Here is a 136699-nt window from a genome sequence, read left to right as displayed (position 1 = left end):
GTGTTTTGGAATATGTAGATATATTTTGGTTTTCAGTTTGCTGCAATTGATGGTGCATATCTGACTAGGGCTATGGGCTCCATATTTTATCAGATTTTGCATGTTGCTAATGTTATTTCTTTTATGTATATAATAGGCCGAAAAGAAGAAGCGCAAAGCTCAACAGGCAGAGGCCAGGAAAAAGAGGGACATGAAGAGGATTGAAAGAAAAATGGCTGCAGTAGCTAGGGAGAAAGCTTGGGCTGAAAGGCTGATTGAGTTGCAGCAACTCGAGGAGAAGAAGAAAGCTGCTGCAATGGCTTAATAAAGAATCTGTAGAATGACATGCTGCTAACTGTGGTATCATCATAGATCCTTTTGAATATCTGAAATGTGTAGACTGAAAAGTTACATTTAGAATCATATCTGGGACTTTGCATTATTATGTTTTATTTGAGTTATCTGATTATTTTCGTGAGAATGAACGGGGTGCTCCAAATTTCCACCGGCCGATCTAATGGTTAAACTTCCTGAGCTAATCTTGTTGATGACCTGTGCTCTCTTTTTTTCTTCTTTTGAATAAATTGCTCCATTTACCTGTTGCAGGCTGCAGATTCATCAAAGCTCGTGACTAAGAGGAATCATCTGTTTTCATTTTGATAATTCCAACTGGAGTTTTGCAGCATCAGTGATGGGTACTTCGTTTATCTACTGTTCAGATTGATCATGCAAACTGATACTTTTGGAGAATAATAGTGAAAGAAGAAGCCTCAGTTTTTTCAGTACTAATATGCCAGTGTTTGTCTAATGGATATTTCAGCACAAAATCTCCTGTTTATTTACTTTTTACTACATGAATGACGTTATATTTTGGACCAGAGTTTGCTTCTGCTTCCAGACTGAATGCTGTGCTCCTTTTTCTTGTTATAATCCTATAGCAAAGAGAATAGCAGAAGGGCTGAAGAACTTTCCAGTCAGACCTTCATTCTTTGCTAGAATGACTTCACTAGTGTTGAAGACCCTTCCGGTGAGAGAATCATCATTTGCTAGACTTCAAAAGGGCTGAAGACCCTTAAAGTAAGAGAGCCATTATTTTGCTGGAATGACTTTGTGAATGATAAAAGGAGCCATTTTGCTTTAGCCATCCATGAAGACTTGTTCTCCCTCCCTTGACAAGCATCAAAATGATATAATGCAATAGCACTTCTCATAAGCAAGATTGTTTTGCTCTTGCCATTGAAAACCTTTTCTGAACACAGTCTTGGATTGGTGAAATCTTCTGGTTTGATGTGCACATAAAGCAGCCTGCAGTCCGAATCCAAGGAGCCTAATTGTTGTCAGCACATCAACTCCTTATTTGCAAGTCATATTAACATTTCACAACAAGCTTCAAACTGCACTTGAGACAGTGCCTTGGTCTCTCCTGGTGCAGGCAGGAAAGCCAACAAGCTGGAAAAGATGTTCTTACATCAACTCATGATGAAAGATGTGAATTCAAATCCTTGTTTACTCATTTCTTTGAATCGAAGTACAATTATTAGGTTTAAAAGCAAACCTATTATACAGATTAGTAGATAAAGAGATGAAAGAACATGATTAGCTATTTGAGACCTAATGGATTATGTTATCCTTGGAAGGCACAGAAACATACAGTGCTAGCAATAGAGGGGACAGTATAATGACCAATGACATATGCTAATTACTCTCTAGCTAATAAATACATAAATAAACAGCTTGATCATAACCCTTGCATTTTATTCAAGGCGACATCGAATGATATGGTATAGTTGCTGGCTGCTAAAAAAAATAAATAAAAAAAAACAGCAAAAACGATATCAAATTACACATCGAAAAATGAAAGTTGGAACAAAGAGAAGATTATATCCACCAAGAATCAAATCAAAAGGAGAAGATAACGGCTCTCCATCTTTTATTCTCTGTAGCAGCAACCCAAGGTTCCATTGAGCTTCCTTCTCATGGTTTTTAAGAGGGCATGGGCTTATTCTTCAAGAAACGCTTGAAGAGTATCAAAGCTTGTCGGGGACGATGAAGAGGGACTTCATGTCCGGCCCCAGTAACAGTCACAAAGGTTAGGCCTTCATAGATTTGACTCCATCCACCGACCTATAACATTAAACATGTAAAGAGCATGAAATGGTTCCGAAACATCTCGATAATGTACATGAACAAGTAGTGGCACAATAGAAAGGGTTCTTGTGTCTGACCTTTCCATCGTAATACCATGGATACCAATTCTTGAGAGTTTTTAGTTTGAGAGCATCAATGGAGTATCTTGTTGCAGTCAAGGGGACTACAGAATCTGTATCACCACTGTCAAAAAAGTGCAGTTTAAGAAGGAAAACAGAGAACTGCATTAATGAATGATTATATGCAATGGACAGTAATTATGCTTAACCTCAAGCCAAAATGAATTTGTGATTTCTATGGGATGCTGCCATATGGTAAGAAAACAAGACAAAAGGTTTGTTCATTTGGAACTCACTTCTTTCATAGGTTAAATACAATTTAATGGTTCAGTAACACACATCTGATTCAAAGCTCTAATAATTTAAAGAGAAGAAAAAATTCACCAAATGAAGACTTATCCTACTAAGTTCTCGTTACGGATGAATAAGTATTACTTATGTTGTGAAATCTTTCAGTCAATTTGATATTAGTTGTTTCTTGGATATTTCATTATTGGAGTATTTGTTCAAAGGTTTAGGATTACAAACCATTGAGCTTCACAAGCACAACCAAAACATACTGAATAATTAAGAAACTAGCATAAATTTAGTCGTAAAAGAAGGGATGCCATTTGTTGAATAACTAGCTGCGAAGGAGTCGAATAAAAATAAAATTAGTAGAGAATGAATAAAAAAGCATACTAGGATTCTCTTAACCTTAGAGGAGACCTGTTAAAGGAACATGAAGACAAGTGTCTTTTTTATCTTTGGTGAAAGTTCACTAAAAACATTAATAAAAAACATTTGCTTCATTTCAATTAGCTGCCATCGAGTTAATACTTCTGTTTCTTTCAGAATACAGAGTACAGATACATTAATTCCAGCAATTTTGATGCAAATTTACCCATATATAAGTTCATAAAGTTAAGTACAAAAAACACACACAGAAAAAGTTCTTTCTCAAATGTTTGAAATGTACCTGAAAACCCATATCCTTAGGCCAGCAGCAATAAGTTCATGGTAAATAGGAAGCACAGACTTTGGTGAATCTCCCCAGTTGTCTCCGATAGTATCACTGTTGAGAATTTGAAACAAAGCAATTAATGTCATTTCAACCCATCAAAACATACTGCAGATTCCCATTATAGTGCATAAACAAATCATAATAATTTTAAAATAAACCTGCATGTCTCCCAACTGTATGGTATTCCAGTAACGTTCGCGTGCAGTGCTTTTTGGACCTCAGGATGATTGTAGTATACCATGGAGTACCTCTCGGTGCATGGATCGTAAGCTCTGGACATCCAAGGCTGCATTTTAACAGCAAGAACACAAGATGCAGATGAAGAATTAATCCAACTCATACAATTTCAACTAAAGTAAAATTAAGCTAATACGACAAAACATAAACATTGAGCAAAATAATGATGATGATGATAGAAGAAGAAGAAGAAGAATAGTGCAGAGTGCTCACATAGTGACCCCTTAGGTTGCGCCTAAGAGATCCAGTATCATTACATGGAAGAGTGTATATGCTGTAGGGGTCTATGTTCCCCATCTCTGTATCGGCATCATCAAGGGCCTTTATGCATGCATCAGAAGGGTGTTCAGAGACTTCGTGGTCACAGTGAACCCGCAGAATTCGGTAGGTGGCATCTGAGATCAGGCCATGAGTCCACCAGTACTCGAAGGTCCCAACATAATCATGGTAATCATCAGTGACCCCATTACCAACCTGAGTTTAAATGAGACTCCAAGCATCAAATCTAACCTCAAGAAGAACCAGAAAAAACGGGAAAGCAGCAAAGAGGTTGAAGGATTTACCAGAAATCCCTTGAAATTAATGGTGGGATCTTGAGTACCGATGTTTTTCCTGTGGACAAGCTGAGATAACTGTGGAACGTAATGCCCTGGGAGGTGAGAGACGAACCAATTTGGAGATCCGATGGATTGGCTTCAAACACAGAAATGTTTGACAAAAAGGTTGGACATTTATGAGTCACATGGTACCTGCGTAACTCTCTCCGGCTATATAGAACTCCCGGTGTTTGTACTGAGGAAACCTCTCGAACCAATTCACGAGGAATTTGTAGGCATCCGCAGCTAACGAGGATAAATGAAGCAGAAAAGAACATAAATTTGTAATGATCGAAAAAAGATGAGTTTTTCTTTTCTTTTCTTGAAGACAGTAAACTAACCTGTCCTGTTGTCTCCAGCAGTGTAGAGATCCGATGAGGTATTAGAGTACGAGAACCCAACGCCTGCCGGCGACTCCAAGAACAGCACATTCGCCACTACCAACGCCAAAAACTAATGAGCAAAGCTCATAAAGGAAGGGTTTTTACGGTAACACGCACGGCGAAAACGCATAAAAATCGAATCTTGGAGGGAGAAACCACCGGTGTTCCAGGCGTAAGGATTCAGGTAGAGGGTCTTCCCGTCGGACCTGATCCGGAAGGGGCCAAGCTCCTCGGAGGCGCCGTAGGCAACGGAGGAGCACCCGGGGCCGCCGTTGAGCCAGAGGACGAGAGGGGCGGGCTGCGCGGCCGGTGCCGCCTCGACGAGCCAGTAAAAGAGGGCTCGGCCGGCCCGGGCGTCGACGGTGACGTATCCAGAGTACTGCGCGAAGTCAACGGGAGGCTGGCCAGGGAGGCGGGCGATCCTGTCCAGCTCCTGCTGCTCCGCCGGCGTGCAAGCCGCCGCCGCTGCGAGGCTCCCCACCAGCAACAGCAGACACATACAAAAGGAGGAGGAGGAGGAGGAGGAGGAGGAGCACAAGGAGGTAGGCAACAAGCACAGGGTGCAGAACCCCATTGGCTTGTTTGCCTCTCTCTCTCTCTCTCTCTCTCTCTCTCTTCTTGATGCCTCTGGCTCACTCAGAGATACAGAATTAGAGAACTATAGAGAGAGTATATGCTGAAATTAATGAGAATGATGGAGAGTATTTATAGAGAGAGAGAGAGAGAGAGAGATTCGAATCAGCAGTTAGGAAGATTAATCTCTATAAACAACTCTGAGAGATTTGGAGTGGCAGAATGATTCATTGACTTCAGAGTTCCTCATCAAAACTAACAGACACCAACTCCATCCTCGCTTTATTTATTCATTCATCGTTTGAAATTATTTCTTTTGCTCCCCAATAACTATCTCTAACCAAAACAAAAAACAAAATTATGATTACTATATTAGATTCTATGTGGGAGTCAATAAATTTTCACCCAAAATTATATAGGCGCATCAATGTGTTCTTGCACCTAAAAATCGAATTCGAATATTATATATTGTCTGCTCCTCCATTCGATCTCAACCCATCAAAAGCAAGCCATCCGCGGTGATTGGAGTCACATGGATCCACATGTATCGCATACGTTATGCTACTTTACTACATTAGCGTTACATCAGCTAAATATAACAATGTTGAAGTCCTCATCCAACTTAGCTTCTTATTATTATTATGGTCAAGTCTCCCGCAAACTTTCTGAGTCCACCAAACATAGATTATTCCATGGTTTATGGATAACTCGTCGCATGCTTTACGATGGAGCTTATGATGAGGATAAAGAAGGTAACCATCAAACAAAGGAACAATTGGGGGGGATGGAGAACAGGAGGAGGAGGAGGAGGAGTTGGGAATAACAACAAAGTTGGAGGCTTTGTAATGTCAGTTTTGAAGTGGATTGAAGAACAACTCCATTTGTTTACCAAGAAATCTCCATTTGTTCTTTCGGAAGAACAACTTGCTTAGGTTTATTATAGAGAATATGCCATGTTTGGTAGATGAACACCGAGTCCAGTGATGGAAACGCCTCCTTGCAAACAAACAAAAAGAATAAAGGATCATTGGCCTTACTCGAAGCTTATCATGAGAAGGATATCATTTCTCCTTCGTTCCAATATCATTGGCCTCCATTATGGTGGCTGTACTAGAAATAGTCCCCACCGATTGATTATTAAGATGCAACTCCGTTGTCTCAATCTTTGGCCTGTGTTGTCACCATCTTCCAAAATAGTCCTCTCTTCCGTCTAAAGAGGACCATAAGCGTCGTGTAGGGATAGCAGCTTCCCTCGGTTTCACATGAATTGATGATCAAAGAGTGCATTGATATTTATCATTTGTAAGGCTCAAATTATGAGACTAAGAGGTGATGTCTAATTTTTTTTTGTGAAATTAAGAATCGATGCAACAATAGAACAGTAATAGCAATCGATTGTAACATGTCTTGATGTATAATACATATAAAAATATTAATAGGTCTTGATGTGTCTTAACTCTAAAAATATTAATAGGTCCAAAAGTGTTTCTCTATCCTTGTTTTTATTATTATCTCATATTCTATTTTCGTCCATGTTTCTATCACTATCTCATATTCTATTTCGGAGGGTGGGAATGAAAAATCCCCATATGGGTTGAGGAATTTATGTATCCTTCATATTATTCTAATTAATTAATTTTATTTTAAAAAATAAAAGTATTATCAAAACTAATTAATAATATTAAAATTTTATAAAATAAAAATAATAATAAATATAATTTTTATAAATATGTATAGGAAATTAACAAAATAAAATCAATTCAATTCTTTGTTGTAGGTTCGGTTCAATTGATTTAGATTTGTTTGATTTAATTTATTTAAAATTAAATTGATATAGTTATCGATATATCATTACTTATCGCACATGATCACATACATCTTGGTATGCTTAAATATCAAAGGGACTAAGAGTGCTTCTCTCGTCCTCAACTTTATCCTTGTCTTATCTCATAGGGGGCAGGAATGGAGAATCTCCGCATAGGACGAGAAATTCATGAGTTATTTATATTTTTAATTAATTAACTAATTTTATTTTAAAAATTAAAAATTACTATCAAGATCGATAATAATACTAAATTTTATGAATAATAATAATAATATTTATAAAGTTTATCATAATATTTAAATATAAAAATATATTTAATATATGAATAATAATATTATGGATTCTATATCAATCAAATTATAAAGCTCACAATTGACTTCCAAGTAAGACTCAATCAGAAATAAGATAAGCAATTGACCCGTCCGATGTCTACACCTAATATTTTAACCCGTGCTCTATCCGTCCCGTCGCATCTCCGTTTATTCTTTCACCTCGTCTTGTCGAATCCAGCGAATCCTTCCGATTCTGGAATCGCTGGAAGGTAAGAGGCAGCCATCTTGATTCGTCCCTTCGATGTCCTCTTTCTCCGGTGGGTTTCCACCTCCTTTAGAGCCATCGATTTCTACTATCAACCGGACGCGTGACGCACGCAGAAGAGGGTGCGGGGCGGCTTTTGGTGGGATCTGTCGCCATGGATGAACAGTTCTCCGAAACTTCCGTAAGGCCTCATCTTCTGATCTTCGCTTTTGATGTGTTATCGCCGCATGTATCGCGCTGCGGTTGTGTGAGATCGGTGCGGATCTGATGTTGATTGGTACCGTTATTGCATCAATCACTGCTCCCTCAGTTGATGTTCCACACTGAATGCTTACAATTATTCTTGTCCTTTTAAACGATTTAGCTCATAGAGCACGATAATGAGATCGATGTGCTGAACGCCCGAAATGGTGTTTGGACGAGTAAAGATTGTGAATGCCAGTACCCTATTTCAAGCGGGATCTGTGAGATACTTGCAAAGCAAGTTCGTAGTGTTCCATAAAGTAATCATTGTTAGTGGAAATTTCTATCCTGCATCGATTATGATTTGTTGCCTGTGCCCTGTTTGTGCTTCAACCAGTAGTCTAGCTGCAAGATTTGAGATTCACAAGGTGTCTGTCTTCTATTGGAGTTCATATGTCGCGTCCATCTCCATGCTTCAGAGGGTTTAAGCAGATTGAACTTACGATTCTTTTTTCTTTTCTTTTCTAAAATAATAGTGACAATCATTTATTACTTGCCATCATCGATGCCATATCATTTCTTGCTTATATATTTATGGTGTTCATATGGTGAATGATAGCACTAATTGACTTAGAATTTGGCCTTTCTTTTTCGTTATCTTGTTCTGATCTTCCATCTCAGTGTCTTAAGTGCTGTTCTTGACTTCAACTAAACTTGCTTATCATCTGATCTCAGAATCATATTACTGTTTCTCAACTATCATGCCCTTTCCTTGTATGAGTGTGTGTTTTGACAGCAGGGAAACTTCAACAGGGAGAAGGCAACTAAGTTATCGGTGGGCTTGTGCTGTTGTTCCTTGTTGGCAACTATGCGCTCTTATGCTCAAAAGACACTTCCACCGAGGAAGAAGAAGCCTGTGTCCAAAAAGAAGTTGAAGATCACTGCACCAGGATAATGAACTCGTTGCCCACCAAAATGAAGCCTGGAAAGCCCAGTGACTGTTTACTAGTTTCTTTCTGTCCCATGATTTAAACCTTTTAACCTCAAAATTTTGCTGTCCTGTTTGCATCAGAGACTCGTCAGAAAGGCAAGGCTGGTTAAGAATTCGTCGTTGATTCATTCCTCTCACCACCTGCACAAAATCTATTGAGTATTGATTTTACCTTACAAATTCTTTTCTTATTGGGTGAGAATATGCTGTCAGGCATGTAGAGTTTGAGGACATTTTTTCTCCTCCAGAATTCTGAACTGCCCCATAAGATTTACCAAACACCAAAGGAGTGTTTTTGCTGACTCCTTTGGTCACTCATTGTCTATTAAGAAAGGCTTGTAACTATTTACTGTGCCTTGTATGGTTGATTGCTTCCTTTTATTGTGCAACAGTGTGTTTTACAATTAGTTTGTTGGAGTGAATCATGAGTTAAAATTGTGATTAGTAGCTCTAAATTTTGACATCATGATGGACAAAGACTCAAGTCTTGAAAAGCATGCTGATATTTTCTCTAGAAAAAGCATCCAGTGATTCCAGGAAGATACAAATGCTCCATGAAACAGATATTAAGAGTAATCTAAAGCACTGGTTATGTTGAGCTTGTTGGGACTCATCCCAAGAAAAATGTGCAAAAATTATAGGACAACAGCAAACCCTAAGCCCAGTGGAACATTTTCTGAAGCACAAGCAATCAGTGGTGCTAACAGATGGAGAACTATCTAAATATCCTAACAAATTACTAGTGAGGCAAGCCACAAAATTAGGCAGTCCCAAAATTAAAATCCAAGTACCTGCCAGATACAGATATGTCAATTGTTAAGCACCGAGTTTGGTTAGTGTAAGAGCATTAAGATCTGTTCATGGTACAACTATTAGTACAACATGATTAGCACATCAGACCCTGCTAGACATGGTTCAATCTTCTCAAACATCCATGTAGTGAAACAAAGGAGCTGAAACAGAACACATACTTCACAGACTGGCTGCCTGCTAGCACATCAGACCTTCAGAGAAATGGTTCGAGTCCTCTCAAACAGCCTACAGCGAAAAAGAAGAGCTGAAAGAGCACTTCTTTTACAGATTTGCTGCCAACCGGTCCTTCAGTTCTCAGTATCTGAATCAAGCACTGGAAGGATGTTGAAAGCCGAGGAACCAAGATGGACTCCCCTAACTATGCCTCCATAGCTTGTCTTTATTCTGTGACAGAGAAGCAAAATAGAGTCCCATAATGCTGTCCTTCCCTGAAGAAAGCCAACCAAAGTTGGATGTCAGTAAATGTTGAAACAAGTTATACAAAACCAAATCCTTTGGGTCCAAAGCTTTTATATTGTGAGATTACCCAGGTTGGTCGATTGCTACCATAACAGAAGGTCGATACAGTGCCAAATTCCTTTGTTTGTGACACATTAGTAGAAAGCTGAACCATACATTTACTATACATTTATGATGAAAATCAAGCCACATTTTGCAGACATGGGAAAAAAAGGACCGATTCAAATCACTTTCGATTAATGGTGAACTCGGGTTCAGGTTCAATTAACATATTTAAGTTGCCACATGACAACATCCTATGCAATCATGATCTTATTTCCTAGATTAACAATAAAGAAAAAGTAGAGAACAAATAAAATAGAGAAGGAAAGAATCCTTATCTTGCAAAATTGAAAATGACCATATACAATATACTAAATCACTTTGATACAATTTCTTTTTTTTCTTTTTTAATTACTTTTTTTATTTGAGGCCTAGAATTATAATGGATCATCGATCTTTGACTGAATATGTGTGCTATTCCCCACATAATGTGTGAGTGATACAAGGCTACAATTTTCCTCTGATATGAGTGGGAGGAATTGGAGCAAGTCCAACACTGTCCCCTGTCTTCCTCCCCTCTCCTCTCCCAAAGCCAGCTCACAATGAAGATTCGTGGAACGACCTCACAATAACATAAGTTAGAAGGATGTCCTGAAACCCTCCTTGAATCATCTTGTTTTTTATTATTTAAATTAATAATTCAACAAATCAGATTTTCTCATTTTCTCTCTTCATTTTAGCTTTTTTATTTATTATCCATCTCCACCCAATTCTCTCATTATATTAAGCATTCCCTTATAAATGTCCTACATCAATTTAGTCGCATCTTCCATAAAACCTTAAGATCTCAAGTATCTGATACTATGTCACTTGGGTTCAGACTAAATATAACATAAAAACTTATAATTTTTTCTTTTACGAAGGAAATTTGAGGAACCAAATGAAATATGTGATACATTGAGCATCTTCGGCATGAGAAAGTTAGGTGAGCTGAATAAATGAAAAACATGCTATACCATATAAGTTCCTCATCTCCCATTACAGAAAAATATTACAAAATAAAAGCAAAAAAAAGAAGAAGAAGTGGAAATAGGATTGAAGTAGGCAGTGTTTAGACTGCTGGATTCACTGTTATGCAACATATGCAAACATTAAGTATGGCATTGGCATCATGGAGCAATGTCAAGCAAAATTTTGAACCCTAAGAAACACTGCAAAATTTAAAACCTTTAATCTGTTTGGCCTTATCAACTATATCTCATTCGATCTCTTAAGTGTAGCTTTCCCATGTTCTTTCTAATTTTTAGCATATAATCTTACACCGTTGATATGGTTAAAATTATAAGTACTTTCACATATGAAGGTGGAAAAGGGTAAATTTGATCTTGACATGGTGAAAAGCATATTACCAATACGGGAAGAGAAAAACAAAGCATTAGTTTATCTGAGAGTCTTGTAAAGACAATTAGATGAAAGTAGACAACGGAGACTATCTGAATAGTAGTCACCTGAAGAGAGAATTGCAGTTTCTTGTCCCAGTATAATGCAAATATTGGAGGACTTTGTTTTCCAACAGCTAGGATACAAGCTCCTGGGTGAAGGACGGATGGCACACCGGATATGACAGCAACATACTTCTCAGGAAACCTTTCTACTGGAGGAAGAAGTCCCAGGAACAAAGGATTCTTGCTAGATTGTGCACCAGAATAAGATGTGGGGTCAACATGTAACATCCATTTTGGATGCTCCAAGAAAGCACAGAGTAAGTACAATAACAGGTGAGAGTCAGTTGGAAGCTCGCTCGTCCATTTTTTGTCTCCTTTGTCAAAACCACCTCCACTCCCCATATAGTCATAATTCTTGACACATGATCCTTCAGCAAGCTCTGCAAAAAATTTTATTGACGTTTGTTGATGAACAAAATTTCTTAAAGAGATATACCATCAAGAGCTAATGACAGCCGTGATATTCCCTGGGGACACATTCCCACTCAACGGAAAGAAGTTGGATGAATTGACAGGTTTAATCATACCTCGGACCCTTTTAACTGTATAATCAGCACGAACACTACTTTGTGGCAGCAAACCTTTAATCAGCTCTCCTTTCATCAGTGTGTTGAGCCTCTGGTGTTCAGTGATGGCATCAACGCATGCCTGTATGACAGGGAGGAGCGGACTCGGCTGTGGTTGTTGCATACCAGCAAAGGATGTCTGTGCTGCACATAGGAAAAAACATAGACACATGAAATGCACAGACATCACCATGTATACATGCCAGACATTACAACCAAAAGAAACAGATGACTTGCTAAGACCAAAAGTGGATCTTTAGAACCAAAATGGGCAAGGCAGATATATGAGAAGAGAATGTAACTGACACATTGATCCATCACGTGCTTGCAAGAGGGAAGCACGTAACTGATGAAGTAGCCCATCCTCATCCACAGTGACAGTGGGCAGCCACTCCTTTGCTCCACCAACTGGAGATAACATGAATGGTGGTGAGGTACTCGGTGAGTCACTTCCGACTTGGCTGACCGTGATTGAAGTACCAACCTTGGCTGCTGCTTGCATAACCTACAAGGATCATCAGAACAAGGGCACAAATCAACAGAAAGTAATAAGCAGACACTATGGATCCTAAATCAAAATGAAATTAACTGCAAAACCTGAATGTGACTTGTATCGATCTTCTCACGGAGGGGGTTGATCAAAATGGCAGAGAACCACTGTCTGAGGCGGTCCCGCCACAGCTCAATTTGCGGGTAGATGCCCAAGTACTCGAATGCCTCAACGGCCTGTTCCATCGACATGGGGGCAGGGAGCTCACCCTCTCCCTTCTTTGGCGGTGTGTTGTACCCCTGGTGAGAACCAGGAGACATCCTGGCAGGCCTCAGTGGTGTACTTCTAGCAGCACCTGAAGGAGTACTCTGGGTAGCAACTGAACTGGGGCTCGAGATGACAATGCCCCGAACAGGTGGTGGGGGTGTAACCGCTACAGCAGCTGATTCCATAATCTTCTCATCTACTTCGGCCAAGTATTGTTCCAACATTGCCTCTGACTGAATCCCCTTGGCACTCCCTGCGCTGTGCCTCGACCACGGAGTCGAAGGAGACGCTACATGAGAATGAGAAGAAGGCGGAGACATTGGGGACAAAGCAGCCTTCTTTCCACCGCTGGAACACAGTTGATCAGGCCCAACTCTTGATGAATGAGAAGGTGTATAACTGAATGACGACCTGCGGATAGGAACTAGAGGCTCAGAAGACGGGACAGGCCTCGACCGGGGTGGCTTCTTGATAGGCTGAGCATCAGTGATCCTCTCGGCTGCCTTCGGCTTCAAGCCTAGAAGAGCAAGTTGGCGCTGGGTGAGTACATTTTTCACCTCTTTATGTTTCTGAGAAGGAGAAGCGGCGGAAACATTTCCCAGAGCATTCGTTGGGTTGCGGAGCGACAAGGCTCGAATGAGGGCTGATAAGGATGAGATAAAAACCAGTCCGATCACTGCTTCCAATAACTTGACGAGCAACTCTGCGATGCACCGAGGAGTAATTTTTACAAACAGCTAGCGATCAACAAACATAACAGATACAGATCGAGGTGGAGAGACGAAAAGCTTACGGGCTGTGCTGACGGAAACACGGATCCGACCTATTTTTTTGATGAGATCGTCTTCCCTAAGAGACAAAGCAACAGGGGCGGTAAGCAGGTGAGATCCAACAACCGGACGCAAAACGCAAAGATCACAACTTTGAGCAAAGACTAAATGTCCGAAAGCAAGGGAGGATAGAGAAGAGAAGCATACATGGAGGAGACGGAGATTAAGAAGGTGGCGGAAGCAAGGGAAGCGAAGAAGAGGAGGAGGAGGGCGGAGGGGGAGGGGCGGAGGCTGTGGGCGGTGAGGGCGGCCGAGAGGGTGGGGTTCTGGTAAGCCAAGAACTTAGCCTTGGGCGAGGACCGTTGTTCCGATGAAGCAGGAGGCATCCTTGCGCTTTCCATTGCCTTCGGCCACCGAGATCTCTTCCCGCAAGGATGGCGCGCGGTCGCCCGACGCTGTTTCTGCCGCCGCCGCTCGTGCTATCTGCTCCCGGCCCCTTCTTTGCCGCTTAAACCCGACGGCTCCGGTTCAAATTTAACCCTTGCAATGGGCGCCGGTCCATCTCCGGTCCAAGGCTCTGTTGGTCCTTATGATCCATTAACTTATCGTACTCCAAATCTAATGGAATTCAACATGACAAATACTTCAAAGAAATATTACATAAATAAAAATTACTTATCTAATTGATAGATTAAAATAATTATTATTATTTTTCCAACTGACCTAAATATTCATAATTTCACAACAAAAAAATTAATCAAACTTCACATCAACCTCAATCAAATACATGATATTAATTTATAAATAATGGTAATTCCACGGATATAGGATATAGTTTGTGATAATTTAATTCCTAATTATAATTGACAGAAGAATTTATCTTTTTTTTTCCTTTTGAAAACAAAAAAAAAAGCTCATCTGGCCAATCATCTGCATGCACCAGTAATGACCACTGTCTCTTGGCACGGCTTTGCTGCCCATCTTCTAAGTAGTACTGTTTTCTTCACCGGCTACTCGCTCAATCATGGCTGAGGACTGTCCACTCTGCTTCCATGAAGCCATGGACAAGCCCTGGTTTCAGAAGAGCATTCTCTACCTCGAACCACCTGGCGACAGCTTGCCATCCTCGATGGAGAAGATGAAAACACAAGAGGTAATGATGCATTCAAGAGTTGCAGAAACAGCTTCTTCTGCTTCTTTCTTCTCTCCGTCCTGTTCATGGCGGCTGATGCCCCGGCCGGCCGCTCTTTTAGCTGCAGCCACCACCGAGGCAAAAGATCCATTCACACTCCTCATCACCTGATATGAGCACGTGTTCTCAGGCCAAATCGAGGAGGAGAACGCCAAAGAAGAATGTGAGGAGCCACAGAAGCTTGTCCGAGCTAGAGAATTACGAGCTGAAAGGGTTCATGGATCTGGGTTTCACCTTCCCCAGGGAGAAGCTGAGCCCGCAGCTGATGACCACGGTGCCAGCCCTGCAGAGGCTGGCAGAGGAAGGCGAAGGGAGACGACACAGCAATGAGGAATGCGTAAAGAGGCCGCATCTCTCTGAGGCATGGCAAATCAGCAGTCACGGTTCTCCACCGTTCAATCTACAAAAGCTGAGCAGATCTCCTCAGGTAGCTGACATGAAGAAGCACCTCCGGTTCTGGGCAAGAAAGGTGGCTTCCTTAGTCCACCATGAATCCTGGAGCTCGATAACAAATTAATAGTTCGGTGATGAATCTGAAATAGCATAAAAGCTTCTTCCTTTCCCAAGCAAAGGAAGTGGAGAAGATCCATCCAGCCTCATCAGAGATGAGAAAACAGAGGATAGAAGCTGCTCAAAGGTGCCTATCGCAAAGGTGAAGGAAGTGGTATGGCATCCACTCCACGGACATGTCGGCTGCCACGGCAGACCTATCACGGTGTTCCAAGGCTAAAATGGTGTATCGAGCCAACTCAACACCCCAGATATGAATGAGGCACCTGCCTGCCATGCACGCCGCTAGCACACTGCACCAACACCGCTTGAGGTTGTATAGAGTGGTGCAGCCCCATCCTGACTGCGCCTGCATCGCAACATACGAGCTGACCACCCATGGCGACGACACCTTTAAACATTTGCCTATAAAGACGCTAGCGACTATTAACAATTAAGTACGTCAACACACGACAACAGGTATAAAAGCCATTCCCGGGAATAACACTAGGGTCGGACCTCATACACATATACTCCAACTCTCCTATCTTTAACTCTTGCTAATCTAAGCATCGGAGAAGTCAAATTAAGAATCCCTCTTCTAATTCCGACTTGTGTATAGGCACCTGACGAACAACTGAAGGAGCGATTTTCAGCCTTCACCTGGAGTACAAGACTTACACCCCCTCAACTAGACCTCGGGTCGACACGCTCTAGCTTAATGGTCATGCTGGTGATCTTGCACACTCGGGACGGACCAAGCCGTGTTAATACCTTGGCCACAACACGAAGGTACAAAATAGAAAGCATCTTCATTAACAATAGAAGTAGCATATCAATTTATGTGGCAGAAAAAAAAAGAATGAAAAAGATATTTGAAATGTTCTTGATTGGAAAGAACATTCCAGCTTGTTGCATGAGTTGAGCATCTCATGTTGAATGATCTCTTGTTCCTCTCAGCTGATTCCTTATGACCAGTAGAGGTTGATTTGCCAGAGTCAACATGGCCAATGACCACATGAATGTTCATGGCTTCCTTTTCCTTGTTCATGATGCCTGGTAAGGGATATAAGATGATCATATTATATGCATCTTATGAAATTAGAGAGAAAGTAAAAGCACATTCATGGCATCTGTTGAAGGGGTGCTATTTTTTGCAAGGAGTAAAACCTCAAAGCAATCATTTGCTAAAGAAGATCCTTCCCAATCTATAATAGTATTAATGTCATGTATAACATTATTATTATTATTATTATTAATCATCGTAAAAAAATATCGAAAATTTTAAGAACTTATACTGGATCACCATCAAAGAGACTCTTTTCTTGTCATTACATACAAACATGAGTTTAGCTTCAGCTAATCCAAGAATGTTTTCCGATATTTGTGCATAATCTATAGTTTTCATCATATTTATTTCAGCTGAATTTGGAATAATAATTGAAGGTATATGCATGGTGATGATGAAGTTGTGTGCATGTGAAGGAAGGCATGGCATGCGGTTGCTTTGTGAGTGAAAGCAACTCTTCTTCCTCGTGTCCATTGATCAATCATCACAGAGAGCCAAAGAAGTGGTCGAGTGGAGGCCAACATGACATTGTTTCTACTTCCAACACACAGCTTTCTTCAATCGCATTCTATTGCATGGAGATGATCAGTCGGTGGCTGCAGCACACATGGTTGGATTCCAAGCTCACCAACTCAGATGCTCTTCCCCTGCACATGCCATGATCATTCCTGTTGAGTTCTTGGGGCCTTTAAAATGCCAGCAGCTGCTTGTACATGGAATAAGACTTGGAGATGAACGATGAGTTGCCTTCCTCTGATCATTCCTGTCTTATACTTTAAGTGTTCCTTAAACTGAGTATGGTGACCAACACCAGCTAAAGAATATTGAGAACTAACAATAAATAATAGTAGTTTGGAAGATGGCTAATTTCCTCCTCCAAAATTGGCAAAAGTAACAATGAATCTCTCTCTCCATTTACATGACTTATCTTTCTTCTCCTCATCTGCTTGCATTCTGGATTTGGTGGTGGGAGGGCAGATTGGTGGCTCTTGGAATGTAGAGATGCCACAGCATGATCTTGGAGCAATCAGCAGGAATGCCCTTCAACTTGGTCTCATCTTCTAGTAGCACCTCTCGGACGAATTTGATCGAGTCCTACAATAACAGTCGTCAGACAAACGTTAGAAGGCTTCCATTCTGTCTGCAAAAGAATTAAGGATTATACTAAGCTCATCCTGGAAGACGCTGCTGCAGAATCTTGTGCGGCTTGGTAATGTGGAGAAGAAGAACAGAGTAGATGAAACTAATGATTGAGCAAATGACACCTCAAACCTTTGAGATCAAGGTTGGAAAGTCTCTGCACAGATTGACAAACCTGGGATGTGTCCGGCACAGAGGTGGCTCGGCCCCATCTCTCAGGATCCCACAGTATGGAGCTGTTGAAGGCAAAGCCTGAGATGTTGATCCTTGGAGGCTTCGCTTTCATGTCAGCATCAGTCAGGAGACTACCGAGACCAATCTTGTCACTAGCCAAGTCCCTGAAGAGCCACCCCACGACCTTGGAGGAGTTGCAGATCGGCCCCTCCACCACCACTCTCTTCCTGTTTGCTGATACCAGCGCCACTGGCCATGCCCCAAATCCCCTGCATTTTGTTTGGATGCAGATCTTTTAGCGAGAACAGGCAGAATTGTAATGCTAATTTCAGGAGAGCCAAGCAAAAAAGCTTCTTCTCTTATCCTCGATGCGTTTTCTTGGAAGAACGGGAAACGATCGTGACTGTAGAGGTTGGTAGTTGGAGTCGAGATGAAGAAGAGAAGGCAGAGAACTCGTACTCGATCTGTCTCATCTCCTGGAAGAACCGGAGATCGTAGACGTTGGAGGCGCCTGCGAAGTGGACGATCCCGGTGAGCCGGTGATACTCAATGTGGTTCAGGGCCACGTTCCTCTGGTGGTCGGCCTCCGCCGCCGGGTCGGTGAAGTTCGCGTCGAAGGTCAAGTGCCTGTACACGACGCCGGTCCTCCTCAGCACCTCGGCGGTCTCGGGCGCGGCGGCGCGGGCCTGGACGACGACCCAGAGCAGCGGTGGCGGCACCAGCTTCAACGTGTCGGCCAGCCTCCTCAGGAGCGGCCCCTGCAGGCGGTCGCCGGACTGGGTCGTGGTGACCACGATCAGCTGCCTCTCGGACCCTCGCTCGAGCCGCTCGCTCGCGGCCGGCGTCTCGGCGGGTGTCTCGACCATCAGGCTCCGGTTGACAGAGGAGTGAGCGGTCGCAGGTCCGAGCCGCTCGCTCGCGGCAGGCGTCTCGGCGGGTATCTCGGCCATCAGGCTCCGGTTGAAGGAGTCAGCGGTCGCAGGCCGAATGGAGGCGTCGTGGCGGGAGAAGAGGGAGGCGGTGCTGGTCGGGGCGAAGCCGGTGAAGAAGCCGGTCACGAAGCACAAGGCGAAGTGGAGGAGCGCCTTCTTCCATAGGTGGGTTCTCTTCTTGGATCGATCCGAGGAGCCCATTGAGGAGAAGGAAGACAAAGGACAAGGGGGGGGGGAGAGGGTGGGAGAACAGTTTAAAGAGGCGGGAGGGCAACGGTAGAATTGTCGGAAGCATTAGGTGGGGTGACGAGGTCTCCTTTTTGTTGGCTTTGTGTTGGGCTCTCATTGTTGGACACCAAATAATTTCAAAGTCTCTTTTGCTCTCAAAAGAAAAGCTATGCCTTCGCTTTCTTTTGATGTCACAAGTCATCCCTTGGAGCTGAAGGAAGGTGAAGGGGAAGGAGTAGGATTTGGTGGTGGGATGGGATGCATCACCTAACATGTACCCCATCAATTGCTTGAATGAGGAAGGCTAAGACACTCCCTTCAGTCTTGGACCAAGCTCAATTTTTGTATATGTGCCACATGTTGTGGGACCCACTCACTCTTAATTATGTTTTATAATTGAGATTAAGATTGCAACCATTATTATTAGTGAGTTTGTAGTTAGGGATGCACTGAACTACTTTTTTTTTTTTGTCTTATTGTTGTTGACACACCTTGATTTATTTTTTTTTTGATAATATTCCTCTCCTAAAAATAAATGAATGACCAAATGCCTTCTTCTTAGTTATTGGGAAATATTTATTTTATAATCTCTAAATTCATTAAATTTCAAGACCACACATTTCTGTTATTTTCTATACAAGTATTAGTATAGAAAATTTTATAGATTTGGATATCTTGTAAATAAATCTTTATGGTTTTATCTAACCTCACACTATGGATTCTAATGTTATCACTTATAAATAGAATAAATAAGTCACCTAAATTATTGTATTCCTTTTTCGGTACCTTTGTTGATAATATTAGTTACCATTAAATTCTTTGTATTATGTAATAAAAATAATTTATGTTTGCATGTCATGAGGCTCATATACTACTCTTTAGTTTTCTCTAATTGTAAATTATATTACTAATTTTTACTTCATAATTTGATTTTGTCCCTCTCATAATCTAATTTCATAGAAATGGATGGAAGACTTTTCCTCTAATTAAGGATCAAATACTAGTAGATCATAATACATAGGAAAAATAAATGAAATCACAATCAAATAGAACATCAAGATTTATGTGAAAAATTCCTCTAATTTGAAAGTTAAAAACCATGAAACAAACTAGAGATAATCCACTATAAGAATAATGAATATACAAATCTCAATCTCTTGCCCAAAACCCTAGCAACAATCACAAGAGAATAACTGGGATACAAGGATCACGTCACTATGCACAATATCTAAATTCTCCCCAAGTAATTCCAGTAAGAATCTACTATAGATCTGATCTAACCTGAGATGAAAACATTATTAGATGATTGAGAACAGTCTCTCTGCATTGTCCTTGCCTTCTTCCCTTTATTTTTCTTAGTTTTCTGCCTTGTTCTCCTCATTTTCTCTGGAATCATGTGGCTGTAATTTTCGCCCTTACTGATGCCTTTTTTTCTCCTCTTTTCGTAGCCTCCACACCCCCCTAATATGAATTAGGGTTAGGTTAAGAGAGGATGTAGGCTGTGGGCTGTTCAAGCCCACTATGGGCTGTCAGCCCATAAGGGAGGTTGTCCTATGACTCCTCAACGTGAAGTCATACCGATCAGCTATCGGCATATCTCCTATCTTTCTTTTGGTAAGGTATTTATCAATATGTCTACTCCATTATCATTTGTGTGAATTTTCTGAAGTTGTAACTACTTCTCTTCAAGTACATTTCGAATCCAATTATATCTGACATCTATATGCTTTAACTTGGAATGAAACATTAGATTCTTACACAAATGGATGACACTCTGGCTGTCACAATGCATAATATAATTTTCTTGTTTCAACCTCAATTCTTATAAGAATTCTTTCATCCATAACATTTCTTTGCAAACCTCTATAGCAGCAATATATTCTGCCTCTGTGGTGGAGAGAGCAATACATCTTTACAATCTAGATTGTCATGACACGACTCCCCCTACAAAAGTAAGTACATAACCTGAAGTGGACTTTCTCGTATCTATATCTCTTATCAGATCTGCATTTGTGTAACCTGTCAATATAAGCGGTTCACCTCCAAAATTTAAACAAACCTTAGAGCTCCCTCCCGAGATATCTAAAAATTCACTTCACTATCGCCTAGTGTTTTTTGTTTAAATTTGTAAGAAATCTGCTAGTAACACCCACTGGATATGTTATGTCCGGCCTCGTACATACCATTACATACATTAAACTTTCAATTGCTGAAGCATAAGGAACCTTTTGCATTTTCTCCTTCTCCTCATCACTTGATGGGCTCTGTTCTGAGCACAACTTGTAGTGACTTGCAAGAGGAGAACCAACTGGATTTGTATTGCTCATACTGAATCTTTCCAATACCTTCTCGATATATTTCTCCTGTGACAACCAAATCGTCTTGATTTTTGTCACGGAAAATCTGTATACCCAATATTTGCTTTGCTGGCCTCATGTCCTTCATTTCAAAAAACTCACTCAGTTCCTTCTTTAACTTATCAATTTTAGACATATCTTTCCCAATAATAAGCATATCATCAACATAAAGTAAGAGAATAATAAAATTCTTACGAAACCATTTGATGTACACATAATGATCTGAAGCCGTTCTTTTGTATTCATTTTTTATCATAAATGAATCAAACTTTCTGTACCAGGAGCTTGTTTCAGCCCATACAAGCTCTTCTTCAACTTGTAGACAAAGTTCTTTTTACCTTTGACTTTGAAGTCTTCTAGTTGCTCCATATAAATTTTCTCCTCCAAATCACCATGAAGGAAAGCTATATTCACATCTAACTGCTCAACCTCCAAATCCTGGCTAGCAGCAATATAAAGACAAACACGAATAAAAGACATTTTAACAACATGAGAAAAAATCTCTTCAAAGTCAATACATTTCTTTTGACCAAGCCTTTTATAACCAATCTAGTTTTGTACTTTGGTTGAGAACAATATTCTTGAGTCTTCAACCTGAAAACCCACTTGTTCTTCAAAGCCTTCATTTCATTTAGTAACACTAAATCATAAGTGTGATTCTTCTAAAAAGCATCCATCTCTTCTTGAATGTCAACTAACCATTTCTTTTTCTGCTCACTTTCAACTGCTTCCTAGTAACTCTCTGGTTCACCTACATCAGTAAGCATCACATACTCATTTATAAAGTATCTTCTGGAAGGTTGATGTTGTCTAGAAGATCTTCTTAACTGAGGTTCTGTGGGAAGTTGCTCTCCAACTTCTTCTTGCTCAACATGTCTTGCAAGTAGATCAACATCAGGCTCTACACCACCTTCCTGCATATCTCCCCATCACCCTAATATACTAGAGGAGTAATTGAGTCATAATCTACTAATCCTTCTGCAGAAGTCTTGGTCGCTGACTTCTTCTTCAAATCCTCAAGGTTTGATCCTCAAAGAAGATCACATCTCTGCTTCTAAACACCTTCTGCTTTTCTGGATCCCAAAGCCTGTAACCAAATTGATCATGCGAGTAGCCAAGAAAAATACATTATTTAGTCTTACCATCCAACTTGGACCTCTTATTGTTTGGAATATGTGCAAATGTATGATAACCCAACACTCTCAAATGTCTATAGAAAATATTTTTCCTTGACCATACATGCTCTGCAACATCACCATCTAGGGTTGTACACGGTGACAAGTTGATCACATCAACTGTAGTCCTCAAAGCCTCATCCCAAAACCTTTTGGGTAACTTTGCCTGTATGCATCTAATCTTTTCCATGATGGTACGGTTCATCCTCCCTATAATAGCATTATGCTGAGGTATACCAAGAACTGTCATCTCATGTTGGATCCTATGTGACATGCAATAATCATTAAATAATCATGCGTACTCACCATCATTATCTGATCTTATGCATTTCAATTGTCTTTCTGTCTCCCTTTTAACCTTGGCATGAAACTCTTTGAAGACATTAATAACATGATCTTTAGTCTTCAAAGCATAGGCACAAACTTTTATAGAAAAATCATCTATAAAAGTGATAAAATAAAGTACACCACTTATACCAAGAACATCAACGGATTCACCAAGAGTATTTATCCTCAAAGGACCATATACATCTGTATAAACACGGTCTAAAGCATGTATTTTTCTTGATAAAGTAGGACTAGCAAATGAAACCATGTAATGTTTACTAGCCAAACAATCAATACAATGGTTCAAATGTGTATCTCCGAGGTCTGGTAATACCTCTCTCTTGGAAAGAGCTTGCAACCCCTTCTCGCTCATGTGTCCCAGTCGCTTATGCCACAACTCAATGCTGAAGTCTTTTTATGTAGCATTTAACTGCTCACCATAAGCTTTAGCCTGCAACATATACAACGTATGACATTTCTTTCTACTGGCTATAATAAGAGAACCCTTACTGAGCTTCCATTGCCCTCTGTGAAATCTGCTATCATAGTCTTCATCATCTAGCCTTCCAACTGAAATTAAATTCAGTCTCAAGTTAACCACATACCTCACATCCTTAAGTACTAACTTGCAGCCAAGGTTGGTCTTTATTTGTATATCACCCATGCCAATGATGTCTGTCGTGCCATAGTTGCCCATCTTAACAACACCAAAATTTTCAGACTTGTATGTAGCAAAAAACTCTCTCCGCAGTGTAGCATGATAAGAAGCACCTATGTCAATCACCCACTTAAGATCCTGACATACAAGAAAAAATATCATCAGAATGAGACAAAATCAAATAATCACCACTTATAACTATAATATTATCTTTTGACTCTGTAGGCTCAATTTCTTTTCTCTTTTTCTTGCACTTCTTAGGTTGCTTACATTGATTCTTGTAATGTCATTTCTCACTATAGTTATAGCAAACAATATTTTTTCTTGATCTTGACTTACTTCCATTGGACTGCTTCTAGACTTTGACCTTCCTCTATTCTCTGAAATAAGTGTTTGTGAATCATTCTGAGTTGTTGTTGAATTCTTTCTTCTCAACTCCTCATTCAACAAACTGCTTGTTACTTAACTCATGGTGACAACACCATCTGGCGCAAAATTACTGAGGGAAACTACCAGTGTCTCCCAACTTTTTGATAATGAACTGAGAAGTAACAATGCATGCAATTCATCATCAAGAGACATTTTCATAGAGGATAACTGATTAGTGATACTCTGCATTTCATTCATATACTCAGCAATAGAAACACCCTCTCTATATTTTAGGTTCACAAGTTTTCTGATAAAAAAGCTTTGTTGCCAGTTGTTTTTCTTTCATATAGACTTTCTAATATTTTCCAAAGAGAATATGTAGAAATTTCAGCAGAAACATGGTGAAAGACACTATCATCAAGCCATTATCGAATAAACCAAATTGTTTTTCGATCTAACCTCTTCCACTCATTATCTGTCATAATTATGGGTTTTGCACTATCCTCCTGCAAATGTCTATACAAATCTTTACAATACAAGAGATATTCTTTTCTTGGGTTCTATATCATCTAATTATTTTTATTCAAATTAATCATACGAGAAATACTACTAGCCTCCATGTTCAAATACAAAAATTAAATCACCACAACTCTGCTCTGATACCAATTGATGGGATATAAAGAGAAATAAATTTTTATATATGAATAAATACTAGCAAAAAATAATACATAGTAGAATTAAATGAAATCACAATCAAATAGAATACCAAGATTTACGTGAAAAATCCCTCCAATGTGAAGGATAAAAATCATGAGGTAAACTAGAGATAATCTATTATAAGAATAATGAATATATAAATCTCTGCCCAAAATCCTAATAACAATCACAAAAAAATAATTAGGATATAATGATCACGTCATTGTGCACATTATCTAAATTCTCCTCAAATAATCATAGTAAGAATATATTGTAAATCTGATCTAATATGAGATAAAAACACTGCTAGATGATTGAGAATAGTCTCTTTGAGTTATCTTATCTTTTTTTCTTTTTTTTCTTTTATTTTTCTGCCCCCACACCCTCATAATATGAATTATGGTTAAGTTAAGAGAGGAGATGGGTTATAGGCTATTCAAGCCCAACATAAGGAGCACTTTGTTGTATCCTTCTTTATTTCCTTACGGAACAAAGTGCACAAAGTTCTCATGCTACCGTTTATGACAGCCACGAAGCAATCATCCTTGAAAGCATACCAAAGAAATTATTCTGATGTCACGTTGCCTGTGGATAGATATATATCTAATAAGAAACACTGCCAGAAATAACAGTGTTTTTATATTATCTCCAACCTCAAGTTATGTCGTTTAATGTAAGTATTGTAAGGAAACATTCCCTTAGCAATGTGTTGTATATATATAGAAATAGTGATCAGGGCTTTGAGTATTGTGATTAACATCCTATACACTTGATTATTATTAAAATATTACTATGTGAGTGAAACATCAGTAAAAAATTATATTTGTGTGTATACGTATATATATTCATGTTATCGATTATTAGCTACGATAATAACTTCAGAATTATATTTATTATTTATAGCCTGTATATATCAAATTCGAGTTCTTATTCTTGAGGTTTAATTTCAATTCTAATTGATGAATCACATATATCACATATAGTCTGGTTTAGAATTTATGAATTGATAGGTCGATTCGATTCTAATTTCAATATGATTCAAATCGAACAATGTGAGAATATGATAGGCTGTTTATCCAATAGTATCAAATAAAAAGATATTTAATTATATGAAAAGAAAAACTTCTGAGTGATGCAACTATGCATATTACGTTTTAGCTATTAAAATGATAATATTGATAATTATTATTAATCGTCATCGCTATTGTTAGTTCTATTTTTATTTAAAATAATATATAAAAATACTTTTAAAAAGATATTATCAAAGGAGGACGATAATTTATGAAAATTAATTTTACTTTGTCATTATTATTGTCGTTCACCATAATCTCACCGCGGGCGTTGCAGACAAGTTTCGAACGTGTGTTACAGATACCGTCACTTCGGAACACCTCCCGATCACCGCAAACGGATCCACAGATGGCGGAGATCCTATACAATTTCGGTTTATTTACAATCTTATTTTCTCATCTGGACCGTTCATTTTGAGGGCCCACTTCCACTCGCGGTCGTCACTCTGACGAGGACTGTTCGGTGCATCCGAAGGGGTTCTGAAAGCGAAAGCTTGAGCGGTAATCTCACCACCATTTGTTCGTACGCGTCCTCCGCCTCTCCCTCGGGAGGCACCCTTCCATAGAGCTTCGTTTCATTCCTCCTCGCCGACTCCGCTTGCTTCGGTGTCCGAAATAATGGTTTTCTTCTTCCCCGACTGATCTTTGGGGGTTTCCTTCTCGTGCTGGCTCGAACCGATCCCTCGTAGGGATCCGCGAGAGAAATTTCTAGGGTTTCCTCCTCGCACGCCCCCAAATCGATCGGAGGACGACGCTGGCAGCATGCCTGATCCCTCCTCCGCCGTCTCCGCCCCAGTTGCTGCGACCGCGCCCGAGAAGCCTACGCCGGAAGCCGTCGCGACAGCCTTTGAGGTGGCCATCGATCTGGAAGCGGAATCAACAAATGGAGAAGGCGCAGCAGACAAAGATGCGGCGCAGAGCTTGGCGATCGAGGTTACAGGAGCGCGAAATGGAATTGGAGGCTCGGGTCGTGCAGTTGACGTTGATGCGGAAGTTGCTGCAAAGGTGGGAGCACGAGAGATGGTAACGGAAGAGAATGTCGATATGACCGATGTGGGCGAGGCGAAGGTTGTCATGGAAGTCGGAGCAGAGGATGCAGAGGTCGAGCTGCTCGATGAAAAGGTGGCGGATAAAGGTCACGTTCTTACTGCTGAGTGTGGTGCGGAGTCCGATGCAGATGTAGGTGGTGTCGGAGACCACGATGTACATGTGCAGGAACAAGAACCACCCGAAAGGAGGAAGAGAGGGCGGCCGCGGCTTGCTACCATAGAGGATGGTCTACATGCTAGGTATTTGCATCCCTTTCAAGATGAGAAGAAGGATGGATTCACGGTCTCGGACTTGGTGTGGGGTAAGGTGAGGAACCACCCTTGGTGGCCCGGGCAGATATTTGATGAGGCGGATGCATCGGCAACGGCGTTGAATGCTCAGAAGGAGGGCCGCTTTCTGGTAGTCTACTTTGGCGAGAAAACTTTTGCTTGGTGCGATAAGTCCCACTTGAAGCCCTTCCAGACATGCTTCACACATTTGGAGAAGAAGGGTAGCCCAGATGCATTTGGTACTGCGGTAAATGATGCACTAGGAGAGGTTTCTAGGATTATAGAGCTGGGAATGACATGCGGTTGTTTAAGTGACGAAGCTTATGCTATGCTTAAGGACAGAAAGTTTCAGAATGCTGGGGTTCGGGAAGGGACATATGGTTCTTCTGTTGACAAATCTTGGATCATGAACTCTTTTGAACCCAAGAAATTAATTGACTATGTGCGGATTTTAGCTATGTCCCCATGTAGTGGAGCTGATCGCTTGGATCTGGTTATAGCAAAAGCTCATCTGAAAGCGTTTCGTCGATCAAATGGGCATCTGGAACCTTGTGTATTTGTCCTGGGTCAAGGGCTAGAGAATGATGATGTGAGTTCACCAGCTATGGCAAGAAATCATGGTGAGGACAATGTTGATTTGTCCGCTTTAGATTCACCAGATTCTGGTTCTTGGAAGCAGAAGCCATGGGACAGTTGGGGAAAATCTAGGAAGAAATTTGTTTTGGAGGACCGTAGGAAAAAGAGGAGCTTGTCTGAGCTAATGGGTGTGAAAAGCTTTACTTGTAATGCAGATGGTTTTAGAAGTGGGTCTGGAACAAGAGAGTCTTTGGGCTCATCAGGTAGGAGACAAAAGGTTGATAATTCTTGTCCTGCTGTCTCAGGAAAGGGTAAGATGAAAAAGCTCAACTCTCTTAGGGATCTGACAACACAGTCTTCAAATCAAACTAAACAGCTCAAGGTTCGAGGACGCAATGGATGGGTCAGAGGAGAGAGACTTCAATCACCCACTATGATAAAAAAGAGTCTAGCCGACTGGAAACATAGAAGTGCTGTTCCTGATTATCCTAATGTGCAAGTGAGGAGCCCAAGAGTAAAAGAAGGTGACTTAACGGACTCCTCCTCTTGTGAAATGCTCTCACATCTGTGCTTAGCTGCAAGGAATCCTCTTGAAACATATAGTTTCCTGGATACAACTGTCAGGTTCTTCACTAAATTCATTGATTGGCTGGTTTCTAGTTCTTCCGAGAATAAGAGATTGCCAGATGTCATTGGTGGTAAACAGAGTAGGAGAAGGTTGTCAAGAATTAAGAAAGTCTCTTCGGATTTGGCTACACCTGACTACATTCAAGACTCATATTGGTCCGATATTATTATTTGCAACAACTTTGATGAAGAACATGGATCTGAGGGTCGAAAAAGAAATGGACGATCGCGGGCAAAGAGACCGAAGAAGAAGAAGAGGAAGAAGCGCAAAGAGCAACCAAAATTATTCTTTTCATCAGTCTCTATGCCAAAGGCTGAACAATATCTGTAGATTGGTTCTGCTAGTGTTAGCACTGTACATGAATTGGAGGCTGAAAGTCCCCAAGATAATTTAGAAGAGGATGCCTATGATTGTATTTCTGTTTATGACATATGACCATTGCCCAGCGGTCAGCAGTATAGATTTGGGTAGACATGGACCTTATTAGGAGAAAGAAGACATTGTATCTTTAAAAGGGATGCTGATGGAGAAATTGTTTTCCAATACTGAAGGGAAACATAACATCTTTGGGCAGCAAGCGGTAGCTATAGGTTTAGGTAGTCGGAGATAGTATCAAGATCCAAATAGCACATGACAGCAATGAATATGCTTTAGATTTTGGATATAGCAATAGCTATAAGGTTTTTGCTGTCTCTACTTCATTCAAGTAACTATCTTAGTTGCTGTATGAATTAAATGTGCATCTAATTGTTATCTGTTTAGTTTAATTGTTTAACAAGATGTGGGTGATATGTAAGATAACATGCATACTGATCCTAATGGATATCTGAATGAGCTGTTGGTTTGGTCAGCAAGTTTATCTATCTTTTTGCTTTATATTTGTTAATTTCAACTGCAGTTTGACTTTATTTTTGGATGTTATATACTCCAGAGCTGTACATTTGTGCCCTGATATTTCATGATGAAAACCTGCCCTTGCTGAGTTTTAAAATGACATTTTCAGCTGTTTGTATAGTCAACAGCAATCGACTTGATGTCTAAAGTCGGAACAATTATCTAACAATTTTGCAAGATGCTTAGTTAATTTGTGCATCCATGTTGATGGAAATTCTGATATAGAAAGTGTTTGTTCTTCTCATTCTCATTTGACAAGTTAAATTGTGTTATTTGTTAATTTTAACACAGTGGACTTGAACCTGAAAACTGTGCAACAATGCACTAACCAGTCGGATGTTTCAATAGAGACAACTGAAATATATACTTAGGAAATATATACTTCTTAGGAGCTTTTTTGGGGATGTTTGTTGACAACAAGTTTGAAGGAGCTTTTTTGGGGATGTTTGTTGACAACAAGTTTGAACGACTACAAACTGGAAATCAGGTAGAACTGTAGAAGTGTTGCATGGCATGTCTTATTTAGTCATATTCATTCATGTAATTTATTTCCAGGGAAAAGCTAAACCATGTAAATCTCCTCTTAAATATGGCTTCAATACCTGAAATATACTTCATATATTAATTTTAACTTGGAGTGTGACTACAATCACATATTTGGTTATTGCAGTTCAACTCAACCTAGCATTTCTTGTGAACATACAACATTTTTTTCCTCACCGTGAAACAAACCAGTGCTTATACTATAACACCCCGATTAGTTTCACATTATAAATGGACAAGATTAAGATAGATTTATAAGAGTCTGATGGATGTACTATTATCAATTAAAGTCTAAGTATTTTGACCAGTGGTTTAGATTAAATGAAGTTGATAGGTCAGTTATCTCACCACTAGGCTATGCTTTATATGCATTATGCTATGGTTTAATCTGGGTAATGTTGGGTCTTAACGAGGATGTTAAGCCCTTGAGTGAAGGAGTTTGTAATATCTCGATTAGTCTCACATCGAAAGTGATCAAGACTAAGATAGACTTATAAGGGTCTTGTGAGAGTATTATTATTAATCTTAGCTTAAGTATTTTGGCTAGTGATTTAGAATAAACGAATTTGATAGATCAATTATCTCATCAAGTCGGGTTGTGACATGCACATGCTTGATTAATTGGATATTCTATTCCTTTTTCTGCTGTTTATGGTTCTTGTTTGTTCCATTGTCATTGCATGAATCTGCAAAAAATAAGTATTTGTGGTTTTGTATTCCGTTCCCTGCTGTCTCACTTAAAGTCATGTATCTTCTTACAGAAACTTTGAACGGTCAATAGTACCTATTTATTTGTGTTTTTTCTACTTCAAACTATATTTTATTTATAGCACACATGATATATGCTCCCCTCTCCTTTACTATGAAGATGAATGTGATGAAGCAGGAGCCTTGGTTAATATGATTATGCTCATGCTGTAGATCCTGTTGCTAGCTGAGGCTTAGTCCAATAAACCATAAATGTCATTTGATTATTCTTTTTCCTCAAAAAACATAGGCTGATAGTGGAATGTTCTCACAGTGCACCAACATGATTTTCTCATGCATTGCATCCTACAAAATATTTAGTATCTAGAGTTCTTTATACATTTAAGACTCTTCCATCAAATTTTCATCAACCATTATTAACTTACTGACCATAGTCATTCTGGCAGGATCCCCTCTATTTTGTTGGTGCCACCAAGGAGTAAGCATTTTATACCTGGCAAGTTGGAGTAATTGACTGACTCATTTCTATTATTATTTTTTGTCTGTTGTCTGAGTAGGTTATTGAGAAGGGCTGGCTTGCGCATGTTGTCAGTTGACGCTGGAGCTGCGTGATATGGTCAGTAGCCTAGCCTCTGGAGATCAGAATCATTGAATTTTGAATTGGCACTGTCTCTCTGTAGGTAGGTTACAAGAGTTTCATTAGTGGTTTGGTTGGTTTGACTAGCAATTTATGTCATAATAAGATTTTGTGATGACAAGCCTAATGGCTAACGAATCTATCTTGCTTAGCGTTTTTAGCAGTGTAATATCTTATAAAATGGATTCATTGTTTTGGTTTCTGTGGGTTTCTGAACCAGATATGCAGGTACATTTCCAAACCCTAATTTGATGACCATGTCCATGCAACTCTGCTTACCATGATCCTAAGCAAAGTTCTTGAGGAGGCAGGAAGCTTGGAACCGAGGTAAATGACCTTCTCTTATGCATTTTAATCTCCTAAAGTTGACTCTTCCAGTTGGAAATGGATGTTCAGTAAAGCTTGAGTACTACTAGCTTTAATATTGTGGACTGCAAACTACTATCGAGTTCTAACACTACAAGCTCTGTTTCTAAAAACAATGACAGCTTTAGACTACATTTTGGTTCATATAGGTAATTAAATGGTATCACATATTGCCAACACATCTTTCAGTGAATCATCAAGTAAAATCTTGATATATTTTCTCATAAATCTTATATCGAGTTTATAGTTAGAACTATAATTGATAGTAATGTCTTTTAATAACCCTTATGATTTTATTTTAGGTGTTTTATATTTATATATTTTTGCATTTTTACACACACACACATATCATTTTAGTATTGGAAATTGCATATTTACCCTTCTAATTGCCTAATTTTGTATTACTTTCACCAATTATTTGATCCTACACAATTTATTAATACTTCTGATATGTTTTCAAGAGAGTATTAGTATAAATTAGTTTTAACATTATTATGCTGACAATCAACTATGGTTATATGCCATGTATGTAAGTTCTAAAGCTTTGTTAATTGTAATTTATCTTTTCTATCATAATTTCAAGTGATTATTTTTTGGGTAAATATTCGAAAAAATCCCCTAATATGGATTTTCTTTGGGAGAGCACTTTTACTTTGAAAAATACCTAAACAACACCTCTTGGTGAGCTATTTTTCCCATTTATCCTTGGACAATTAGGTTATTATATTTTCGTCAAAACCAATGATTTTTGGATCGTCGGTTCAGTAAAGCTTTGTTGACTAATCTGTATGAGACCTGTAAAGTGGTTGGTAAAATGTACGTAAGGTACTATCGTACGATGGGTGTTGATTTCGATAAAAAAAATAAAAAAACTTCTCTTTTATCACTTTTCTTCTTGTTCATGTCCTTTTTCTTTTTTTTTGTCTTCTCCTTTCTTTCATACCTAGATTGCTGTTGTTCTTCTTATTTATCTTCTTGTTCTTTGTTTTTTTCTTTTCTTCTTAAGAAAAACATATGTTTCATGTTGTACTTTCATAGAAGCCAATGTTATAACTTATTTTACTGTTACATTCGTTCATTGATTTTAAAAAATAATTTTTTAATTCTAATGATATCATTATATGGAGGATCTTACTCCCGTGAAGTGTTTTTAATTTTTAATGATATTGATAGATAGACAAGTAAAAATTATTTGCTGCATAGCTCATGTTTTGTGATTTTCTTTATAGACTTGATGAGTTTGAAAATAAATTATCTGAATAAAGATTATAAGAAAAAATTGAAAGTGACCTAAACCTTAATATTTATGATGTATTAGATGTTGTTGGTTAGTGAGTTATCTTAAGTGAGGATATATATGATTATTCATATATTGATCTGTTTATATTTGAATAATATTCAAGTTATTGTATTATATATATATATATATATATATATATATATATATATATATATATATATATAATTTTGTAACTCAAATAATGTCTTTGTACATGTGTTTAGAGATAGGGCTAAATTTCAAACATATTGTAACTAGAAGTTAGAACATAAAATCAAACTGTAAGGTTTTCGATTGTCAATGGATGATAATAACTCATGGTTGAATTAATAGTTTTTGAATCACCAAATTTCAATAAGAGTATTATTGGAATTTGCCAAGATTGAATAGGGATAGTAAGAAATACAATAATTCTTTCATTATAGATCAAATCAAAAATTAAATTATGACAAATGTTGATTATACTCCGAAGATGATTATTGTTGATATTCAAAAAAAGATTTACACATGAGATTGCATTTAATGAGTTTGTGGTGATTTTGGAGGATCATAATTTTATTTTTAAGGGTGTTAAAATCGTATGATTATAAGACTCAACCAAATAATAATTTCATCAAAAAATTATTTTTAAAGAATATTTTATGGTTTTGGAGCTTATCTTAGAAGTTTTAAATAATATATGTAATCGCACATCTATCAGGCAAATATCTTGGAACTTTGATGATGGCTAATTAGATTATTTCCAATTGCATTTGTTGTGATGGAGATGGATTGTAGACATTTATAAGAGTAGCTCTTGCATCAATTAAGAAAAAATTATTATATGATATGAAAATTCGACTATTATCAGTAATTGAAATTTATGAATTCTTTCAATTATAAAATCTCAGTAGTATATCATGATTATTGCATAATGTATCTATCTAAAACTCTTACGAGGGATGTGCGAGACAAACATGTTACAAAATTATTTTGAGCTATGTACAAACTTAATGAATATATGCAAAAGTTGAGAAAAACATCATAAAGAAAGTTTCATATTAATATCTAAAATTGAGATAAAGAAAATATGCCGCTGTTATTCAATTCTCATAAAAAATGCATTGGAAAGTACAAATTCGTAGGATGTTTGTAGCTTATCTATTAGCTTATGATTTAAATTACTAATATCAAGGTTGTGTTGAATCCCGGATTTTAATGATGAAATCAATCGATGAGTTTATGATCTAATGTGTTGTTTAAGAAAAACGATGCAAGACTAACTTCTATCAGAAAAGGTAAAATGATTGAAGCAAAAAGAATCAGACGTTAGGCCGGAGTTCAAAAATGGGCATCGACCCCAAAGAATCGGACGTTGCGCCAAGATCGGAAGTTGTGGGAGTCAACTTGTCGATGGATCGGGGGATATATCGAAGGTTCGGACGATGCATTGGAAGTTCGTCGGAAGTTCGCCAGGAGTTCAAATGAACAAATGATAAGCCGGAAAACTTAGAATTACTGTCTTATAATTGTTTAAGTCCTTATTATCGAAGTTAAGTCTTAATTTGAGTTGGGTTTCGGTGTAACCCTACTAACTCAATTAGGGGTCAATTGGGCCTGAGTTGAGGTTGTTTTGGGTCAAGTGGAAGGCCCAGTGACCCTTGTTGGCCCAGGTGATGGCGTCGTCAGGGCTAGCGGTGGCACCTCTTAAGGCTCGACCTCTTAGGTTGTTTGGGCGGGGTATCGCCTAGACTAGCAATAGTACTATCAGAGTCGAATCTCTGAGACCTTGTCAAGCAATGGTACCGTTAGACTAGATGGTGGTATCGCCCAGTATTAATGTCAGATTGGGCAATGGTACCGTCCAGTGTTAGACTGACAAGCAATGGTATCGTTAATTATCAATCTGACAAATGGTGGTACCGCTAGTACCTCCGAAATATGAGATAAGACACTTTTTTGCTTCATTTTTGAAGCCATCTGGGGCCTATAAATACCCCAATCTTTCTTGCTTACAGAGCTAAACCAAAGTCTTGAGATTTGAGTTGTAAAAGTTTTGAAAAAGTGCTATTACTCGGGAGTGAACATAGATCACGACGATCGAACCACTATAAACTCGATTTGCATTTACATTCTGTTTTTCATTGCTATTATTCTCTAAGTTAATTGCTTAGTTCACTTACTTCAAGTCAAGCACAATACGATTTTTTTTCTAAAATCGATGATTTTTTGGAAAGCACTAATTCTCTAAAATAGTTATAGTAGATTCAAAGAAAAAAGTTGTTTGTGTTGATGTTTTATTATTTTAAAATTTTTATATTCTCATGCTATAGGGTTATTATTTTAAATTTTTTATATTCTCATGCCATTGAGTGTAGGAATGATAATTCAAATTGTAAGATTATTATAGAGTTGACACCTATAAGAAAATTTATAATAATATAATATTTTTTTACGAGAAGCAAATAATATTAGATATGATGAGAATATAATATCGTATAATCATCAAGAAACATAGTATAGGTTTGTGAAAAAATAAAAATAAAAATAAAAATTGAATCAACACATGATAAGATAAACATCAATCTACACAATAAATCAAAATTTAAATTTCTTAGTAAATATTTTTATAAAAATGAAAACATACTTTATCTCAAGCAATGTTGATTGTTGTTGTAGTTTTGGAATCTTAGAAATAAGAAATGCTCAAATCCTAGAACCTTTCTGACACATAATCTTGGGTTTTGTCTAAATCACTTGTCAAAATGTTTAAGTTGGAATTATAGCAGTATACTCAAGTCGAATAGTATATGGTAAAAATGTGAAATAGGGATATACAGTATATGATAAAAATATCGATTCAAATTAAATTAATTTTTTATCTGATTTAATTTTACATGAAATCAAGCGATTTTCAAGAATAATATTATCTTTTAAAAAAATATGGACACTTTACGGGAAAAAGTGAAAGTTTGAGGTTTTTCGAAAAAAAATTGTACTATATTTTCCATGGACTTCTATGAAAGTAATATGAGCACATAATCTTATTATTTGTTATATTTTAATTTATAAGGATAAATATGTTATTTTGAAACTGGAGACGGATTAATGTGTAAAAACACCATTAAAGGCGCCACTGTTTCCAGCGACGTAAAGACGAAGAGACCGCCTGCTGCGGCGACGGCGGCAGCGATGTCGAACAAGCTCATCAGCGAAATGGGCCTCCCCGCCTCCATCGCTAACGTCTTCGCCGCCCGCAACGTCTTAACCGCCAAGGCTATAAATACCTCCGCCTTTCTCTCTTCCTTCACCGCCAATCCCTCCTCCTTTATCCGCTTTCTTTCCCCGTGGACATTTAGGGTTTCTCACGCTGCTACTGCGGCCTTCTTCCTCTTCCTCAGGATGCTCTCTCGTTGCCGGAGTTCGATCTCGTGGCCCTTCTGGGATTGGATCTCGACCAGGTCAGGTCGGCCGTCGCGCGCATCAGCGAGATCGCCTGCCCTCCCTGCCGAACGGTGCTTCACGGGGTTCAACCTCTTCGATGCGATTAAATATTTTCTCTGTTGCTAGCATTTGATGTAGATCCGGTGGTTCCGCAGGCGCTATCGCTCTTGGAGGATCGTGCGCGATCCGCATGCCACCTCCCCACCTGCCTTCGTGGCCTCGATGACGCATTGTGCGGAGGAATTCCGTTTGGCGCTCTCACGGAGTTGGTTGGTCCATCAGGAATCGGCAAAACCCAGGTAGGGCATCGGTTTCTGTTCTTATTTATGTTTGTCGTGTTAGTCTGACAATGAACTATGACATTTGCATAATAGTGCTCAATAAACTTCAATGCGCATTCTAAGGCCAACCTTTTGCTCTGGGTTGTCTTGGTTCTGTGCTTTTCTGACTATTTGAAAGGAAAAGCTGGATATATTGTCTTCTAGTTTGATTGTGATGATTTTGGTGTCAATACATGGTTGTGTATGTCTAAAAGTATTCTATATGAGTGATATTGATTACTCTTGATATATTTAGTGCCTAGCATAGGCTGACTATTACAATTTGTATATGCCAATAGTTTCTTTGATTTGTTACCTTTGGGTTCTTTTTGAAAAATGCATTGAGAGAATATAAATGATGAAATGGACAATTTAATGAGCTTTCCGACTAGAGCATCTGAGTGTGAACTTGCAAAGAAAGATGCTGCCAGTGGGTACATGATGGCAGATCTGGAAAACGACCTTTGTATCACTGCTACAAGACAAAAAGCAAAATTAGATACTAATACCCTTACAAATATCTATACTTATGTTTCTACAATAAGTAGGTACAAATCTTCTTTTTAACGAGGGTGTACTCATTAAGCAGGACCAGGAAGTTCTCCATTCATATTTATTCGTACATCAGGCTTAAAACCTCTGTATAGCTATAAAGTATAATTGGCTTTTGTGGCTATTCTAGGGAGCTTAAAGCAGAAGATTGATCTTTGCCATTAAAAGTAGGGTCAAATTTGCAGTAACCCTTATTGCTATATTTTGGAATTATTATGCAAGAGTAAGTGCACAAATTCTGTTCTTGTATTGAATTGATAACTTTCCTGTTATTCTCAATGCAGTTTTGTCTAAAGTTGGCACTGTTAGCGGCCTTGCCTACTTGCTATGGAGGACTAAATGGCCGCATAATATATATGGATACTGAATCTAAATTTAGTTCTAGCAGGTACTTCAGATGTCTAAGCATTATCATCTATTTGCATCAGGAGCTGTTTTTTTTCCCATCTGATGTGAACATCGTATGACAGGTTGATAGAGATTGGCAAGAGTAGTTTTCCTCACATATTTCAGTCAGAAGGAATGGCTCAAGAGGTTTACTAGAAGCATAGTTCTTGTTATTGAGTGGTCTTTGTCTTGGAATGATACTTGATGTTCCTTCCTATTTATTTCTTTCAAAATTATTATGGAATAACAAGCCGTGATATGATGAAACTAAGCTAAACTGAACTACTCATTGCAAATGTTGTGTGTACTTGCTGTCACTTCTGTTTTGGCAATATCCATTTGCCAAGATGATGCCACCTAGTGCATGTAACTCCGGTGGTGATTTAAGAGGTGGTGTTTGAAGGGCTTAAATTTTTCCCATGTTTTCGTTCTTCAGATGGCTGGTAGGATTGTAGTTCTACGACCTTCATCGCTATCTGAATTCACTGAAAGGTATCGGCATGATAACTTCAGTCTTGTTCTTTTTTAAATAACAGAGGAAACTTCATGGGAGATTTCCCCAGAAAAGGCCCCAGTTTTTAATTTTTCTCAAAAGACACCCCCCATTTTGGTTTTTCCCAAACAGTATCCTATAATTCAAAAATACCAAAATTGCCCTCTACTTCCTCATCGCCTCCGCCGGCATCACCTCTACCTCCTGTTGCCCGTTACGTCTGCTGCCTCTGCCCCTTGCTCCCACCGTGAGGCCCCACCACTAGTGGAGAGGGGAGGAGGAGGAGGAGGAGGAGAGGGGGATGGCGGGGGAGGGAGGGGGGAGGGAGGAGGTGGCGGGAGAGGAGGGAGGAGGAGGAAGAGGAAGAAGGGAGGGGAAAGGGGAAGGATGGACGGCAGAGGCAGTGGCGGGGAAGTAGAGGGACAGTTTGGGAAAACAAAATGGGGGTGCCTTTGGGAAAAACTGAAAAATGGGGTATTTTCTGGGGAAATCGCCCCAAATTTCATTAGTTATTTTATACTAATTACTAAAAAAAAATGTTTTACATATATAGTGCAACTTTTATGTTCTTAACTTCAGTACTCTTGACATCCAGAAGTGATATCTTTATCTAAAATTTTCATTGCAGCTTGCAACAGATAAAGCTGATGATTCTCCAGCATGATGTGAAGTTGCTCATTGTCGATAGCATGGCTGCAATTCTTCTGGGGTGCTCTCCATTCTTTTTCAGCTCTTTATACTTGTGATTATGGTTATCAGATCTGTGTGGATAGTATCATAGTTGTTCCCTTAATTGTTGTCAGTTGAATGTATGTGTAATTGGAATTTTTTTTAATCTACAATGACACTTAACTTTGTATTTTAAGCATTGCAGTTAAAGTTGTTTTACATTGAGAATCTGGTCATATTAGGTTATGAATTGTGTTGTTCTTTTTCTGAACCCTTCAAGCAGCTCAAGTTTTGGTTTACACAATGGAGGCAAACATGTTTTTCTTGCTTCAAAAGCTCGCAGCAGTGCTTTTATGTCCTTTACAAAAGCAGGAGATGATCATATAGCCAACTCTTTTATGGTTTAAAGCTCACTATATAAAGAGTTTATCATGTTGGCAAGATATTCATAAGGCAAAAATTCAAGTGTAATATTTTCCTTATTCTTAAGGCCAAAATTTTACTTTGAACTATACAAAACTTACATGTCCAAGTCACTTTTTGGGAAACCTATCAGTGGATTAGACATAAGTTCGAATACTCATTATGATCTCATTACATTCTTCATATACATGCATGTGCTCTTAATAATTATTGTGAAGAAAAAATTTCTATTGAGATGCTTAACTTGTCAAATACAGTTGACATATTCTCTTCTTTTGATGAAGGTTGGTTGGCCTTTTGATGATGGACAGAGATGTCTGAATGACTTTTTAATGTCCTTATTTGGACTCCTAGATTATGTAAAAGGGAATTGCATTTGTTTTTGCAGAAATGAGCTGCATTTACATGCATGATTATATCATAATAATTTTTACTCACAAGTTTCACAGTCATATACTCAAGCCTTTACATGATTTGGTTCTAGGGAGAATGAAAGAAGTACAACTGTTCAGAAGCAACACTCATGGCGCTGGCCTCTATCATTTCTTAAGTAAGATTTTTTTTCTGCTATTATCAAGTTGTTTCACTTAATGAAGATGGAGAATGGAACTATTTAACTTCTAATTCTGGAGCTATACAGTTTAGGGCTTTTACCTATTTAGAAGTTTCGCTTAAAATAGCTGCTGTGAAATCTATAGGTCCCTTGCTGAGTTTTCACAGATTCCTATTGTGGTGACAAACCAAGTGCGTAGTCAGAATAATGATGAAGTTTTTCATTATTCTTTCCAAGGTGTGGATACATATATTCATGTGAAGTGGTTTTTTGGTTGGTCGTGGCAGACTAACTTGAACAATTAAACCTGTATGTTGAATATTGTACAGCTCAAAAGAATGATACTGGCAAAACCTCTGAAAGACTCGAATCTCATTTAACTGCTGCTTTGGGGATTCAGTGGGCTCATGCTGTGACTATTCGTCTTATATTTGAGGCTCATTCAGGTTAGTAGATGCCTGCACCTCTTTGATTAGAGTGAAAAAACATGCTTACATAAACTTCTCGCTTGGTGTTTTATTTTGAGAAAGAAAGACAATTTGAAAATTACCTTCAACAATACCTTTTATTAATGTCTTTAATCATGTTTCAGTTGTGTTTTCTGTACTCTTGTGAATGTGTTTATGTTGGCAATTGTCACCTACAAAAGCTGTGACTACAATGTAAAAGCATGATTTTTAACAAGCATCAGATTTAGAAACATTTTAACAAAATAACTTGATTACAGGTCAGAGGTTTATTAAGGTGTCAAAGTCTCCCACATCTCCAGCAGTAGCATTTCCATTTGTTGTCGAGTCATCAGGGATTTCATTGTTAAGTCATGATGGCCTTGAAGTTATGGGCGCAGAGATATGCACCATTCATTGTCAAGGTTCACATTTCAAAATGAATTTGTCATCTTATTTCAACTACTTAAGGCTTCTTACCTTCTTTATTGTTATGATTTTGTCTTTATGCAAAGATCAGGACACAACATTCTTGACCAGGGGACCAAGTCATACTCTCGTATTCAATGCTAGTCTCCAACAGTTTCTTGGTTAGATAATACCGGTAATGTATCATACCTTTCTGTTGCCATTTTCACCACAATTAAAAATCTCTAGAGCAAGATTTGAAACATCATCGGTATCACTCTGACAGCCAACCGGGACGTCGACCAGGTGATTTCACTCAGTTCAGTTTGCTATAGACTACACTGCCCGATAGTAGACCGGAATCAGGAGGTAGGCTGTCAGCCTGTCAGACATGACAATAATTAATATCTGCATGAGACTTATGTGCTTCATCATACATTATTCTTGTTTTTCAAAGATCTTGAATAAAATTATCTTCAATTAAAAAGTTTGCTTGGTGTACTTTGGTCGTATAATTCAGCGATGAGATCATATTATAGCGTCGTACAGATTTACAGTGTTTTGTAATATAGTCAAATTTAGGAAAGTAATATTGTTTGTAAAGTCTTGGAAGTTCCATGGTTAAATTGTTGACTACCCAAGTTAAGATCCATGACATGTGTTGATTCTGTAGATATATAATGGGAAATTCTTTGTGTTTCTCTATCCCTAAAAGTAGCAATGTCCCATATCATTAATGTATCACACTGACGTGGTTTGGAAGTGAAACATCTTAATGCTAGCTGAATAGTGGTTCAGACTAAGATATCAAGAAATGGCTGCATGGGCGGTGGAGAACCAAATCCTGTGTCTTATAGCGTTCTATGTCAACTTTTATTGGGTCTGATCTTGGACAGACTGCTGGTTATTAGGCAATATCTGCATAAATGTCTTGACCATGGCATATATGGTGAAATCAGTCATTAGTGATTTCAGACTGAAGTTTATAGCAACACATGGTCATTTAAAACCCATGTACTTTTTATGTTGAGCTTTCATCACAAATAAGTTCCCAGTGTGAGAGGAGGGCAAGGTAGCAATTTTTCCATCCATCTTAAAAAAGATTTTTGATAACTGTGCTTCTCTTACATGCTGAGTCATCAACAAATTTGGGAATTTCTTGGGGAACCCAGTGCAATTTTCTGATTAACTTATTGCATCTAGTTACAATATTTAAACTATTCTCTAGGTACTTCCGTTACTGCTTATTAAAGTAAAAGAACAATATAATATGTGTGAGTATTTTTGTTAAACAATTTACTTTTTGTGCAGATGATCTTAAAATCGGCATGGCCTTGCTTTGCTCAATGGCACCAATCAGTCAACTGCTACTTTTTCAGCTGAAGGCTTGACAGTTTTCAAGGATTGAAACTTCGCCAGCTTCAATCTTCCTTGATTTACTGTTGACTTATCATTCGTGTTTCAAATGTGAAATTGATCAAGCACTATGCATTTGGCTTCATAAATTCTTGCTGCCCCTCCAGGTTACCTTCTCACCTCTTAGATTAACCATTTTCAATATTGTAATGATGGGTGTGTTGGTTTGTTTAATGGTGTGGATGGACAAGTTGAGAGGATAGCAAGAAGTTCCACATGGAGGATTGGATCAGTCAGGATCAGATTAACCACCGTGGAGAGTAACACTTGGGAGTGTCCTCGTCTTTGAGCTGTCATGCTGGGCCTTAGCAGCTTAAATAATAACAGTACATAGAGTACTAATCTTGCACAGATAGGAACCTTTCATCTCTCCTATTGTTTTAGTTTTCTTGTAGGCAATAGAGTAGGGATCTGGTATGTCTCTATAGTGATGCCTGACACATTGGCAGAGCCTTGTGGTTATGGGGCAGGGCTGCCGACAAGGATTCTTTTGACCAGCAAAAGGAAATCCTACAATGTTGTTTCACCTGAGTTTGTAGATGTCAGTTTGCATGGGCTGCTGAAGAGAGATCAAATAACAGACAAACCTCGAGCTTTTAACTTTTTTATTAAAATTAATTTATCTAAGGTTCTTAAGGTGAAATTAGTGAATCATAAGCTTTATTATGGGTGGGGAGAACAGAACAGATATTGGGAGCTAGCAAACCATGAACAAGTTGATTGGCTGGCAATTTATATTGAGTTTTTATTTTATAACTTGTATGGGATCTGATTGGCCTTAAAGTTTTTTTTTTTTTTTTTTCACAAGACACGGGAATGAGTTAGAGTTCTGAACAAGTAGAAATGTGTAGAATTTGTAGTGCCAATTAAGCAGAAGAATGGGTGGCTGGGATTTTTGTTTTCGTGTGTGGTTTCACAGCATATATTGCTTTGCTATTATGAAGCATTTGTTAGAGTTTCCTCCAAGAAATTGTTGAGTAGGAAAACTGTAACACTACGTAGATATATATACAGAAGAAAACAGATAAAAGAGTGTTTTCTTCGTCTCAGGTTGATAGAATCTTTTCAATTGCAACATCACCGTGCAGTAGTAATACACGATTTTAATTGTTATCCAATAGCATCTAGGGTTTCTCGAACAATGTGCACATGAGTATGCTTGCAATAGCATCTGCCTCGAGATCTTGCATGGCTAAGTATCTCGATCGTATATGTATTGCAGGTCGCTGAGCATGTATTGTTTTAAGTAGTTTGGTGACTTCAAGTTGAGAAGAAAAAGAATCGTATCATAAGGTTTGGTTAGATAGGAAATGAGGGATTTGTCGGCGTAGACTTTCCATGAACGGACGCACTGCGCCCACGTCTCTCGACCCCCCAGAACACCAAAAACCTCGTATCCCCTCCACCCACCTAAAGGCCAATCCATTTGCCATTCCATCATAAACAAACTATTCATCTTCTATTTTAAGCAAGAGTCTAATGATGTTTGGCATTGATGCTGTTTTTTTTTAATGATCTTTACTTCTTAGAATGTAATTAATATGTCGTCATATGCTTTAATTAATTATATATATATATATATATGTTTTATTTTGTTTAGTAACTGATCGAGGTCGGTCAAACCTGAACCGGTTGACCCGACTGGATGGAAATAATAATGGCCTCACAGGTCGCCTCGATCTTTGGGTTACCAAATCAAGGGCACATGGAGATCCTTCAATTCAACCGATCGATCGAGGGCTTCAGGGAGAAAACGATTGTTTAAGGTGCGCTTCATCAACTCCTACTCTTTGATCTGTGTGTGCAAATAATAATACCACTTGGGTTCCTCTGCTAAGCGGGCATCCCTTTCCTTGTTTAATTGCCCAATTAGACCAATCAATAGGAATGCACGCAAGTGCATTTTCCGGTGTTCGATGGCAGTGATGTATCATCACGTGACAGTGGGGCTGTGGTGATGAGAACACCAACGCGATGGCTCCACCATCCGCCATGCTCTTTGACCTTACGTGCAAAGAAAGGGTATAGCCCACGGCAAAGGACAAGAACGCGGTGCAAGCGTGTCAACTTGGCCTAATCAATTCAGTTGCTTTCCTAGGTTTTGGCTATACTTCAACCCCCCCACTCTGTGCCTCCTCATCCCATGCATAAGACATGCGTGAGTCTCACCTTTTTAATCACAAGACTACATTAGAAATTTTCGATAATAATAATAATTAAATAATATGAACTTGTCAGATTCCTTTCGCGTTCGACCGATTGTTTCTTGGTAATTAGGCACCCATCTTTTTCCTCTGACTTGAAACACCCAGATGGCTTGTCTATCGCTGATTGGCAGGGAACTCGGACCCACCCGTTGCGTCACTGGGTCCCGTGACCACAAAGTATTCGATTGGGGCCCAACGTTGATCGGTTCTTCATGGGCCCCAGAATGCACGATAGTATTCTTTTATTTCCGCTAAATTCTAATCTAGCTGTTAAACACATTGACCATTTGATAGCGATAGCAAGATTTTGGGATCAAATCATACTAGTCCATGAACAATATACAAAGAAGCATGAGATGGTGCATGTAACGGGCACTCCAAGTATCAAAGATGGCGTGTCTCGTCTCCGGCAAAGATGTGTTACTCCCATAGGCGTGTTATGTTTGATCCCTTTGGAGCTGACCAACAAAGGATTCCAACATAATCTAAGGTTGGAGTAAATACGATGTGGCATTCAAGTCGGACGAACCTAGAATCACTTGCATTTGTCACGACCATCCAAGTAGACACAAAATCTCACCAGAAAACCACACATCTCGTGCGTGAGACACACACCGCAAACAGTATTTTCGTGGGGAACGAAGGAAGAATAAAAACGATTATTTCTTGTGGAGGGACAACACGACAAACCGTGTCCACAACTTTAGGAGCGAGGATTAGGGAGAGGGCAAACATGAAATTATCCCCGGTGCCTTAGGTTACACGCGGCGCCTGCTGGTTGGTCCTGACCCGGTGTGGTCCTTGGCTGGCGGTGTCACCGACGGCGACGCCCTCTTTATCCCTGGCCGACCGGCTACTGCCCGTGACTCTATGCCATAACCGGAAAGGAGAGAGAGAGATAAAGAGGTAGAATTTAAGGTTCCGGGAGCGTTACCGTAAGAGGAAAGGATCCGAGAGCAGGGAGAGGCGGGGCCCGCCATTTTTGTGGTGGTCCGAGGCAATTGGCCTGCGGTGGGGTCGGGGAACGCTGGGTTCCTTTCCCATTTATTTATTTATTTATTATTATTTTCTCTGGATTTCTAGTAATTAAAACACCATATTTGCCCCTTATAACTTTTAATATAACATTACTTCTTCATAATATGCCCTCGGGGTTAATCATCGATTAGATAATTAAAACATATACGATTATAATTAGCCTGCCGAATGGACGGTCAAGATTTCATGGGTTAGTGTCTTCTGGGTTGGCAAGTTGATGGATTGATTGATGCGTGTGTTGGGGACCAAACTGAACTCAGTTTTCGGAGGAAACAAGTGGTACTTGTTAGACTTTGACACCTGTGTTCGTTTTGACAACATATTTTGTCCAAATCCTCGTGCATGACAACAGTGAGACCCAATCCATTCAGTAAACAATCTATTTTAATGTTAGATTGACCATATAAGTTGCTTGAGAAGATAACGATACCAAGAACCACATTCGATTGCTTCCTAGAAGATGAAAGATTGTAGTTTTGACATTGGTTTCCTATATGATTTGGTGGGTAGGGCAATTTTGACGAGGTAAGACTTAATTGTCATATTTGTATTGTTGTTGTGAAGTCCCACCGAGGCCTTGACTTTCTATAAACTCATTATAGGTAATTCATTTTACTCACTTGCAAGTTATCCAATTTCTTTCGCAATCACAACTCTAGAATACTTATGATAATAATTTGAATCAGCGCACGAAAATAGGATTTCTTATTATTACAAGTAAGTAATAAGCAAACGTACTGAATAATCTAAGGAAGACGTGCAATGTTAAGTCAACTAAATATATTTATCTTTCTTGGATCGACTACTTGATTTTACCTTCCATTATTCATTTTTTTGTACACATAAAATATCCCTTTCGGGTCCCACTACAAATTAATTTTCTGATGTCCCTTTCCTATGATCCTCCAAAATGGATCGAAGAAACGCACCTAATCCTAACTCACTTGCCGCTAATTACTCAACGTAAGACCCCGATTAACGAGCAAGGCAACACCTATCTCACTCGTCTTTTGGTTGGGCGCTCCTTCGGGGTCCGCTCTTCAGCCAAGCGCAGAGCAGGTGATCGGGAGAGTAGCGCGTCTCCGGGTAAGACAAGTATTCGTGTATTAAGAATCTTGCTTCGGTACGTGTACGGCTCCTGTCCCTTCGTTCATACGCGGCGACGACCAATCAGTTAATCTCCAGCCGTCGAATGCGATCCTCTCCGTCCGATTTCGTCCGACGGACCAGATTTGCCCAATCGCGGATATTTTGTCCTCTTGCGCTCCGCCCCCACGGAAACCGGGACACCGGCTTCTCCCGGTCGCCCCGCACCTCTATATATTCTATTATTTGCGCCCCTCCCTCCTCCACGTCTCTCCTCCTCCCTTTCGCCGCCGCCGACGCCGACCAGCGCTGCCGGAATTCTCTGCCGCCCTCGCCTCACCTCACCTCAGTGACCCTCGGTTCGTCGTCGGTCTTTGCTCTCGTCTTGGTGGGCTTATGTTCTGTCTTGTCTCTTTTGATCCGTGTTCCTACTTCGTTCTTGATCATCTACTCCTGATCGCATCTGATTCTTGGGAACTTTGTGATCTTCCATTCCTTCAGGTCTTGATCTTATATAGGAGCTTGGGGAATCCACCGTAGTCGTTACAATCATCGAGGGTCCAAGGCAGATGTTCCGTGAGAACGATTCCGCCTTGTCCTGTTTCTACCTGTACTTGCTGTGGCTCTTTTTCCGGAAATAATCCAGAACTCGATCCCAAAGTGTAGAAGAGTAGTTTCAGATCAAGCGTACACTGAATCAGATCAAAAGGTGGAATCTTTTTTATAATTTTCGCAAGGATGTTGGACCTCAACGTGGCGTCGTCGGGAGAGTCGACGGCCGTTGAGGAGGAGACCATTGGTAGAGGCACCGGCGGCGGAGGGCTGGCGATTGGCTCCGATACCTCCGAATCATCCGTCCTCAACGCCGAGGCCTCCGCTGACGCGGCGGCCGATGAGAACTCGTGCTCGACCCGGCCGGTCACCGCCCCTGCCATCGAGTTTGGCATCTTGAGGAGCTCCGCGTCGGAAGAAGGCGAGAATGATGTCGACGAGGAGAACGAGGAGGTCAGAAACGTTGTTTCGCAGGAGCCTGCGTTGATTACCAGGCAGCTCTTTCCGCCTGAGCCGCCGCTCGAATCGTTCCCGGCGGCGTCCTCGCCGTCATCATCGAAACTGCAGTGGATGGATCCTAGCTTCTACCAGGCCGATATTGCGCCGCAGGCGACAGTCCCACTTCCTCGGCAGTGGCAGCCACAACCACAGCCACAGCCACAGCCACAGCCACAGCAGCAACAACAACAACAACAACAGGTGAAGAAGAGTAGGAGGGGGCCTCGCTCCCGGAGCTCTCAGTACAGGGGAGTCACGTTCTACCGGAGGACAGGAAGATGGGAATCCCACATATGGTTGGCATCTTCTTTCTTGAGTCTATCTCTTTCCCCTAGTCTTGCAATCAATTGACTAGAATTTTCTTGTCGACAGGGATTGCGGGAAGCAGGTCTATTTGGGTAAGAATTCTCCGGCAGTAATTGTGTTCTTGATTGTTCTTGGTAATTCTCTCATGCTCATATCTTCTTTTTCTGGTTCTCCCTGATGCTAACAGGAGGCTTTAACACTGCTCATGTGGCTGCGAGGTTGGAATCATCTTCTTCTCTCATCTGCACTTGTTTCTCTCTGTTTCCATGTTTCGGGAGAATTCATACTGGTCTAAGATTCTCATCACAGGGCATATGATCGAGCGGCAATCAAGTTCAGGGGAATTGATGCTGATATCAATTTCAATCTCAGTGACTATGAGGAAGACATGAAACAGGTAATGGAATGCATTGGAATATGTTGTGTAGTGGTTCTGGTAGATGGACAAGCACAATTCATCCGTCCCCTTCTACCTTGTCAGATGAAGAATTTGACAAAAGAAGAGTTTGTGCATATACTTCGCCGACAAAGCACTGGCTTTTCGAGAGGAAGCTCCAAATACAGAGGGGTGACTCTTCACAAGTGTGGCCGATGGGAAGCTCGCATGGGGCAGTTGCTTGGCAAGAAGTAAGAATTGTGTGCTCACTACTCGATTGTTGTTGTTGTAGTTTTTGCTTTGGATCAGCTTGTGTTCACAGTTCTATCGATATGAAAGTCATTGATACCGGAAGTCCTAGAGATAATAATGGAAACCCACTCTTTACCATGCTTGGATGTGCAGGTACATATATCTGGGGCTATTCGACAGCGAAGAAGAGGCAGCAATGTCAGTCTAAGCATGGATTTTTCTTATTGCTGACAAATCTTAACTTTGTAGAGTTCCATTCAAATACCAATATCGGTTTTGCTATTTGTTGTTCTTCAACATCAGGGCTTATGACAAAGCAGCTTTAAAATGCAATGGAAGGGAGGCAGTCACCAATTTCGATCCGAGTTCATATGAGGGACATCTATCGACCGAGGCTGATTCGGAAGGTACAATCACAAATTGCAGTCTGTTTCCTTGTCTTTCTCATGGATAGAAATGGCTACATGAAGTTCAATAAATCCCTTAATGTCATCATATATATTGTTTGAATGATTTTGTCATTCACTCAGGCCAAAGCGTCGATTTGAACTTGAAAATTTCTCAACCTGATGTTCATAGTCCAAAGAGGGATCAAAACCCACCAGAAATCCTGTATTCCTATAGCCCATCTGAAGCTTCTGCTACAAAAAGGGTACAGGTAGGTGAATTGTTACCATTGCAATCCTTGTTACTTCTAGCTGTTACTTCTCATAATTAGAATCCAAAGCACGTTTGTCAGAGACTTTTAGCAGATTGTTTCCTCTTCCACAAGTGATACCCTTAAAAGCCGTAGCATTCTTAGGATGCCAACATACCATCTCACAGAAGAAAATGCTCTTGCAAGCTTAGCTTAGCTTTTTCTTGTCAGAAATTATGCTCAAGAAGGTTATGGGTTTTGTCATTTTATAACATGTCTCAATCCTGTTTCGGTTCTTTGTGCCCCACAATTAGCACCATTCGATGAATAATTGTAATTATTTTATATTTGTTTAACATTGAAAAACAAGGGATCCTTTAGTAGCAAATCGCTATCTGTAAATGCTGACTGGCAGCTATCTTGTTTACTGCTACAGATTAGCAGCCCTCCTCTGCAACCAACCTCTACTCCGTATCACATGGATATGCTCCCTGATAAATCTCATGCTTGGACTGCTCAAAATCCTCCTTTTTATTCCACCACTGAGGTAACATTTTGAATGTTATTTCTGTCTTCCCTCATGGATTGTAGTTGTTCTTGTCTTGATACTGTGGACAATGCAGAGAACACAATGACATGGCTTTAAACGTATTAGGTAAGATCATAGTAGCTGACATTTTTGAACTAGTCAATGATGCTTTGTTAGAGGCAAAAATCCGCTCCCGATGCCGGCTTAGCTGGATGATCTATGCCTTAGGGAGCATTAGTCTAGCCATTTATAGTATGTGTACATTATTGAGATGTCATCTGAACGTAGGGTGAACCTGCTAACCTATGTTCCTACCATGACTTGTGGTTTATGAGAAATTACTCTTGGATAATCTCGGAACTTTGCATCAGCTGTAGGTAAGTACTCTCAAAATCGGACAAATTGTCGACATATAATGTCACTGACAACCTGTCATGGGCCTGCCTCTTCATGTTGGAATCATTTTTTCTTCATGCTTGACGTGCTGCAGCAGTGCAAATGTCGACAGGGACAACATGATCAAGCTTAAGCATTCTAATTAGATATTATCGTCTGAATAAAAAATATATATTGCTTGTCTTAGTAGAAGAATCACGCAGCTCTAACAATTTACCCAACAATTTACTTGTTGTTAAACAGCATCAAAATACTCAGCTTTGGCTCAGCTCTCGCAAATGATTACAGAAGTTGCTTGCCTGAGAACTTCTGTATTCTGTTCTCAGTTCCATACAATCTGATCTGCGACTGCTGCCTGCTAAATACAGGAAAGAGACAGAAAGAAGAAGCCCATGGTGGGATTGCAAGCTCTCCCAAACTGGACATGGCAGATGCATGGCTCAACTCCTTTGCCGCTGTTCTCCTGTGCAGCATCATCAGGATTCCCAACTGCCATCATAACTGCTGCCATTCCTCCCCCGAAACCACCGGCTTCAACATCATCTCCATTTCCTTCTACCAGTCATATCTGATTGCCACTGCAGAAGTTACCATGATAATTCTTGCTTGGAATGTGAAATTTCATCTGTGCAAGACTCTATATTTGCCACATCTTTTTTCATATGCAAGGAGGGAGTCATGCTGGATGGTCATCTGACTGTTCTAACATCCATGTTGCTGCAATTTTTCACATGTGTCTAGCAGATCTGGGATTGACATTGAGGTGAATGCTCAGGATTTTGAATCTGATCCTTGTTCTTTTCTTCCTTTTTTGGTTCTGGGAACAGGATTTGAGACTCTGTGCCAGAACCAGATGAAATGGACTTGTTCATGCCTTCTTTCTTCACCTGTGTGCTCCCCCCCTCCCAAGTCCTAATTTGGTCCTTTGACAGCAGTCCTTTTACCCTTGTAAAAGTTGTGATTATATTGTGGTGTGAACTGATTACTCAATGAAACTCAAGTAAAATTGCTGTGTCTCACTACTAGTCGGTTCTTCTACATGTGCAAGAGTTGCTCTTTGAAGATTTCTATCAGCATTCAGATGGATTAGCAATTACTGAAGTGGTGATGAGTAAGCTAGCTAGCATGCAGAAGATACCTTCAAATATGTACCATTCTTATTTTAACTGTCAATATTGATAGAAGATAAGATAAATCCTTTATTCTGTTGAGGGAAATTCTTTCTCCTAATTTGTATAAATAGGAGAGGAACATGTTAATGTATTAAAGCATTTTCATTTTTTCACTAATGTCGTTGAAAAAAATGAAGCTTGTCTTCGGCCAGCGACCAACGCCGCTGCAGCCACATTTCTCTGCTTTCACTGATCTACCAAAAGTCGGTGGACTTAAGGAGATGAAGCCTTCAATAAAACTTCTTTAATAATTATTCTTATCTTCTATTATTTTCATCAAATATAATTTTTCTTTAATAAAGTTTCTCATGCTGCCACGACAGAATACAACGGTCAGTACTTGTCGAAGCTGCCATGGCAACACGTAGCAGCCAATCATTAATTATCAAGCCCAATCATGCCATTACTGAGGATGTTGACATCTTCCGAGCTTCCTACGGATCCAATTGATTCAGGATAATTTAGTGCACCAAAAAGTTCTTTGAACAGTGCAACATCGGCAAGTGTGAGTCGGTAGGAAGCGTCCTCGTATCAACTTCACGATGCAACTACAACCGAGCCCGCCCGGGCTTAAGCATCACAACAAGCGCACGAGAGTTGCTTTCGAGGACACTTGCTATTGGCCGGCAGTGTAAGAGCGGGCATAGCACCATGATCAACAGCTTACGCCTCCGCCGCGCACAACAAGTGGATGTCGGAGGGAGGCCTCCTTCATGCGCTTTTAGTGTTTGATGATTTGGGCCAACGACAGCTTCTATCCCATTTCCTGTGCCGCGCAAAGAGGTACTTGCACTGTCTTTTTGTTTTTCGTTTTTTGTTTTTTGTTCTGAAATTTAAAAAACAGAAACTTTTAATTTTTTCATTAAGAAAAGCTTCCTTAAAACGTTACCTCTTCTTCGATGAGCCGAAGCGGGCCCCACGGGCACGAGGCTGGTCCATGAGACGGGTTAAGTGGGAGAGCGTGGATCTTTGCGTTGTACTATGCTTCGAAAGCGACGCGGCATCTATAGATATATATTTATTAATGAAGACACGTTATTTATTATTCCTCTTTTTACTTGAATGCTATATGTTTCTTCTACATAGTGTACCATAAACAATGCATTGATGTAGATTTAAGTTAATTCTCATAATATTTTGTTCTAAATTATTCTAAATGACTTATATACACTATTTTGTGTGTGTGTGTGTGTGTGTGTGAGAGAGAGAGAGAGAGAGAGAGAGAGAGAGATTGATTAAAACAAAAAAAGAATCCCCTTTTGCCATATCTTACAATAAAAATACACCTAACAACAATAAAAATTATTTATATTTTGTTTGCCAAATTCTATGGGAAAAATATAGTAAATAATTGGTTGGTTAAGAGTGACAAAAACAATTATAAATAATATGAATAAAAACTGGGGGGTATTTTAGGTATTTTAAGATTAGTTAGTTAATAGTTCAAAATGAGTCCTTCGCCGCGGGCTTTTTCCGGTGAACCGCCCCTTTTTAATTCCCTTCCGACTGAAGGCCTCCTCCCCCCTCCCAGTCTTCCCTCCCGTAGCAGTGGCAGCTCCCCGCCGCTCCATGAGCTCCGCCTTCAGCCCGACCTAACACCCGGCGGAACCCGTATTCTTCTTGCTGTCCTCTTTCCCCGTCTCTTCGTGTCCGTTTTCTCGTCGCCCCCCGTTCCTTGATCCGGAGCTCGTAGCCTCTCGCGTCGCCCGCGTTTGATTCTCGGGCTGTTGCTCTCGTCCGCCATTTCGATCTGGGACGAAGTCTTGATCCTCCTCTTCCGATTTCCTTCGTGGATTTATCCTTTTCTTGGTTATGATCCGTTGGTGTTTCTTGGATTCTTTGCGGATGAACCCTTTCTTTCTTTCGTCTGTCTTAGGATATTATGCTGTTCTACGACTAGGGTTTCTGGCCGTACGTGCCTCACTCCGTGCTCGTTTCTTGTCGGAATCTTCCGGGTTTCCTTTTTTTTTCTTGGATTCTTCGCCGGTGAAACCCTCTTTCTACCGTGTTCTAACTTGTTCCAGAATGCTCGATTCCCTGTTTATCTTTCGGAGTCATCTGAAGCGCAGACGCCGCACATATTTGTTTGTTGGACTCTTTATGTCTCTGTTTTCTTGATTTCTGTTGCCTTCTTATGGCTTGCTTCGATGTTCTTATGGATTTTATTCTCTGTCCTTCTTGATCGGTTGGCGACCGGATAATGTGTCATTATTCTCTCTCTCTCTCTCTCTCTCTCTCTCTCTCTCTCGCGAGATAATGAACGGTGCTTGTGTCCTCTAACCCTAGAAGTTCTCGAGTCGCTGTACGTTTGTTTCTTTGCTGGTTTTAGTTTAGTTCTAGGTTTTCACCTGGTGTTGATTTAGCTTCTTGTTTGTGTAGTAGCTGCTTTAACTCCGCTCTCTTTTTCAATTTTCTTAACTATCATGGAAGATGGTGCTCTGTCAGAACTCTACTATAGTTGTGTTGAACTTTTGGTTCTCATTTTCTTCTTCCATCATCATAAAAAGTGTTTTTGCAGTTTGAAAGATATTATGTCCAATTATGTATGTTGGTTTGCTTTACCATACATTTCCAGTTGTTTTTATTTTCTTTTGACTGATCTTATATGGGTAGAATCATGTCCCGCATTGGGGTAACTTAGGAGAGCTTGAATTCCATTAGAATAACAACCTCATTTGCCCTTCATGGCTTTTTTATGTGGGCTGCACGGGATTTTAGATTATACCGTGTTCGAGAAGTTCATTGTAGAACGAGATTTTAGCCTATTATATAAAAGCTATAACTTTGTAGATTTAATGGTTGATGGATTAGTGGAGAAAAAACAATTACTCTTCTTTTATTGTAAGTTCATTTTTTTTACATATGATTACTCGAATAGCAATATTGTAAGTTCATTTTTTACATGGGTTGGTACCACCTTGTACAGGTTTTGGTATCGCCAGTATATTTTTGTTTTTTAACCATGTTTTAGGCTTATTTCGAAACTTTTTTATGTTCCGGCTCATCGACACTTTGTAGACCCTATAATGGGGCAGGCAGCTTAGCTTCTCGGGGAGAAGCGGCCGCGAGTGCGTGGACCAGGCGCGATCACGACGGACAGGATAATAAAGAAACAGAATTCAACCGATCACTTCTTGAACCCATCGTGGGCGACAACAGAAGGGCGAGAGGTGCTCAACAAAATTCCATAACATGGATCATGAGGAAAGAATAAAGATACGATCATGGGAGAGAAAAACCCAGCAGTCGATTATTCACTTCTTGAACCCATCGTGGGCGACAAACAAAAGGGCGAGAGGTGCTCGACAAAATGCCACAACGTGAATCATGAGAAAACAATACAGGTGTGACTATAGGATAGAAAAAAACAGAACTCGACCATTAATTTATTCAGAATATAAATGAGTAGAACTCAACCGATGACTTCTTGAACCCATCGTGGGCGACAATAGAAGGGCTAGAGGTGCCCAATGAAACGCCACAACATGGGTCATGAGGAAAGAATAGAGATACGATCATGAGAGAGGAAAAACCAGAAGCCGATCATTCACTTGTTGAACCCATCGTGGGCGGACAAACAGAAAGGGCGAGAGGTGCTCGACAAAATGCCATAGAAAGAATTAATTTGTTTTTTTTGAATATCTCACCTTTTCAAAATTACCTACAAAAACACCTGAACTGAAGAATTTTTATTTCTTTATCAAGAAGCAAAACTAAAACAATTGTTCAAGTCATGGGGCATTAGGGAATAACAAATACTAGATTCTAAAGAACAAGAACCATAATGTAATCAGCAAGTCAATTACTAAAATAACCTTTCTTCGCTAGTGAAATCAGAACCACCATTGCAACTTGTCTACCAAATGGGATATATACTAACCACATTAACCACCATGATCTACTTCATACATTGAGAAAGCCGCACCAGTGTCATCAAAATCTTGTTTTACATAATGTAACGTGGTAACTGCATATGCTGCAGTCCCTGTGACCACCACCAAAGGCTAAGAAGATACAGGAACATATTGGAGACCTGCAAGGAAACAATTTTAGAAGAGGCAACAGCTTTACTTCGAAGTTGGCCAATCTGGGTGATGCTAATTAGAGGAGGGGATGTCATCGTACCTTACCATGCAAACCCTTGATCATGACAACTCCTCATCAGGTGTGAGCTACAAAGCTGTTGCCTTCTGGATTCAGAAAAAAAAAAAAAAAAAAAACAAGATTAAACAAAAAGGAATTAAGAAAATTGTAAAGACTGACCAAAACAACCATTATTCTCCCACATCCTGAAACTTTCTTAGTTGCATAGACCTACCAGGTCAGAGTTGGATTGGCCGCTAACTTTAGGTGAAGCTTGTGAAAACCTGAGAAGAATACACAATGAGAAATAGTATCAGATGAGGTTTGTGTCTGAAGAGCATGAAGGCTACTGATTAATTGGGCTGATAAGGTATAATGCTAAGTAGACCAATCTTTTATGAATATGAATTTTGCCTCCCTCTAGGTGCAAACAAGTTAAAATGGGAAGTTTATGCCACATGAAAGGGAAAAAGTGCTCCAGAAGTGAAAATATTAGGAGCCTCAGGTGTTGTCTATGTTTAAAGAATCAATCTTGGTAATCAAGGCAATACAAATCTATGATTATGTTGTCTCTATTAGATTGTTTCTGAAAAAGAACTTTCAATCTTCAGAAGTTTCTAAATCGAAAACCAGAGAGCCGTAACATCAGGTTCTAGATTATAAGTCATGGTGTGACAGCCAAACTTGGTAAAAATAAATCATGAAGAAACAAACTATTTTACCTATATCTGAAAGCATTAAAAATAAATTCACCAAAATCCAAACAAAATAATCATCACCTGATTGCTCGTGCCTTTCTTTTCTCCTCTTCTGAAGTATCCAACTTTGAGTATGGTGCAAATCGTTCCAACCGAGCCTTCTTCTTTGCCTCCTCATCAGTTTCAGCCTTAAGCCCAAACCTAAAAGTATGGCAAAGAAAGAGTCGGACTTAGAGCTTGTACCTTTAGCTAATACATATCTGTCGTGTCAACAAAAGTAAGCACCTCTCAGCCCGGGCCTTTCTTTTCTGCTCCTCTAGTGGTCCTACAATCTTCCCTCCATCCAAGGTTGATACAGTTCCAAACCTGCAATGTAAAGGGAAGTAAAGGTAACAATATCTACATTAAAAAAAAAATTGATTCTCGGCTAAAACGGTAAGACGATAGAACAATAATGGTTTGCAGAACAATACTAGAAACAAGGAAGATCATTCCCTTATAGTAAGGCCTGAAAAGTATGATGACCAAAAAATATGCAAGAGGTACACTCCATTGAGTGAACAACCAAAAATCTAAAAGAGACCAGCACCACATTATGGAAACAGATGCTAGTTAAATGCACTCTTCCACACTAACAAAAGCATCATCCTGCGCAAAAGATGAAACTGCTAAATTAAAATGCATTTGTTACCTACTTCAATTGCACAGCAACCACCAATAAGGAGATCATTTGGGTCATAATAGCAGTAATATCACCCAAATAAAAAAAAAGCTCACTGCAGTATTGCACCCCAACCACATGCAATTTAAATATGCTAACTTTACAGTAAGTTCAATAGATTAAACCGACAACAGATCAATGAAAGCACAAAAAGCATCTTCAAGTAGTAAAAGCTGGCAAGTTAAAAGGCAATGGATTTAGTCCATAAACAACTCTGACGTCATATAAATAAGAAGGCATCCATTTCCTTGCCGAAAGAAGTTCACAGAATAAATCTTGAATATTTTAGCTCCTGCATTCACTGGAACAAGGCGATGAGCAAAACAGAATCAGGAGATCATGTAAACATTTAGAGTGATGATACACGCAGGTCATAACTCAGGCATCAGTGCCTCTTCAACTTAAATGAGAAGCTGCTCAGACCACACCTCATAAGAAAAAGTGACTACTAAATTAAGGATTAGCATTGAACATTCAAAGATAGCAATTAACAAAAGTCACCTTGAGATATAGTTTGCAATAAAACAAAATGGAGAAAAAGACACGAGAAATAGTTGATGGTGCATTCATGTAAAGGCTTTGACCCTACAATACCTTGACTTTCTGCAAGTTTCAGTGATTATGTCATACTGCCTACCTGGCAAAGTATGGGAATTGATGGCATGCCAAGGGTGTGTTGAAGCCTTTATATCTTTTATATGTCATGTTTCTATTAGCTGTACAAAACCATGTTCACATGCAGGCACAGTACCAACTTGAAGCACACAAGGAAATGAAAATCCTTAATCCCTACAAATGTTGTCTCTTCAAAGAGTGGAGAAAAGCCATCTTCTGAAAAGCACCTTAAGTTCTATGGAGAAATCCGATATTTTTGAGAAAGTAACATAGGTTCCCAAGAGTGCAATTAATGCACCAGTTTAGTTTTTTCAACCAAAACAGAACAGAAGAAGAACAAATAAGGTCCCATCTATGAAGAATTGCTTAACTAATTTTTTTTCCTGTCATTGAATTTTATTAAGGACAATATCACTACTTCAATAAAAAAACATCAAATATCCATTTATTGTTTTTAATGAAGCTTTCTTAGGTCTTCCTCCACCTCTAGTGTGCTAATATTTTTGAAAAATAACATGTCGCTGTATTCATGTCATGTCGTGACTATGTCCCGTGTCCTGTGTCTGTGCTTCTTACATTCAAATTGCAAGACAGCTTAACAGTGGCATACAATGCAAGTGCAAGCTTCCCTTTCTGTCTCCTCTTCTCTCTCTTCTGAACATAACAAGAATCAAGCATAGAAGTGGCAACCACAGCCATAAAAGAAGTACGACAGCAACATAGCGACAGCAAGGACACTAAATGGGCCAACAGCAACCATAGCCCAATTGAGCCTTGGACGGGAGCAGGACAGCAGGGGGCTCTTGAAGCTCCTGGACTCCTAAACAGGAGTTGCCTCGCTCCTGCCCCTGTCCTGAACCAGAGTCAGAGAATCCAGGGAAGATCAAGTATAATAACACAGAAGAGCAACGGTTGAGCTATAAACCATAAAGAATAGTAGCAGTCTATTATTTCCATAGTTCTTTTTTCCTAGCGTTTGTGGGAAAAGGATTTATTATATAAGAAAACTATATCCAACAATTCTATTCATCTTAAAAGATTGATTGGCTAGTTTTCCAAAATTTCCAAAAGGAATACTTCTTTTCCTTTTTAGTTATTTTTGGGAGACTTCTTTTCCTTGAATTAGAGAAGCACAAACTACAGGTACAATCCTTAAAAACGCTTTATCTCCTCATTTGACTCATAATTCATATTATAGATCTGACACACCTTTCTATCTGAATAAAACCATCACCAACCTCTAGAACCTCGACATATTTACTCAGTTGAACTTTGGTAATCTTGACTACTTTCAAAGAAAAGAGGTGACTATCACGAGCCAACATACAAGAATATTACAATTCCTTTGTTTTAATGTTCTCTCTAAATGATTCTTATTAACTTTAGTCGCCAATTCGCCACGATTCCCTTTTGCCACCTGCATACATATCTGTCCACCACCAACCTAAGATAAAATCCTAAAAAATTCTTCTTATTTTTTAGGAAAATTTTCATCATTAAGATGTGAAATCGCATCTTTTCACATAATCCAAACGAGGGAAGGGAAATCAGAAGAGCTAGTTCAAAGTTCAAACCCTGTACCTCTCAGCTCGAGAATTGCGTTTCTCCTGTTCCGAAAGCATCACGGGCGTCCCAAATCGCTCGGCTCGCCGGAGCTTCTTCTGGAGATCGGTGACAGGGGCTGCCTCCGAAGAACCCGAGTTGGATTGACCAGCAGCAGCGGCAGCGGCTTCAACGGCGGTCGGCGCGGTCTCCTTCAGCCCTACCACGCCGGTTGGTCCCTCCGCGTTCCCATGGATCTCGGGCTTCTGTGGGGCAGAACTAGGGTTTGGGAGGCGAACCGTCGGAGGAGAAGGCCTGTTATCCGGCACCGCCGCAGCAGGAGGGGCCACAACCTCCGCCGAGGGAGGTACATCCATGGCCTTCTTGCCCGACTGTGAGGAACCCTTGGGGTTTTGGGACGCCATGGGAATCTCGAATCGGAGGTGAGGGAGGCCGAGAGGCGGAAGAGGAGGCTAACGGGATTTCGGGGCGCGGTTTCAACAGAGCTAAAGGCCATGTGCGGTTTGCAGCCCACGGCCCAGACCGGTCCGGTTCAGTTAGTCCGGCTCAAGAGTCTTTATTGTTGCGGTTTTACGTGGAAGGTTCCTATCGACGATCCGTTTTACTATTGACCCGACATTTCACTGTAATATTTTGCGCCCACTAATTATGATCGAATCTGGACGTTATGTCGTTCGAATACATTGCTTCGCGACGCCGTAGCGGATCACCTATCGGCAAGAATGTCGTCACCGCTGACGTTCTCTCGGAATCAACTCTATAAGTCCTCCTTGATTAGATTAATCATGAAAAGTCTAATTTGCCCCCATCCTTCACTTTATTTCTTGAAACGTCTTCGTGGCACGCTTCCACTATATAGAGAGTGAGTGGTCGAGGTCGAGCTTTCAGAACGAGTTCTTGTGGTCGATCTTATAGCTTTCGCCAATGGCAGCAGCAGCGACCGCCAGGTAATTCGCGGGATCGTGTTCATTTCTCGAAGCCCTCCTTGATTCGATTAAGTGTTGCTGATCATGGAGGTGTGATGTTGGTGCAGTTTGACGAAGGAGGTGTTGCCTCCGACCCTCGACCCGACATCGGAACCACCGGAACTCTTCGATGGCACCACCAGGTAGTCAATCGATCGATCCATCCGGTTTTCTCTATGACGATGCTATTTGGATCGCAGCTTATTGATTTGATCCTTTCTTATTTGCTTTTCGAAGGTTGTATATCTCTTACGTATGCCCATATGCGCAGCGCACCTGGATCACTAGGAATTATAAGGCAAGAAGTTTAGCAGGGTCAATTAGACAATCCTTTTGCATTATTATTTGGAAAGATTGGATTTTGAAGTGTATACACAAATGTATTTTAAAAGGAGGTGTACATGATAAATTTTATTCAATCTGCACCCTTGGGGAGCAGGGATTGCAGGAAAAGATCAAATTGGTTCCTATTGATCTGGATAACAAGCCAGCCTGGTATAAGGAGGTTTATCCCGCAAATAAGGTTTGATGCACCTTGATGTCCTCTATATGACCATTACCTTGTGGTGCTAGTATCGATTTGAACATTGGTTGAATAGGTACCATCTCTGGAGCATAATAATGAGGTGAAAGGAGAGAGTCTTGATCTGATAAAGTACATCAACAAAAATTTTGAAGGGCCAGAGTTACTGCCTGATGTAAGTAATTTCCTAGTATTTGTCCTGATAGGAACGCTACTTCATTCTATAAGTTTGTTTACATCTCGTAATGAAAATTACAGGATCCTGCAAAGCAGCAATTTGCAGAGGAGCTATTGTCTTATACTGATTCTTTCAACAAGGTTATGTACACTGCAATGACTTCCAAGGGAGATGTCGGTGATTATGTTGGTCAGAGAAGACAACATGTTCTTAGCTTCTGTGATATACTTATGGAACATAAAATTAAACAATTAGGCACTCATCTGTGTAAACCTGTTTAGGTGCTGCCCTCGACAAGTTGGAGGATGCCCTTTTGAAATTTGATGATGGACCATTTTTCCTCGGCCATTTTAGTTTGGTAAGTACTTACATGTGGTTCGAGACCTTTCATCTACATGTCCATATTGTTTTGCTTTCACCATTGTTTCTGGTCATCAGAATGGATGCAAGTCATGAATTTTTAGATCACTTTATTCTATTACTATGAAATTTTAATGACTTTGCCGATCGCCAATTGGTCCTTACCGAATTTCATAATTTACACATTGCTGGATATACTGGTGAGTTTTACATCTTAGTCTTGGTAATTGATTTCTATGAGTAGACATGATATTTATGTTATGGTGCTTCAACTATTTTGTTTGGTAATATGGTGATAGTTATTTAGGAAGCAATTGTTTGTTACTTCATTTCTTTTTTTTCCTTGTGTTGTAGAGATGATATTTTTGTATGAAGACATGTAGTAAATGATGACCAAGTCCTATCATTTTTTAATAATGTTATTATTGCTGCTCTGAACTTTTTTTAATTCCTGATGTAATTTAGGTTGACATAGCATATGCTCCATTTGTTGAAAGACTCCAGACTTTCTTGAAGGAGGTGAAGAACTATGACATCACTGAAGGCAGGCCTAACCTAATATTGTGGATTGAGGTAGTTCCTTGCCTATGGGGAACATTGAATTCTCTATATTCTGATCTTTCTTATCATGCCAAGCTGTTCATGGTGGTGTGACATTCTCCTGCAGCTGTACATCTGCTTCATTTTGCAATTCTGTGAAAGAAAATTGATTTTTATGTGAAATTTATTGAACTTCTGATCAAATTAGCATGAAATTGGAAGATTATCTCCTTTCACTGTTCAATCAAAAATTCTAATTTAGTTGGTTTTGGAAAAGAGAACTAATACTAGTCATCTCTGCCAAATTACATTGAATTGCATTAGTATTAAATCCATATTCATTTTGAGGAAACTGCTACACTTGCAAGCAATTACGGTGTGGTTTCTGATTTCTTTTACATAATTAAATTTGTTTTTATTTGTATAACCTCTCGTTTCTTTGCTACACTTACCTATCAAGCTTGTCACTTCTAGACCACCTACTTGTAGTTGTAGATATTCTGACTCAAACTTATGTTGTTATGAGGAATTGGGCAAGATTGACGCCTACACACATACCAAGCAGGATCCTCAAGTGCTGTTGGCCAGGACTAAGAAGCGCTTGGGGGTAAAATATCATTATTGTTTCTCAGTTTGAATTTAGCTTCATACATTGGTGTTCATTGTTCAAAAGCTAGATGATATTTACGTGTTCTTCCTTTTTTCTGTTTTTCCAGATTGAGTGAAGAGTCCTCTATGCTCTTTTGTTTTACAGGTTCTGATCTCACCTGTTACATGTTCTTCTATGTTCATATGAAAAAGGACAAAAAAAAATGTTGGTCTGAATTTTCTTTGTTCTTTCACTAGGATGTGAACTAACAAAGTGCAAAAGATCATGTTAATGCAGAAGTCGTTTACATCTTTCTCCTATTAATTAAGGAGATATACTCATTGGTGTTTCTGGGTTTTTTTCTCCCCAAAAGAAGTGTCTGTATCTAGATGCCTTTAGTCCCAAACCTACAGCATTGCAATCTATTTTGACTCCTCGATGTCTCTAATTCATAATTGTGATATGTAAATATTGCAGGTGGCTCGAATCTGATATAGAATATAAGATATACTGGGAGCTTTTTCTGAGAGATTAATCTTTGCTTCAGAGTTGGAAACAGAAGTAGAAGACAACCTTGGCCATTTCTGCAGCTAAAGTCATCTATCCTGCCTTTATACTGTTAGCAACACATAATAAATAGTTTGTGTAAGTGATGATGTCTGCCGTGTGTAGTGAACTGTTTGTTTAGTAATAGTAAGGTTTATACTTTAATGTCCTTTTGAGTTGGAGGGTAACTACTAAAGTGAACTTTAGAAGTAATATTATAGAAAATGCACTTACAGTTCCAATTATAAGACAAATTTCAAGGGTATTAGTGCTGATTTCTAGTTGGAAATTATTGAGAAGGGATCAAAGGCTGCCTTTTTTTAGTTGGTGTTCAGTTACTAAATTGTATACACAAAGTGTGTGTGTGTGTATATATATATATACATATATGTATATATATATGTATACATATATATACATATATATACATATACATACATATATATACATATATATACATACATATACATATATATATATATATAGCATTTTTAGTATGAGTTTCTTGATAACAAATATAGAACAAATGCCAATTGAAAACAAAATTATGAAGTTTATGTCTCTTTTTGGTTATTTCCTTTTAAGTTGGTGGTTAAGTACTAAATTTGATTTTTAAAATAATATATAGAAAATGCATTTACAATTCTAATTATATTACAAAATTTAAAGGTATTATAACATATATTATTAATAGATTATAATATATATTATGAATTTCTTGATAACAAATGCACAACAAATGTTGATTGAAAAAAAAAATTGTGAAGTTTATGTCTCTTTTTGGTTATCTCCTTTTACGTTGGTGGTTAGTTACTAAATTTGATTTTAAAAATAATATATAGAAAATGCATATACAATTCTAATTATATTACAAAAAATCATAACATATATTATTAATAAAATAAAATATTCCATTGTCAGGTCTCTCAGGTGAGAGCCGACTATCCTAACCAACTAGACTACAACAGATTGATGCATATTGTTCACTTCTTGTTTCTGATTTTGATTAGATTATGAAATCATCGAGTTGATCAAATTAATCTCATCGATCTCAATCGGTTCCAAGAAAGAGGGCACATCAAGAAGAACATATGACACCAAACATTGCTAATACACCATACAAATGAAAGATATGTTATCTCTATGCACTGAGAATTAGTGCCAGCCAGTGTTGTTTAACAACTGCTTTAAGATTGTGTTACACGACCTGATGCAAAATTTGTGTTTCCTCATTTCAGCAAAGCATTTGCAGCACACTCAGAAATAGTCGAAGCTACATTTAATGATATGTCATTCTAATTCAGAGATGATTACCTTGATGAACAATTACACATGAAGCATATAAGTAGTCAAATCCAAACTGATCAAGATGAGCAAGAATTCTTATTGCATCTGGAAAATGTATCAATGAATACTATCGAGAATCTTAAAACATTTAAGAGCATTTCGGTGTTCACAGTATGCATGATTATATCTGGTATAAGCCTCATGGAAGAGTGACAAAATGGAAAGGAAAAAAAGAATTAACTTATCAACTTCTAACTACCTTTACATGTAAGATGGGAGCATATCCAGGCTTTTAACAAGAATTTGCATATTAGGATTTATTTTTCTTTGTTCCTCTTCGAAGAATCATTATCATCCAGATTATGATGGAATAACACTCGTTCCAAGGTGCACCAATATAAGAAAGTTAAGAAAAGCTGTTGTTGCTGTTCTTGAGCCGATGCATACGAGGATAACATGATCAGAATTTGTGCCTCTGAAGAGCCTTATGTGTCGTGGAGATGAGATTAATGTCGCTGCCTTCCAACCATAAATGAGCTACTCAGCAGTGAGAAGATTTAGACCTGTTCAAAATAACTCCACAAGTTTATACAGTAGAACCTGACCAGCATTAGGAGTTATTGATATATGACATACCTGTCATCAACTTTCCGGCGCCCAGCTCTAAGCTTACTGTGTTGGATGCGTGATAATAGAGATGGTTTTTTAGGCTTCACACCAAAAAGGAAATTTCGTAATGGTACCGTGTTCCTACTCAGAGCAAGTTCCAAGTCATCATTACTGCTGCTTTTTAACATAAATGGTTGAAAGTTCTCGTATAGATCAGACAACTGTTCCTCAATTTCTGCTTGAAGCTCCCTCAGTTGATCTATTCCCACCTGTAATTCACTTGCAACCTTACCGTTCTCCTGTTTCATGTTCATCACCTCACCTTGAAAACTTCCCGCCTGAAAAGGAGTGAACAGGGCTTCTCCAGATTCTGGTTTCATGTTGACAACACTGGATATCTCTTCTTGCAAGTCACAAAGAGATGACAACCTACCTTGAAGCTCCCCACTTAGTAATGCACCTTGTTCCAACCAGACATGGAGTTCAGTCTTCAATTCTCTAAGTCTTGTGGTAATTCGTGCTGATTCAGGTTTGCTAGCTTGATCATCACTAACATTATCAGTGCATTCTTTAATTTTGTTGCCCTTCAGCTTACTAATATCCGCTTGTAGGTCTTCGTATTTGGCTTTGAACTCGCGTATCAGATGGAATGATGTGCTGAACTTTAGCCAAAATTCTAAACTTTCATCAAGCAGTGAATTGATATCCCTCCTGAACTTTTCTTCGACAGGAGAAATGCTCTTTGGCTCATTGATGCACTGTGCATCAACGTCAATTGAAAGGGGATTTCGTGTTTCTCTAAACACAACAGACGAAGCTCTTGCAGCAGCCGATTCAATATTTAGATCTTCGGAAACCTCAAAAGCTTGATGCTTCGAGTGCTCTGTGACCATCGCAGAGCTACGTGTGATTTCAGGTCTTCGTTGACCGTGCCAAGATTCTTCAACAGGAGTGTTCACAGAACAATTCCGACTTATCTTTGCAGAGGCTGATGTCTGTCTCAGCAATCGTATTTCCTCATCTTTCATAGCAATGTCGTTCTTCAGTTTCCCTATCAGAGCCATTGTTTCTTGAAGATAGTCTTCATTCTTCTTCTCTACCTCAGAGAGCCTTCTCTTTGTCTCTTTGTAATTTCGCAGGATTGATGTGCACTCAGATAATAAAATATTCTCTTTGCCTTCTAAACCACTTAAAATTAGTTGCTGCAAGTTAAGAGTATCCTCTTCTCCATCAAGCATGATCTCTTTGGTGCTAGTTAGACAGTTGGTAAGATCTACTTTTGACAATTCTTTTTCCTCCAATGCATTTCCCTTCTTTGGGTCCTCCGAAGCACTTTCGAGTTGAGAACCAGCCTCAACCTGGGAAGGATGTTCTAGGCAAGAACCAAGTTCCTGAGATGTATGAATCTCCTCTACCAAATCTCCCTTCATGTCATGGATTTTGCCGGAAACCTCTTCCTCTGGGGATGCATCTCCAACGCAAGCATTTTCCAGAGGTTTAGGAGGTTGCAGTTTCTCTAAAACACCATTGAGGCTATGCTGGGCCTCCACATAATTTTCACAGAAATTTGCTTCTTCATCATGGACAATTTTCTTAATTGCCTGAACTCTGCCTATTTCATCTTCAGCTTCTTTGATTCTTTTAGACAACTCATTTGGGTCATCGATCAATATACTTTTGTCCTCTTTAAACGACTGTATGCATTTTTCAAGTTCATCGTTTTCTGAAGTCAATCGATTTATTTGCACAGCATGTGATGAAACTGTGAGTTCCAATGTGATAACTTTGTTTGCAAGCTCTTCTATCTTTTCTGCAATCTCAATCACAGAACTTTCAGGGTTCATTTTGAAATGTTCCTTTATTTTCTCACATACGGACTGTAACTCGGTCCTCATCTTATTTAGAGAATAGTCTTCCTCCATGTTTTCAGCAGCGAAGGTCATTTCTGTGTTTTCATCAGACATCTCTGTACTTTCCACCTCAGATTGGCAATACTCACCTCTGAGAGCCTTCACCTTTGCTTTAGCAATCTTAGTTCTTTCGGACTCTACTTTTGCTTGTTCCAATGATTTCTTCCGCTGTTCCTGCATGTTAACTATGGTATCATCACAAGATTTAAGAACTGTTGATGTCATTATGGCACGTGCCTCCTCATCTTCAATGACTGCACTTGTACTAAACTCATCTTGCAAGCAACAAACTTCTTCTTGCATCTCCATGATTTGCTTCTCAATCTCCCAATACTTAGCTATCCCAGACTCGTACGAGCTCTTGATAAATTCTTTTTCGGTCTGCAGAACCAGAATTCCTTTCTGAAGCTTACTTATATCTTCTTGTGCCTTTTCTTTATCAATCGGAGACGGACTACTCTTTTTACGTGCTTTTCTTGTCGATGACTCACTTTCCTTTTTCTTGTTCATTAATCCCTCAACTGTTCGCCTGTTAATTTTACTCGGATCAATTGGAGTTATTGCTTTTGGAATGGTATCCTCCTCCTCATCTAGCATTGCATACTGGACACGTTCAGGAAAAGCAGTCGCTATGGTGTGGTTGGCCTTGTGTAATTCTCCCGAAATGTGGTCATATCTATCAGCCAATGATCGATAAGCCTTGTAAGCATCTTCCACAAAGCTTATCAACTCTGGTCTCCTTTTAAAATACAACTCTGCCCTCTTAGCAAAGGAATCAGCATTGGTCTCGATAAGCTTCAGCATTTTTTTCACTATGTCTTCCATCTCTGAAATCAAAGTAAATCCTATTTGTAAGAAAGCTAGAAAGTAAAGCACAATGGCTGGTAACACACAATATATATATTTCTTTTCCATCAAGTAGAGGGCATTATAAAAACAGTAAATTTTAGTTTCATTTGACTTAGTACACGTCAAAATTATGAATTCTACATAACATATTGTCGGTGGACATAAGTTACCATGTCCGTCTTGATCCTTCATTACCAGAAAATAATCCTCGATACATACACTGGTTAACATAGATCAAAAGGCCAAGTTCCTCAGGCCTTTGACATTCTAAATGTCGTCAGGTAAGAACACAGAATCTTGCAACTCTTTTCAATTATACATCTGGAAACACACGAAGAGCCTCAACAACGGCAGAAACTTGGTAGAGGCACACAATTTGCTTAATTTATGCACGCAAAAAAAAAAAGTTTGACAGAAAAACAGAGCAACTTAAAGGCTAGCATGTATCGTCCGACTATTTAAAGCAAACTAATTTTCTAGATTAGTACAATATCAAAGCGCTATAATTCAATCTCATAAATAGAAACAAGGGTTGGAGATTCAGTAGGTAATTGGTGTGGAACTGCTCGTGCAATAAATGATTCCATCCTGTTTGTTATCTGTTACAATAAATGATTGTTCGGTATAGTTGAATTATAACTTTTCATTAATGTATTTTGTTCCTCAAAAGAGAACACACATCGACATTTTCTTTCAATCTGAAGGTATTCAGAAGGATGAAAAAGTGTAGATATATTGTACATTTTCCGATTGTTCATTCGTCAATCTACAGTTTGCACAAAGAACACTACTTAGGAAACTATTGCCTTGATCAAGTAGTCACTAAAATTCTTTCTATCATCTGTGTGTTTTTCTGTGTTCATCTCTCAAGCAAATGTTATTTGGAACCTTGCCAAGAAAAAGACTGAAGATTCTGTTCTTGCAATTGCGAGTACATATAGATGCATTTGCATTTGGTTTGTGCAGATCAAATTAAAAGCAGGTCTAATCCTATTCGATTCGGCTGAAAAAGAAAGCACTTGTGTTGCAAAAGAGCAAAAGGAGACGGGATACAGAGGGGAAGGATCAAAGACCGACCTTGGAGGTTGCCGTCGAGCCATTTCGACTGCTTCGTCCTGATGTGGCTCGCCCACCACCACGAGTACGCATTGCTCGCGGCCCTCTGCAGCATCTCGTTCCCCGGTTCCTGCCTCTCCGCCTCTCGATCCCTCTCCTCCTCCGAGAGAAATATGAACCTGACGAGAAGAGAGAGGGAGAGGAGAGGGGGCGCGCAAAGAACCGTGCTTTCCCAGCTACAAGGCTAAAAAAAGGTGAGGGGCTGGATGCAGAATAGGGGGGGTGCAACTCCGCAACAAAAGGAGGGTATCGGTGTGAAGAGGAGAAGCCATCGCGGCCTTCCATCCTTGCATTGCCCTCGCTGCCTCCCCTGGTTAAAGAAAGAAAAGGGAGGAGAGAGAGAGAGAGAGAGAGAGAGAGAGAGAAGTCGGCATGACAACAACGGGTGGGCGTGCACTGCACATCTGGTCTTCTTATCTCCACGGAAAAGGGCTTCTTTCCTCTTCTTCTTCTTCTTCTTCTTCCACGACGATCCATCGCCTTGGCCGCCCGTGATTGCCGCCCTCTACGGCGGCGACGGTACCGTCGCCAACATCCGAGCTGGCTGGTGATGGATGCGTGCGTGGCCCAAATCAAACCCATCAACAAAGCATCACTGAATTACGTGGCACCCGGATACCTGCCACGTCATTGATCCAAGTGCACCAGCTTAAGCACAATCTAACCGTTGATCTATTTCAATCTACGGTGATTAACGTCTCTACATCCTCCAAGGGGGCTCTCATCAGACCATAAATAACCGTCTAATCTTACCCCGCTTTCCTAAGTCCAACTTGTTCGCCACTTCTTAAAGCTCTCCGTCCTCAGGTGAGAAGTGGATCGATCCATTTCCTACTCCACTTAATCCTCCGCGTTCTCGGATCTCGAGATTCGAGCTTACGGATGCTCGATTCCTTCACTGCGGCGATTGAATTCTAGGTTTCTGGTAGCCGGGCGACAATGTCGGGGCGAGGGAAGGGAGGGAAGGGGTTAGGAAAGGGCGGGGCGAAGCGTCACCGCAAGGTGCTGCGCGATAACATCCAGGGCATCACCAAGCCTGCCATCCGGCGATTGGCGAGGCGCGGCGGCGTCAAGCGCATCAGCGGCCTCATCTACGAGGAGACCCGCGGCGTCCTCAAGATCTTCCTCGAGAACGTCATCCGTGACGCCGTCACCTACACCGAGCACGCCCGCCGCAAGACTGTCACTGCCATGGACGTCGTGTATGCGCTCAAGAGGCAGGGCCGCACTCTCTATGGCTTCGGTGGTTAGAGCTGCTTCTTTCTTAGACGCACTGTTGCTGTGACGGAGAAAAAAGAAGGGGTTTTTTAAAGACTAATAGAAGAAGAGAGACATGAACTGGCAATCTGTAGTTTGCTGTTGTCGTGAGGTTTGATCTGTTGGTCTTGTAGTGTCCTTTTGGATCAATGTGGAATTTTTATCTGGAGTAATCCCTATATCGTTTAGTGTGATACATTCGCGTACTTGGAGTAGCAATTCCGGAAGCTCTCTTTGTGGAATTCTTATCCTAGTATGTCGAGGTAAAGAAGTTCTGACTACTGTGTGAAATTGCATGCTTGTGTTCTAATTAGTTTCATGAATCTGTGCCCTCTAATGCTAATGAGCTTTTAATTTCTGATACCTGAACTTAGTGCAGAATGGTGAGAGTGTATGGTGCTGCAGATATCCAAAGGATGGCTGTCACTAGGATGAGCATTTATCAAATGTATCTAGTGGTTTAACACAGATAAAGTTCCTATAGTCTCAATGTAACTATTGATTTCCTACATGATAATTGCGTGTCCATTTTTGGTTCTGGCTAGCTATATCACATCCATAACTAGTATATTCTAGATATTGTACACATGTCCTCCTTGCCTGTTGAATGTTTGAATTCTTATCTACCTACTTGAGTTGCAGCATTTTATTTGTTTTGTTATACTCATACTTGACATTTAGATTAACACAAGAAATTCCGAGCATGAGGGAGTATGGTAGGGAGATGAAGGCTGGAAGCAACATGAACTTTTTTGTGCAGAGAATGGAAAAGAGTTAAAAGGATTAAGGAGCTAAAGGACCAGATTCTATCAAAGAGGATGAAGGAACAATTCCTAACTGGCTGGTGGGAGTGACTGGATATAAGCATCAAGAAGAGTGGTGAAACCAGAACCACCTGAAGAATGTGGTAGTGGATTCGTGAGGTATGATACTGAACATCAATGAAAATAGAAGCTCAGGATAAGTCACTTTTGTGCTCTAAATGCCTGTTTAATTTAGGTCATGGCATTATTGTGAAGCTGAAGAGATTCCGAACAGCACTTATCTTAGAGATAAAACCTCATATGCTCATAAGGTCCCTTGTTTTGAGCACAGAAGAGTTTGAGGTAAACCATTGGCAAATATGATCTTGTGATGGTGGTGGATGATCAGCTAGTCCAATCAGCTGACATTTTTTATTTGGATGCCTTCTTGACCTAATACCATTCCTTCGGATCATATAACTATCATGTTGTTGTTATTAATGCTTGTAGATTTTGTACTATGTGGTTCTTCTGTGTTCAGGACATTTTTTTCTAATGAACAGCATCTGCAAGCATCGCAAGAGGTGGTGCTGTCAACTTATCTAAAATTTCAACTTTCCATGGTTTTATGATTTGCTACTCTCTCATGTGCTTTGGATGGTTGGGTGCCTGACTTCTGTACATGCCATTGCCATACTGGTTAGTCCTGCGAAAGTTCATAACATTACCCTTATCACTTATCCAACTTCTCATGCTCACAGGCAATACGGGCACACGATTATAAAAAGAAGCATATGTTCTCGATTGGTGAATGATGAAGCTCCAGGAGATCTCTGTATTGTTCGAATTGGATATGTTGATTATGAATTTGACACTAGTGGTTTCTTGGTAAAATGACTACTGGGACTCTTTGAGAGTTATCTTCAATCAGAATCTTTGCTACTAATATCAACAATGTGGTTCACATATGGCTACATCATCATGGAAAGCTCAACCAAACTGCTTTCATATGACTCTTGCATTCTAGGTCTGTTATTATTCTTTTTTTTCTTTCAGTAACTATTATGGCAGGTCAAAACTGTTAATAGCTCATATTTGAAGAATTCTTTCGTTTTTGGTACAGTGTTAACTTGTGATATGGCGGTCGATATGGTCAATATGGTACAGTATTTGAAGAATTCTTTCTTCCTGGCGCTAAATATGGGTTTTATTGCATGATTGCATGTGATATGTATGCCAGTTAATTGGATGGCTGTTGCTGTCCTTTGATGACTCAAAGAACCTGCGCGTGAACAGATCAGTGGGAGCCATGTAGTCTAATGCTTTTGGTATCAGTAGCATCTCTTCTATGTTACTTTGTTCTTCACTGCAAGCAGGTTAATGATAGCATGTGGCCACTGGTGATGTTGAAGTTTCATCTGTTATATCCTAATCTTAGAGCTTTTCTTTCTCATTCTGATTATTGTGGCCTGATATATCCGATTCTTAGACCGAGTGATCTGACCCTTTCTATTCATTTATCACTAGCAGTAAAGATGTAGGTGTCAAATAAACAGTTCTCTTCATATTAGTGGTATAGTGCAGTTGGAAGAGATCTGTCAATTTATATATTGATCATACTAAACCAGAGACACACAACACTAGGGGAACCTACAGGAAACAGACTTGAGTTTGATACTAGAAGTCATACTTGGAAATGAACTTGCTTCTTTGTATGGAACAATTAGTCTTTATATAGTCTAATTCAAATGTTCCCAGCTCAAACACAATTTTGGTTGCAGTTGTTTCTCTAGCAGGATCATTTTCAGCTGCAACAACAGCCTCTCTTGCCAGAATGCAGGTGAGGAAGAAACTGGTTGTGTACTGGTGTCACAGCTTTTTTTCTAGTTGGTAAATCTTGTGCCTTCACCCCTCCAAGTTATTATCTTTCGCCATGAAGTTTAACATCAACAGGACAACGCAATTTTAGATCTCTTGACATAATACTACATCTTTCAGTAGTGAATGCAGGCACTCCACTTTTATATTGCTTCACATGATGCATGGTGTCTGATGTCTCCTAAACTTGCAGTGTGGACTACGGTTGTATGCAGCCTGGTAATCATCAAGGAAAGGACCACCAGAGCATATGTTTATATATCCATAGCTGCTCTTGTCTCAAATGCTGATATGGTTTCTGATGCATCAAGATCTATCGCCCAGGTACTCAACTTTCTTCCCATCCTCTTGTTGCTTGTGCCAGTAACTCCATGAACAATGATGAAGTCCTATTACTTGGTTGAAATGGCTTCTCATAATACTGGCTGCGAGTAATCCTCTCGGCCAGTATAATAATACTTGCCGACGTTGATATCTACCTACCCACGCCACGCAGTCTTTCAACATCATCATCAAACCGGTGGATGATGAAGGATGCCAAGCCAGCATTTAAAGCCTTCAAATCATTTGAGGGTGGCAAGGCATGCAACTTTGGGAAAAGAGGTAAGGTTTCATCTCCGATGTCAAACGAGAAGAGCCAACACGTCATCCCTTTGATAGCTCATCATAGCACATCATTCCTTCACACACCATCGCATTTAACAAACAACAGTGCGAGTCCAAATTTGTGCACGCGATTTTGGACCCGTAACGTTATATGCATGCGATTGAGGTTTTCAGAGACCACCACTGCAGAGTCCGAGGAAGAGAGGAGCCATGAGATCGGGGTGCAAGTCTTCCCTCGGCTGCGTGGACGCGCGCGAGCCGGTGAGGGCCAACTACAAGATCCTTTACAAGTGGCCGGAGTCCGACGTCGAGTTCGTGAAGTCGATGGCGTCGGGAAGACGAGGCGAGACAGGTGGCCTCGACGGCCACCCCGGCCTTGACGAGAGGCGGAAGCGGAGCGCAGGTCCCAGCGTGGTGGATAGCTACTCCTGCCGGCAGCTGTACTTGAGGAGCTACACCTTCACCAAGGAGGAGTCGGTCCCGGAGAAGACGAAGCGGTGCTTGAGAAAGGTCAAGGAGACGGCCGCCGCCGTGCCCCTCTTCAGCACCAGGAACACCGAGAAAGGTGGCAGCGTCGACATGGGTAGCAAGCGGAGGAGGAGGAAGGAGGAAAAGGAGAATTGCGCGAATACGAGGAAGCTGAGGGAGATGACGCACTCCGCGCTGCACGCCGTCTTCCATCGCCTCCTGTTCTGCACCGCCAGCGTCGACGTGGTGGATTGAGGGCGACCTGTGCAGGAAGTAGTCGGCTTCTCTGTGTGTGTGTGTGTGTGTGTGTGTGTCCAAGTTCGGTGGTGTCAAGGCCTGAAGAGCAGAATCCAACAGTCATCTTCTTCCTTAAACCTTCTTGCAAGCATAGAGGCCATGGTTACATCAATGTAATTCCAACAACATTAATGCATATCTCAAAGTTGTATAAACTGTGTCTCTTCCATTTCATGTGGAGTTGTGGTTAGTACCGTGGAACATCATTCTATTCTTGTTCAGCTCATGGTTGAGCATTGAATACAAGGAAGAAGAGGAAGGAGACTTCCGGGTCCGCAAATTAATTGTGTGGCTGCTCATAAACTTTATAACCCCTGGTGATGACTTCTGGCTGCTACCATAGTATCACTACAACAGTGGAAGATTTGGACATTATAATACATTATAATATAATATATATCCCTTTAATTATCTGAGTCCTCCATTGACGCTATTGCTATCAATATCCATCTAAAATCTTCTAACCATGGTTAACATTAGTTTATTTATATAAATATTGCTCCTATGTGTTTAGCACCATAGCAAACTTTTTTAAAGAATACTAATATAAATTAAAATTTTAACAAAAATAGCTAAAATAATGTGTATGCAAGTTTTAAGGTCTTTAATGAGAAATATGTATGCTGAAATTTAGATAAGTATACAAAAAAAAACAAAGAATGATATTTATGAACAATTCTTTTTCCTACCATGACTTCCATGTCAATCAATATATGGAAGCCGTAACCTTCATTCAATGTTCACAAAACCCACAAAACACAATTGAGAGTCCAATGACTATTAACAAAGATAAAATGGGAGATCAGAGTTCGAATAATGAAAATAATTTGTACGTTTGTTGGGATAAGATTACGTATATTGACTCTTTTGAGGTGAGTGGAATCGATCTACTGATTAGATATTTCATATCAATCTATCTTAGGAGAATGAAACATTGCCTGCCTCACAGTATTTGATGTGTGTATCTGAAATGACACTGAAACTGTATTTGATGTGGCTGGCTTTATGCAAATTTCAACAGTCCACTTTTCTCCTTAACTCGTTATTCTCCAACACTGAGAGTGTTGGTGATCTCCTGAGGTAAAGGAATTATATGAATTAAGTAAAGAAACACCGGAGAATGAGACTCTCAATCTGAAGGTGACGTACAACGAAAATAAAATTTAAAAAAAAAAATACTATTAACGAAGAAGGAGAGAAATCAAGAAGAGTTTTATAATACTTGAAGATATTATTTCTTGATAATTTTATAGACTTAGAGTGGATCTTTATTTATATAAATTTTACGTATGAAAAATTAGTTAACTAGCAAAAACGTGGGATAAAAAAATATAAAAATAATAAATAAATAATTTTATATACTTTGAAAATAATCTTTTTCTACTTATTCCATGTTAATCCCCTCTACGTAAGGAAAATAATCTTTTACGTATGTTTGGGTACAATAGATTCTCATTTAGAAAATAATCATATAAGTCTGCAACATTGAATGTGTTTGAGATCCCTCAAATCATATGATAAATCAATCGTATATGTATTATTATTGATTTTCTTTAAGACCTTGTAGCGATCATATTTCTTCATCTTCAATTTGTTGTAAGTGCCTATGAGATATCTCTTTTTTTACAAATATATCATAATCATATTTTCTTCCTTGAATACCTTTTTTCTCTTATGCTTATCAATTGTTTCCTTGTACCTAGTATTGGTAACTTCCGACTTCCTCACTTCAGCTTGGATTGATTGTACTTGTTCAACCTTGTTGTTAGCTTGTGATGCTCTAATAAAACTATGAATTATACTATTTTAGACAAATTCAGCTTGAGTGTGAAATCTCATTGTTTTAGTTTGTCACCACAAATACAATGAATCAAATATCCTAAAGTTTTATTAGTAATTTTTGTTTGAACATTAGTTTGTGGATGAGCTGTGTTGTTAAACTTCAAACTTGTATCGAATATTTTCTACAAAGTCAACCAAAAATAAGATAAAAATTTAGAATCTCTATCAAAAGTAATTGATTTTAGTACTCCACGTAGGCGCATGACTTCTTGAAAGAATGGCTTGACAATATGTACTACATCCGAAGTCTTCCAATATGATATGAAATGAATCATCTTGAAAAACTAGTTTTTGGCAATCCTTATATAAAATCTATGAATAAATCCTCCCAAATATCTTCGGAAACTGATAATGACATATAAACTAGTGCTTTATGACTAGCTCTTTATAGTTTAACAAGTCAAATATTTTTTTATAAAATTATCAGCATACCTGGCTAAAAGCACCTCTCCTTTATTATTTTGTCCCCCTCAAGAGTCTTCCTCTATAAAAATATCAAATAATCATTTTTCGTAAGGACATTCTCATAATGTATAATTTATTACCTTTAAATAAAATAACCATTATGGATATAGAAATCACCCACAAGTTACCTTGTCAAATGCTTCTCCCAATCATCTTTAAAGTCATTATCTTTAGCACATAGATCCTTGTATTCAAATCCTACAACTTCATTACTTAAAGAAACTAGTAAAATTGTTTTTCTATTCAAAGTATCAGTAATACGATTAGAAGTACTGTACTTGTGTTTGAATACATAGGCAAATTGCTCTATGTAGGAAACCATCTTACATCCATCTTATTTAAATGCTTTTGGTTCTTGAAATACTTTATGGCTTCGTGATTTTAATATATTATAAACTCACGTTGGATCAAGCAACATTCTCAATTTTATAAAACTTATACCACAACATACAACTCTTGTTCATAAGTAGACTACTTTTGGCATACTACACTTGAGCTTCTCATCGAAAAATTACAATTGATCTTCCTTCCTGTGAAAGTACTGCTTCAATCTCAATTTCACTTACATCACGTTCTACTTCAAAAGACTTTTCAAAGTTTAGTAATACAAAACATTTGTACAGTAGCTAACATTTTCTTAATCTCAACAATGCATTTCTCAATAGCCTTAGTTTATAGAAACTTTTTTTTTTTAATAATTAATAATATGAGCGATAATATTGTTGAAGTTTCTAATTAATCTCCTATAGATTATAACAAGACCATAAAAGCTCCTCACTTTTGTGACAGTGTTTGGGGTAGGCCATTCTCGAATAGCATAAATATTTTTTTCGTCTATATAAATCCCATCAATACTCACAATAAACCATAGGAAGATTAGTCAATTTATCATGAAGTTACACTTTTTCAAATTGATATATAACTTATTTTATTGTAAAATAGTTAGGACTTATCATAAATAGTCAATATGTTCTTCTCTACTATAATTGTAGATTAGAATGTCATCAAGGTAGATTATTATAAGTTTTTTAATAAATAATTTACATACCTTATTCATAAGCCTCATGAATGTACTTAGTGTATTGGATAACTCAAATAGTATAATTAATCATTCATATAAGTATTTTTTTATCTTTAATGTAGTTTTCTATTCATCTCGAGATCTTATGCTAATTTGATAATATTCGCTATGGAGATCAATCTTTGAGGATATCTTGAAGTCTTGTAGTTGACTTAATATATCTTTTAGTCAAGATATGGGAAAGCGATAATTGATCATGATTTTATGGATGGCTCTATTATCTACACGTATCTTTCATCTTTTATCTTTCTTAAGTATTAACAAAGTTAAGACTGCACATGAGTTTATGCTTTTTTAAATATCTCTTTCGTATCATCTCCTCTACCTTCTCTTATAGTTTCTTATTCTCTTTTGGGTTCATTCAGTAATGAGGTAAATTTAATAGACTTGCTCTAGGAGCCAAATCAGTTTGGTGTTGAATATCTCTGATTGGTGGAAGTCTATCTGATAATTCTTTATAAGTGATCTCTTAAAAAAATTTTAATAGCAATCTTCAATTCATTTGGAATCTTTGCTTCATGTGGCTTTTTTCCTTTCATAATAAGAGTATATCATACTCTTATTTTTTTATAACTAGCAAAGAATTCCTGCTCAGAGTTAAAAATAGATAAGAAAGACTTTCCCTCCACTTTAGAAGTGTAAGATTCATCTCTCTTTTTGTTAGTTAGTAGAATGGTTATCTTCTTTCTTTCCACTAGAATACATAGACATTCTTCTTCCAAGATGGGTTGCATTCACATCATTCTATCATGACCTTCCAAGTAGCACTTGGCACGAATATATGTCAACTACCTTATATAATGACCTTCCAACTAGCTTTTCCCAATTGAGAGATGAACTCTATATCTCAATTATGGTGATAATTGGGTTTTCTTTAATCCACCTTAGCTTATATAATATTGGATGAGCTTCCATATATAATTTTAAGTGTATCATCATGATTTGGATATAATATTGTTATAACTTCCGTGATCAATGCACGAACATTTTTATTAACACGATGATAGGCTCCTCATATATGAAATATTTTTCAATTAGGGTTCAAGCATATAAATTATTTATGATAGTCGAGATATGCTTAACTTGTCTTATTTCTTCTCCTATATTTTTGTCTTAATTTGTAGGTTATATTCACTTAGTTATAACTTATTTCTCTTTATTAATAGTAGGTCGTGTTATCGAAATAGAATATTGTCGAGTAGCAATTGGAGGATGAGTCAACAATATTTCGGCCTTTAATGTCATATTACGAGCTTTATCTACTGTTCATATCAGAGTTAAAGATATTTTATTTTTAATTATAAATTTCAATCTATTAGCATACATTGTTGTTTGTTGGTCTTCTAACTTTGATAAGTTACATATGTCTGAAGGGCATAAGAACTCATCAGTCATAGATTGAGCACTTTGGATATAGTTTTGATATTATTGAAATAATAGTTATTTATAGTCTGGGGGTAGGAATCTTTCTTTAAGAAGTTGCTTCATCTTTTGCCATGTCTATATCGGTACCCTTCCTTATCTTCTTTTGTTATTCTGTAATGTATCCCACCAAGTTGTAATACATCCTTTCAACTTGTATACAACAAGCTTGATTTGTTTGTAATCAAGAACATTCATCACCTCAAAAAGTTCTCTACTTCATAACTCGAATCAAGAAAAGCTTCATTGCTGAGTTGGCCATTAAAATTAGGAAAGTCTACTTTAAGGCGATAATCCTCAAATAGCCTATTTTATTTAGGTAGCGCTTGATGTCTTTCGTATATGACATCTTCTTAGTCATCATCATATATTATTTATTGTTGTGGGCGAATAGTACCATGTTGGTTGAGGTGTTGAGGTTGAGCTGCACATGCACCTCTTCTTTGGTTGATTCTGTGATAATCCACACTTCCTTCCTATTCGTCTGACTTATTTTTATAGACTGATTGCGTACATTAGATTGCAAACTCGTATTGATGATTAAACTGACCATTAGCATCAATTCTGACACAGTTGGCATCAACTCCGACATAGTTGATCCTATCATCATCATGAATTATGTTGGTGCCTAAACTTAAGTTAGTGAGTATATCGCAAACCTCTCAGAATTCCCAGGTTATTCTCATTTCTTGTGCTTCTAATATCATCGATAGAGTTAACATTCCTCGATTATTATTGTTGAAGTTATTATCATTGCCTCTATCACAAAGATTGTTATAGTCAAAATTGTCATTGTCATTATCGATAACATCATCATCATTACCATCATTATTATCACTAGACCTCATCTTGATGGGTTATAGGATTGTACCTAGCAAATTAAATTTCTGATATATAAGATCTATTGTAAATGACAAGTGTAAAGTATACTTCTTAATTTTCTAACCAGAAACTAACACAAAGAGCAAGACTTTGATACCAATTGACGTAAAACGAAAATAAAATTAAAAAAATATTATTAAAAATTATTCTAACAAACTAACAGTAAAAGGAATGATGAAAAAAATTATTTTTTTATAATATAGAAGACTTTAACAATACTTGAATATATTATTTCTCGAGGATTCGGACTTTTATTTATACTAATTTTAGATCTTAAAAATTAATTAATTAATTAATAATATATATATATATATATATATATATATATATATATATAGATAACTTTATACTCTTTAAAAATTATTCTTTTCTATTTGTTCCACATTAGAACATTAGAAGGACAAGTGAGTCAATCTCTGATCAAAACAACAGAAGCCCAGGGGTGATCTCACTCTAACTGTGTGATAAACCACCAAGCACAAGCCCCACTTTGTCCATGGCTGGAGTTAGAATAGCATGAAGATGGGTGGCCCAGTAGATGCTCCAAGATTGAGTTGTGCCAGTGGATCTCACATGCTTTCCTCACTGGTAAAGCAGCCAACTGAAGCATTGGGTTTTGTGGGGAAGCTCCTCCTTGCTACGAGCAACAGTCCTCTCTTTCCATAAACATCATGGCTCGAAAAGCTATGGTCAGAAAGACGGAGAATGGCATCACATGGCACAGCCCATTCCATGGCCTTGCACCAGCAGGCTGATGCACCACAAGGACCCTACTGGATTCTCATGAGAGGCACCCCTCACATGGAGGAGAGCAGCAATCCTATCGATGGAAGGAGAGAAACCCCCACCCCACAGCAGCCTCTCAAATTGCAGGTGCTTCAGATTTGGTAGGGAGGAGGCGAATGTGACCTTATAATGGTGTCACAAAATAGGACAAGGGGGCACACAGATTCTCGCAGAGCCTTTCTTCTAATGAGCTACAATTGCTGCCTTTAAAAGATGTTGGAGGCTGTGAGGGATGCCTACGAGCACAGTGCGCAGCAGTGAAAGGCTTTTTGATCAGAGCTTGCAGGAGAGATTAAAAGTTGCATTCACTTCAGAACTTTTGGTAAAGCAGTGTGTGCAGGCATCAGCATTCCAGCACTTGCTGGTTTTACTGCAGAAACAAGTTCTGCTCCGGTGGTGGTGGTGGTGGTGGATTTTGTGAAGCTAAAAGCTGAATGCAGATGTTGAAAAGCTTTCAATTCCACTGGCCAGTTTGTGCCTCGAAAGGATACACTGTCTTGACTCTGCCATTACATCTTGGTGGCCAAATGATCGTCTGTGCTGTGTTTTGTTGAGATGATTAAGCGTTAACAGTTGCATTGATGCCATCATGTGTGCCTATTTTTCCAAATCAAAAAGGGGCCATTGAATTTGATGGTCATTAATGGATAACTCTCTCTCTCTCTCTCTCTCTCTCTCTTCATAGTCAACATTCCTAACCTGCTACTTGGACATTGATTAGATTGCCTGTGGAAATTCTACAAGCTGCTCAACAACATGTTCAATGTTCAGACATTTGTGTTTTGTGGAGGAAGATGAGCTTGAGGAACACTGAGCATAGACAAGGAAAAGAAAAGGTTACCTAACAAACAAGTGTACTATGAGCAATTAACAAGGAACACAACATCTGGTGAAGAGAGACAAATTTAGGACAGGGAGAAAGTATGGTGAGATGATTAGGCTGAGGACCCATTCGGTGGACTGTCTATCCCCTCCCATCTCTCTCTTCATTTGTTATCTTGGATGCTTTCTGCACTTCCAAATCCCTGACAGCCTCCTCCATAATTCTTTCTCATTTGGCCTCATCACTACCTTAAAGAAGGATGCCCTCCCTCTCCCACTCCTTCCCAAGGTCGCTACAATCCACTCCACATCAACAACTAGCAGTGGTCGGTCGCTCCGTATGCTTCGACGGGTGATGGAGGAGAGGCAAGCAAGAGAGCTATTGCAGATGCAACAGTTGGTTTCTCTTCCCTGTGATCACTTTACGGAAGAGGAGGATTACATAGACATGGATGTCAGCTCTGCTGTGGACGTGGATTTGGGCGGCGGCGGCGGCGGCGGCAGCACCGCCAGCTTCATCTGCTACACCATGGCATCCCCTCCTCTTTCCAAGGAATTCGAATTCCAGATGAGTGGCAACCCGACGGAGAGGGAGGCCACCACCTCCCCCGCCGACGAGCTTTTCTACAAGGGGAAGCTCCTCCCCCTGCACCTCCCTCCTCGCCTTCGGATGGTCGAAAAGCTCCTCGAGAGCTCGAAGCATTCAGACGGCTTCGGAGAGAAGGATGTCTCCGCAGCAGTCGGCGGTGAGCTGAGTGCGGTGTCGGACCAGAAGCAATCGCCTTGGTCCAAAAAGCTCAAGTCCATCAAGCAATCATCGCTGGGCCTGAAGCTGAAGGCTTCTCGATCGTATCTCAAGTCTGTGTTCATCAGATCCAGGTGCTCCGATGAGTCCTGCGCGGTCCTGCAATGCGACGAGCGCTCCAATGGCTACAAGAAGGCAGCAAAGACGAGCCCGCTTGGCCAAATCCAGCAGGGGAAGTACGTACTTGAAGACACCAATGCCGCTAGTCTCAGGAGCACCGAGAGAGAGAAGCTAATGGAAGAGGACTTGATCCACAGAAAGTCCTTTTCTGGTGCCAGTAGCTGGAGCTCCACTACCAAGCCTTCGTCCTCGTCGACGACCTCTTCCTGCTCGTCCTCTTTGTCGTCCTCCTTCTCGAGTTCCAGCTCGCTCGGGGTGTACCAGCCGCAGGTGCTCAAGAGGAGCAGCAGCGTCAACTCAGAGATGGAGAGCTCAATTCAGGGAGCCATTGCTTACTGCAAGGAGTCTCAGCAGCTGGTCGGCGGCCGGAAGAGTGCCAGCGATGCCGGGCTTTATCCATTGCCTGCTTCACGGATTGCTGCAGCTTGTCAAGCTCGAGAGAATCCAAGATTTTGCAGGGGATGATGACCGACCTACTTGTGCTACATGCTACTACTTCTCTAGCTTCTGAAACATTTGACTGTCCTTAGGTTCTACTGGAAATGGCACCAACGTGTGTCCCTGGAAATATTCTTCAGCTCCATCTCCACCGTCGCAGATGTTATGTCATACATGCATCTCTTTGGTTTGCCATTTGATTCCGTTGACTCCAATCTTGGCATTATCGGCACCAGCAATAAGCACAAGAAGCACTGCTCTCTGCCAAACTCGCTGTTCATCTACCCCCCTCCATTCTCTTCTTTTCATTTCTCAGGTGATTTGGTCTTACACCGAGCTCGCTTTTGTAACCCGAGCGACCAAGATTTCGAGTTGCAAAACGATGCTTCGATTGCGGCGGTAAGACTGCGTGGCGGAATTGATGGAAGTCTCAGTACTCCTTTTACCAGTTCATCGCAAGCCTCCATGTCTGAGACAGTGAGTTCGCAATGATTCGAGGACATGAATCTCCTAACTTAGCAAAAGGCTAAACTTACAGACCAAATTTCCTATAGTGTGTGTGAAGAGTCATCAGATTCGAATGTAGGTCTTTGTTGCATGTCACACCGCAAATCAACTCAAACATCGGATCATTTGGGTTGGTGGCCTAACTGAGAAAGCAGGAATGGTCTCTCTCACAACCACTAGCTAACCAACGATAGCCTTTTCTCCACACTCGGTTGTTTCCTGCCCTGGTAAGTTCATGTCGAAGGGTCAAACACCATCCTGAGGGGTGAAAGCAACAAGGATGGATCCAAAATGCCATGCAACTTTGAGAGCCTCAGCAACCAGCAGGGGGCATTCAATTGCAAGTGCAGGACTGTGACAGATCAAAACAACATGAATGAGCTGCAGCCCAAGCTCAGTAAAGCTCATAAAAGGCCAACAAAAAGATCCAAGGAAGGGTGAAACAATAACATAAGCTCATGTTGCAGGGAAAAAGACCTCTGGGCATAGTCTTGCAGTTGCTGATCTCTGGCCGTGAAATGACCATTGACAGAGATAATTTCTTTCACTGAATGATACAGACAAGTTGCCATGGCATGCTCATTGATACTTTTTTGTCTGTCAGATCTGAGGATGAAATTTCAATAGTATAAAGCTCACTCCAGTTATAAGAAAAAAGGTCAGACAGAGTGAAAACCTGTTGAGAGTCTGCCTGCTTCATATTTACTGCCACACAACTGCTAAGCTGTCTGAAAACTTTAGCTCAACTGAGCAAAAAAGGTCTGAAAGGCATGTCAATTTGATGAGAGAAAGAACAACAAAGTGGATCTTAAAAGAACCTCAATGATTACAGCTATTAGTGAACTCACTCACTTGTCCATCATATCTGCTTGAGACTGTGCATTAACAAGTCATGCAGGAGACTGACTGACTCAAAAGGCAACAATGATTCCTTCACAATGGCACAAAATGCTGCAACACTTGAGATAGAGTGATGGGATTAAAATGTCAAAGGACACAGCAGCACTAGACCTACTAATAATTCTCAACACTTGCCTCTACTTGTCTCATTCTTTTCCTTGTATATTGTTGAGTAAAATGTAGATATATGGCTTGACTTAAACATCTACATGTGTTTCATACTTTTGGATCATAGATGTCCTGTTTCTAATACTCATGATAACCCAACCAACACCCAATGCCCACTTGAGAGGATTTGATTCTTTTTACTCCCTTGCAAAATTTGCATTGCCAGAAACTTTACAGCAAGCAGCTTCTTCAACTTTAGTGCTTTATTTTGATGCTTTCTCCATTAAGAAGTGACCATTTGCAAGATTAGATTTAAGATTTGGAGGAATAGCAGGCAGCCTTCTGCTTCCTTTATCCCTTTTTCTCTCCCTATCTTTTATAGAGCTCAACTCAGAAACATGTGATCAGAATTCTTTCTTTTATATGTTACTGTGGTAAGAATCAACCAGACAGTGTGATGATGCTATATAAAATGCACATATACATGATGGAAAGTTCTAACACATATGGCATGCACTCTTGCATTAATAAGGCTTAATGATAGGTGAAACTATAATTTGATTTTCTGAATGATTATATTGTTAAAATTGAGAAACATATGTTTATGGTGTTTCTGAAAGCATATTCTCACCCCCCACAGTTTCCGGACAATGTGAGATGATCTTTTGCATATCTATTTGTCACCAATCTGTCAAATCCAACACGAAAACTGACATGAAGAAGTGCCCAAAAAAATATAACAAATGAAAGATTAGTTAAATGTTGGTACAGAGGTTGAAAACAATGAGTTGCTGTGTTGCACAAATGAAACATCTATGTTGTCAAGAAACTCATCAGCAAGTTTCTCAATGCAACAACATGGACATGCATCAGAGCAGCTGGGACTCCAAGCTCCAGAAAAGATGATGCCACAAGAATCTAAGGCTGTTTCCAATTTGATGGCCATCTGATAAGAACAATGTGTTCAATCGACATGAATTGATGAAACCTGCACAAGTTGGAAATAAAAGATCAGCATACAAAACCAACTTTTATCGGTAGTTGATCAAGACAAATGAATTGACGGTTCAACAGCTTCAACTGAAGAAAGAACTAGAAGAAAAAGTGAAACATAAAAGCAATCTTCAATCTGATAAGAACAATGTGTTTGATCCAACCTAAGCAAATCAGAATCTACATGAATCCAGGAAATCTGCACAAATAGGAATACTAAAGATCAGCATACAAAACCAACTTTTATCTGTAGTTGATCAAGAAAAATCAATTGTCAGATCGACAGCTTCAACTGAAAAAGGAACTAAAAGAAAAAATGAAAAATAAAAGCAATCTTCAATCTGGTAAGAACAGTGTGTTCAATCCAACCTGAGCAAATCAGAATCTACACAAATCCACAAAACCTGCACGATTTGGAAAACGAAAAATCAGCATACAAAACCAACTGTTATCAGTAGTGATCAAGACAAATCAATTGTCTGTTCAACAGTTTCAACAGAAAAAAGAAGAAAATAATAAAAGCAATCTTCGTTCACTACTAGTGTCTATCTTACTGGTGATTAATTATGTTAAAATGGATTCATGAAGAAAACCAAGAAATTGCAGATCATGATGCTTCAAAACCAGGTGATTAAGACTAGTAGCAGTATCCCAGAGTAGAATAGTCTTTATTTCGTTAAGAATACCATACAGAAAGAGGGATATTGCTGTGGCCAAATACTGGTAAAAATGTGGAAACTTCATTGTACTACTGGAGAGGGATGTTGCTGAGACAATGTTGAATTCATAGATTGATGCAGTATGATTCAACTTACATGTCAGCTCTGACCAGCTCCCCGCACATACAGACAAATACTAAACACGAAAAGTGTCCGTGCTGGATCACCCAGCAGATAGCACATGAAACTCTGAAGAAAGACATTTCACCTCTTTCTTATGCCTATATTATTCTATTGCAGAGCAAACCAAGATAGAAAATAAGTTCCTCTGCAGGCTAAGCAAGAGAGTACATATTTAATTTCTGTGCCTAAGAATTTTGAAGTTCATGGATAGATCAGTTATGTGTGAAACACCAACAAGTATCTTATAGAACATGCACCTTTCATTTTTCACCTGGATGCAAGGTTTTCTTTTGCAAAGTACTGGTTAGTAGTCTAAGCATAATTGCAAAAGTTATTCATGAGTCAACACTAATATATTTAGAGAATCTAATTAAACCAAATGATGAAAGGAGAGAAAAATGCAATTAAATGATAAGATATACCTCAAGACAGAATAACCAGACCAAGGTAAATGGATCCGCAAAGAAATGTAAATGATATTAATCCCCTGGAAGCAAACCCAAGAATAATCATCGATTTAGTGAACCAAGAAAATATGCACGACTGGAAAAGAAAATGGATATCAAATCTCACCAAATAACCCCCCATGCAACACCATTGCAAGGGCAAGGACAGATTTCAGCAAATTTCTCGGCATCACTTGAGTGAACTCTTCGAGATATTAAATCATCATAGATATCTGTAGCAGAGAATACCTCAGATAGTAGATATTGCAACACAATGATTATATTTATGTGTGTTGGTTACTTTGCTTTCTCGTAATACAATGATGTCCAAAATCAATCTTACCATAGACTGAAAATAAGCTGTTCATGACACCTGCATTTACACAGAATCATGGGCAATCATTTTCTATGTAGCTCTTAGCAGATATGAAACAGATATATTGAGGTAGATGTTTTCATACCGATAAACAGAATGACATATCGAAGAATATGGACTTTTGTAGTTTCTTGCAGAAGCCAAATAATGGCAATAAATATAATGAAACCTACAGAAGAAAAGAGCTTTAAGCAAATTTTATTCAGATCTACCATTCAACTTGTGATTACTTGCAAACAAGCAGATTATTAGCGCACACCTATACAGAGTCCTCGAAGCAACCACTGCATGATCCACAAACACAGAATAGGAATATAAGCATACAAGAAAATTGTTGGCTTCAAAAATTGTAATGTACGTTTTGATCTAAATCATATAATAAAACAACTAGATGATACAAGTCGAGAAAATTTTGAAAATTCTTCGTTAAGTAATATAAATTGCTTACATTTTTGGCAACAAATAGCACGACAACCAATGCAAGTAGAAAGCAACCAGCTGCAATTCTTGTCGTAATAAGATTCGTAGATGCAAGAATGAAGACCATTCCCCAAAATGATGAGCCAAGATCTGCGATGAGAGAAGACAACAATCAACAAGGCCATAAGAACCAACTACGATATTGAAGCATGTCTGAGTTATTAGATTTAAATCATTGGTTCAAATGATCGGGTTGCAACTGATCAGTTCAAAGGAAGAAAAATCTCATTACATCCAGCTGGCAAAATGATCCAATAGATGCCACCACGAGTTTGTGTGACTCCACCCTCGTTTGCATGCACTTGTATGCCCTCAACCTGCGGGAAACATATTAATTGTGAATACTTCACTCCTCCAGTAGACATCAGATTTTTGTTAAACCATAATACAACCTTAGTAGCTTCTTAATCAATCATCAATCATGAATAACAACAACCTAATCTTATGCATTAAAACTGGTGTTCGATATAGTATTAAACAGTCAAAGAATACCGAAAAAAACAATAGAAATTGTGTTTTGATTTTGGTAGCAGGTCTTGAAGCTGAACAACCATGATTAATCATCCATTGAAACACTCCCAAGTTAAATGTTACAATTTTTAGTCAAGAATAGCCAAAAGTTAACATAGATCTAACTTAATAAGAATAAAACTTCATATGCATTTACAAGCCGTATGTTATGCTTAGAAACATTTGTTTCATCTCCGTATCAGAATTGCTTACATCACCGCATGTTAACTTGCAGGCGAGGGCATGACTCGTCTCGTGTAGGAACACCGTGATGAGCTTGAAAGGTGTGAGCAGCACCGTCCTCCACAGCTACAAGACACCAAAAGCAGAGACAGCAAGAGATCAGAGGGCAGCAAACCAGCATGGTCCGGCCAAGCCCAGACTCAAGACGAATGCTCGTCAAACCACGGAATATACCACCGAAGCTACAAACTTTACTCGATTCCTACTTTTAACGGGGAGAAAAGGAATTGCTTTTCGAAGGACCAGGGAGAAGCAAAAGGAAAACATGGTCGCGAAGAACGAACTCACGGCGAGGATGACGAAGGTGAAGACGCCGATGGTGACGATGAAGGCAACCTGGTCGTGGTCGCAGCAGTTCTTGAGCTCCCAATTAGGCATCTTTCCTTCTTCTTTGCCTTCGCCTACAGAGTTTAGCCCAAGGCAATAAGTTCTCGGGATCCGAGGAGAAGAGAGATGGAGAGATCGCCGGCCTAGAGAGAGAGAGAGAAGAAGGGAAGAGGACAAGGAAAAGGGTGGCGAAGGGAACGTTGAGGGTGATACCGGACGCGGAAGATGCCTCGATCCCGTGTTGAAAGCTTCAAATACTTCAAATGAACGACTCTGAACACGAGAGAGAGATTGGGCAGACCCAAGTCTTTGCGTTTCGTCTTCTTCCAAAGGGAAGGGGGTTTGCTCAACCAAAGCGCGTTTCCCGAACTCTTTTGGCTTTCTTCGTCTTTGTTGCAAAGGGGAAGGATCTACTCGACCAAAGCGCGTTTCCCGAACTCTTTTGGCTTTCTTCATCTTTGTTGCAAAGGGGAAGGATCTACTCGACGAAAGCGCGTTTCCCGAACTCTTTTGGCTTTCTTCGTCTTTGTTGCAAAGGGGAAGGATCTACTCGACCAAAGCGCGTTTCCCGAACTCTTTTGGCTTTCTTCGTCTTTGTTGCAAAGGGGAAGGATCTACTCGACCAAAGCGCGTTTCCCGAACTCTTTTGGCTTTCTTCGTCTTTGTTGCAAAGGGGAAGGATCTACTCGACCAAAGCGCGTTTCCGGACCTCGTCTTTGAGTTCTTATTTCCAGGGGAAAGAATTTGCTCCACCAAATCGCGTTTCCCGATCTTCAGCCAAGTGTTTTAGCTTCGTCTTCTTGCGAGGGGAAAGGATTTGCCCCACCAAAGCGCGTTTCGCGACGTCGGCCAAGTCATCGAGCTTCGGCTTCTTTTGCTAAGAGAGAATTTGGTCGACTCAAAGCGCGTTTCCCGACCGCAACAATTACATGTGAGCACGAATATTAAAAAATATAATAAAAATAATTAATTATGTGAGGAGAAGTCTTATTTTGACCATAGCAAAGATAAAAACAGATGAGGAGAAGCCCACCTGATTCCATTTTTTCTTATTTCATAAAAGTAATTTTCTTTAGATACATGTATCTACGATATCACATCTCCTGAAAGGAGTTATTTATTTTGGAAAGAAATAAATAGAAAATTATATATATATATATATATATATATATATAGATGAATAATTTGAGTATAAATTATCTTAACTTGGTCTGATACTATCATCTTATGTGGCATCCACTTGGATCCCACAAGGCCTCACATGTGCCACAGAGTAGAATTGGTTGACAGTAAAGCCTTAATCAAACCAGAGTTGTGGTAGTGCAAATCAAATTGTACAGCCTTGAAAGAGAAGGTCGATCAGCAGTGGTTTCCGATGTGGATGTCTAATAGTTTCAGTTAATCTAAATCCAAGAAAGTTTCTGTTCTATTTGTTGGCATAGTCTTCATATGAAATGGATAGGTTGGATTTTGGAACCACTGTCCTTTAAAATTAACCTTAATACTACTATGTTTATGAGATCCAAAATGCAGTCAAATCAAGAATTCGAGTCGATAGTAAAAAAAAGTTCAATGTATTATTATTATTATTATTATTATTATTATTATTATTATTATTATTATTATTATTTATTATTATTATTATTATTATTATTATTATTATTATTATTATTAACTAATTTATTTTTGGTGAATTGCTTAGCATGCATGAAAGATGCAGTAAGAATTTCTCTGTGCCGCAATGTTCTTAATCGCATGCAGAGTTGTTCTTTGATTTTTCTCCAATTGAATAAATTATCTACTGCACATCAGATGATTATTTTCTTGTAAATTTAAATAGATATATTGTTAGGAATACAATATATTATGGTATTGAATTTTAAGATATGAATGGATTATTCTACATGGACTACTTTGCATTTAGCATGCTTAAATTTCACTTGGAATGCACATAATCCTTTCTAGCTCTCCCTGGAAAAGATTGGCCAATAGTGTGATCATATTTTTGTCTGGTGTTATGATCAATCATATAAGTAAAATCTCAACTTTGTAGGTCAACTAATTTGTACCAATCCCCTAATAACTCCTTTGTTAATCAACTGAATTTTTCATATGAAAGATATATCTACATTAATTTCTCTATGGTATTGGTTTATGATCTGACAAGAAAGATCTCATTGAGCTAAAAACTACTGCTTCCAATGCTTTTCTGAATGAGGCTATGCTATTGGCAACATAACCCAGTGGGGCAAATTGAGTGAGTTTGAGAGACTCACTCTCAAACAAAATGAAATCATAGAAGAGTATTTGTGGCTGCGGAAACAAGAATTTACGTCTTGTTTTCTGAAACAACATTGTCGGCACACTCGCAGCATTTCATTTCTAACTTCACTTGATTGATGACAAAAATCAACAGGGCTGATACGTCAAGATTCATTTGTACTTCCTCAAATGACAACAGAAAAAAATGAAGATATTGATTCATTTTGTTTCTTGAAAGGACATAACTATGTGTTAATTGGAAAGCTGAGACCATGAGAGTGAGACTGCTAAAGAAACTGACACTCTAATTTCAAATAGGAAAGAAATTGGATAAAAAGTCCATAATATGTTGCTCTGAACAGTGAAAAATAATCACAAGATGAAAGAAATTTGTAGCAATTTGAACAACCATTGGACACATGGTTCGGCAGGCAAGCACTTCTAGTTTCATATGTCAAGAATCTTGAAAGAGTCTGCTACCACCTTGAGCTTGTTCCGAAGTCTAGTCCACCGCCTCTCATTTGCACCAACAACTAATGTGTAGTACCGCCCTTCCAAGAAATCAAGAACAGTAGTTATGCTTTGCAGAAATACAACTAGAGATATTACCTTGTGCATAGCTCAATGATGAAACAAGGTCCATATTATCGTTATTTTTGTTTATGAGTTATTTTAGGAAACATATAGTGAAAAGTTATAAAGTATTTCGGATTGATCCAAATCACAGCATCACTTTGATATCTGAAACAAAGTTTCCGAGTTCTAGATCATTTGACTGTCTTAGTCTCCAGAACTGAAGGGTTACTTTGTTCCAGCAATGCATATATCAACTTCCGACGACATGATCACTCAATCATCGTGCCTTCATAAGATTGAAATTACAAGTTAAGAAAAGCTTCTTTCTCTTCCTGTGCCTCTAATTTCACTCTGGATAATTTTTTGTATCTGTAACTGAAATTTTGCTGTTTCAGTAAATTTGTTGTGTTTTTATTTTGCAGAATGTAATGCCTCAATCACACTTCAGCATTTGCAGCAGCACTAAATTCCATTTTCAAGCAAATCAATATGTCACAATCAGTGTGAAGCACTAATTCTTGTTTCTCAATTGTGGTTGATTTTACGATAAACTGCAGCTATGTGATGATCTTTCCAAATTCACAGTATTAGGATCCTTATCCATGCAACAATGAACATAAGATGTATGGTTTAATGAGAATGAAACAGCAAGTCTTAGGATACATTTGGAAGATCTAAAACCATGGCATACATGAAATGAAACGGTAGGAATGGTACCATTGCCAATTGCTATTGTCGCAAAGGCAGTACGGGAAAAGCCTGGGGATTCAAGTTCGTATTCGAATGTCCAATAGTTCTTTCCATCGACAGTTCGCTGCACAGAATCATACAAAGAACTGTCAGTATATGGAGAAGCAAAGGATTACATTCATCAGTCAGTACTTATTCACTATCTTAGGAATCAGTTCACCGCATTGATTCTGACCTAGAAGCACATTATTGAATTTTGCCACATGAAGATCTTTAGATAAGCACTTGCATATGTTGCACATTAAGTAGTATTCTCAGACCGCTACATAAAGAAGCAACAATTTGTGTTGTTTACCAAGAAGATGCTTCTATTTGTTTTTCCGATTGTGATTCACTTGAAGATGCAAAGAAACAAGAAAAACAGGAAGACAACCAAGTGTTGACATCAATACAAAAGGCATACACTGTAAACCAAGGTTAAACAGAGAAACTACACACCTCCTGCATCTCATATATGCTCGGAATCTGATTTGGTGCAGCATAAATATTTTTTACCAAGTTGAAAATGACCTGCTAAGCGTATGAAACATTAGCGAAAAACATAAGTTGGAATGCGTATAAGCTATTGAGAAAGGATAATTTTGCTGATTATACTTTTACCAATCACAGTCTACTTCTGCATGATCATATGAAAAATGCAGACTGCAATTGGATTGAATGCAGCTTTCCGACTAACATTACCTCCTCCATGGATCCCAAATCACGAATATCTTTCTTTTCGGTAGGAATGAAACTGACTCTGACATGTTGCAATGCTGCAAATCGATCTTTAAATGCTGAATCATGGCCCATGTAATCAAAATCCTGTTATCACATGAAGGCAAATTAATAGATGATCAGATGGTATTCTTCTACCATGTGAAAGTCAGAGATCATATACATTATTCTTTGTTCCCATAACTTAAATGTTTGAACATTGCAGATCGACATGGTGACATACTCTCCAATCGGAAGGATAATAGTATGCATATCCATCTGTAAAATCCACGAAAGCTCGAAAATTCTCCGGTACATCTGCACATGTCAGTAATGAGAAATCAGAATCGACAGGGAGAGATTCTGCCTGTTGTATTAGATTATTCTTTCAGTAGGAATAGTGTACAGGAACACAATGCTCACCTTTTGGCAGGAACAGCATTATCAAGAAACAGGAAAACACAAGTGAGATTGAAAGAACCAAATGATGATACCTTCAGCACTTGCAAAATTTGCCCAGGACAAAGCAGCGGTCAAGGAACTGAGTCCAACTAAAACCTGCCTTCTCCTTAAACAATCTGATGGAGAAATCAAGAGAACGATGTTTGAGATGCAGAAATATAATGATGGTTGAATAATTCTCAGGAATTGTTGGATCTAATAGAAATCAATGAAGTACAACAAAAGAAACTTATGATGCATTCCTAATCATTGACATGGTTTGACACAATCTGATCACATTGCAACATATGTTCATCATCGTCTTCCAATCCTTTGGAGAGAGGAGCAAAAGATTACACGTACTACAGTAAACAGAGAATGTAAAGCTAGGAAAGCATACTTCATTCAGTGAAGCAACATAGAGTCCATTATTCCATGGAATTAAATTAGCACAGCAGCAAACAGAGAAATAGGCATCCTCCGATTCATAGAACTCTCTTCGACAGTACTTACCACCTAAACACTAAACCCTCTCACATACCCTTCTCCGTAAGTGATGCATCCGTCGAGCTCGCCCTGACGACGAACGAAGCAGCCGCAGCGGATCGATGGTTGACGACAGAGCTTGCGACAGCCAACTACGGGAAGCAGCAAAGAGAACGCACGAGTTAGCAGGCTTCAAAGCTGTCAGGTCAGAGAAGGGGAAGCTACGAGATGGCGGTGGCGCACTTGGTTGGGCAGAGAGGTGAGCCAGCCATGTGATGCTGCCATTGCGGTAGCGACGAGAGCAAAGGCTCGAAGAGAAGGGCGCGGAAGCAGAAGAGTCCTCCGTCGGATAGCTCACGAGAGATGGGCTTCCAAGGCAACGTGGCGGGTGACTGCAGCGGTGCCACGTCACCCTCTGGCCTTATCCCAAACTATAGTTAAATTTATATTTTAAAAAACAATTAATTAGTAATTTTGTATTATAAATGAAATGAGTTAAGATTATTTAACCAATTTTCTTAATGAATTTCTTAATTTCTTATTTACCTAAAAATATATTTAATTTCTACTCCGTTGGCGATGCTGACTAATGATGACATGTTAACCAAACACAGCGGTTGCCAATCCTCAAACCTCCGCAATCTTACTGGTTGTATTCGCTTGAACAGGGCAAGATCATAGTTGTGTTCGAGCTACACGAGTCGACCTCCATCGGTGTTTTCATTATCTTGGACAGCTGAGAGGACAAGGAATCAGGCCTTCTGGATTGTATTCCAATGGCCCTGGAGAATCATGAGCTGTGACCGATGCCGAAGCAACCTGAGATTGTGGGAATGGCCCCGGAAATATAAGATTCAGAAGCAATGGACCTGCTCCGAGGACAGCTTGCTGAAACCTTCCTCTCTCCGGGAGAGGTCTCTTCATGGCAAGCCTGTCAACCGTAGCAGAAGACATGGCCTCGTACGCTGAATACTTAAGCTGTCGTGAGATGCCCATGCCATCGCAGGGATCACCCATGTCGATGCTTGAGAGCTGTGGAGAATCGACGGTGTCTGCGGGAGATGAGCCTCTTGATTGACCCATCCGTGGAATATCCAGCGGCAGATGCAGAGGAAGAATAGGGAGCTGGACCGTGGTGGGTTGTATCATCAGGTTTAGCAGCAGCTGCAGCTTCCTTCTTGCCTCGTCTCTTTCATGGGTTCTCTCCTCGAGGAGGTCCATCAAGCGCCCGATGGTTTCGTTGGCCTTGTGCAGGTCGTTGCGGGTACTGATCCGTAGTTCCTCTCGTTCGGCGGCGGCACAGATGAGCTTATGCTTCAGCTCCTCGTTGCTCTGTTGGCAAAAGATTCGGTATACGTGAGACAAGATGAATGTTGTCTTCAGACATTTTACGAGTCACTGCAGACAAGCATACGAATTCGCTGATCTCTTTAGTATGTAGGCTTTCCTGCACATGACTTGTAATCAGCGAGCAAGACCTCTTTAAGCATGACTTTGGAAGCCACGGTTCGGGTGTTAGAATCGAGGTCGAAGGAGAAATTATAGGAGGAGGAGATTGATAGGTATATTTTCGTATGAACCACACCATGGAGAAAACAGTTCGAAGGGGGAGAGCTCCACGAAGACTATGCTTGCAATTTATTAACACCTTACAAGGAAGAGATTAAAAATATTGAAACAAAAAAGCCACCACAACCGGAAGAGAAAGATGAACAGTGTCGGACCTCATCGTAGCCCCAAAGAGAAGCCAAGCCTCCGTCGTCCATAGCAATCTCCGATCTGTATGTGTTTGCGCGAGACGACCTTGTCGGTGTCTTGTTGCGTGATTGTGCATATAATGGCAGAAACGTTACAGGGGAAGGAAAAGATGGAAGGAATTATCTTTTTTAGCTGCGGTCTTCTCAAGGAAACTTGCCATATTATGTATGCGGTTCATATAGGGGAAAAATAATCAAAGAAAGAAACTTCCGCCTGTGAAGGCTGTAAGTACGGCCAACATCACGTTGATGAGGTATTTCTTTACAAGAGTTTTGGAGTGCTTTTAGCAAGATAGTTTTCGCTCTTGATTCACTGCAAAAGAAGACATGATAGGATCCCTCAACTTCATCGATCCCTATATTAAAAGACGATCTAAATTTCTAATTGAGCCGATTTATAGGATAGGATTAGATGGTCCCTCAACTATTATCAATTTGAGACTAACCATTTTTGAGCCAGTAGTTCATGGCTATCGAATTAGTGGATAGAGTATTTCATCTGACTGGATCACGACAAATGAGATATATTCCGATATTAAATGGCGTTATATTCCGATATTAAATGGTGAGGGATGAAGTAGGAAAGTATTGCTCTGAAACCATGTATCTATGAACTTGCTTTGTACAAAGCCTCGTATCTTTCAAGAACAAATGCAGAAACTATGGTGGGAAGAAAAGGCTACTACCAAACACACTTTTTTTTTTTTAATGTTTTACTTCAAGAAATCACCCAAATAGAAACCACATTGACTTTAGATGTTCTCGAGATAGTTTCTTTTGAAAGCATCTGAAACATGCATTGTACACAGTCTCAGCCATACCTCCAGCAATACAGTATTGCAATGACCATTATCAAGAATATCTAGAAAACACATCTTTGATCTCAATCACCAAAAAACAAAAAAAACAAAAAAAGTTGGACTCTTATTCATCACCAGTAATGGTAACCGAGTAATAATAGTTTATAAAGAGTGACAGCTTCCAAATAGAAAAGCAAGAGAATTTGCTCCTTGACTGACACGTCCCATTATCATCAATAAATGGTCTCTTCAAGAATGTGATCTGGCTAATGAAATAATGACATGCAAGCTTGAGTGCAAACATTAATTATACGTGAATAAATCATAAATATATTCTACAGAATGGCTAATGACAGGTCCTTCAATTGCTGGGGATCGACTGAAGATGGTGCTTTAGTGAGGGCACACTGGGCGGTTGTGGTCTTCGGAAAAGCTATGACGTCCCGGATCGAATTTGAGCCAGCCAAAAGCATCACGAGACGATCCAAACCATAAGCAATGCCACCTGCATGATGTTGTTCATCAGAAAAGTTATCTAACTCAAATATGCACAATATGGACCAACAACAATTCCTCCAGATTCTCTAGTCATAACAGTTAGAGAAACAATGTAATTTAAACAGACTCTCTAGTAAGAACACAAATTTTCTCCAGATTCTCTCGGTAATTCTGTACTGGTATAAAAAAGTAATTTAAACAGAATGGCAAGGTAAAGCTAATAAATTTGAACTTGCATGTTTAGGATAATACAATACCGTGAGTTTGAAAGATTAACATACCATGTGGAGGAGCACCCATATCCAGACACTCCAATAAATAACCAAATTTTTCTTCTGCCTGCATAAACAAATGACAATTACAAAGGATAGATTCACGCCAACATAACAAGCATACAGTCCCAATAGTCTTCTGGTTATCAATTAAATTAGTTCAATGGAGAAAATTTGACAATAAACCAGTTACTGAAACCAAGCATGCATGACAGAAGAAAATAGCATTCGAGCCTACATCAGCACACCTTACCCATAGTTGATCTAGGAAGTCATTTATGTTGGCATCTCGTGATGCTTTTGGCTCCCTCAAATTTGATCCGGGACATCATAGCTTTTCCGAAGACCACAACTGCGCAAATTTTCTGGTTGAACTTTTAAAGTTCTTTGCAGTTTGATCTAGGAAGTCATTTATTTTCAGGTTAATATAACTCCTTAAAGTGCATTTGTTCTCATGGAGGTTCTTCCCTTTTGAACTTTTAAAGTGCATTTTCAGGTTAATAAACATTAGGTCAATCACTTAATTCAGAGTCCAACTCTTTACATTCCAGACATGGATCTGATCTCTGATCCATAAAATAATGAAATTAGAACTCATGAGATTAATTTGGGAGTTTTAAGGAGTTGAGGTGCATACAATTTGACCCTGGTTCAATCCATATCATTTTTGTTTGCATGTATATGTTATTATTGGTCAACATGCTGATCGTTCAATAGGTCTTGAAAATGCAGCATATACCTAAAAAATGCTTATCATGTGAGTATGCAACCAAAAGAGCGATTATAAAGTCATGAACAGTAAAAAACAGTAAAGCCTTTGCTTCAACATTGAAAATTAAAGCTCACTTGCATATGAGAAATGCCAACAATTTCCAAAATCTTTTCTTGTACTTCACGCTTATAGATTCTCAAACTCCCACCACCAATCTGTGGATAACAAAGAAAAATCAAAACCCAAACTTTTTAACTTTTTACACCAAGGAAACAAAAACTAGCGGCAATGATTCTACGATGGTCATCCAGAGACAAATATCCACATTTGCTTATTCATTGACATGAAAGGTTAAGTAATCAATTAAAAAGGATCCATCCTGAATAAAAATGATTTGGCTGACAAATACGACGTAAAAATCAACAATGCACAAGCTAGTTAAGAAACTAATGGAGCAGCTCTTGGCCTCAACCATAACACCGACTAAATGGAGCCACATCGATACCTCATATCTCATCACCTATATAACAAGTTCTTTGATTCCACTGATCGTTACGATGTTCAAAATGGTCTGTCTAACTTGGAGCTTTAGAAAATCAGTTGGGTGATCTTGAGTTGTGGAGACAAATGTATGAAACCAAAGGTTTTAGACTAAGTAGGACTAAGACTGAATATACAAAATAGATCTTTAGAAATATCTAATAAGTAGAAAGTATAGACATCAAGTCACTAGAAGTAAAGTTTTACATGTCTTGGATCTATTATTCAGCAAGAAGAAAAGACTGATGAAGGTATGGTTCAAATAATTATAACAGAAACGATTATAGGAGCCAGAGGCATCAAGAGTTATGTTAAATCATTGTCTGCCTTATATATTAAAAGTAAACAATTTATAGGCTATTCTGAATCCTTGCTTGTCTTGTTGTTCGCCTTATGGTCCCCTTTTTTCTCTCAAGGGAATCTAATTGCTTTATACTCAACTAGTGGTGCTTCTAACATATTAACAGACAAGCCATGTATTTAAAGAGTATCCAAGTTTTTCACTAAGTTAAAAAAAGATGGCATGTTTACAAGCTATTAAAAATATCATATAGATGCAGGTGTAATTCCCCTATGTTTCATATGTCCTTGCGTGAAACCCTACTTGATTGTGAGAAGTCATTGAGCCAAGCAAGATAAATTTTTGCTCATAAGTAGCAACAGTCTGCATGTAATATGTGAGGAAAGCTTAAAGAAGCAGATCATCATGATGTTGCACATAAATATATATTGAATCTACATATCTAGAAACAAGAGCAGGAAAATGAGCATAGGATGTGTTAGATGTATACCACTTGCCAGTGAGAAACAAATGCTAATAAGAATTTTATATTGTCAGGATCAACTATAACTAAGAATTTAAGAAGCACCTCGACACCATTGTAGACCATGTCATAAGCCAAAGCACGGGCCAAGGGAAGGTCATTCATGTCTTCAGGATTTGGAGCAGTGAAAGGATGATGGAGGGCCTACAAAAATAAAAATCACCAAAACATTTAAATCATCGGAATCATTAAACCCACCTCAAATATGATCAAATCAAGGTTAGATTTCAGCCCAGTTTGGCCAAAATTAACTTGGAACACTCAAATGTTGAAAATCAAAGCTACCATAATATGCTCTTGTTAAGTGTAACCCTTTATTTCTCTCCTGTCCACTTTTTCATCTTAATCTTATATTTCCTTTATGTGTGACAACATATTGTGCCAGAATCAATTAAGATACTATCACATACTGGAAAGCATGGTTACAACAAAATAGATGTCACTAAAAAGAGTCTCCGACAAATGTTCCCATAGAGAAGGTAGAAAAGGTAAACATGTATAAATTTCAATACTTCTTATGGTTGGCAAAGTTCTTAAAAGAAATTAATGTTTTTAAACAGGAATAACCTATGTATAAGGAATCAGCCCATACTAATTAAATCTGTTTGGCAAATTTGTTGATCAAGTATCAAGGACTGAGAATTTAAACGTAGCCATCAGGTCCGGTCTTAATTCTCAAAGTACAATAAAGACAAGAAAGGTACCTCATATCTCTGTTCTGAATCATTCCACTCAAACATTGGAAAGTCTGTCACCCACAGGATTGAATGTGATGTCTAACAAACCCAGAACAACAAGTCAGCATGCATTTATTAAAATAAAATAACTTATATAGAATTGTAAATTGCTTCTACCATTAACAAATTGATAAGTGTTTCATCCACATAAATAATAGAGATTATTTTTCTTTCCAACAATAGCCCTATTATCAGGCATAAAAAAAAGTGGAAAGGAGATTATTAACATTCTGCCTGCATGTTATCACTGAGCATCATTTCGGTTGACTAGCACGTCTTTGTTCTGGTTTTCATTGACCATAAGTGTGAAAATATTTGCAAGGGAAAGGGTAAAACTTCATACTTAAAGGATTGAATTTGTAATTACTGGTCTTGTATTATTGAGAATATCTCACTTATAAATTGATTAGACCCCAAAAAAGCATAGATAATTTAAAGGTCAAGTTCATAAGTTGCAACCATCTCCCTGAACAACAATAATAACAAGCTGTAAGGTCACAATTACTTGTGTTGGACACATGTTATCCTAACAAAGTTTTCTTAGATCTTCCTCTAATTCTCTATGCATAATCACTTTGTTTAACCATTGCATTGCAATGCTATTCTACCATCTGAATGGTGAATACCCATTACCACAAATCCTACCTGATGATGCATTCTTCAAGAGTATAAGAAACTTGTTCAATTAATTAAGTTATTGCTGAAAGTCAAATTCATAAATTATGCAGTATGTTCAAGGTATAAGGTAATAATATTTGAAGACTTGCATACATAACTAAGCCATAAAAATTACCAATGGAGGAAAATTTTTAAATAGCTTCAAGACTCACATAATTAATCAACTGCATTTCATGTGCCACATATAATCTGAGCCGGTCAAGTGTCTTGTTAACCATTGCATGGTGACCCACTGCAAACAAAATAAGATCATCTGCCTTCCCAGAGCAAAGTCTCAGCAATTCTTCTCTATTTTCAGGTTCTAGATTAGATGTTAAAGCAGCAACGCCTTCAAGCTCACCTACACATTTCAGAAACTTTTTGTTGACTTTAAATAAAAAGCTTCAAGATAACTACAGAAGCAGAAGACAAAGACAAGCTCACATCCACTACCATTATCTAAAACCTTGACAAAAGGTAAACCCTTTGCTCCTGCTTTAATTGCTTCACTAAAGATAGCACCCTTCTTGAGTGCTGTATTTGAAAATTTTTGTGCACCTGAAGGCACACACAATGCTTTAACGATGCCACCCTTTTCTAATGCATCTGTAAAAACCTTGAAATTACATCCTGAGAAAACTGAGCTAACCTGCAATTTCAAACATATCAAAAAAACCAGACTTATGAGAACTGATAAAGATCGTTAATAGATCTGTAACTACCATAACAGGGAGACAAAGCGACTCGAACAGTATGTTTTGTATTTTACAGTAGCTAACATGCATCTCTAACAAAATTTAGCGAGAAACACTCCATCCTAGATATTTTAATAGATGGGGCACTAATGATATAAAAGCTATCTAAACATATACCTTCTAAGCAATTTAATTGAACAAAATTTAATGTTTATGTAGAGATATCTTGCAAAAGTATAGAATTGACGTATGTGAAGAGCCATACAGCCCATATCTACCAACTGGCAGATCAACCAATAATATCATAAAATTCACTGAAATAAATTAACAAGCTTCTTGACATAGAGATGACATACATGCATAGTACAGTGTCCGATTGGATCACTCACATCACTTGCAGAGGTAACAAAATATTAGAATCCTAAGGTCCTTTTGGGTCATATAATCTTCAAAGCAAAAAATCCTTTCAGCCTACTACTACGTGACAGAAGGACGAAGGAGGCTCTAAATTCTGCTTTAATATGATCATTCAGTTAACATTCCCACAATTGTTAAATGAACCATTGCTGGCATAAACTTCAGCTAACTCTAAGGATAGACTAAGGGGAAGTAATGACAGAAGAAAACGCAGAAAGCAGCCTGAGGGCATTCATTGATTCTTTCATCTCTAGAGCCAAAAAACAAGTACTAATATTTGCAGACACCAGAAGTCACGTTCACAGATTTTTGACTCCACCTACTGCACGAGAATCGTATCGGCATTATATAGATCATAGCGCCATCCATGATTTCGACAGGTAATTGTACATAAATGCATAATCCGACTACATGAATAATGATTCAAAAACCACAACAATAAAATTAGCAATCATAGCTAAACATAATTGAGGTGATGAGGCTTGTAGGTGTATATATGATAAATGGATGGAATACTCAACAAATTATCAAGTTATCTAATTTACCAAGCATATTTATTCATACCCATTTTGTTATAAATTCCATGATGATCAGCTAAGACATTGTAGATTGCCCACCTTTAATTGGCTAATGTTAGTAATTACTCTCCAAAAAAAAGAACCTAGAGAAGCAGCCCATCATATCTCAGCAAGAAAAACTTACATCTCTTAGTTCCAGACTAAAGCGAAGATCCGGCTTGTCTGACCCATATCGACTCATTGCTTCAGCATAGGTAAGCCTTGGGAATGGATTTGGAAGTTGGATACCAGCTATTTCTTGAAAGATCTGATACAATATAGCTTACATTCAGATTCCAAAGAAAATAAGTCAAAAGCAAAGTACTTAAACAACATCATGAATCTAGCTAATTAGACATATTAAGAAAAAGAAGGAGAAAAGCAACAAAAAACAGACATGTCTTATTAAGTCCTCATTAAGTCTCAGCATGTCCTCCAAAGGTGTAAAAGCCAATTCCATATCCAGCTGAGTGAACTCAGGTTGCCTATCTGCTCTCAGATCTTCATCACGAAAGCACCTTAAAAACCAGAACTATTAGGTAGAAGAAAACAATAACAAAAATTATCAACCAATTCCGTTTAGTGGTTCAAGAAGAGTAATATATTTTCTACTAGAAACTTAGAAATGGAAGAAGGCAATTTTTACTCCAAAAATTGAAACTAAATAGGCTTTAAGATTTTCCTACATACACATTAAAAAAAGAGCATACATAGAGTCCAAGTGACAAAAGGCCACATAACAGACACAACTGCAATATGCAAATCCTAGGTAAAATGTTCATAAAGATAAGATATATATATATATATATATATATATATATATATATATATATATATATATATATATATATATATATATATATATATATTCGATTAGCTCCTGAAAGATACCTTGCAATCTGGTAATATTTCTCGAAACCGGATACCATTAGCATTTGCTTGAACAATTGTGGACTTTGAGGTAAAGCATAAAAAGTTCCTGTCTTCATAAACCATATTATAGAAAATCAGAAAAGTCAATATATAGAATAAGAAAGTATTTGGATATTGCCAAAAATCACCATCTTATTAAAACAATGTATAAAAAAACTAATCAATGGCATATATACAGAGATGCATACAAGGACAGCACATATATACAGATGTAATTTCTCAATCCCAAGAATCAGTGACAGCACATCTTTGCAATTATCAAGCAAAATATTCAATTGCATTAAGCAAAAATAAATAGCAATGCAAAAAAATAATTAAAAGAACTGAAAAAAATCAACAGTTTGGTATACAAATGAAGTCACAAAGAAAAAGAATTGAATAAAGAAGTTTAATTACCTGAATACGTGATGGCACAAGATAATCACGAGCACCTTCGGGTGTGGATCGAGATAATATTGGAGTCTCAATCTACCTTAAGACCCAAAATAAAACTATCAACCACAGATAAGCAACACAAAAAAAAAAATGAAAGCACTTCAATGGCATATTCTTATTTGAAATAAAGCACAGAAGTAATGCCAATGACATAGCCTGCATAAAAACACAAGGGGAAAAGAGATAACCCCATAACTAAGAACCGATGCTCAAAGGCTACAGTCATAATGGCACAAAGATATCCAAATGCAATCAAACTCCAATAAATGCGAAATTACATGGCCACGACTTCCTAAAAAGGGCTACAATGTTATCAACTGCATATCAAGGTGCAAAGGTTATTTGTAGTGTGGTACTAAAATTCTAAAACTTGTATCAACAAAGGCTTATAGGCATTACTAAGGTGAGCATTTGTCGAATGCTGCAGGAGCCTTTTCGAAAGGAAAAAAAACCTAAAACTGCTAACCTGGAATGTTACACATATTTATCTTGAATTTTTTTGTTTATTCACTTTCAAAATCCTTCTTGTTTTTGTATAAAAAAAATCACACTACATATTATTCAAATGATAGTCCCCAAAATCTTTCTCTATAATGATTGTAATATCATACTAATTTTTTTCCTGGTTCATGTTAAATTAAGCCAATTAGACAAAAGAGACCACCTTTACACTTAGTTTATATCAACAATTTTAGAAAAGTCAGTTATTTGGTTTCCAAGAACAGAGGGAGAATGAAATTAGGGAATTTCTTCACTTTCCTAAATCTCCAGCTTTAATATACTGGCAGTATTGACTAAAGAAGCTTAGTTTTTGTTTACATCATTAATCATGTGTACTGCTTTGATCTCATAAAGCATGTGAATTTCCTTTCATGAGTTGAATATTCATTATAAACTTAAGTACCAAAAAGTTGGTTAATGATATTAAAGAGCCAATAACAATAGTTATATAATTCCAACATATGATACCTCCACAAATTCATGTTCATCCTCCAGATACCTCCGGATGAGCTTTACAACCTTATGCCGCAATCTCAGGTTAAACTGCATTTGTGCCCGACGTAGATCAAGGAACCGAAATCTAGTAAAAGTTCGCAATAGTATGTGTTAGAAGATACTCACACATGATCTATAAATTCAATAGCGATAGACTACATGTACTAAAATCCTTGGACTATAGTACAAGAAACTATACTCACAGACCTGCTCAAGAAAGCAGTACAAGTATCAACAAAGAGTAATGTCAATGTCCAGGGCACCAAATATAAAAAATTGATGTTTATAAAGACCTCATGCGGTAACCTGAACGATATTTTAACAAATGTCTCCATATATGCACTGAAGGATATTTTGGTAACTTGTGTGCACTAAAATGCATACAGGGAAACCAAAGTACCAAGTGAAACTAACAATCATGTGGCAAGATCTATCATGAACAGAAAGAACATCCTCAGGTGAAATAAGCATACATCCACTACTACTAAACCTATTGTGATCAACAAACCAAATAACATACCATAATATATGTTTAGCAGTAAAAGCATCATCAACTTGCCATCAAAGCCATAGGCTAGCACTGATGCATGTCTTATTTACATTAGCAAAGCAACTTCTGATAAATAAAAAAGAATCCCAAAAATTGATCTCACCTACTTTCTTGATGAACCCAAAAGCATAAAAAATAGCTTCGGTCTAATTTGAAGGTAATTCATCCCACGTCTAAAGGTGCCATGTCGAATCACGAATTTTTTTACAGAGCTAAAAACTAATCCTGATAATATGACCAGACAAGGAATTTGTACGAACTTCATGAGCTCCCAACTGTACTAGGCAGCACATGCCATTCTGCAGCTAGGTGGCATGTAAACCAGTCAATTCTAACCGAAGCTTGATTGTTGCAATTTAAAATACAACTGCTTTGGGCTAAAGATCTTTTTAAGATTTGAGGAAGGTTCATGTGAGAACCAGCTTGGACCTCCAAAAAAATGATAACCCAAAACCCAACCAGTTAATTCAAGTCTTAGAGTGTTTCATAACTAGAAACTATGATGTGGCCATTAATGTCTTCCAATGTTAATTTTCTAGTATCGAGATTATGCCGCAAAGATAGACTCTGCTAAAACTTTCTTATTATATTCAATCCGTATACTGTAGTATGGCCTCCAGATAAGCATTTGTTATCTATCTTACAATCAAGTAGAGCAGCCAAAAACAAATAAAAAGATACTCTTCATGTGACCATATATGAGAAAATTTTGACAAGCGACATTTCCCTAAATAGAACTCTGACAGCAAAAGGCTATGAAGTCAACCCTAAATATTAGAACATTATAACTTGTTACTGTATTATCCATGATAAAGTTATATTATCCCACAATTGTCTGTCTCCTCATTGCACATCAAAGTGAGGGAGCAAGTAAAGACTGTAATTATGTTACCACAATCAGCTGAAAGTTGAGATTAATGTCTTGGCAATAACAAAGAAAATTATACATGATGATGCAGAAACAAGTACTTTAATGAAAATGATCTGACATGTTTTTATAAAATCGAATAGTAAATGAACTACCTTAAACGAATTTCTTCGGTGGTGACATCTTTTACACTGTCTGCTGTGGTAACTGGAAAAGGCAATGCACGATTTACAGAATTTAATACAATGACATGCTCCGCAACAACCTATTACGCCAAAGCAAAATAACTTTATGTTAGCACATTGCAACTTTTTTTAGTCCAATGGCAAATTCATGTTACTAAAATCATATTCCTCACCAGTGTAAAATTTACACTGTCATGTAGGACCAAGACAATCTTGCTAGTTGCAATTATTACTAACAGATAAAACATGGGAGCAAGATAGGTTTAATCAAAAAACAAAAAACTCACAAAGATACACATCTTGGATTCTAAGAATATTAGCACAAAAGAACAAAAACATCATTCTCACCATCACATTGATGGCCACATGGTCAACAGTGTTGCAACATCAAATGTAACAACATGCCAAGGTGTGAATTATTATCCAAACCACTATGTATTGTCAATCATATAAAATCCAATCAAGATTCTAATCACATGTATGAAACATTAAAAAGGGCATTCTATTGTTCTTTCCATAATTAACCAATCATTGTAAGTCTATTCCATCCACTTTTTGCAAATGCACAACAAGTTAGATACCTCAAGTAAATTAGTTACAAAACACTGTTCCTAAGCTCTAAACCTAGTTCTATACATAGCAATCCAAAGCGTTCCAGTTTCATAAATGGAAAAGAAGGCCATTCCGATTTCCTCCATCATTCTAAAATTAATGAACCAAAGAAGTCTCCTTGACCGAACTTGTGAAACTACAGCATTTGTTGCTAGATGCTAAGTTAAATGCATATGATCGTAGCACGAACAGGATAATTAAGCAGAATCTAATTTCCATGGTCATAATTTTCCATAGTATCAGGATATGGTAGAAATTGTCATGAATCTATGAAGCTCTATTCCAGGTAAGAAAGATGACCGATTCCAGAAAGCAATTAATTATTGCAAATACCACGTGGAGGCTAAGTCTTCATGTTGACTTATTGCTAATTTAGCTACCTAGATACCAAACTTTGCATACCACACAAAATATTGAACGGGAAGTATACTTTGTCTAAATTAATCGTGCAATCAGAATGTTTATATGTAAGCCATACTAACAGCATAACACTTGCCCTTTTAACTTTTATTCTCATAGATCTACATGACATTGAACCCAACACTTATGTGATTCCTCTCAGGACATGGAGATCTTCGTGCTCCTAACTGGGCCCAAAACAAGTGCATACAATGGATATCAGCAGAAGCTGATCTGGATATGAAGTAACCGAGCTATGGAAATTGCTTTATACTATAGGTTAACAAAATAAAACGATAGCAGAAAATACATAAAAGTTCAATTTATAGGTGAATCCAGCAGAGTCCTTCTCGCCTCTATATCTCCAGTCTTCATCTTCTTGTTCACAGATTCCTGCGGTCGAGCCCGCACCAAACCTTCCACGGCAACCACATACTCAAGCCTCAACTTATTCGCAATCGAATACGCATCCGGATAATCTTCAGGAAGCGTCGCGACCTGTCCAAGAAGAACGTAAGCGTCCGCAAGAATAAGCAGCATCGACATCTTTATCACGACAAGGAAATAAATATACCTGAACGATTCCAGAGCTGTCCCTGAGGTTGAGAAAGGTGAGGCCGCCATGGGCCCGGTGGAGGGCGACCCAGCCGCAGAGCCGGACTCGTTTCCCCACGTCCTCGAGCCCTAGCTCGCCGCAAAGGGCCGTTCTCGGAACCCACTGAAGGGGGGACGCGGCCCGAGGCTCCGAGAGGGAATCGGGACCTAGGGTTTCGGCGGTCGCCGACGCCGCAGCCGGAGGAGGTTGAAGGGGGGACGAAGAAGTCGAGGGCGTGGAGGAGGAAGAGCATAGGAGAGGAGAAACGGAGATTGGCCTGGATGAGGTTCGGGGCTTGAAGCGGAAGCGAGCGAAGCGGGCGAGGTGAGGGGAGAGGAGGAAGGGCGAGACGCGTAGTATCGCGGCCGCCATGGATGGATGATGCGTTACAGAATCAGGTGCGACGCTTTCTGTTAAGCCAATCAATTACTTAAAAATCCTACTGTGGGCCGAGGCCTTTTATAATCACAACCAAGATTGAGTTGGGCTTCTAGGGAGCCCAAAGTGGGCAGCCATATGCAGCTTCCACAATAATAATAATAATTATTATTATTATTATTATTATTAATTATTATTATTATTATTAAAATTTATTTTTTATTTTATTTACTATTATTATTATCATCATTGTTGCTTCTTATTATTATTATTATTTTTTATTTATTATTATTATTATCATCATTGTCATTATTGCTTCTTGTTGTTCTATAGAAGATTTATTAACACTGGTTACACAAAAATCAAATCAATAATTTCAAATAATGGTTAACTTTAGTTGGATGGTTTATTAAAAAAAAGATTTTGGTTTTTTATGTGGGAGCACCTTTTATTTTATAAATGTTATATTTATTTTTCATTATCCTAAGGTATGATTATCTTCTTGGTTATGTTCATCGATCCCTTTTTATCGTTGAATCCACCGCATTTCATCTTTTTCTTAGTAACTTTGCTTTCTCCTTCTTTTAACCATGGATGATCTTTACTCTTTAACTCTTGGTTATTGATGATTCCTCCACCATCTCCATCTTTAATTTTAATTTTATTTTCTTAGTCCATTCGATTGATCATAACTTGTCTTATAATGATGTTACTCTCTTGTTGTTACTATTTTGCTCTACTATTATGCTTTATTGCTTATTCAAATCATCACACTAATATCATTTGGGATGTGCGATAATCTTTTACTTTTTAGAACTCTAATTGATTGTATTTGTTATAAGGAAAACAATATATCCTGACATGAATATTCTATCATCAAAGTCTCCTACCCAATCAGTATTAACAAAGGTATGGAGATAAGTCGGGCATGTTTGCGAAGAAAAAGATCATGATTGAGGGTTCCTTTAAGATATCGTAAAATTCGTTTAACCACAGACCAATGCGTAGTAGATGATCGATGCATGAATTATGATAATTTATTGATTGCAAATGAGATGTTTGGACAAGTGAGAGCTAAGTACTGTAAGGAGCCAAATACTTCTCAAGTATTGAGTATAATTTGAAGAATGGCTTCTATCATATAACTTAAGTGATTCACTGGAGAGGGGAGTTATAATCTCTTTTGCATCCTTCGTATTTGTCTTTAATAATAAATTTTGAATATACTTTCTTTACGATAGGAAGAGACCTAAAGATGTAAACATTGCTTCCACTCCCATAAAATAGCTCAAGGTTCTTAGATCTTTGAGGGATAATCGATCGACTAATTACTTTAAGAATGTCTGAGTCTTCAAAGAATCATTGCCCATGATAATAATATCATCCACATACACAAGAAGATGTATTGCGTCTCTATTTTGTTGTCATAGGAAAAACAATATATCAGACTTAGAATTGATGAAGCCAGTTTATGTTAGAAATTAGCCAAGTTCAATCTATCAAGCTTTTGGAGCTTGACAATGTCCATAAATAGCTTTTTATAGTTTGTAGACATGCCTCGGATACTGAGGATAAACAAAACCAAGAGGTTACTACATGAAGACATCTTCAATTAGAGACCCATGTAAAAAGGCATTGTTAACTTTTAGTTATCGTAGGTGTTAGCCTTTTGAGATGGTCAAACTCAAGATAAGTCATTTTTTGTAGGTTTAACAATGTGATTTAATGTCTTTGTAAAGTTAACACCACATTATTGCTGAAACCTTTTGTCTACTAGATGTACTTTATATCTTGCAATGGATCTGTCTGGATTTCGTTTAATTTGAAAGATGTATTTATACCCAATGATATTTTGTATGTGATGAAATGATATTAGGGTCCACGTAGAGTTATGGAAGAGAGCATCATATTCTTCATACATGATTTTACACCAGCGATTAGATTTTTGAGCTTAAGTGATTATAGTGGGTTCACTAGCCTCAGGAAGGGGTTTGTTATAACATGTAGGTCAAGAACTTGACATGGTTTAAAAATACCACTTTTGAAGCATATTGTCATTGGATATCTAGGAGCTATGGAAGTGGTAGGTTATGCTGTTGGTATAGCCAGTGGTGAGTCACTGGCATGGACTAGGCCAATATATGGCACTTTAATGTTATTCGAACTAGGAGAAGATAAAGTCAGTGGTGGTGTTGCTGAGGGTATTGTTTCGTCAATAGGGAAAACTTATGAGGGAGTGGAATGAGAAGCTATTGAATTGGAGTAACAATTGTGTGCGGGTCATGAGGGAAACGACTAGATGGTGTCATGAGAGGTTCATGTGATAGGATTTGAGGGATACTCTAATGATGTATGTTTGTCGAAGTAGCCTGTGGTAGTCATAGGTTCCTTGCAAGCCAATCACTCGAGTGATGACATGTGTGACTTGACATATAGTTTTTTTACTTGTTATTATTATTTGATATTTTATCACTTTATATTGTTTGTTATTTGAATATATTATGATGTCCATGGATCTGTGCAATGGGAATCATATCGTGATAAGATCACGATAATGAGACTGATTCGCCTTTAAACATAAATCATAAATAACTCGGTCATAGGTTACTCGAAAGGGACATTGAGATAACTGAATAAAGTATGCTATATACCTGTCCATATGATGAATGCAGTTGGTATCATAATTACTCATATGGGGACACCAAGGATATAGTACAGGTGCTTATTGGAAAATGAGTTCACTGATTGATCCGCTTATGGAATGCTGGATGGTTGATGATGTCTTATTGTCAGACATCGATTCTGTAGTCCCAGTGGTGTATATAGTTCTTAGACTTAAGACACCAAATATGTCCTCTATGAGTACTTTATTCTTTGATACCAGACTTATAGGTCTAGAGGTTCCAAATATAGCAGAACCGGTCATTGGGAGTGATAGCCAACCTTACGAGGACTATCGAGTATCAATATAGGATTATCCACTCTCGGTGTCATGAGAGAAATATCTCATATGTTCTTGCTCAGACAAATCCCTGGTTAGGGTCATTCAGATTGAGAGATAAAGAGTTCTTCGGGAGAATCTGATTCGAGCGAGATTCAAGTAGAAACCGTATGGGTTTGACAGCACCATGTCCAGTATATGGTCTCTAGGATATTAGATGGATAAGAGACTATAGACACACATTAAATGAGGACAAACAGTTATAACTGTGTAGTGGCTTAATACGTCCGCAATCGATGAGTCGAGCGAATTATTATAGAGATAATAATTTACTAAGTTAAAAGAAGTTCTGACATGTATAACTCACGACTAGCTCAATATTGGGCCTAAAGGATCACACATATATGGTAGGCGTTGCAATTATAATGTGATTCTGTATATATATTAAATATCTAAATCTATTATATATCTTAGATAAGCTCATATAAACTACTTGATGGACATGTATATATATACTGATAATCTGTATTTTTGTAGTTGTAGGTCAATGGATAATATGATTTTTTTTTTTTTGTGTAGCTGCTGTAATTAATTAAAAATGATTGACTGAAAAATTATTATTGATTCAGAATGCTTGATTTGGATGCTTAAGAAATAATATAATATTTCATGGAGTCTTTTGAACTCTATCTCAAATATTTACTATCCATTAATTTGATTTGATAATTATAAATTAGAGCATGTATATAGAAAAGATAATCAGGAGATTATTTTTTAGTCGTTTTGCTTAGTCTTTAATTGATTTTTTAGTTAAAAAATATTTAATTTTTTTTAATTATGAAGAGGGTGTTAATGTTAGTTCGAGAACAATTAACTATACTGATATATGTGCAAGTTTTTCAACTTCAAAATATTATATTTTAAAAATTAAAATTAAATTTAAAGGAGTAAATATCAAAATATAACTAATTTTAAAATAATATTTATGCCATTTTGACTATAAACAAGTTAGGAACATATGTTGATAGTAATATTAATATTGGCTCAATTTTTCTTATAGTTTCTTGAACCCCTAAATTTATCCAAGCTTATGTTTACAATTAATTTCAAGATGTAAGGGATTAGTCAACTCGGACTTCAATTAGTTGACTCAATATGTTCAATTAACATTAACGGGCACGTGCTCCTGTTTGAATCCCGCACGTGACTTCTCATTTCCCTCCTCCGCAAACACAAGTCCACGGGAGGGATCCGAGCGAAAAAAGTTCACCAATAAAAAGTCGCCACGTTTCACAAAAAACAAATCGTCCAACTCACCGATCCGTGACAAACATGCAGCAGCCAATCAAAATCCAGCATCTTCCTCTATAAAAGCCAAACCACGCGGTCTTACTCGGCACTCGATTTCACTGCTTCGAGAGAACTCGCGCCTTTTCTCTGCTTTCCATTTCCCCGGTCGAGATTCCGATGGCGCCCAAGGCCGAGAAGAAACCAGCGGAGAAGAAGCCCGCCGAGAAGCCGGCGGAGGAGAAGGAGAAGAAGGCGGAGAAGGCCCCCGCGGAGAAGAAGCCCAAGGCTGAGAAGCGCCTCCCCTCCAAGGACGGCGCCTCCGCCGACAAGAAGAGGAAGAAGAAGGCCAAGAAGGGGACTGAGACCTACAAGATCTACATCTTCAAGGTGCTCAAGCAGGTGCATCCCGACATCGGTATCTCCAGCAAGGCCATGTCCATCATGAACTCCTTCATCAACGACATCTTCGAGAAGCTCGCACAGGAGGCCTCCCGCCTCGCCCGCTACAACAAGAAGCCCACTATCACGTCCCGCGAGATCCAGACCTCCGTCCGCTTGGTCCTCCCGGGTGAGCTCGCCAAGCACGCCGTGTCCGAGGGGACCAAGGCGGTCACCAAGTTCACCAGCTCTTGATCGATCCACGATGGTTGTTCTGGGTTTCATCTCTTAAGCTATCTTTCCCTAGGTTTTGGCATGTGTGACTTGGTTTACATTGTAATATAAGTAGCATGTCTGTTGTAACATGTTGGCTTCTGATTTGGAAGGAAAGGAGTAACTTTTTCTAGTTCTTGTTTATCCTTTTGCCTCTTCTTTTCCCCAATTTGATTCTGAATCTTCGTTAATCTGATGGTTGTCAGTAATTTTGGCCTCTACGTGCTCTGAGATGTTGCCATTAGAGAGTCTTTTATGGAAGCAACTGAGATCATTTCTTAAAGTACTTGTTTCGGTTCCAAACTGATGACCCTGAGGTGTTGTTCTTGGATGTTGCGTTTGCTTGGATTTGTGTTCTTTGTTGTGTGTTGTTGCCTTCTTCTTCGTGTACTTCTTTCATCTGATTGATTTACAGGAAATATTCTTGTTTGCTAGTTTATCGGGCGAGGAGGTCATATATATCACTTCTGCTCATTGGGCCAACTTGCTAACTCAGGTAGTCATAGCTGCTCTCCTGTCATCTTACGTTTGTTCTCCTGCCTGCGAAATTTATCTTTGCTTGCTACCATCGATGCAGGAACATAGCAAAGTCACTGTATCTTTTCTCAGTGCCTTCTCTTCCGTATGGAGATTTGGTGGGGTGCCTCGAACGAAGATCACTTTGCAAAAGGATTGGCGCCCGAATGAAGCATTGTGGAATTCAGCAAACCAAGCGGATTCTCTCTTAAAAGGAGCACCTCCTTTGAAGAAGAACTCAAAAATCTTTCTTTTTCAGCTGCTTCCCTTCACCAAAACTGGAACGAAAAGCCTCGTGAGTGTTTTCATCTCTTTCAACCAAAGGTTGCTTTTTCTCTTCTTCTCTATGCTCTTTGTTGATTGTTAAGAATCATTAATTTACTTATTCTACTATGGGGAATGCATGTTGAAACTTAACCCATTTCTTCCTTAAATTGTTGCATTTATTTTGGGAAATGGTGACAACGGCTAGCGATATATTAAAAATGTGAGAGATAGATGTGTTGCCCAACAGCTCAATTGCTTAGGAAAAATGTTATACCCAAATGTTGCATTGTTTACATACGTGGTGAGATTTGAATCATTCAAAAGCATGGATCAACAAATTTAATTCAAGGGGTTTAGAAACATTTGACATACATAAAAGTAGGATAATGAGCTTTGACCTAATGAGTAATTTTGATAAGATCTTATGGTTTTATCATATAAGAAAGAAAGAAAAGAGATGATCACTTCGAGGGGATCAGTCTTTTACTGTTTGCTAAAAGCTAGAATAATATTTCATAGATAGATGAAAAGAAACAGATACATTTATATTTATAGAGTTTCATTTCTAAATCCATCATACTCTTAATAAATAAATAGATATAAAAAAGTCTTTATCTGACTCTTATTGAACTAGACAAACTTAGAGAACTAACTCATCACAACAATAGTATATTTGGTTGGAAGTATAACAATCTTGTAGATCTCTTAGCCTTTTGCTTGCTCTGGTCTTACTTGGTTGATGCCACTAGCTTTTCACTGAAGTCCCACAGCTTTTCTGCCAATGTTTCATCTCTGGCCAAGTAACTTGGTTTCTCCTCATTGCAGTCCAAGAAGTACTTCCCGGTCACACCCTTGAGACTTGGATGCAGTGCGACATAGCATGTAGTTGCTGCACCCTGCGCTTATTTAAAGGTACACAATGTTGATGTTCACCCCTTGCTGAGTTCTAGTTCCTATCAAGATTTTTCTCTGCACTCCCCATGTTCTACTTGGCATGCAAAGCATGTTACCATACATTTCAATTACATGGGTTTTAATTTCGGTGTCTCAATGAAATATCACGAATGTTTTTGCTTCTGTTTCATATGCAGATAGTATGGATGGGTCTAACTCATGTTCAGTGATCATTTGTTTTGCCCCATCTCTTCAGAAAATTGCACTAGGAAAGTATTGATTTTTGTAATTTTCTGCTCTTGCTGATACGATGTGACGAATAAGAAATGGTACTTCTTTTACTGCTATAGGTTCTAAATAATGAATAGTAAATTATAGTGAAACACTGAACAAGCTTAAATTATAGCAGGCAATGATCCAACTAAATTAGTGTAATAGTTCATGAAAACCACCAAAATATTCAGCAGATGCTACCCTTATACATAAGGGAACTTAATGTCATCGAGCAAGCGTCGTAACACACCTGGGGAACATTCTTCCAGAAGATGTAAGTGAATAATTTTAGCACCCCTGCAAACAAGCAACAATGTCCGGGTCTGAGTCCAAAACTTTCAATTTCAGAATAGGTTACTGTTCTTAAAACCACTACTGATTTGGAAGTTTAGGAACAAACTCATTAGATGGAATGAGTGTCTCATCAGGTTCGTCATGATCAGTCCAGGATGAACAGAATTTACTGTAATGTTTGCACCATCTTCCTGTGAACCATAATGTGCAGAAAATTAAGGAGTCAGCAAGACATGTCATGCTCCATATCAGTAATCCACACTAAAAAGACAAATACAGAAGAAAACAAGTACAAAGTAGAAGCAACCTATGGGCCAGTAAAATGAAATTGACATAGGAAATGACAGTTGTGTAATGTGTTTGGATTGACACTTATAATGGACAGCTGGTAGAGATTTCATGATGACAATTCTTGCTGCATAATTGTTTTTGTATAGGTAATGCATGTAATGCATCTTGATCTAAGATATGCATTGCAAAATTGAGTACCTTTAAGCGTCTAGAGAGCTCGTTCGCATGCAATATGTTGGCCAGTTTGGACTGCCCATATGCCTTTTTATCTAAGTATCTGAGGAACAAAGATCAGTTGGTGAGGTTGAAGAAATCACCTTTTTTTTTTGTAGTGAAGAATACTGCCAGTGCAGCAGAGTTTTCTCAAAGTATTTGCTTGCCAAACAGCCAATGGTAACTTACACTTCCTTGTGATTAAGCTTGTCAAACCATATTCCTCCTTCATATGTATTCAAGTGAGCAATAGATGACAGATTCACAATTCTACCCTCAATCCCTGTCTTCTCGGCTGTGGTTTTCATCTTGTCAAGAAGAAGATTTGTCAAGAAAAAGTGTCCTGAAAGTAGAACAAAGCTAAGCTTTTAGTGCATACCAGTAGAAGAAATTGGAATTGATTGGACTAGCAACTTCACTAGGAGATCACAAACATATCGTTTTACCTAGATGATTTGTTGCAAACTGCATCTCTATTCCATCCTCTGAGAGTTGGTAAGGACAGAACATGACACCAGCGTTGTTTCTGAGAAGAAATCCAAGGCACAAAACTCACTCGGAGACATGATAGCATGCAAGTATCATTACGAGAAGCAACATGATTACATTAAGATGTTGAGAGGTAGGTCCAACGAGAGGAATTTGTCTGCAAAGGCTCTCACAGATTTGAGTGAGCTGAGATCAAGCTTTAAGACATCAACTTTGGCCATTGGAGTACACTGCAGGATGTGCTGCTGCACATCATTGGCAGCTGCCATGTTCCTTGCAGCAATGATGACATGGGCTCCTCTGAGGGCAAAGACTCTTGCAGTCTCTTCACCAATCCCACTTGCACCCCCTGGATTGCATGTAGACTCAAAAGTCAATGTGAATTTTTTGATGTCATTGCTAATAACTGTTCAATTATTGGATTAAATTGGGGGAGAAGCCATAAAAATGACCCTGAAATATTTGTTTAGGCAGATCTTTATTTAAAAGATTACTTAGACCACCATCAAAATTTGACCCGGTGAAGTCCAGTTGAAGACTTGACCGATCCTAGTTTTTTAAGGTCATCGCCATTAATGGAACTGCTGAGCTCAAAGCAGAGCAGAGTCGGATGAAGAAGATGGGAGGGAGGGACGCACCGGTGATGATGACGGTGAGATGGGAGGCGTCGATGCCGTCGGTGACCTGCTCGGCGGTGGAGGCGGATCCGAAGCCGCTTGGCCCCGGCAGCCCGGTGACGAGCCTGAAGAGTCCCATGCTGCTGCAGGAAGTAACGGCGGTAGGAGGTGAGAGGAGGAAGAGGCAGGAGAGAGTGAGATCGAACGCTCATAGGGGTGATGTTATTTATCGTGGGGAAGCGTGGTGGAGAAAGCGGGTCAACCGAAGAGAGTTAATGCGCAACGGTGGGAGATGCGGTGGGGAACGGGGAGAGTGAAGGCCTTGTGGGGCCTGCGGTGGGTCGGGCATTGCGTTCGTGTGTTACCCACTTCAGCTACCTCCGTCGTGATTGGAGGATGCGATCGTCCTCTTCGGTCACGGGTGAGATTCTCTTCGGTATTGTCCAAAGAGCCCCCTGCCGAACATGGAGACTTTCCATCAATGCTTCTAAAAATTATATTTGCTTGATGTGAATACTAATCATATATTATGCGTGTACTAACCGCAATTAGTTGCCATTGATCATTAGTTAATGATAGTTATTCTAAGTTTGTCAGGGAGGATCTTGAAGATTTGTAATGGTAAATATATAATATCGAAACTCTTCAAGGATGGATGTGTAAAAACTCCTTGTATATATATATACATATACCCCAGCGGCCACCCGCTCTGTGATGGGGCGACAGCGATGGCGGGTGGGTCCCATGTGGGACCTCGCCCAATACGGAACGCTTGGGTCGCCGTCGGAGTACCGTTCATTTTTGTTTTTGTTATTTTATTTTATTTTTACTAATGGTAATTTGATAAGGACGAGATTTTATGTCAATATGAGCATTAAATATTAGTCATAATTTAGAATAATCAAACTGAGCATTCTAAATCGACATTAACCATTAATTAGAACACATATATGTATATAATATAAATAGTAAAGAAGTAATGTCATGACTTGTTGTTTACGAATTGGGTTTTGGAATCTAATGATTGCTTTTACACTGTAATAATACATATTAACAAATTAAATGACTGTCACGTTAGATGGAATTACATTTATATTATGAGAATATAATGTTATTTTACCATTCTTTTATTTAATGGGATATTTTTATCTCGATTTCTCTTTGATGAACTATGATATCATTTTCTCACGTTAATAGGATGAAAGATATCTGACATGTGGTGCAATTAGGTGAGGATTTCTTTTGGGTCGGCCATGATAATGCCAATTGAAACCAACATGGGCCATACCCTAAACCTAAAATTATTTCTCCCCATCCATATTAATAAATGCCATATCATAATTTGTACTATGAGGTGAAGGCCATAATCTCATAAATAAAGCAGGAATGGTGGATGCCCTCCTTGTAAACCATACCACACAATGCAACACCAACGATAGGGATTGTCATTGTCCCTACGGTTGGAAATGATTTGGTGATTGGACAGTAGCAAGTTGACTATGTCTTCTTAGGTGTTCACCATTTAATAGAAAGCTACCATGACCATTTATTTTCCAAGTTGACAATGGGCAGTCCTTTTAATTATTCACAATATGATTTATTATTATTTTTTTTCAAAAAATGCTAATGCCAAACATAAATACACCAAAGTTCAAAAGAAATGAGAAGGGGAAAAAAATTCGATTCTCTTGTAATTTTCTTTTATTTTTATCTTTTGCTTCATTACTATAGTGTGATATCATTATTTCAATCTATTAATCACTTTCTCTATTTCCTTGACCTTCTATTATATAAATAAGATAAGGTATTTGTGGTAATATTAATGCATTCGTTACTGAATTATAAATTTTATTGATTGATAGAATGGGGATTCAATTTTTTTTTTCTTTCACATAGATGAAATTAATGCATTCATCACTAAATTATAATACTCAGATCGAGATGACTAAGGACCCGATGATCAAAGATAGAACCCATCTATAGGATTCCAAAGGAATATTTCGTATATATCTCAAAGTATTTTTTTTCCCATTAAACCAATTATAAAAGCCCATCAAATCACACAAATCTATGTTACTTATTCGTCTTACTTGAAATTCTCATTTTTGATAACTTAGTGTTGGAAGAACTATGTTGGAACTAATGTAGATGTCATCGATATCCCAAACATGAAGCATGCTATTCCGTCATTGATAATTGATTATGATAGTCAATTTTATCATCGAAGTTTTTGTGACAGAATACGAGTCACTAAGTGTGGTTTTACAATCTTCTTCTCGCTCACCAATCTGCAAAGGACTCAAATCGTGGGATTCTCTTCTGGCAGCATCTTGTCATTTGATGGTCCATAGAAAATGTGACATGATAGAGAAGATGGATCTTAGTGATCATATTTAATGGAGTCTATAAGAGATGGTGTCAAAACAAGTTTGGATCAGCCAATGTGCAGTGATATTATTGTTGAGGCATGGTTTCCTTGCAGGAATCGGACATCCCATCATCTCCAATCCCATTCACAGTTAGAGTAGATGAGAGAGAGACTTTAATGCCATCTACATTGTAGGTTTAGCCATTAAAGCCACGGTTGCACCAAAAAACACTCCTCCTGCAAGTGACACGCCATTACACAGTGTTAGCTGTGGGGGCTTCTGCTGCTGCAGTAGAACTACGACAGGCGCACGAGCGAAGCAATCGGGAATTGCCAGTTCCACTTCCACTGCAAGAACTCAGTGGACCAGAGGAGGTGCACCTCCGAAGCTTGGAAGGTGACGGTGATGGAGGGGGATGGGTTGCAAGGAAAGATATGTTGCGTAGCCTTTGCATGTGCTTCATGCACAGTGTGCTGATGCAACATTAGGGTGCAGCTAAGTGGTGATAACAGACACCAAAATATAGGTAGCAACCAACATTTTAATGTCTTGATGCTTCATGTTGGAACATGTGGATTGAGTGCATGTTACAAGGCTTTCTGCTAAACTTAATATGCTCTCCTTCTTCTTCTTCTTCTTCTTCAAGGAAATGATGTGTTTTACCGGTGCAATATGTCTAAGATTTGCCTTACGGTGATGTCACCATGATTTAATGGAACCTTAATTGAATGTCTGAGACTTGACTTGGCATGTAAGCTGTTGATACCTGCTGTGACGATTGTCCAAGATGGATGCTTCGAGGTCATAACTCTCTGCCATGTTCACCACAGACACACACACATCTCACTTTGGCACAAGCTCACCAACAATGGTGACCATGGCTGAATGAGCAGAAGCTTCTCAGCAGCTGGACCACTGAAGTGATAAGAAGGCAGACGGCAGATATAATTGCAGTCCAAGTAGGGGTTGGATTGGAGTGATTGCAAGCCCATACCTGATAATGAAATCTAGTTTCAGATAGGTCAGACTCTTTTAAGTGGATGCTTAGTTGGGATAGAACATGACAGGTGAAGTAAAAAAAGAGTCACGTATTATTTCTGGGATGATTTGGTCTATCACAGACCTGTTTTAATCTGTGAGTTGATCTCCCAAAACTATGACATCTCCAAATGCACATAAATTAAAGCATGATATGTGAACCCTATGTTTACCAGAGAAAAGCCTACAATTATCTACCACTTCTTTTTCGAATAAAAGCACTCATTTGAGATGTGATAATTTTCATGGCAAAGAGAACAGACAAGAAATACAAATTTTCTGTATATTCTTTTTCCTTCACTGTTACTGAGTTTTGGATATCTGATTTCTGTGAGTTTTATGAGGTTTAATTGCATAGTGAGAACAAGAAAAAACACATGAAGACACAATTAATCTGTGATCTATGTTAGGATAGACTGTGTATTTTTGGCTTGGATACATGTAATGTAAAACTAGTAAATCTGTGACTTCTGTAGCTTCATGAGACATTAAAGATGGAAGTTGAAAGACAGTAAACGATACAGCAGCAGTCGTAGAAGCCAACAAGAATTCCAGCTTCATTCATCGAACAAAATAAATGGCACAAAGAGTCGTTGTGATTACTTAGATTACTCTGCATGCTAGATTATTAAGAATCCACTTGCACTTAAGTTTGGATACAAGAGTATCTAACGAGGTCCCTTCTCAAATTTGACGGGCTATTTGATATTTATTGGAAGTAATATGCAAAGAAAATTGAGCTATGTTAGTCAATTTATTACAATCCGTGGATGCTAAAGAACTGTTGTTACTTTTCGAAACGAACTGAATTAGAAAAAAAATGCTTATTATATATATATATATATTTTTTAAATTAATCTCAAGTTATCATGTTGTGTTTTTCTCTAATATCCTTCTTTATCTTTCTTTCCAAAATAAAAAAAATAAAAGACATCTTCAAATTTTTTTTCTCCATTCAATAACCTCAAATATTTTCTCCATTTGGTAGATTCAATATTCAAGGATCTAACCTGCTCTCAAAAACGGGTAATCTTAAACTCTTAAAGTAATCCAAAATGTTATTTTCATCCCATCGATTTCTATGGTACTCCTCTTGACGCTCAAAGTAGTCTTTAATAACATTAAGACTTTGTGTACATCATCTGAGGCATTGGTAGGTGCTGTAGTACGAGATGCATTCTGCATAAAAAAAACAGGCAGTTCCAAACTCTCAAGGGATCTAAAGTGTTATTTCCGTCTCGTCGAGCTTTATCCCGATGCTTAAAATAGTATCTAATAGCATTAAAGATTCCATGTACATCATTTAAGGCATTGGCTGGAGCATTCTGTGATGTTGGAGAAGTTGTCACGTAATAAGTGATATGTGTATGTAAAGATTGAGTCTATATCAAAACACGTGAAACTTTCAAGTTAGGATATACTTGAACACCTCCTCAACTGTGTAGACCAATAGCATTATCGTTAGTCATAGATACTCTACAAGCCAATCACATGATGACACGTGTGACTTGACACATAATCTTTTTATTTATTATTATTATTTGATATTTTATTATTTTATATTACCTGTTGCACAAATATATTATGATATTTATGAATCTGTGCAATGAGAATCAGATCATGATAAGATCACGATAATGAGACCGATTCGTCTTGAAACACATATCTTAAATAATCCCGATCATAGATTTCTCGAGAGGGACATTGAGATAACCAGACAGACTGGTGTACTGTATACATATATATATGATGAAGGCGACTGGTAGTTGCTCATGTGGGGACACTAGAGATATAGTGTAGGTACTCATTGGAGAATGAGTTCACTGATTGATCCATGTTGAATCTCGGATTTTGATGATGAAATCAATTGATGTGTTTATGATCTGATCTGTGTTTTGAGTGACATAGGAAGCTTCGATCAGAGAGATACAATTAAAAGCAAGAAGAATCATGTTGGGCTGGAGTGGAATATGTCAGAAGATTGGACGTCGAGCCAGAGGATCGGTCGACGTATCGACAGAAGGCTTCGGTCCATGGGTTCGGGCATCGGGCCAAGAAATGCGAAAATTACGTTAAGGAAATCGGAGTTGCATAGGTTAACTAGTTGATTGGGCAATAGGCCACAAGAGAGGACGATGCGCCGAAGAATCGGATGAGGCGTCGATGAACCAATGACATGCCGAACAATATTTGATTGGCTTTGTAATAATTGTCTAGATCGAAGTAGGTTTTAGGCATAATTGGGTTGGAATTGAGCCAACTCAATTAGGGGCCAGTTGGGCCTAAGTTTGGGTTGTGTTGGGCCAAGTGAAAGGCCGACACAACAAGTGAAATCGTTGTGGCATAGTCTTCAAGACTATGTCAAGCGATGGTACCGCCCAGACAGTCTCCGAGAGATTGTCAGGTAGTGGTATCGCCCAGTGTTAGTGCTATAGGCGGTGGTACTGGCCAACACAGACGATGATACCACCAGTACCCTAAAAATTGAGGATGAGACACTTTTAGGCTCTAAGTTTGAATCCACTTGAGACCTATAAATACCCCTCTCATCCCTGGTTAAAAGACACAAGAATTGAGAGAAAAAAAAACACTATTGTAATGTTGTAAGAACTCCTCTCAAGCTCTAAGTGTTAGTGTGGTTTAAGGGAGGAGTAAGTGAGGGTGTAAAGGTTCTCTCCTGAACCTATCGAAAGGAGAATCGAGTGTAAAAGGGTCATTGATCTTCGCCCATTGAAAGAAGATCGGTAGCGGAAGCCAGTGGCCTCGAGTGAAGAGGAATCGAGAGTGGATGTAAGTTATGACGATCGAACCACTATAAATCGGTGTGCATTTCTATTATTGTCATTTACTTACTTTGCAATTGCTTCACTTCCTCTTTACTTTGCTTTCACTACGCTTACGAGATCGATTTTTATCGTACGAAAAAATTTCAAACTGACGTTTTTATCCGCTACATTAATTCAACCCTCCTCTTAGTGCCAACTCGATCCTAACAGTTGGTATCAGAGCCACATTTTTCTCATTTGTTTTAACACCCAAGAGAAATGACTCTTTTTGGCTTTCAAGAGGGTCACTCTATCATTCATCCTCTCATGTTCAATGGGACGTACTACACATATTGGAAAACTCGAATGAGAGTTTTTTTGCTTTCGTTGAATCTCAATTTATGGAATATAATCGAATTTGGTTTTCGAAAGTCTTATCTTCCGATGAACAATTGAAATGAGTTGGAGAAGAAGAGTTTCTCTTTAAATGTCAAGGCTATGAATGCCTTGTTTTGCACCTTAGACAAAATGAATTTAATCGTGTTTCTATTTGCGAAACCGCTTTTGATATTTGACACACTCTTGAAACCACACACGAAGACACTAGTAGAGTAAAAGATTTTAAAGTTAATCTTTTTGATACATAATTTTAAGTTATTTCGTATGAAGCCAAGCGAAACTATTGTTGACATGTACACCCATTTTACGGATGTCGTCAATAGTTTAAAAGCCCTTGGCAAATGTTTTTCAAATTTTAAACTTGTTAATAAGATATTAAGATCCCTTCCAAAAAGTTACGATCCTAAAATCATGGCAATACAAGAATCAAAGGACTTGAACTATTTTCCCATTGAAGAATTGATTGGGTCGTTGATGACCTATGAAATGGGTTGTATGATCTAAAACGAACATGAGAACAATCTTCTAAAGAATAGGAAGGATTTGTCACTTCGAACAATAGAATACCACTTGAGCGATAACTCAAGTGATGATGATAACTTTGAACTTCTCACTAAAAAAATTAAAAAGTTTATAAAACAAGAATTAAAGAATAAAAGTGAACTTAAAAAGAAGTTACCAAAGAAGAAGAAAGTATTCAAGGTGGCTTGGGATGAATTGAGCTCATCCGAAGACGAGGAGCAAACCAACAAGGGCAAGGTGGCGAACTGCGCTTTGACGACTTTCGTCAACAAGGTAGGCGACTCAATCGAATCTCTTTTTCCTTACCATGAAATTACTTAGTGCTTTTCATAATTAGTTTTAAATATATATATACATATATATCATGACAATTACATGTTTTGTAATAATGCTTGCACATCAAATAAGATTAATTCCTTATATGTTATAAGAAACAATTATGTATACTTCATGATTTATGATTTTGTATTGCTTTTCGATTTTAAATAAGATGGATGATTTTCGTATGAAAAACTTGAGCATATTTATATGAAATCAATCACATAAAATAAAACACATAAAAAGGAAAATGTATTATCCTTAGAATTAAAATGATAAATCAAATCTCTTGTTTAAAAAAGCCTTATGTTTAATGTGTTATATTTTTTGTCATGATAATTTTGATGATGAAATTTGTTTTTCGATCTTAAACGATGATGCATGTTTTGATTTGGCATAAAAACTTGAGCATGCTTGTGAGAAATAAATCAAATAAAAAAAAGGAGGAAAATATTTTTCTTATGAATTTCTCAATCCCTATCTTATCGAGTTTTCAAAAAGGAGATTGATGAATCTATTTGTATGAATCTCTTGGACTGTAAAAAAGATTTTGATAATTTGATTATTTGAATCTAAATTGGATTTTTCCAATCAAATCATGAACTTTCTCTTGAGATATCTTGTGTTTTATGTGAATCAAGATTTCTTCTATGTTTCTTCTTACCATTTACTAAAGATGAGATTTTCTATATAAATCATAAGATTTCTTATGCATGAATTGAAATATTTTTCTCCTATGTTTATTTTTACGATTTACTAAAGAGAATATCTTTTTCGGAATTCATGACTTCAAATTTCTTTTGAAGATATTTTACTATTTGATCTCCTAATATTTCCTTTTGATTATTTAAGAGGAGATTTGTCAAAATGAATCATATCTTTTAGTATTCACATGATCTCATTTTTAATGATATGATTTATATAATTCCTTATATTCATGAAGTATATCTCATTATCAAAATTTTCTTGATATCTTCCATGTGATGACTTGAATATTTACACCTTTGTGTTATTCACCTCTTTTTGCCTATGATAAAAGGAGAGAAAGAATTGCTAGTGTGTAATCTCAAGAAAAGTATATTGCTAAGAAATGCAAAACTTACAAGCTTACACATTAAGGGAAATAGTTTTGCTAGCTTAGATAAATTGGTGTAAAACTTACTTAACATGCTTTCAAACACTTGCATTGTTGAATGATTCTCCTTTTTGCCTATGACAAAAGGGGAGAAAATAAAATGATGAATATTTGGTACCAATAATCATGAAGAGATAAATGCTTAAAAATATTGATTTAATGTTTGGTATCATGAATGCTTTTGTTTCATGCATGGGAGAAATGATGAATGTTTGGTATCATGATCAAAATGTTGATTTAATGCATTAAGTGATAAATGCTTAAAAATTTTAATGTCTTAGCATCATAAATGTTATGCCCAAAATGATGTATTATGAATGCTTGAATATCATGTATGATATGCCCATAGTGATGATTGATTTATTATTGGTATTATACATGAAGTAAGAATGAAATGTAAGGTTTTGAAATTATGCATGTTTTGATTTGAAACTATAATGATGCACAAATATATTGAATTAAGAATGATACTTTAACTTTATCATGATTTGTAAATTGATGTAAAGGGAAAAGAATTACAACATTGTATTCTTCCCTTATATTTGATAATGACAAAAGAGGAGTAAAATTTGGTAGCTTACATATTCGAAAATGATGTAAAACTTGCCAAAGTTGCTAGCTTACATGTTATAAAATGATGTAAAATTTTGCTAATTTTCATGTGTAAAATTTGTTAGCTTACATGCTCTAAAATGATACAAAATTGTTAGCTTGCACTTCTCAAAAAAGAAGAAAGAACTTGCTATCTTGAACATCACCAAGAATTGCTAGCTTGCAATCTTAAGAAGCAAAAGTGCAAACTTGCAAAATTTATAATCTTGCATATCTTTAAAATTAATTATGATTTGGTGATTATACATGTTATAAAGTGATGAAAAATTTACTAGCTTGTATGTTGTAAAACTTGTATATATCAAAAACTTAATAGTTGCACTCTCCTTTTTGTTGATGATAAAGGGGGAGAAGTTATGATGACAATTATACGTGAAATGATGTGTTGAAATTTTAATTATGTATGATTTTATGATGACGTGTTGTAAATATTCATGATTAAATTTGCTTTGACTTGAATTCAATGTTATATCAATATGACATATTGATAGGGGAAGTTTAGTTTAAACTTCGTCATTAATTGATTGTCATCATAAAAAAGGGAGAGATTGTTGAATCTCGGATTTTGATGATGAAATCAATTGATGTGTTTGTGATCTGATCTGCATTTGAGTAACGCAGGAAGCTTCGATCAAGGAGAGACAATTAAAAGCAGGAAGAATCATGTTGGGCCGAAGTGAATCATGTTAGAAGATTAGACGTCGAGCTGAAGGATCGGTCAACGTATCAGTAGAAGGCTTCGGGCCATGGGTTCAGGCATCAGGCTAAGAAAAATAAAAATTACGCCAAGGAAATCAGAGTTGTGGATGTCAACTGGTCGATTGGGCAATAGGCCGTAAGAGTGGACGATGCACTGAAGAATCGAACGAGGCGTCGATTAACCAATGACATGTCGGACAACGTTTGATTGGCTTTGTAATAATTGTCTAGATCGAAATAGGTTTTAGGCGTATTTGGGTTGGAATTGGGCCAACTCAATTAGGGGCTAGTTGTGCCCAAGTTTGGGCTGTGTTTGGGCCAAGTGAAAGGCCCAAACAATGACCCAACATGTGGAACCATAGTGGCACAATCTTCGAGACTATGTCAGACGGTGATATCGCCAAACTGAGCGGTGGTACCGCCCAGTGTCAGTGTTGCAAGTGGTGGTACCGCCCAACACAGGCGGTGGTATCGCTAGTACCTCGAAAACCGGGGGTGAGACACTTTTAAGCTCTAAGTTTGAATCCACTTGAGGCTTATAAATACCCCTCTCATCCCTGATTAAAAAACAAGAATTGAGAGAAAAAAAACACTGTTGTAATCTTGTGAGAACTCCTCTCAAGCTCCAAGTGTTAGTGTGGTTTAAGAAAAGAGTAAGTGAGGGTGTAAAGGTTCTCTCCTGAACTTGTCAAAAGGAGAATCGAGTGTAAAAAGCTCGTTAAACTTCGTCCATTGAAAGAAGATCAGTAGTGGAAGTCGGTGGCCTCGAGTGAAGAGGAATCGGGAGTGGATGTAGGTCACGATGACCGAACCACTATAAATCGGTGTGCATTTCTATTATTGTCATTTACTTTGCAATTGCTTCACTTCCTCCTTACTTTGCTTTCACTACGCTTACGAACAAGCATTCAATTTGAAGTTATCTTCCGAGATCGATTTTTATCGTACGAAAAAATTTTAAACCGACGTTTTTATCCTCTGCATTAATTCACCCCCCCTCTTAGTGCCGACTCGATCCTAATAATCCGCTCGTGGAATGTTGGATGGTTGATGATGCCTTATTGTCAAACAACGATTCTGTAGTCCTAGTGGTGTATCTGGTCCTTAGACTTGAGACACTAAGGATGTCCTGTATGAGTACTCCACTCTTTGATACTGGACTTACAAGTCTGGAGGTTCCAGATCTAGCATAATCGATCATCAGGAGTGGTAGCCAACATTACATGGGGCTATTGAGTATCGATAGAGGATCATCCGCTCTTGGTGTCATAAGAGAAATATTTCATGTGTTCTTGCTTAGACAAATCCTTGGTCAGGATCATTTAGATTAAGAGAGAAAGAGTTCTCCGGAAGAATCCGATTAGAGCGAGACTCGAGTAGAAACTGTATGGACTTGACGGTACCATACCCGGTATATGGTCTTTGGGATATTAGATGGATGAGAGACTATATATACACGGTAATTGAGGACAGACATGTCCAATGGATTATATTCTCCTGAATCGTTTGAGGAAAGCGACGTAGTGACCTAGTACGTCCGTAGTCGATGAGTTGAGTGAATTATTATATCTGTTGGAACCCTTATCTTATGATAAGGGTTCTGACAAGTATGGCTCACGGCTAGCTCGATATTGAGCCTAAAGGGTCACACATATATGATAGACATTGCGATAAGTAGAGGTTCGGATATGAGATATCCGTTGTAACCCTTATCTTATTGGATATCCAATAAGCCCATGAATTATTAGATCCTATGGATAAGATTCAATAAGAGCCAATGAGAGATTATTGGATAGAGAACCACTAATCTATGAGGCTTAGGAAGTTGGATAGAGATCTAATACCCAATAGGGTAGGATCCAATAGTGTTAAGTTGACAAGGGACCTTTATAAATTGGAGGGAACCAAAGGCTCATAGGCTAGAGGTTTTTGGTTGCAACCTCCTATTCTTCTCTCCCATTCTCCTCCTCAAATAGCAGGCCTAGAGATTTGAGGAGTGTCGTCGTAGCCCTGCTATATGGATGGATCACCGCTAGAGAGTAGAACGCTTGACCTCCTTCACCCCTCTCCTACGGATATGTAGCGATTCAGGGATATACGATCTCCCTAGGTAACACAATCTTTCATATATGTAGTTTTCAGTTTTATGGATTTTGCGCACCAATCTTCGCACGACGACGAACACAATTTATGAAAATTTAGGATTTTTATTTTTATGTTCTTTCACTGCGCATGTGATGTTGCCCCTAGAATTCCCTACAGTGGTATTAGAGGTAAATTATTCGTATGATAGATTGGTTTTGAACTGCGTGTTATGTTTTAGGAAGACTTTTATCGTCAAAATCGTTGACGCAAAAGGCGAGAGAGGGCAACAACAGTTGCTGCCCTCACAGGTTGGCCAAAGGCTACTTGCAACCTTGGCCGAGAGCTCCCAAGGGAGGTCTCGACCACCTGCAATAGGCCACCTGCGTGCAGGGGCCATAGGCGGCCAGCGAGGGCCGGTCGTTTGCCTGTAGGTAGGTTGCCCACAGGCAAGTCGCTTGCAGCGCAGGCCGCCTACGCACGGGCACTACGCCTGCATGTAAGGGCGATGCTCTCCCGCTAGGGCGACACCTACAAGGGGCAACCGCCCACGGGCAGCTAGCGAGTGAGGCGACTATAGGTAGCCCGTGGGTGAGGTGCCTGTTGGGACAACACCCGTAGAGGCACCCGCCTGCAAGGGCGCTAGCTCGAGGGGCGGTGTCGCTCGTGGGCACACTTGCCCGTAGGGGCGCTGCACTCACAAGTACACCGCTTTTGGGCAGCCACAACGTAGGAGGTAGTGAGGGGAACTAGGGTTTTTGGACAAAAGATATTTTATTCCCCTCAGAATTTGAAAATTTTGAGTATTTATCATTTCTATCCAAATTATCAAAATACCCCTCATAATTCAAAAATTCCCTACGTATCCCCAATTTCATAAAATATTAATTAATTAAATAATTTAATTAATTAATTAATTATTATCTAGTAGTCCTATATAATGATATTTACATGTGATGTATGATGTGGACAGATAATCATGGACCGTATGATGTGTGTACTTATGATTATTATTATTATTGGGGCCTATGAGCCTTCATCTTATTTCTCGTCTATTGTCGGGCCTGCGTGCTTATTATTAAGTTGTAATAACATGAGGAGGCACAGTGGGAGCGTGGAAGCGATAGCGGGACTCACGAGATCGAGACGGACGATCACGATGCATAGAGATGCGTCGAGATGCCGATGGAACTAATGAGCATGAGATAAATGATCACAGGGCATGAAGATGCACCATTGCACATATAGATCTTGATGTGAGTGATTAGGCCCATTGGCTCGGGCCTGATCACATTAGACTGTGCCTTATTGTCAGACAACGATTTCGTAGTCTCAATGGTGTATCTGGTTCTTAGATTTGAGACAACAAGGATGTCCTGTATGAGTACTACACTCTTTGATATCAAACTTATAGGTCTGGAGGTTCTAGATCTAGCATAGCCAGTCATCGGGAGAAGTAGCCAACATTATGAGGGTTATTAAGTGTTGTTAGAGGATCATCCGCTCTCTGTGTCATGAGTAAAATATCTCATGTGTTCTTGCTTAGACAAATTCTTGGCTAGGGTCATTCAGATTGAGAGAGAAAGAGTTCTCCAAAAGAATCCGATTAGAGCGAGACTCGAGTAGAAACTGTATGAGCCTGATAGTACCATGCCCGGTATATGATCTCTGATATATTAGATGGATGAGGTACTATAGATACACGGTAACTCAGGATAGATAGATCCAATGGATTGAATACCCTTATATCGTTTAAGGACTACAGCATAGTGACATAGTACGTTCGCAGTCGATAAATCGAGTGAATTATTATGAAAATAATAATTCATTGAGCCAGAAGAAGTTCTGATAGGTATGACTCATGACCAACTCGATATTGAGCATAGAGGGTCACACACATATTGTATGCATTATAACGAGTAGATGTTCATATATGAGATATCCACCGGAACCTATATCTTATTGGATATCTAATAAGCCCCTAAATTACTAGATCTTATTTATGAGATCAAATAAGAGCCAATGAGAGATTATTGGATAGAGATCCATTAATCTAAGAGGCTTGGATAGTTGGATGAAGATCCAATACCCAATAGAGTATGATCCATTAGGGTTAAGTTGACAGTGACCTCTACAAATAGGAGGGAACCAAAGGCTCATAGGCTAGAGGTTTTCAGTTGTCACCTCCTATTCTCCTTCCCCCTTCTTTTCCTCAGATAGCAGACCTAAAGATTTGAGGAGTATCGTCACAGCTCTGTTGTGTGAATCACCACTATAGAGGAGGACGCTTGACCTCCATCACGCTCTCCTACAAATATGCAGGGATTCAAGGATATACGATTTCCCTAGGCAACACAATCTTTCATATACGCAGTTTTCAGTTTTACGGATTTTGCATACCAATCTTTGCACGACGACGAACACAATATATGAGAAATTTAGGATTTTAATATTTTTGTTCTTCCGTTGCGTATGTGATGTCGCCCCAGAATTCCCTATAATTATGACCATGAGCATATCGAGTGATAAGACCATTGTTCTCGAAGTAGCTCCACCACTTCTATAATAAATCAAAATACAATCACAAGTCAAAATCAATACTATAACCCAAACATTTACTGACCATAAACCATGCGATGATACCATAAAAAGATATCACATCCTAAAATATTTTTTACATGATTATAATATCTTTTCATAGGTACATCAAGAGTCAAATAAATAAATAAATATTAATTTATTATTAAACATAAATTATAAATATTTATTATAATTTATTTATTTATCAAAATAAATATAAAAAATAACCATAAACTTTATTGAGAAACATAATGATGTTAACTTTAAAATAAAATCTAACTGGCTACCAACCTAATGGTAAAATGTCAGTATTTTATTAGAATCAAATCTAGTGTTCTTGGGACGTTGTTTTGAAAATTAAAAAATAAAATGAAGATATCTCAGCAACACTAAGAAAAAACTCCCATAAATCAACTATAAAATAGTTACATATCAAAAGATACAGTAAATGGGGACAAACCCATTGCACTCATAACAACAGATGAAGTAATTGTTGAATCCTAAATTTTGATGATGAACTAATGACCGTTTAAGATGTGTGACACAGGAGAAACTTCGATCATGGACTTGAATTATTGAAGTAGGAGAATCAAATGTTGGGTCGGAGTGGATCATGTTAGAGATCGGGCATTAGGTTGGAAAAATCGAGCATTACGCTAAGATCGGATGTTGTGGGAGGTCAATATGCCGGATGAACTAATGACATGTCAAACAACGTAGGCTTCATGGTTTGTATTTGTTGTATCTTGATCGAAGTAGTTTAGAATTTAATTGAGTTAGTTTTGGGTGCAACCATGCCAACTTGATTAGGAGCCAATTGGGCCTAAATAAGGGTTGAAATGGGCATATTGGAAGGCCAATTCAATGACCTGAGATTGGGCCAAGCAGTGGCACCGCTAGCCAAGCGGTAGAACCGCTTGTGAGTTGGAAAGTACGAAATGTACTTTTCCGAAAAACCTGATGGTGGTACTGTTAGGGTCAGTGATGATACCACCCAATGTTAGGCAGTGGTATCGCCCAGACTAGTGATGGTATTGTTAGAACACAGTTTCCCAAACTATGTCAGGCGGTGGTACTGCCTAGTGCAAGTGGTGGTACCACCGGTACCTCGAAAACCCAGGGATTTGAATTTTTGGCTCTATGTCTAAAGTCATTTAGGGCCTATAAATACCCTTCTCATGCTTGTTTGTAAGAGTATGAAAAAACTTGTGATTTTAAGTGTGTAAACTCTCTTAAAGTATTGAGTCTCTTCCTCCTTGAGTTTAAAAGTTTTTCTAAGGGTGAAGTGAGGTCTTGTTGTAAAAGAGAGGTGTGAAGGTTCTCTCCTAAGCCCATGAAAAGGGGAGAGGGTAATAACAAAGGTAATTGATCTTCGTCCGTTGAAAAGAAGATCGACAGTAAAAACCGATGGCCTTGAGGGAAGAGGAATCGAGAGTGGACGTAGGTTTGAACGACTGAATCACTATAACTCTGGTTTGTATTTTCTTTTATGCTTTTCATTTTTATTACTAACTAATTTAGTTGCTCACTATATTTACTCACATTATAGGTTTTATCTAACGAACTTTCAAACTGAAATTTTTCGAAAGTACTAATTCACCCCCTCCCCTCTTAGTGCCTTTATGATCAATACAGTAATGACCTTTACTCACCAAGATAAAGATACGCTCCTCCCAACAATGGATAGAGAATCGTCCAACTGCTACATTTGATAACCTGTTAATCCTAGAAGGAAATTGTCCTACCTACCCTCGATAAAGAAATAAAATCATCTCATACTAATCACGTCTATATTGAGATGAAATAATATATTAAAATATTTTAATTTATTTTTCAAGCATCACCAATATCTATTAGACTTAAATCTTAGCTTAATCAATCGAATTTGATTCAATTTAATTAGAACATAATTGAATCTATCTCTAATCCTTATTTAACTGATTTAAAATCACCCTTAACTAATCTAATTTAGATTAGATTAGGTTCAACTGAAGTTAAATAGACTTGAATAAGTTACTAGTTTAACATATGGACTAGTCATGTGCTCTACATATATAATAGCCCATGTTAGGCTACGTCGAGCTAACTAATGAGCTATAGCATGACTTGCTAGTTGGGTCTAGTCTATCAGCTAAGCTTAGTCTATTGGCTTGGCCTAGGTTACGAGCTGCAATCTAACTAATGGGTTAGACCTAATCTATTGGTTGAGCCTAGTCTGTTGATTGATTTCAGTCCAAAAGCTAACTAATTTCCTAAATTTCAAAGTATAGTATCATGAATATATAATTAAAATATCTAATCATTAATATTAAATTATTATAACATAATAAATAATAATAGATTAAAAAAATCAAATTATATAAGGAAAAATATTTTTAATCAATTATTTTAGAAATATAATAAAAATCGAGTATTATAACCAGCATCATGTAAGATAAAAAATTTAGAAAAATATTTTAATCCAAATCCAAATATATAAAAAATATTTATTTTTTAAAATTTAAAAATACGTATAACATGAATAATTATAATATATTTTAATTTAAATCTAAATATATAAAATTTAAAATAAAAATAAAAATATTTATTTGTCAAGAAACACAGGTTAACATGATACAATTCCTCGTTCTTTGACTTGAAAAGGGATGAAGTAGTAGAATCCTACCCTTAAATAGGAGTAGGCGAGCCTTAATAAATATTTATTTTTAATTTTATTAATAAAAAAATAATATCAACCAGCTTGAAATATTAAATAATTTAAAAAAAAAATATTAGCATGAAAAAAAATTCAAATAATCATGTCTTAAATTGAAATATTTGATTACATATATATTGTTCTATATATGTTCCTCACAAAAATCTGATTGATTAAAATGTCAAGAAAGCTAGCAAGTCCAACCAGTCCTAATTAAATGATGACATTGGAAAAACATTGAGGGGGTGACAAAATGCCTAGTACCTGATCATAAATATTAGATGAAGAATATATCTTGTCCAACACAAGAACAGCGTGTTCACAACCACCATTGCAGAAACAAATGCATTGAGAGAATACTAGAGGACTTACAAGTAACCAAGCACGGTGAACCTTTTGAATATTACAGTAGCTCAGAAGCCCATTAGTGTTCTCCTCACTGTATCCACAATCTGACTTCTACTCTGGCTATTTGCTAGTGGAAGTTCTAGGCTGTCATCCAACAGAAATCTGTAGACCTCCCATTGTCTCTCAGATGTTGTGTGTCTGCCAATTTCAGCCTGCACATAACATGTGAATCATAACCACAATCAAAGTAGAGTTGAAGTAACTTGTTCTGCAAAGGAAGCAGCTGCAGTTTACTTACAGAGAATATGCAGATGCCGAGCAGTTTCAGAGCTAGTGTGACATGGTAAAAGACTCGAGGCCTCCCTTTCCCGGACATTTCAACTGGGTTTGCAACAAGAAGCTCGATATCTGGGCCACGGTTGGCGATCATCACTCTCATAGGATGGAGCATTTCCAATCTCAACCTACGAGAGAGGATATCCTGCTTCACAGGGTCAACAATCTTCTTTCCATCTGTTTGCTGAATGAAAAGATCCACCTCCCGAGAGCCTTTCATGTCTGATAGGAACCGGCCGTAAGCTATCTATTTGGGAAGCAAAAAAGCAGTACAAAGGAAGATTAACACATGGTGAGTTTATTTTTGTTATAATGGAAGGTTATGACAATAGCATGGAAGTACTGTCCTGACCCTTACAAAGTACTACTTCAGGACAGAAACTCCATAGTACCTGAACATGGCTATCAGTTGCATGGTACCTCAAATATCCATTTTAAAAATAACACAAGAAAAAAAAAATGGAACTATCAACATGCAGTAAGCTGTGGATAAATTAATAATTCCCAGCCAAAGATTATAGGACAAATCAGCAACATCTTGAAAAATGATACATGTTAGGTCCGAGAAAAAGAGAGAAGACTGACAAGGAAATATCCTTCATAGCTTCATTAGTTCTGTAAGTTACTTATGCTTACTCTCACAGTGCCTTTTTTTTGTCCACCAAGTCGACATAGATTCCAAGCTTTTATAGGAATCCTGACTAGCACAACAATTGCTTATAGATATACCCTCTCTTCTATCTACCTTAGCCAAGTAAGATACACATGCCTATTTGTGCAGGACTATCAGATTTTATAAAGAAGTTACAGAATAACTTAGGACATAAGGAAATGTGGACTACCTGAATATCGCAGTCCTTCAAGGTCCGCATAATATCATAGAGGAGGCCCTTCTGATCTACACAATGGATTTGTAGCAAAGTGTGAGAAGGGCTCAATGAATTATCAATGTTGACATTAGCCTTCTTCAGTTTCTTCATATCTGGACTAAGTGCCTGTGAACAAAATTCATCATCACAAAGCTCCAAGCTAAATAATTCTTCAGCAGCTACCGGCGGCAGAGAAGAGACACCTTGTTGAAAATCTTCAGCTAACTGAATCTCGCATCGATTTACAGACTCTCCTAAAACTGCAATTAATCTTTCACATGTCTCATCCTGTCGTTCTTTAGTGTGTAGGAGCTCCCTAGAGAAACACAGGTCAGCATACTATATCAAGTGCAAAATAAATGTTCAAAGAGGGATTTGTGGGGTACACAGACCTAATAACATGGTTAAGAAAATTATGGAAAAAAAAAAAAGAATCTCTCTCCAAAAACAGAGTGCATGGGACATATTAGAAGAGCAGGTGACTCTATATTCTAACAAGAATCTTTAGTAGCTGATCTTGAGTAAGCCTTCACATTAAAGCATTAGCGGAAACAAGTCATCCCATCAGCCAAGAGAACATCACATGATAGAGTATTAAGGCAAGTTGGTCAAATTACAGGTTGTTAGGCCCACAATCTAGAAATACAGTAGGAAACAAGCAGAAAAGTGTCACTGGGGCTACTCTTAAACTTACTGAAAAGTGCACGACAAATATACAAGCTTCAAGTAAGAACAACCCTGACCGGAATTAGATCAAACGCTAGCATAAAGCATGTCAATTCAATAACAGACAAAAGAAAGTTATCATAGAAACAGATTTTCCATATAGAAGCACTGACAGTGGTGTAAAAAATGTCAGCAAATTTTATAATCAGATAACAGCTAAGAACTGCAGCTATAGATAATAGTGCAAAGCCAAAACTCGTAGTTCTACACTCACATGCCATCTGTAATAAAGAAAAGGTCCACGACTCTACCATCTGGAGTTGTTGAGACCTTAACCCAGTGGATCAAAAGCTCGAGCTCACAAAGAACTTGAGTGACATCTGCATCACATTTAGCAGCGATTAGCAACCCAATCTCCAAACTGAGGAAGCTAACAAGCAGTTCAAAGATGTTATTACCATGCAATAACCCCTTCCGATCCACAGAGAACAACTTCAAAAGATAAACCTGAGCAGACGTGGGTGGATTCACCAGATCAAAGTAGAATGGGATGGAGCAAGAGGGGCAGATGGACATTAGCCGATTCTTCAAATTCTCCCATTGAATGTTCATGGAGGCCGAAAGCTTGACAACCCAGAACACGACGTAGCACCATCGGCCATCGGTTGAGACATCTTCGCGTAGTAAGGCAAAACACACACAAGTTCAGCTAAAAGATTGAAAAGGCAAACCCAATCGACCAAGCAGCCAATTTGAAACCAAACAGGAGATAAGGAGCTCGACATGGTAATCTTCCGAAACATGGATGTTGATGCACAAAATGAAGTTTTGCAGACACTACATCAACCAATTTATCATGCAGAAACAGATCCGAAGAGATGCCACATAATTGTCCCATGTACAACTCCAAGATTCGATCTTTTGTAGACTCAAATCAACCATAGCATCCCATCACGAGATCAGGAAGTAGAACAGATTGAACACAATCTGATGAAGAAAGCTTCGAAACTCGTTCGTACAGCTTACAAGAATAATGAACAAACCCTAAACTAAAGCATATACCAGGGCAAATAACGATAAGATCACGAGAAGATGAAGCGAAAGAAATAACGATAAAAGGAGGGAGCCGCCTTCACCTCCTCTGGTGATGCAGAGGCCGAACTCGAGGATTACGCGGCAGATATCGCAGCCGAGGCCGGTCTGGTCGGGGCAATTGACGGTGACGACGCTCGGCTCGCCTGCCCGCTTCGCAACCTCGATCACCACCACGTCGTCGCTCGCCACACCCATCCTCGCCGTTCGATCCTAATCCGGTGGCCTTCAGATCCTCGATCCCATCAACGAAGCGAAGCCCGCCTCCCTCGCTACCACGGCGTGCTCCATATATCGAGTCCCGTGACTCCGCCCACCGTCCTCGACTCGCCGCGTCACTACGAACACAGGTGAACTCTATTTGAAACGTGTCGGTCATCCAACCGTGGGATAGGTGCTCCGTAATCGGCGTCCGACACGCGCCTGGTGGCAGCGCCTCTACCCACTGCGGACCAGGACGCCGCCGCTTCCGGTAGAAAGCGATGGCCGTTTGATGATATTTTAACGGTTGTCAGATGTGATCTTGATGGGAAGCGATAAGGCTTGGTCCCTACCGTCCGATTAATGATTGCTCTCCGACTGATGATGTGATGGTACGGGTTTCTGTCGAGACCTCATCCGGG

At 38.6% G+C, this 136699-nt stretch overlaps 20 protein-coding genes and 1 long non-coding RNA gene across 42 annotated transcripts in view; 10 read left to right on the top strand and 11 right to left on the bottom strand.

Moving 5' to 3' along the window:
- Positions 1 to 857, top strand: part of LOC135584685 (uncharacterized) — a 3637-nt gene extending 2780 nt beyond the window's left edge. For all 3 annotated transcript variants that reach the window (XM_065163161.1, XM_009416013.3, XM_065163162.1), the window contains exons 4-5: positions 137 to 339; positions 586 to 857. In XM_065163161.1, coding sequence (XP_065019233.1) covers positions 137 to 304 — 168 coding nt within the window. In that variant the 3' untranslated portion in view covers positions 305 to 339; positions 586 to 857. The remainder of the gene's footprint in view (positions 1 to 136; positions 340 to 585) is intronic.
- Positions 858 to 1713: 856 nt separating this feature from the next.
- On the bottom strand, positions 1714 to 5217 carry LOC135645089 (serine carboxypeptidase-like 27). The gene is made up of 9 exons (XM_065163158.1): positions 4565 to 5217; positions 4364 to 4459; positions 4176 to 4268; positions 3990 to 4075; positions 3640 to 3900; positions 3348 to 3475; positions 3145 to 3240; positions 2205 to 2310; positions 1714 to 2103 (listed from the first exon to the last, which is right to left on the bottom strand). The coding sequence occupies exons 1-9, from the start codon at positions 4977 to 4979 to the stop codon at positions 1963 to 1965; spliced, it is 1422 nt and encodes a 473-aa protein (XP_065019230.1). The 5' UTR covers positions 4980 to 5217; the 3' UTR covers positions 1714 to 1962.
- Positions 5218 to 7293: 2076 nt separating this feature from the next.
- Positions 7294 to 8921, top strand: LOC135645091 (uncharacterized). The gene is made up of 2 exons (XR_010498663.1): positions 7294 to 7521; positions 8323 to 8921. It is a non-coding gene; the product is annotated as an uncharacterized LOC135645091 (long non-coding RNA).
- Positions 8922 to 9290: 369 nt separating this feature from the next.
- Positions 9291 to 13912, bottom strand: LOC135644325 (uncharacterized). Its single transcript, XM_065161799.1, has 7 exons — positions 13634 to 13912; positions 13450 to 13505; positions 12497 to 13359; positions 12206 to 12404; positions 11861 to 12043; positions 11337 to 11713; positions 9291 to 9755 (listed from the first exon to the last, which is right to left on the bottom strand). Exons 1-7 carry the CDS (start codon positions 13825 to 13827, stop codon positions 9615 to 9617), a joined length of 2013 nt encoding a protein of 670 aa, XP_065017871.1. The 5' UTR covers positions 13828 to 13912; the 3' UTR covers positions 9291 to 9614.
- Positions 13913 to 14450: 538 nt separating this feature from the next.
- LOC135644212 (uncharacterized) lies at positions 14451 to 15135 on the top strand. Its single transcript, XM_065161680.1, has 2 exons — positions 14451 to 14579; positions 14749 to 15135. Exons 1-2 carry the CDS (start codon positions 14451 to 14453, stop codon positions 15133 to 15135), a joined length of 516 nt encoding a protein of 171 aa, XP_065017752.1.
- Positions 15136 to 17021: 1886 nt separating this feature from the next.
- Positions 17022 to 18696, bottom strand: LOC103995428 (beta-1,4-xylosyltransferase IRX9-like). The gene is made up of 3 exons (XM_009416017.3): positions 17950 to 18696; positions 17492 to 17759; positions 17022 to 17271 (listed from the first exon to the last, which is right to left on the bottom strand). Exons 1-3 carry the CDS (start codon positions 18621 to 18623, stop codon positions 17116 to 17118), a joined length of 1098 nt encoding a protein of 365 aa, XP_009414292.2. The 5' UTR covers positions 18624 to 18696; the 3' UTR covers positions 17022 to 17115.
- A 7122-nt stretch (positions 18697 to 25818) lies between these two features.
- On the top strand, positions 25819 to 41461 carry LOC103995429 (DNA repair protein RAD51 homolog 2-like). 2 transcript variants are annotated; one of them, XM_065161526.1, is made up of 18 exons: positions 28161 to 28505; positions 30417 to 30448; positions 30528 to 30650; positions 30828 to 30934; positions 35378 to 35507; positions 35633 to 35746; positions 35831 to 35974; positions 36832 to 36935; positions 37018 to 37081; positions 37371 to 37426; positions 38056 to 38136; positions 39004 to 39069; positions 39218 to 39309; positions 39402 to 39518; positions 39800 to 39943; positions 40039 to 40122; positions 40213 to 40295; positions 41238 to 41461. In XM_065161526.1, exons 4-16 carry the CDS (start codon positions 30888 to 30890, stop codon positions 40089 to 40091), a joined length of 1212 nt encoding a protein of 403 aa, XP_065017598.1. In that variant the 5' UTR covers positions 28161 to 28505; positions 30417 to 30448; positions 30528 to 30650; positions 30828 to 30887; the 3' UTR covers positions 40092 to 40122; positions 40213 to 40295; positions 41238 to 41461. The 2 variants fall into 2 exon arrangements, with proteins under 2 accessions (XP_065017597.1, XP_065017598.1); XM_065161525.1 differs by lacking the exons at positions 30828 to 30934; positions 35378 to 35507; positions 35633 to 35746; ... (10 more) ...; positions 40213 to 40295; positions 41238 to 41461 and having other exon boundaries at positions 25819 to 28505.
- Positions 41462 to 45927: 4466 nt separating this feature from the next.
- LOC135584670 (APETALA2-like protein 1) lies at positions 45928 to 50238 on the top strand. Of its 3 annotated transcripts, none has more exons than XM_065164216.1 (11): positions 45928 to 46061; positions 46175 to 47019; positions 47096 to 47121; positions 47217 to 47247; positions 47339 to 47426; positions 47511 to 47656; positions 47811 to 47855; positions 47961 to 48064; positions 48188 to 48315; positions 48731 to 48841; positions 49588 to 50238. In XM_065164216.1, exons 2-11 carry the CDS (start codon positions 46412 to 46414, stop codon positions 49789 to 49791), a joined length of 1491 nt encoding a protein of 496 aa, XP_065020288.1. In that variant the 5' UTR covers positions 45928 to 46061; positions 46175 to 46411; the 3' UTR covers positions 49792 to 50238. The 3 variants fall into 3 exon arrangements, with proteins under 3 accessions (XP_065020288.1, XP_065020289.1, XP_065020290.1); XM_065164217.1 differs by having other exon boundaries at positions 45951 to 46032; XM_065164218.1 differs by lacking the exon at positions 45928 to 46061 and having other exon boundaries at positions 46271 to 47019; positions 49463 to 49642.
- Positions 50239 to 54065: 3827 nt separating this feature from the next.
- LOC103995432 (protein MODIFIER OF SNC1 11) lies at positions 54066 to 58553 on the bottom strand. Of its 2 annotated transcripts, none has more exons than XM_009416023.3 (6): positions 58090 to 58553; positions 55458 to 55538; positions 55254 to 55373; positions 54710 to 54758; positions 54522 to 54581; positions 54066 to 54424 (listed from the first exon to the last, which is right to left on the bottom strand). In XM_009416023.3, the coding sequence occupies exons 1-5, from the start codon at positions 58473 to 58475 to the stop codon at positions 54564 to 54566; spliced, it is 654 nt and encodes a 217-aa protein (XP_009414298.2). In that variant the 5' UTR covers positions 58476 to 58553; the 3' UTR covers positions 54066 to 54424; positions 54522 to 54563. The 2 variants fall into 2 exon arrangements, with proteins under 2 accessions (XP_009414298.2, XP_065017450.1); XM_065161378.1 differs by having other exon boundaries at positions 54174 to 54424; positions 54517 to 54581.
- A 341-nt stretch (positions 58554 to 58894) lies between these two features.
- Positions 58895 to 61941, top strand: LOC135644025 (protein IN2-1 homolog B-like). Its single transcript, XM_065161388.1, has 11 exons — positions 58895 to 59018; positions 59105 to 59179; positions 59274 to 59334; positions 59476 to 59559; positions 59636 to 59734; positions 59818 to 59926; positions 60019 to 60095; positions 60563 to 60670; positions 61164 to 61244; positions 61354 to 61391; positions 61704 to 61941. Exons 1-10 carry the CDS (start codon positions 58996 to 58998, stop codon positions 61360 to 61362), a joined length of 726 nt encoding a protein of 241 aa, XP_065017460.1. The 5' UTR covers positions 58895 to 58995; the 3' UTR covers positions 61363 to 61391; positions 61704 to 61941.
- A 1434-nt stretch (positions 61942 to 63375) lies between these two features.
- LOC135644009 (protein NETWORKED 2D-like) lies at positions 63376 to 68156 on the bottom strand. Its single transcript, XM_065161353.1, has 3 exons — positions 67505 to 68156; positions 63696 to 66405; positions 63376 to 63622 (listed from the first exon to the last, which is right to left on the bottom strand). The coding sequence occupies exons 1-3, from the start codon at positions 67596 to 67598 to the stop codon at positions 63601 to 63603; spliced, it is 2826 nt and encodes a 941-aa protein (XP_065017425.1). The 5' UTR covers positions 67599 to 68156; the 3' UTR covers positions 63376 to 63600.
- Positions 68157 to 68326: 170 nt separating this feature from the next.
- LOC135644010 (histone H4) lies at positions 68327 to 68994 on the top strand. The gene has a single exon (XM_065161361.1). It carries the CDS (start codon positions 68483 to 68485, stop codon positions 68792 to 68794), a length of 312 nt encoding a protein of 103 aa, XP_065017433.1. The 5' UTR covers positions 68327 to 68482; the 3' UTR covers positions 68795 to 68994.
- Positions 68995 to 69138: 144 nt separating this feature from the next.
- Positions 69139 to 72966, top strand: LOC103995436 (uncharacterized). 6 transcript variants are annotated; one of them, XM_065161359.1, is made up of 5 exons: positions 69139 to 70871; positions 71325 to 71383; positions 71615 to 71745; positions 71918 to 72024; positions 72202 to 72966. In XM_065161359.1, exons 4-5 carry the CDS (start codon positions 71956 to 71958, stop codon positions 72748 to 72750), a joined length of 618 nt encoding a protein of 205 aa, XP_065017431.1. In that variant the 5' UTR covers positions 69139 to 70871; positions 71325 to 71383; positions 71615 to 71745; positions 71918 to 71955; the 3' UTR covers positions 72751 to 72966. The 6 variants fall into 6 exon arrangements, with proteins under 6 accessions (XP_065017431.1, XP_065017430.1, XP_065017429.1 ...); XM_065161358.1 differs by having other exon boundaries at positions 69139 to 71433; XM_065161357.1 differs by having other exon boundaries at positions 69139 to 69723; positions 70305 to 72024.
- Positions 72967 to 80463: 7497 nt separating this feature from the next.
- Positions 80464 to 81606, top strand: LOC135646259 (probable membrane-associated kinase regulator 4). The gene has a single exon (XM_065165607.1). It carries the CDS (start codon positions 80481 to 80483, stop codon positions 81480 to 81482), a length of 1002 nt encoding a protein of 333 aa, XP_065021679.1. The 5' UTR covers positions 80464 to 80480; the 3' UTR covers positions 81483 to 81606.
- Positions 81607 to 83693: 2087 nt separating this feature from the next.
- Positions 83694 to 87555, bottom strand: LOC135584654 (uncharacterized). 11 transcript variants are annotated; one of them, XR_010499027.1, is made up of 12 exons: positions 87149 to 87394; positions 86831 to 86926; positions 86340 to 86424; positions 86076 to 86197; positions 85887 to 85911; positions 85713 to 85796; positions 85595 to 85624; positions 85379 to 85484; positions 85228 to 85292; positions 84333 to 84367; positions 84128 to 84210; positions 83694 to 83958 (listed from the first exon to the last, which is right to left on the bottom strand). XR_010499027.1 is itself a non-coding variant. In XM_065165609.1 (11 exons), exons 2-10 carry the CDS (start codon positions 87236 to 87238, stop codon positions 85229 to 85231), a joined length of 702 nt encoding a protein of 233 aa, XP_065021681.1. In that variant the 5' UTR covers positions 87239 to 87261; positions 87401 to 87555; the 3' UTR covers positions 83694 to 84367; position 85228. The 11 variants fall into 11 exon arrangements, 8 of the variants coding, with proteins under 8 accessions (XP_065021681.1, XP_065021684.1, XP_065021683.1 ...); XR_010499026.1 differs by having other exon boundaries at positions 84128 to 84162; XR_010499025.1 differs by having other exon boundaries at positions 84128 to 84367.
- Positions 87556 to 89639: 2084 nt separating this feature from the next.
- On the bottom strand, positions 89640 to 92798 carry LOC103995439 (photosynthetic NDH subunit of lumenal location 1, chloroplastic). Its single transcript, XM_009416033.3, has 8 exons — positions 92642 to 92798; positions 92454 to 92550; positions 91966 to 92049; positions 91716 to 91789; positions 91457 to 91579; positions 91214 to 91285; positions 90743 to 90839; positions 89640 to 90000 (listed from the first exon to the last, which is right to left on the bottom strand). Exons 1-8 carry the CDS (start codon positions 92681 to 92683, stop codon positions 89897 to 89899), a joined length of 693 nt encoding a protein of 230 aa, XP_009414308.2. The 5' UTR covers positions 92684 to 92798; the 3' UTR covers positions 89640 to 89896.
- Positions 92799 to 92991: 193 nt separating this feature from the next.
- On the bottom strand, positions 92992 to 94279 carry LOC135645056 (uncharacterized). The gene is made up of 2 exons (XM_065163110.1): positions 94123 to 94279; positions 92992 to 93730 (listed from the first exon to the last, which is right to left on the bottom strand). Exons 1-2 carry the CDS (start codon positions 94162 to 94164, stop codon positions 93122 to 93124), a joined length of 651 nt encoding a protein of 216 aa, XP_065019182.1. The 5' UTR covers positions 94165 to 94279; the 3' UTR covers positions 92992 to 93121.
- Positions 94280 to 95062: 783 nt separating this feature from the next.
- LOC103995440 (aspartate--tRNA ligase, chloroplastic/mitochondrial) lies at positions 95063 to 106844 on the bottom strand. Its single transcript, XM_009416035.3, has 15 exons — positions 106417 to 106844; positions 106197 to 106340; positions 104802 to 104911; positions 103202 to 103313; positions 102194 to 102265; positions 101756 to 101847; positions 101262 to 101382; positions 101010 to 101132; positions 99649 to 99844; positions 99369 to 99556; positions 98506 to 98577; positions 97847 to 97945; positions 96572 to 96652; positions 95735 to 95792; positions 95063 to 95460 (listed from the first exon to the last, which is right to left on the bottom strand). The coding sequence occupies exons 1-15, from the start codon at positions 106807 to 106809 to the stop codon at positions 95291 to 95293; spliced, it is 2031 nt and encodes a 676-aa protein (XP_009414310.1). The 5' UTR covers positions 106810 to 106844; the 3' UTR covers positions 95063 to 95290.
- Positions 106845 to 111149: 4305 nt separating this feature from the next.
- On the top strand, positions 111150 to 111841 carry LOC103995442 (histone H2B). Its single transcript, XM_009416036.3, has one exon. The coding sequence runs from the start codon at positions 111224 to 111226 to the stop codon at positions 111677 to 111679; it is 456 nt and encodes a 151-aa protein (XP_009414311.1). The 5' UTR covers positions 111150 to 111223; the 3' UTR covers positions 111680 to 111841.
- Positions 111842 to 112969: 1128 nt separating this feature from the next.
- Positions 112970 to 115761, bottom strand: LOC135644595 (short-chain dehydrogenase TIC 32 B, chloroplastic-like). The gene is made up of 8 exons (XM_065162311.1): positions 115573 to 115761; positions 115052 to 115283; positions 114892 to 114971; positions 114635 to 114788; positions 114431 to 114509; positions 114048 to 114132; positions 113898 to 113944; positions 112970 to 113376 (listed from the first exon to the last, which is right to left on the bottom strand). The coding sequence occupies exons 1-8, from the start codon at positions 115688 to 115690 to the stop codon at positions 113209 to 113211; spliced, it is 963 nt and encodes a 320-aa protein (XP_065018383.1). The 5' UTR covers positions 115691 to 115761; the 3' UTR covers positions 112970 to 113208.
- Positions 115762 to 133011: 17250 nt separating this feature from the next.
- On the bottom strand, positions 133012 to 136459 carry LOC103995444 (ACT domain-containing protein ACR9). Its single transcript, XM_009416038.3, has 6 exons — positions 136121 to 136459; positions 135443 to 135658; positions 135259 to 135364; positions 134292 to 134634; positions 133412 to 133696; positions 133012 to 133325 (listed from the first exon to the last, which is right to left on the bottom strand). Exons 1-6 carry the CDS (start codon positions 136272 to 136274, stop codon positions 133179 to 133181), a joined length of 1251 nt encoding a protein of 416 aa, XP_009414313.2. The 5' UTR covers positions 136275 to 136459; the 3' UTR covers positions 133012 to 133178.
- Between the last annotated feature and the right edge of the window lie 240 nt (positions 136460 to 136699).

This window comes from Musa acuminata, chromosome BXJ3-8 (assembly GCF_036884655.1).
Source record: "Musa acuminata AAA Group cultivar baxijiao chromosome BXJ3-8, Cavendish_Baxijiao_AAA, whole genome shotgun sequence".
Classification (NCBI taxonomy): Eukaryota; Viridiplantae; Streptophyta; class Magnoliopsida; order Zingiberales; family Musaceae; genus Musa; species Musa acuminata.
The sequence above is the reverse complement of the archived record's forward strand: the minus strand, read 5'-3'. Positions and strand labels throughout refer to the sequence as shown.

Excerpts from the sequence above, each read along its gene's own strand:
- LOC135584670 (XM_065164216.1), top strand. The coding sequence starts at position 46,412 with ATGTTGGACCTCAACGTGGCGTCGTCGGGAGAGTCGACGGCCGTTGAG. Across the intron at positions 47,657-47,810 it reads GGGCAGTTGCTTGGCAAGAA|GTACATATATCTGGGGCTAT; the intron begins GTAAGAATTGTG and ends TTGGATGTGCAG. Across the intron at positions 48,842-49,587 it reads CTTTTTATTCCACCACTGAG|GAAAGAGACAGAAAGAAGAA; the intron begins GTAACATTTTGA and ends TGCTAAATACAG.
- LOC135644009 (XM_065161353.1), bottom strand. The coding sequence starts at position 67,598 with ATGCTGCAGAGGGCCGCGAGCAATGCGTACTCGTGGTGGTGGGCGAGC. Across the intron at positions 66,406-67,504 it reads GCTCGACGGCAACCTCCAAG|AGATGGAAGACATAGTGAAA; the intron begins GTCGGTCTTTGA and ends CTTTGATTTCAG. Across the intron at positions 63,623-63,695 it reads CGCCGGAAAGTTGATGACAG|GTCTAAATCTTCTCACTGCT; the intron begins GTATGTCATATA and ends TATTTTGAACAG.
- LOC103995428 (XM_009416017.3), bottom strand. The coding sequence starts at position 18,623 with ATGGGCTCCTCGGATCGATCCAAGAAGAGAACCCACCTATGGAAGAAG. Across the intron at positions 17,760-17,949 it reads CAGGAGATGAGACAGATCGA|GGGATTTGGGGCATGGCCAG; the intron begins GTACGAGTTCTC and ends AACAAAATGCAG. Across the intron at positions 17,272-17,491 it reads CTGTGCCGGACACATCCCAG|GACTCGATCAAATTCGTCCG; the intron begins GTTTGTCAATCT and ends CTGTTATTGTAG.
- LOC135644595 (XM_065162311.1), bottom strand. The coding sequence starts at position 115,690 with ATGGGACTCTTCAGGCTCGTCACCGGGCTGCCGGGGCCAAGCGGCTTC. Across the intron at positions 114,133-114,430 it reads AGCTCTCTAGACGCTTAAAG|GAAGATGGTGCAAACATTAC; the intron begins GTACTCAATTTT and ends TATGGTTCACAG. Across the intron at positions 113,377-113,897 it reads TCTGGAAGAATGTTCCCCAG|GGTGCAGCAACTACATGCTA; the intron begins GTGTGTTACGAC and ends AAATAAGCGCAG.
- LOC135584654 (XM_065165609.1), bottom strand. The coding sequence starts at position 87,238 with ATGCCTAATTGGGAGCTCAAGAACTGCTGCGACCACGACCAGGTTGCC. Across the intron at positions 85,912-86,075 it reads TGCTATTTGTTGCCAAAAAT|TGGTTGCTTCGAGGACTCTG; the intron begins GTAAGCAATTTA and ends TGGATCATGCAG. Across the intron at positions 85,797-85,886 it reads GCTTCGAGGACTCTGTATAG|GTTTCATTATATTTATTGCC; the intron begins GTGTGCGCTAAT and ends TTTCTTCTGTAG.
- LOC103995440 (XM_009416035.3), bottom strand. The coding sequence starts at position 106,809 with ATGGCGGCCGCGATACTACGCGTCTCGCCCTTCCTCCTCTCCCCTCAC. Across the intron at positions 101,133-101,261 it reads ATGAGGACTTAATAAGACAT|ATCTTTCAAGAAATAGCTGG; the intron begins GTCTGTTTTTTG and ends ATATTGTATCAG. Across the intron at positions 98,578-99,368 it reads AAATGCAGTTGATTAATTAT|ACATCACATTCAATCCTGTG; the intron begins GTGAGTCTTGAA and ends TGGGTTTGTTAG.
- LOC135644025 (XM_065161388.1), top strand. The coding sequence starts at position 58,996 with ATGGCAGCAGCAGCGACCGCCAG. Across the intron at positions 59,335-59,475 it reads GGATCACTAGGAATTATAAG|GGATTGCAGGAAAAGATCAA; the intron begins GCAAGAAGTTTA and ends CTTGGGGAGCAG. Across the intron at positions 59,560-59,635 it reads AGGTTTATCCCGCAAATAAG|GTACCATCTCTGGAGCATAA; the intron begins GTTTGATGCACC and ends TTGGTTGAATAG.
- LOC135645089 (XM_065163158.1), bottom strand. The coding sequence starts at position 4,979 with ATGGGGTTCTGCACCCTGTGCTTGTTGCCTACCTCCTTGTGCTCCTCC. Across the intron at positions 4,460-4,564 it reads TCCTTACGCCTGGAACACCG|TGGCGAATGTGCTGTTCTTG; the intron begins GTGGTTTCTCCC and ends TGGCGTTGGTAG. Across the intron at positions 2,311-3,144 it reads CTAAGGATATGGGTTTTCAG|TGGTGATACAGATTCTGTAG; the intron begins GTACATTTCAAA and ends CTTTTTTGACAG.
- LOC103995439 (XM_009416033.3), bottom strand. The coding sequence starts at position 92,683 with ATGGCAGCATCACATGGCTGGCTCACCTCTCTGCCCAACCAA. Across the intron at positions 91,790-91,965 it reads AAATTTTGCAAGTGCTGAAG|ATGTACCGGAGAATTTTCGA; the intron begins GTATCATCATTT and ends TGACATGTGCAG. Across the intron at positions 91,580-91,715 it reads ATTATCCTTCCGATTGGAGA|GATTTTGATTACATGGGCCA; the intron begins GTATGTCACCAT and ends ATGTGATAACAG.
- LOC135644212 (XM_065161680.1), top strand. The coding sequence starts at position 14,451 with ATGGCTGAGGACTGTCCACTCTGCTTCCATGAAGCCATGGACAAGCCC. Across the intron at positions 14,580-14,748 it reads AGAAGATGAAAACACAAGAG|GCCAAATCGAGGAGGAGAAC; the intron begins GTAATGATGCAT and ends ACGTGTTCTCAG.
- LOC103995444 (XM_009416038.3), bottom strand. The coding sequence starts at position 136,274 with ATGGGTGTGGCGAGCGACGACGTGGTGGTGATCGAGGTTGCGAAGCGG. Across the intron at positions 135,365-135,442 it reads TCGGAAGGGGTTATTGCATG|ATGTCACTCAAGTTCTTTGT; the intron begins GTAATAACATCT and ends AATGTGATGCAG. Across the intron at positions 133,697-134,291 it reads TGAAGGACTGCGATATTCAG|ATAGCTTACGGCCGGTTCCT; the intron begins GTAGTCCACATT and ends CTTCCCAAATAG.
- LOC103995436 (XM_065161357.1), top strand. The coding sequence starts at position 71,956 with ATGCCAAGCCAGCATTTAAAGCCTTCAAATCATTTGAGGGTGGCAAGG. Across the intron at positions 72,025-72,201 it reads ATGCAACTTTGGGAAAAGAG|AGACCACCACTGCAGAGTCC; the intron begins GTAAGGTTTCAT and ends TGAGGTTTTCAG.
- LOC103995432 (XM_009416023.3), bottom strand. The coding sequence starts at position 58,475 with ATGGCGTCCCAAAACCCCAAGGGTTCCTCACAGTCGGGCAAGAAGGCC. Across the intron at positions 55,374-55,457 it reads AGAAAGGCCCGGGCTGAGAG|GTTTGGGCTTAAGGCTGAAA; the intron begins GTGCTTACTTTT and ends CCATACTTTTAG. Across the intron at positions 54,759-55,253 it reads AGAAAGGCACGAGCAATCAG|GTTTTCACAAGCTTCACCTA; the intron begins GTGATGATTATT and ends TATTCTTCTCAG.
- LOC103995442 (XM_009416036.3), top strand. The coding sequence starts at position 111,224 with ATGGCGCCCAAGGCCGAGAAGAAACCAGCGGAGAAGAAGCCCGCCGAG.
- LOC103995429 (XM_065161525.1), top strand. The coding sequence starts at position 26,065 with ATGCCTGATCCCTCCTCCGCCGTCTCCGCCCCAGTTGCTGCGACCGCG.
- LOC135644325 (XM_065161799.1), bottom strand. The coding sequence starts at position 13,827 with ATGGAAAGCGCAAGGATGCCTCCTGCTTCATCGGAACAACGGTCCTCG. Across the intron at positions 13,506-13,633 it reads TTAATCTCCGTCTCCTCCAT|GGAAGACGATCTCATCAAAA; the intron begins GTATGCTTCTCT and ends TTTGTCTCTTAG. Across the intron at positions 13,360-13,449 it reads TGTTTCCGTCAGCACAGCCC|AGTTGCTCGTCAAGTTATTG; the intron begins GTAAGCTTTTCG and ends GGTGCATCGCAG.
- LOC135644010 (XM_065161361.1), top strand. The coding sequence starts at position 68,483 with ATGTCGGGGCGAGGGAAGGGAGGGAAGGGGTTAGGAAAGGGCGGGGCG.
- LOC135645056 (XM_065163110.1), bottom strand. The coding sequence starts at position 94,164 with ATGGACGACGGAGGCTTGGCTTCTCTTTGGGGCTACGATGAG. Across the intron at positions 93,731-94,122 it reads CTCTTTGGGGCTACGATGAG|AGCAACGAGGAGCTGAAGCA; the intron begins GTCCGACACTGT and ends TTTTGCCAACAG.
- LOC135646259 (XM_065165607.1), top strand. The coding sequence starts at position 80,481 with ATGCAACAGTTGGTTTCTCTTCCCTGTGATCACTTTACGGAAGAGGAG.